This window comes from Corvus moneduloides, chromosome 3, assembly GCF_009650955.1.
Source record: "Corvus moneduloides isolate bCorMon1 chromosome 3, bCorMon1.pri, whole genome shotgun sequence".
NCBI lineage: Eukaryota > Metazoa > Chordata > Aves > Passeriformes > Corvidae > Corvus > Corvus moneduloides.
In genome coordinates, this window is record NC_045478.1 from 58,196,719 (window position 1) to 58,320,264 (window position 123,546).

The window sequence follows — 123,546 nt, forward strand, 5'->3', positions numbered from 1 at the left end:
GGGAGCTGACAATAAAGTGTTGATAGACACAAGCTTCATATATTGTCAACTTGCCCTTGTCAGGTGAGGAGATAAATGAAGTAAACACAATAAAATCTGACTTGGCCCAGGCACAGGGGTTAACAGTCTTGGCAAAACATGCAGCAAGCAGTGGTGGTATAAAAGACAGAAGAGCTGTAGACCTAAATCACTTCTGAAGTGAAACACCTAATACATCAGCAACATGAGCCATAACTTCAGGAGAAGGGAAGAGCACCATCTACTGAATGACAAAGGCAGTTATTGCTTTTCTTACTCTTTCATGGAATCATTGGAAGAGACCTCTAAGACCATTAAGACCAACCATTAACCCAGCACTGCCAAGCCCTCCACTAAACCATGTTCCCAAATGCCACATCCATTCTTCTTTTAAATACCTCCAGAGACGGTGACTCAACCTTCCTGGGCAGCCTGTTCTAATGCCTGATAACCCTTCCAGTGAAGACATTTTTCCTTATATCCAATCCAAGCCTCCTCAGGTGCAATTTGACACCATTTCCTCTTGTCCGGTCACTTGTCACCTGGGAGAAGAGACTGACCCCCACCACGCTACATCCTCCTTTCCAGCAGTTGTAGAGAATGATAAGATCTCCCCTGAGCCTCCTTTTCTCCAGGCTGAACACCCCCAGCTCCCTCAGCCACTGCTTACAAGACTTGTAGTCCAGACCCTTCACCAGCCCCACTGCCCTTCTCTGGACTTGCTCCAGCACCTCAATGTCTGTCTTGTATTGAGGGGCCCAAAACTGGACACTTTCAGTAGAGGTTGTTCATTCAGACAAACCAGCAGGTACTGGAGACTGTATAGGGAAGTTACTTAACCGGTATTAACAATTGGCTGGATCATATCAGGGAGAAGAAAGGATTACATCCCTCAATTCTTTAAGACGTTCCTAGAACTCTGACATTCACAGTAGCCATAATGTCTGAATCCTGTCTTCACCCTACTGTCTTTTACCAAAATCACAGAATATTCCGTGTTGGAAGAGACCCAGAAGGTTCATCAAGTCCAACTCTTAAGTGAATGGCCCATACAGGGATCCAACCCACAACCCTGGTGTTATTAGCACCATGCTCTAACCAACTGATCTAATCTCTAGCTAGGGTAACTCATTAAACTTGTAAAATATTTTAAAATAAGAATAGGCCAAAAGGGGATTTAGTTAAAGATTAATCAATCATACTGTTAATGTAATGGATTGTGAGTCAGCCAGGAAATCACTCATTGGGATTGACCTTTGCTACTATTGTAGTAGTGCGCTCTTCCACCTATCATCAGTCCTTTGCTCTCAAATATGCTCTTAGAATAAAATAAGCCTCAGATTTATATTTCTAGACTTTTTTTGGTCATGAGTTTATTGATGTTACTTCATAGTTTGGCTTTTTAAAGCACTTGCTAAATTTGCTTGTAATATGAAGCTACAGTAATCCACCATCCTCCCACACTGCAGTCTGTTCTAGCCTACACCACATAAAGACTCCTTTGCTGTCACGGGGTGGGAACTGTGCACTGAAGCACCTAAAATAGATTCAAAAGGAAAAGAAGAGCTACAAAGAAAAATGGGAAGACACTCTGAGTGTTCTGTTCTGTACACAGCACAAACTGCATGTTCACATCACCATGTCTTTTGAAAAAATTGGCCCTTTACAAGGAAATTCAGGATAATCTCACTATTTTGATGCAATTTTTGAAAGATACAACCTTATTAAAGATTAACTTCTAAACTCTGGCCAGCTCAACAAGCACGGTATTACCAGCTCTGGAAAAATGAATAACAGGTCTTGAACCAGAGATGCAGCCATTGCATTTAAAAAATCTGTCCTGTGTGTATTACTTGCACAGTGAAAAGTGCTGATCTCCACAACACAACCATTGCAAAAGACAGCATAATCACACCAAAAGCCCCACCTGCATGCTTCCTTAGCTTCTGGTACTTCACCAAACACTTTAGTAAAATTATATTGTGACATCTGATTAATTCACACCGTGATCCAAATCAATACATGACATGGTAACATTATTTTTCTTCTGCTTGGAAGCAATTTTTAAATTGCATGAAAGAATTCCCAAAGAGATGGTTTGATTAGATGTGCAAATATAAGACACACCAGGAAAGAACAGTAGGATCATATCAGTGTTCTACCTTTCAGAAATATAATTAATGTAATTTTTTAAGAAGTACAGAAACTCTCAGGTTAAGCTTCATAGGTGAATCAGGAACAAAGCCTGATAAGCTGGTCAGTTCAATGATGTATCGTAAACTAATTTCCCATTTCAAAAAGATTGCCACAAAATCAGAATTCTAGTCTGACCAGATGTCAAAAGAAACTTCACACCACCGAAATTTAGAAAAATGATTCATTAAAAAATCCGTAAGGTTACCAGTGATTATGTTTTGTTTTCAACAAAGTATTCCAATTTTAATTTGTCTAGTAAGTATGCAATATTTTAAAACCTATACCAAAACCTCATTTTGAAAGAGAAAAAAAAATTGTACTGAATCATTTCTATTCTTTCTGTTGAAATCAATGCAGTGCAAAATACTTTCAAGAAATTATTGGATTCTGACAGAGAAGCAACCTTCTTCAGAGCCGTCTGACCGCAATTGCCTGTGATCTCCCTGCTCATGTCCTGTTGGGTAAGCTGTGTTTCTTACACACAGCAATTCTACTGTCAAGCTGACAGCAAACATGCACTGACTATTAAAGAAAGTCTTTGTGTGGACTCAGTGTATTGCTACACAAAACCTGTCCTTACCTACAAACTGCTGCCAATGGCTCTAGTGTCACATGTTTCTCTAGATTGGATTGACACAATCTCTGCAGCATGGCACTCTGTCTGCCGGGTCTTTGGGCACAGCAAACCCCAGCAGCTGTAGGTGCCTTTGGGCACTTGTACCGTCTGGTGTTTCTGGCTCTCAGCTTAGCACAGACCATTTTATATTTGAAAGACTGAAGTATCAGGTCATATCTCTGAACTCCTTGAAAGGAAATGGAGTGATTATTATGGACTATGATCTGCAGAAGGCCATGATGCAGATGTAGACACCTCTTCTGACACGGCCTTCTGTAAAATTGATGAACTGCATTAAGACCAGCAGTTCTCCACAGAAGTATCTGATGTGGCAGTTTGGTGTTTTTCAGCAATACTATATGGAGGCAGAAGAACCTATGCTTTGTAGCCTATGATACTGGAAGAGCACTGCATTCTTCCTTTGGTAAGGCCTCCGAGTCACTTTGCATTTAACCATTTCCTTGACCACACTGAACTCTTGCTGGTGTTACTGGTGATGCTCATGGCTAGAAATGACACCCAGCTCCCAATCTGGGACTTGGCAAGTAGCTCAGTTCCACCTCAGAGGAGGTAATGGCCCACGGCCTTGATGATTTCACTCAGAGGACAGGGACAAACACTTGTGGTGTTCTGGTTTCCACAGCATGGGAAAAGAGTGTGATTAACTTTGTCCTGTTGAAGCTGACCTTTCTGTGAGGTATTTGCACAAATTTTCTTCACTCGTGGAAAGCTAAGCAGACCTCTTCCCAGAAAACTCAGCTGCATCTGTGTCTTCCAGATACCTGCAAGGTGCTCATATGCTCTCCACCCTCACAGGAAAATTTAGGTGCCTGACTCTGTGACTGGGTAGAGGTAGCAAACCCAGGACGGGGAGAAGTGAAACACCCTGGTCTACAAGAGGAGAATAGAAAAGAACTCTACAAATTTGAGATAATTTCTAGAAAAACAAAGCCAACCGCAATTTAACAAGTGAAAAATTATACACAAGAAAGCAATTGCCCAAGTACAGAGTAGGGGATGATGGTTAGCAGGTGCCCTGCAGAAAACACAACATCCTAGAGTTGATCACAGCCTGAGAGAAAGTTAAAAATGATCATCATCCTTAGTAAAAAAAAGGAACACCATCCCAGAATGTAAAAAAGGGAGCTGTTACCTACAGTAGTACATAATTCCTTTAGTTTACTCAGTACTGGTGAGACCTGACTGTAGAACCAAGCCCGGTTTTGGTACTTCAGGGAAGAAACTGATCAATGGAAGAAAGTCAGCCAAAGAGCAACAGGAATTATTAGCAGTCTAGAAAGCATAACCTAAAAAGGAAGTTGGAAGCAACACAAACTGTTTGCCCTGGATAATAAAAGAAGCAGAAAGGATCTGACACAAGTCATGCTAGGACAAAGGCAGTAATTTGCTCACAACATTCACTACAGAGAAGGTAAGCAGTAAACTGTCTCAAGGAGACAAAGGATCAACATTAAAATATCAAAGGAGGACTGTGAAGCTCTGAAATAGATATATTAATATTTCCCTCTCATGTCTACACTGTGTGCCCTTATTTACAGGCACAGAAGGTCTCTGTTGAAATTTCTTCTGCAAGATTACTTCCCATCCATTCCACTGGCAGGTGCACTGAAAGATTGATCATAAAGCTAAAGCAAACGGTCATCCATTTCTGAGGAGTTAGTGCTGCCCTTCACCATGTTACAGGGTGAAGCTACATCATAGCAAAAAAAATCTTACAGGAAGATGTTCTCCTTACTATGCACTGCCAGTGCAGATTTTGTTAAATGTGCATCCAAAGACAAGGCAGACACAGGCACATATGGCACCTAACTGCTAATGTTGCCACTCTTCTTAGAGATGATTGCCAAAAACAAGTCAGTGAAGTTGATGCCATGATGATTTTTTGCCTTTTCTTTTAAACCCCTTTTATACCTTTTTACAACTTCTGTATTCTTTAGTTCTTTTTGCCTACATTCTTGGACTTGTTTGTCAAGCTGAGAGACTAAACATTTTAGAAGTTTCGTAGTTTGGGGTTAGTGTGCCCCAGACCCCAAGGTCCTCTCCAGAATGCATTTGTAAACTAAGATAGAACCATCCAGGGGAAGGTTCCTTGGGGAGGGGGGGCTCACTTGAGCCTCTCATTGGGGAATCTTTGATAGATATGCTAATTAGTAAAACCTATAATGTTATACCCGATCTTTTGGGGGCGTGCATTGTGGTGTGCATTGAGGTGCATTCCACCTGGACATGTGCACCTAAGGATCCTTAAAATAAATACCAAGGTAAAATCCCTTTTCCCCTTTTAACCGTGTCTGACTCTTGATTTTAAGACCAGGAAAAGGCATCAAAGTGAGTAGATAGATTACTGTGTAAAGAAAATTAACATCTTTGAAGCCAAAGTCTGGAAAATGAGGGAAATACCTTTGCTATTATGTCTCTGTGGAAGAGGCAGCAATTAATCTCTGTGGGCAGAAGTGAATACTAGGTCAGAAAATACCTAGTAGGAGGCTCTATTACCCTCTATTACCACTAAGAGGATGGTAATCAATAGGTACAACAGACACTTTGCTTTAGCATCCTCCCCTTGTGACGTGGTCAGCTTAAAATTGAAAAAAATTATAGAAATATGCATTTCAAAATGAGATTGTGTACAACTGAAGATGGTAGTTCAGTTTCCCAGGAACTTGACATTAATCTGTTTTCTAGTGCAGTATTGAGATCTACCTTTTGTTGCACATCATTATGGGTGAGCTGGATGCTACTATTCAGTGTAGAATACTTGCTCTAAAGTACTAATTTCTTCTTCCTGTGTTTCATTGAGTGTAAAACTCAGGCTGCCTTTTAAGAATAAAAGTCATAATGAAGTTGAAGGATTTGCTCCTTTAAATTTCCATTGACATCAGTGAAAGTCTTTTGCACATTTCAGATAATGGCCCTTAGCAGGTATTTGCTTTCCTTTCTGCCAATCCCTCTAACTAAGGTGTTGAATCCTAAAATACGGATCTAAAAATCCATTGCAGAACAGATTTTGAACAGCAACTCTTTCATACCAACCATTAACAGACTTGGGTGATTGAATAGCAATTTTCATCCAGCAGCAGAAGCATCAAAGCAGCAACAGAACTTGTGACCTCTGAACAAGTCACCACCAAATGATTAGACAAACATTCCCCCTTTCTTTCTATATTGGGAGCATTACCTCCTGATGGAATAATGATCCTAATTGTGATAGCAGCTGTGACAATTACAGAAAATGGAGGTCACAATGCATCATTGCTAATTCCACTGCAGTGTCTGTACTCTCAGTTGGAAGTTTCCCTTCATTTCAGAAGCTGAGCATCACCCAATGAATAATTACAGCTTTACTACTGTTCTTTACACAGTGAAATGATTTAAACTGAAATCCCTGTGATCATTGTTTCATTTCAAGCTTTTGAACAAATGCCATCTGAAAGGGCTAGGCAAAAATCCTGGTTACCAAAGGTAGTATTTTAATAAAGCAAAACGTCATTGTATATACAGAGAAGTTCATTCAGATTGTCAGCTAACTACATTTTAAATAATGTCCTCAGAGCACTTAGAGTCAAGTTGCTTTTTGAAAACTCCCTTTGCTATTCTGTCAGATTGATTTTACATCTTGGAAATGAGTCAGATTTCTACTTATCTGGAAATAATGTGGCAGAGGTCAACATACTTGAATTAACGTATGAGATTTCCACTTATTGACTCTGATCTCTAAAGCCCTTTTCAGTTCTTTTTGGTGCACCTGACCAATCCAATTATTTTCAGTCACTGGGTTTTTGTCCAAGCATCAGCCTGGCTGGATCTGGGCTGTCCCTGCAGGTATCTCTGTGGGCTTCTGGGAAGGCTCGGGCCACTCTTTTTTCACAGCTGCACAGACTAATGCAGAACATGTTCCTTTGGCTCATACTGTCTCTTGTAAGAGCTTTTTGAGCCCACTCTTCACCTCCAAGATTTTTTCTGAGAAATACATGCTTCCTCTCTTCCATTCTCAGTGATAATCACATTTATTGGAAACACAGCTCTGGAGAAGAAGCTCAGATCTTCATGCTGTGTGCTGCAGCAGGGCAATGCAGTCCATATAAAACAGTATCATTGTTGGGGGAAGGAAATGTTGCCTCCAGAACACACCATTTTGAACTGCCATCTAATTGGATGCATTCTCAGCTGAAGAGCACTGGACCTGAAAACTCTGGGAAATCTTGAGGACTGCAGAACTATAAAATTAATTAGACACATATATATTAACTTGCACTTCAACTAAATCCCTCTGGTCTTGACTCCTCTCCCTCTTACCACTACACTGGTTGTCCATCAATATGTAAGATCTGATGGTGGGATCACTGTTCACACAACCAGCTGTGCAGATTTACTTGTGCCACATCTGGGGACTCTTCTCTTGGGCAGGACAAAAAAAAAAACCCAATGAAATCTCAGTAGGTTTGAGCTCAAAAGTGCAGTTCGGGGTAATGTGACTCCACATGTCCCTCTCCTTGCCAGTAAGATGTCTGTGAGTGGTACCCTTGCTACACTGAGAGTAGTCCAATATCCTAACTGTACTTGAAGCAGATGATGCCAGGAACTTTTTGTACCTAGAAAATTACAATCCAAGAGTCAGAAAAGGTGCTGCAGAATGTGAGAAGGCTCATGGTGGCTGTAGTCAGAAATGGGGATAGGAGATGTTTCAGCTGATGTCAAGGGATGAAAACATGGTTTGTATGGGCAGGGAAGGGTGGGGAAGACTAGCACCCTTGCTTGAAGAACCATCACAGCTGGGTGGCATTTAGATAGATATACCTGCTGCTGTTCTTGGAGCTGTCTTGAGGTTTTGGCCTTTTGGCAAGGGGGATCCCATTGGAAAAAGAAAGCCAACAGCTGAGGGGGAGGGAAAGGGATGGGATTGAGGAAAGTCTTTTCCACCATTTCCCCACTGCTGGTTTTGAGTTGAGCAAATTAATTTCTCATTAAGCTAATGGTCCCCCACAGAAGTCCCTGGCCTTATCTATAGCAGAAATATCTGTTGCAGATTTCAGGGGTCTCTGGCTGAGAAACAACTCTTTTACAGACATAAAGAGGAGAACAGGCTGAAATACTTAAAGCTAAATGCACTGACGTTTCTGTGAAGTGTGGTCTTAGAGTTATTGACCAGTCAACATAAAAAGGCTTTAAAATGTCACTAAATCTAAACAGAAAAGCAAAACAGGATGTTTGTTGGGAAATTGCATTGCACAGAAGAAGCCTGGGTTGTCTTATCTTGTATCTCTAATTTAAATCAGAAAAACCAAAATCAAAAAATAACTTAATTTGGAAGTAATTTGTTCCTAATTTCCACTCAGAGAAAGGCTATCTTTAAAGCTAGAGCAGACATCTCAGGTTGCGTCCATCTGAGTTTCAATACTGCCAAGAATAATAATAAGAATAATTTTTCTTGTTGCACCATGTGTTTGTTTTCTCCTTTCAGTGTGCACCTCTATGAGAAGTGAGATTCCTAACACTGCCCATAAGGTGGGTGGTTGAAGGACACAGTTAGCTCCCTCCAAAGCCCTCTCTTCTCCTGGCTGAACAAGCCCACCTGCCCCAGCCTCTCCTCCTATGTCACATGCTCGTGTTTTCCTGACCCAAACCAAAAACATATACTCCTGTTCCAAATGAAAAACATGTGTCAAGCTCATGTGTGAGAGCACTGCTCTGTGGTGTGAGCACAAAGGAAGTATCAAGAAGGTACTAAAAATGTGAACAAAGGCAGAACAGAAAAAGAAGTATGAATTCAGTGTAGTCATCCTTGTTAAGGACCCTGATCATTGCCACTACTCCCCTGCAGCAGGTATCCTTCATGGTCAGCAGAGTCAAGGCTGCTTTTTAATTTGCTACTCGCCATATTTTGTACTATATGTTGGCAATTTGTATGTGAACTTATATTTTTGCTCCACATTTTCGTTAAGTAAACTATAATTTTATTTCTAATTTAATTCTGAAATACCTTTAGAAACTACCAAGAGTAACACCCCATTTACCCTATATCAAACACAACCATCTAAAAATAACCTTATTAAATTTACTTCAAGGAGCTGCAGGACCTCAGTCTTCAGGGGGATTTGTCTCTGTGCAAAAAGGAAACTAATGCGTTTGTTTCACATCAATACCTTACTAATGGCCATATCCACAGTCCACTGAAACCAAAAGCCTGAGGGTTGCTGGGTGTGGTGGCCTCTGGATTGGACTTCCAGCTAGTGAAGTCTGAGTAATCTATTGGAAGAAAAAACATCTGAGCCCTTTGAAAGCTGCTTTAATCAAGTCTTATAATAATCAAACCATCATATATACCACCGCTTTCTAGCTTCCACTTGACATCTGCACTTCTCATCACCATGACAACATAGCAATGTGACCTATTCTAGACTCTTCTAAAAATTTAAAGCAAAGTATTTTATCAGCTTGCTAATGCTGATCTAAACCTTTCTAAACAAAGGGAACAGCAAGGCTTCTGTTTGCTAAACTAAAGTGCAAATGCACAGTTTCCTGGGTTCCTGGTAACCAGGAGTCTGCAACACTTACAGAAAAAAAATGTTAATCAATATGAACTACTCTTCTGTTCAGGCAGAGAAGTGATGAAGTTTCTTTTTTTTCACTCTCTAAAATCATTGCGTTCAGTATTTGAGATTGAGGGGTTTGGTATCAAAAATATTAAAAAGTACTACATTTTGGAAAATATCCACCAGTTTAAAAGACAAGCTTGCAGTTAAATGATTAATGGATTTTAAATATGATTTAACTAAATTTGTCTTGGTTTTTAAGACAAAACTTCAGAAGGAAACACTCTGGAGTGAATGTCTTCTCCAAAGGGAAAAGGGCCTCCCCTTTTCCTCTGTCAATGAGAAAAATAGGTCACAGCAAGTCAAAGCAGAAAAAACAAACTGTTTATTAACACCCAAACAAAACAGGGTAGAACAGGGAAATAAAACCCCTCAAAATACAACAATTTCCCAGAGAGAGAATAGATACACGTGGGCTCAGACCAGCTGGGGCCACCCGCAGGCTCCCTGGACTGGCAAGGACGGAAGGGAGGCAGTGAGGCAAGGGGAAGGGAAGGGAAAAAAGAGCATGAAATAAACCAACAGAACCTTTTCCCATCTACCTGGAACACAAAGGGAACACAAAGGAAACCCAAAGAGCAGCGCAGCGCTCCCGGCACACTCCCTCCTGAGCCCTGCCCAGCCCCAGAGCCCCTGAGCCCTTGGGCTGAGCCGTTCAACCGCCCCGCACTTGGGCCCGTGGCCCCGCCCCCGGGTCCATCCTAAAGGCACAGCGTCCTTGGGCGTTGAGCGGATGGTTAAGGAATAAAGTGGCTTCATAACATCACCCCAGGACACTAAAATTATGCAAGATTTAAAGACTGTGAAATAGATTATTTTCTTTCCTGAAGAAAGAAAATGTGCTATGCAGTATAATTTTAGAAAAATATTCTGGTTTTTTATCAGTTGGTTTATATAATAAACAGGGTCAATTCCAATCAAGGAGACTGATTTCATAGATGGCTTTAGCTACCTACTTGTCTCCAAAATTTGTATGATCTTCAAAACCTTGATTCCTGCAACCTTCCAAGTGTATCCCACTCCTGGGTGTTGGCACTCTCTCTAACAAGCTCCTTGGCTTCCTGCCTGGGGAGTCAAAGCCCCACAAATCCCCTTTCTCAGGAAGATTCCTTCCCTCCTTGCTACTGCTCTGGGACCTGCTGGGGTTTGTATAATCCTTCTGTCACATCTGGTGAACAAGAGCAATTGCACAGCTGGAATCCTATTTTCTACCTTAATCACTTATTAGAAGTCCCACCTGAGGCAGGAAGACCAAGATTATTCTCTTTGTTGTTTGCATTCTGTAAGACCTACGTCTTCAATGTAGTTGTGGATAACAGCCATTGAGATACTCTGCAGTTCACCAGAGAACTCATCAAGCCTTCTGGTTTGAATGACACCATTTTTCATGGAAAGAGGAATTGCAAATAGCTATTTTATTTCTTCCTTGCTGTATTATCTTGAACTAGGTATTAGATACTTAATTGGCCCAGTGGATTTAATCAGAACTCTAATGGCCTAGAGAGAAACATGACTAAAAATTAGGTATTGCAATGTCCTGCTGTCCAGGAGTACTGTAGGTGCCAACTTCCACCTGAGTTCTTACACAAAGCTGTTCTTAAAAGTATGATACTGCTGCTTTCCAGAAGGCTCCATGAGGGCCACGTGAACCTGAATGTTGGATCAGATATGAAAGCCTCAAGGACTTCAGGAAAGGTTAGACCTAAAACATTCCTTCAGCATCCTTGAATCATCAGCCTTTGCAATACCAAGTTATGGAAAACCTCAGAGAGAAGGGAAAAGTCTTAACATTAATCTGGCAACTCACAGAATCACAGTAAAATTTGGGTGGAGGTCACCTAGTCCAATCTCCTACACTAAGTTTAGCTACTTGTTATGTAACTGCAACACTAGCACTGAGAACAAGATCCTAAGGCAAATTTATCCTATGCCTGGAAGCCTGGAGGTTTCCCAGTTGCTGCTGTACTCACATGGACCAGACATCCAGTCCAGCTGTGTGGGCCCAGAGCTGAAGCATCGAAGAGATGCTTGCATTGCCTGTCATTCTGGCATCAGCAATGCTGTTTAAAGGCCCCACCTGAGGAGTCTGCATGAATCCTCTTCGCCATGTTACATGTTACCTTTGAAAACCAAGCCTACACAGGCCCTAAAATGACCTTTGCCTGGACTCACCTGCAAATCTCCTTGAAATTGGTATTAAAGTATTAAACTTAGGTCGAAGGTTGGACTTGATGGTTTTTCAGGTCTTTTCCAATCTTAGATTCTATGATTCTATAACAATGAGTAGAAAAATGGATTTCTATTAAAGACTAGTAAGGAAATAGTTGGGCTATCCAACTTTTTATTTCCAGCTGTTGTTTAGTGAAAAGAATGGAAAATAAAGAGTGAGTTCCACAGATGCAAGCCTCCATCTATGCTGTTATTGTTCCCATTTTTCTCTCATTTTTATTTTGTGCTGTATCCTCAGATAATATTGTAATATCTCAGTGCTGAGATTTCAACACATCTGGATGCACATAGTACGGTAGTTAATATAGAGATTTTTGGCTTCTTAAATCTGGACCTAAAGTGCTGGACTCAAATCTCACTTCTGTTCATAGGAGCCTTTTTGCAGGGGTTAACCTCATGTGCACAGGAGTGGAACACCAGCACACAGGTGGATACAGGGTGAGAATGGCAGGCACAGATTTTCTGTGCCTGTCTCAGTGGCTGCTGTGCTTTCCTGTGGTTAGAGGGAGGTATGCCAGCAACTAGATTAAAAGTCATGATTCTCTTAAAATAGCATTTTAGAGAGAGACAGGGTACCTGGTACAAACAGAGGAGAAAAGTGGGTAGAAATGAATAATGTCACAGTCTGGCTACCCACAGCAAGGAACTCTGCCTGATACTAGGAAGCAGTGCAGATCTGTAGGAGTCAAGTGCACTGTAGTTCTTTAAGAGCCTATGAAGAAGAGAAGGTTCAAGGGAGAGGTTCTGGCTGTCTGCCTCTACCTGATCAGAAGATCTGAGAAGACAGAAGACATGAGAAATTCCTGTTAGATATCAGTAAACCTTTTTTGGCATGGGGGTGGTCCAATACTAGAACAGGGCCCAGGGAGGTTGGAAAACCTCCATCCTTGGATGACCTGACTGGACACAACCCTTGGAAAAGGTGATCTGACTAGACCTCAAGCAGAAGGTCAGAGTAGAAGGAACCTTATGAGATCCCTTCCCACCTAAATTATTCTGTGGTTTTTCTGAATCTATGTTGCAAGACACACAGAGCCTGTCAGGGGTAAACCTTCATTCTTTGGTCATGAATTGTTATGTTCCCTTTCTGAGCAATCTAGTCTAGTGAAAGGCGTCCCTGCCCATGTCAGGGGAGTTCAAACTAGGTGATCTTCAAGGTCCAACCCAAACCATTCTATGATTCTATGATTCCTTGATATGTTGAACACACAAGTCACTTTCCATGTCCACACATACAAGTGGATGACCTAGATAAGGTTATGCTTTATTTTCTTTGCATATGTTCAGTGGAGTCAATCATAAAAATTTTAATTTCTGAACTTCTGCACAGTACTCCTGCAGATAATATTGGAATGTTGATCCAGACTTTTTGAAGGCTAAAAAAATAAAATTAGATTCCCAAGTCTGGATTTCCAAGAGCCAAGCTTGGAGCCTGATAGAGACCTCAGTAATTCCAATACATGAGTTTATTGTAATTTTCAATGGCTTTTTGTCTGAGGAATTTCTCTGGTGGTAATTTCCACATGGATATACTAAAGTTGGTGTGGGAACATTAGTACATTATCGATGAACTCCTGGTTATACTCCAATGCCCATTCCCATTTACATGCAGAGGCATAGGATTTTGCCTCTTTTGCATGTTACTTGTTGGTTCTTGTTGCAAGCCTACAGAAAGCAAATTGTACTGAACATGACTAAACCGTAACACTTCTGAGGTCTCTCCATTGTCCATATGGGCAAGCTTCAAAAATCTGATACAGAAGTAGACATCGGTTCAGAGGGGGCTGGTGTTCATTTCTCCCACAGCCTGTACCGTGAAGGAACCTTTGCCCCTGAAAGCTTGTGGTTCCTGGTGGTCTCTCTTCAGGCTCATGAGCCGTGCCTGAGCTGATGCAGACACACAAAGCTTCATGTTCTTCTCTGTTCTCATTCTAAATTAATAAAGCCTTAATTATACCAGCAGAGGAGCAGAAACTATTTTTGAACAAATTAAAATACTCCATCATGTGCTTTGTGCTTTTTTCTAAGCCATTGGGTTTTTTTCCCTCCTCATTAATGCTTTTCACTGGCGATGCTAATGACTCACTCAGCAACGATGCCATTGCTTTTAGTTAATCAGGGCGTTAGCAGTCACTGCCAGTGTCAAAAGAAACCAACCTCCCTGTCTCCCATTGAGTATAACTCACACTGTGAGTGTTAAGAGGTGCAAACATGCACAACAAAAGGTGTGTTGTAAGGTAGCTTTTACCAGATACTTCTCTGTTGCAACCATCACGCCAAACCCATCACGAACTATTAATATTTGTTCTCTGTAAGGAATAAATTCCTCTGCATTTTCTCATCTGTAGAGGGAAACAGTTACACAAATAGAAAGCAGTCAACCCCTCTACAAAATGGAAATAAAAAGTTTTCAGTTGGGTAATTTACCTAAAGATTATATAAAGCATGCAAGGAAACAGGCAACAGTAGAAACTTTTGAAGAATTATGCATTTACATATCGGTAATGTCAAATTTTGACAGCTGGAACTAGGGATAGAGAACTTGATACTCTCCACTTTTTATTATAGTTTACGTATCCATTTTTACAACATCTTTTATAAAGATGAGAAGAATACTGGTTTCGGATTACAAAAGGCTTGGGTAACACGCTGGCAGAATATGGTGAGGACAATTGGCAGTACTGACCCCTTGTCTCACTATCAAGGCAGACAGAGGATATGAAAAAAACGCCATGAATCATTGAGGAATTTTACTTGTTATTACTTCTATAGGTAGATTGGCAAGAAATCATTGATAGAAGGACTCACATTCAATGCTTAAAGTACAGAGACACCCTGCATGAGGGAGAAAATGAAATTACGTGCTAGCCATAACACTGCTCTGGTATTCCCCAAGCTCTGTGCTGTGCCCTTCAAGGGAAAGGATTAGCTGGAGGGGAAGGAGGAAGGATGCTTGGGAAATTCAGGGCAGGAATCATTGCATTTACAACCCCAGACCTCAGAGGTGCCTAGGAGGAAGGACTCCAAGTTGCTGTTCCTCTGGAAGGAGGGCATAAACCCAGTTTGAGAAACACACGCATATATACATATACTCACAATACACAAAGAGAGCTTTTCCTGTTTGTAAGAAAGACATGTAAGAAAGAATTTCAGACAAGTGTGTTTCCAGTGTACCCACAAAGCACACCAGGTGTAAATGTTGACTGGTGGTGCTTTCCCTTTCTTTTGTTTTCTGAGTCATTTAAAATTGAGCCGTAAAACAAAAAAGTATTTATAGTTCTAAAAGTCAATCTTGCGTCTTACACCAGGCTGGACTAATTTCAGTCTCTTTTAACTCTGCCCCCATGAATTTGTCATTCTGAGTACTGAGTACTGCTCATTACTGGTTTCTTATTTCAGATTTGAATATATGTTTGAATTTTACCCTGTACTGCTGTATTTTGGACACTTTGTGCTGGACTTCTCATACGTGTCTTCTCCCATTAAAACCCCCTTCTCTGACCCCAAGCTGAGGCAGCCAGACAGATTGCCCATGAGTAAGGACACCTGACTGGAGGGTACAGAAACTTTTGAGAATGTTTTTAATTCCAATCATTACCTCCTACCAGAGCCAGTGGAAGGACTCCCATGAACCAGAGGCAACAGAGAACTCAAGTTCTTCAGGAAAGAAGGCAATTTTCACCTGATCTCACCAGTCTTAATGGTACTGAGTAAACAAATATATTTGTAGATATTGTCTGTAAAAAACCCACTGTTTATTACTCAGTTCTGTCTGAAATTCCACAGAAAATCTTTTTCACAACTGGCTTTTGTTCTTATTGAAACTTGCAAAATAAAAAAATAAAGCAACCAAGGGGATTGTTGACAGAGCATCTTCTTGAACAAGCAGAGCCTTTTGAACGGTCTTTAAACGTGTATATGCTCCTTGGAACAAAGCAAGTCTTATACATTATTGGGTCCCTTTAGAATAGTCAAAAGTATCCATTTAGAAAGAAGAGCTATTATGAGGATTGTGTGGGACACATTTGTCATCAATTCCTTTTTCTTTATTCAGATGCAGTATCTATGGGAGCTTTTGGGCTACAAAAGCTTTATCTCCCCAGCATATATTATATTTCCACACTCACACTTCAGTGCCACCTGCCTTTGCTGGACCTTATAAACAAATCGGGGTAATTCTGCCCCTCTGTACCTGTGCATGAAATGATTGAATGTTCCAGCTCAAACAGGAGTGACACCATCAGAGCATTTGTTGTCATCTCCCAAGCAGCCATAAAAGCCTCATAGCTTTCCTTCACCACCAGACTGTGATGCAATCAGTCGGTCAGGCAGGCAACCTCTCTCTCTCTCACTTGAGGCAAAAGCTGTGAGTATTAGAGCAATAACATAAAAGGTTTCTTCCTGATTTTGGCTTCTGGTGATATGACTGCTGATGAATTCAAACTAGAAAATTCACCGCTAATTATCTCACCAGGTAGCTGTTTGTTACGTAATTTGTTCTATTTGTGATTGAAATTATTTAAGGATAAAAACAAGGCAGCTTCTTTTTTATATATTTTTTAAAGCTGAATTGGCAGCAGTGCTGCTGTTGTTCTACTTCTCCATGTCAAAAGCCAAACAAAGGCCCCTACTGAAAAAATGTTTCTTCATCATAGAGAGAACGTTGTATGGTAAAATGACCTCTCCAGAGAGGTTTAGGAGGGGCCGATCCTGATGAGGGAAAATGCACTGAAACCACTGTTAAAGAATGAGGTTGTGTCTGAATAAACTCTTCAGTGTGCTCTCAGGCTGCATAGATAGTAACCATTGATTAGTCCAAGGACGCTTGACGTGTTTTAATGGCCCATTACCCAAGGGCTGGTGAGATGAAAGACTCATGGGGAAGCTCGGCAGAGTCAAAGGGAGGAGCCGCAGGGAAGTATTGAGGTGCAGACGGCAAGGAGACTCAAACCAGGCTTTTCTGGAATTTTTCAGAAAGGACACGGAGTAAGAATGGGTGAGGCGTATAAATGCAGGGGTTTAGGTCCACACGTGAACAGTTAGAGACTACTGACCTCCCCACTCTTGGAAACAAACAGCTTTAATTACACCAAAACAAGTATTTCCCTCTCAGATGAGAACAACCTAAACAAGTCAACAATTCATTCAGATAAAACAAAATATGTTGAACAGAATTAAACTCCTTTCAATTTTGTTTTTTAATTTTGCTTCCTTTCTATATCAGAAACTGTGGTTTTGAATGAACCATTGTAGTCCAAAAGCATTAACATGAAACGCGTTGACATTTTCATACCAATATTTTATTTCCATGTCCCTTTTCTTTAATGTTGAGGGATTTTACATATCTATGTTTTGGGTGGAGTGAGTACAAGCAGAACTGACCTATATATACATATAGATAGATATATAGATGAGTTTTCTGAGGTACTAGTATGCTATAGCACTGAGGGCTATATAAAATTGTATATTTCTGATGTACCAATAGATTTAGAGGAATTTGACAAAAATTCACTAATCATTACTGAACAGGACCCTATGAACACCACTTTCAGCAGCAAATTCCTAAATTGCAGGTTATGTTTTTATATATTTATTATTACATGCATTGAGTTATTAAATAGTGCATATTAAATATGCAATTATTGAATTATTTAAATACAAGTATAAAGTATTTCAACAGATTTCAGTTCCACTAAGATCATGATTTTTTCCCCCAGTCTGATAGAAACCTACATTAAAAGCTCTGACTTTGGTCCATCAGTTGGTAGAGAAAAAAAAGCCCTTCCAGATTCTGGCACTGGCTTGTGACCTGCTATATTACCACAAGGTCCAGAAATTCCTCTTGCGCTCCCAAAGCTTCTCCATAATCTGCCTTCCACAGCTTTTCTATTGACAAGGGAAGTGAAGTGTTTACAGAAATGGGAAATGTGCAGTGGCAGTGTAACAGAAAAGGCTCCTGGTAAAGCCATATTGCATTTGTCAGAGCAAAAGGTGAATGCTCCTGGTTCATATAAGGAAGATGCAAGATGTGCTGGGTTAAGCCCTTACAGTCTGACCATGCTGAGCATGGCACTGTGGCCTCACCCCTGGGCAGGACTGGGCAATGTGCCCTGTGTCTCCTACCAGCCCAAAGTGTGGCAGGTCACAGGGATGTGAGTAGACATGGCCCCAGTGTTTGCTGCATTGCAGGTTTGCCCTCCCTGTTCTACCACTTGTGACACGACGTTTGAGCTGCAAGAAGCAGCAGTGTGAGCCACCAGCACCAAACCTGGCTCTTTTTTTGGCCTCTCACCCCAGTTCTCCTGGAGCCATCTCACCATGCTTGTCTTAGCCTGAGGAGACTGGTGGGCATTGCCCGTGCCACTCAGAGACAAGGTCCTGCCCACTAACAGCCCATTCAGCCTGAGAAATACTTTAGGCAGGCCAGACACTGTTCAGGTGAGCATCAGACTATCCCAGAGCATCTCCAGCTCTGTGCTAGGTTTGCTCTACTCATCTTGCTTTCCTGACCCCCAGCCACCACAGGGAAACTCTCTGCAGAGCGAGAAAACACAGCAGTATGTCTTATCTTCCTTTCTGTTTTGTTTTAAATCACAATGACAAAGAAGAACCTTCTTTTTTCCTTTTTATTTCCTTGTGATTCTAAGTCCTAATCAAAGCACTCATGAATCCCCCACTGTGCTATCACGGTGTTTTAGGAGTTGGAAAAATTGTAATAGTCTTTCCCTAGGTGAGAAATAATGAAGGAAAATCTCTGATATTTACTGATAAAATAAACCCAAGAAAAGCAACTGATAAGTATAAAATCTTGCATGTTGTGTACTGCCTTACCTTAGTGGGGCAGTTGCATTTTTGTCACAATTTGACTGCTGTTCAACACGTGTCTGACTTTCCTCCTTTCTGGAGGAAAACTGTAAGAGCTGTGCTGCTTGAGTAAACTCCAGGTTTTCATTTGCAAGTTTTGTGAGTTTTAAAAAAATTTCTTACTTACTGTAATGCACAAAATTACAATTCTGCCTTTTACTGAATGCTTGCAACATTTCTACTCTGCTAAAATCAATTCCACATAGTTTTGAAGCACTTTCACATCAAGGTTTTTTATGTCCACAGCACTACTTGGTGTAAGAGTGAACACTCAGGACTGGATGAGTGATCTTTGGAATACATAAAATGAAAGCATGACTAAATTGACAGCTATAATTCGCTGGGAGTTTATATGACAAGGATATAACACCTTGAAAGAGCATGCTTTCTGAAATGGAGCATGCATCCAGTTCCATTCTTCTAAAATGTTCTTAGTGAGGCTGAATCCAGTTCCCCTGGAAGTCAAGGTTTTTTATTGAAGTGGCAGCATTATCATTATGAGGAAGGTTGCTATGCCAGCATAAATACCTGGATTTAGTTCCCCCCTTTCAGGAAGCTATAAAAGATCCTTCTAAATTATGATTTATTGACTTTGTTTCAAGGCTCTTAGTCAAAAGCATGAACAGCAGAGGACTATTTCATAGCATTCTCAGCAAGACAAGCAAAGCTTTTGAGACGTGCTGTGCAGACATCTCAACGAACATGAAATGCCAGAATCTGCATATTTCTACATCTTTGAAGGTCTGGGATTTTCAAGCACCTAATGCTGCAGCATAGCTGTGCCTAAAAGCCCTGCTGAGGGGAATTAAAGCTCTGCTTTACAAGTTACTGAGAACAGATGCAATAAGAGAGAGAATTTCTCTCCCAGTGAAATCTTGACCTTGTATATAATGAGACACAGTGGACAACCACACTGAATATGTAGGGAATTTGGCCAATGTAAAATGATCATTTAGTATGAGCATCAGTTGCAGTTGAAAGATAGTTTAATATCTTGCTTGTAAACTGAGGGGAATAGCAAAGCTAAGCATAGTATTTCTGTGTGACTACTGGGACTTCTAAGGCATCACTATGTAATCTGTCTTCCTGCACACACTCCTGAACCTCCACTCAAAATTTGTATAACACCACTCAAAATTTTTTCCCTCCACTACCTGCAGATATGAGCAGCTGCTGTTTTGGAAGCTGTAACTTTGGCAAGGCCTTACAGCACTCTGCAAATGAGGTCTGTTTCTGAATGTTCAGAAAAGTAATGGAAATACCTTTGTTATGAAAGGGAGAGGAGGAAAGGAGGGGGAGGAGAGCTGATAGAAGAGAAAGCTTCTCTGCACCAGAGTTTCTTACAATGAATTCCCATCGATACTCATTTCTAAACAACTGGTAACAGTTGTTGATGACAAACTGTGGGGAAATCAAGCCTCAGCTCTTCATGTGATCAGAAGTGATGCTTTTCAAGTCACTGTAGTCTTGCATATCTGCATGTGGGAAAAACATGAGCTCTAGCAGGGTAAGGGGAAGGAAAAGGAGAAAGAGAAGGGAAAGGGGAAAGGTAAGTGTCTTCATACCACCTTTCACTTGAAGGGGTAACTAACGATTTGCCTTTTCTTTTTCCAGGGCTCAGCTAGGAAATACTTGCCCAGAAAAAACACTGGTTTGAGAAACAGGGATAGTGCAACCTAAAGCACGATCCCTACTACCTCTTACAATCGGGTGGAGATCCTCCCCTGAACTGCTTCTTCACCATCATGCATGATGAGAAAACAAGAAGGACTGTCATTATCCATTAAATATCCATGCTATTGTGTTGAAAGAATAGTAGGTATCCATGTTGTCCAGTCATGACTTGTTTGGCAGCAGCCAGGGCCATCACAATGTCCCCCTGCCTGACACCAGGCAGGGACTACAGCGGTGTTAAGTCACAGCCTGCCTGTGCTCCCTGATCATATCTGCCTGTTCATCCTGTTCACTGGACTCCTGGTAGTACTACAGAGGTGCTGGTCACAGGAAAAACAGCTCGATACAGAGCTGAGCAAATTATGAGAGTCCAATTTTTCCTCATTTATAGCTGTGCTGTTACTTTACCACTTTGTAAACAAAGAGGTTAAAGAAGCTTAAAAGCCCTTGGCACAGCACATGGAGGGACAAGGACAGTGGAAGGACAAGGACAGTGGAAGGACAAGGACAGCAACCTTGCTGCAAGGTGGAAGAGCTCAAAAGGGGCATTATATATCAACCACAACATGAGCTATGGAGTTGTACCACTCTAACGCACCAGCCTGGCTGAGCTGCACAAGCTCTGCTATAAACAAGCTCTTAACTCTGTTCTGGACAAATTCTTCCTGACAGTTTCAAATGGAGGGGCTTGACTAAGTTACTACAGGGATTAATTTAATCATTTGCATGTAGAGAGGTTGTCAACAGTCTTCCCATTACACACAGTCATTAATTTTTTTTGTCTTCTCTCTATCACCTGGCTGCAGGATGAAAAGCTCAAGAATGAAGGAGCCATCATGCAGCTCCTCTGCCTCAGTGGGGTTCCTTGTCATGGCCTGAGGCTGGAGAGGGTGGGACATGTTGATAAATAGGATTGTGGACAGTGATTTCAGCAGGAAATGTCACTCACTTAGATGAACAAGGGGTGTGTAAAAATGTTGTAGAAGAAATATGATCCTGTCCTTTGAATGCTTATGTCTCTATCTGAAACTTGTTTTTCTACCCTTCTTCCTCAGGGGAAAACAAAACCCACCTCCACCTTGATGGTAATTTTAGACTTTGACCTGCCTGAATTGTGGTAGATTTGGTGTGGAGCACCTAAGCCATGATTTCAGATACTACAGACAACTGAATATTTTCTGTAACAGGCAGAAACCAGGGCAGCAGCTGACAGTGAGAGTGGTGACAGCACAGGAGCACAAGTCTGAGAACCTTTGCAGAAGCCAAAGAGGACGGTACCAGGCTCAAGGGGAAGGATGCACTTAGCAGTTATTTCATGATTTTCCCTGTTATTTCCCTATGGCCATCACATGGCCCTAATTACTGCTATGTACACGAGTACTTTACACGGCCCAAGCAGGAGGTAGGGATGCATCATTTGCCAAGTTTTAATAGTGAATTCCAGAGCTTTGTCTAAGATCGTTTGGGAAGACTGTCAGAGAAGGAGAACAAACCTGCAGTTCCTTCCCATACCTCAGCCATGAGCCCTGGTTGTTTGTCAGCATTTTATACTTTAATTTCTCAAATACTCCCACTCTGTAATGTTTCATCCTAATGATTTTTTAATGCTGTCCTACTTTTCTATCTTTTAGTTTGTCTAATTTCAGGGAAAAAGATAGACAACTGATGCCAAGGAAACCTATAAATCACTTTATATAATTTGTAACACTACTGAAAAATCTGTTTGAGATTTATGTCACTGCGAATGAAGTGTGCTATTTGCAAGCTGCCTTTTATAATTTATTAAGCAAGCTGAAATGTTTGCTAAAACAAGCTTTGCTAGCGTGTCATCCACTGGAGTAGAAGAAATAGTTTGCTGACAGATCATAGAAATTGAATTTTTATGGTCCCCCATCCACTTCAAAGGGTTTCTTTTCTCTAACAGGGTTGACACAGGATGCTTCTTTAGAAGCATTGCATGTGCTCTAGGGTACCATCTCTGTTTTTAATTCCTTCAACGATCTATCTTGCATTTTCCTTGAGTTAGCTGAATACTGTATGCTCCTACACCTTAATCTAAAACAAGTAAGTATATAGAAACACGGGTTAAATGTTTAAGGCCGATGTAATGCACACTTGGAAAGATTTAAATCAATCATTTATGCCACATAACCTGCTTTGGGCCCTCACTCAGTTGCAGGAAGCTGCTGAGCAACCCCAGCTGTTAAACCTGGTGGCTGGGCTGTGTGTGTCAGTCTGAGAAGGGCAAATCCGAGATCCATATCCCAGTGAAGTGATGACAAGGTTTCCCTGGGCTTCACCGAAGTTTGACAGAGGACCCAAAGGAACACAGTTCTGATCAATCTCTTCGCTTCAAGACTCTTGCACTAGCCCAAACATCGGGCAGGTGCCTAGAGCAAGGATTATCCTAAGGGCTGTACCAGTATTTTGGGATACAACACTAGAAAAGCCTCCTGAGCAGGACGACTTGAACACCCTGCATACAATTTCCAGTGTAAGGCCCAGACCAGGAATGTTCATACATGAATCTGTTTCACAGCTTGCAGTGCTGCAGCTTCTGCTTGCACACTGCCCGGAAATGTGCTCAAGCCAACATCTTCTCCAGTGTTAATTCCACACACTGAGAGAAAAAGAGAGTATAATTATAGCACTCTGTTATTTTCATTTTGGTGAGAGTGCTCATTTTGAAGAGAAGAAAGAGGTGCCCCAAGCTTCCTCTGAGAGAGGCGAGAGCACCATCAACACACTCAATAAAACTGTTTGCAGGCTGGGAGGTTGGACCTCTGCCACAGCTCATGTGATATAGCACATCTCTCAGAAAGCTATGGAAAATAAAATTAAATAGTGACATTCCTTTGCAGGTGGCAAATATTCTGATCCTACTCACATGTTAGAGTGACTGAGAGAGGAAAAAAACAACTAAATAAATAATTTCTATTCAAGTTGCATGGCAAATATGGGTCATCGCATTTTTGCAGAATCAAGGGATTTTTATATTTTCTCTGACAATAATAATGAGAAATTATAGTTAATGCATCTATTATTTTCTTGATCGCTGCAATTCCTCTTGCCCTCTTTTAAAGACAGAAAGTCCCAGGTCTTCACTAAACGGTTACTACTATTTGCAATACACATGCTCAGCTCTTGGCTGCTTCCCATGCTCACAGGGGGTGAACAGCTCAGAGCTGGAGGAGGCTGAATCCAGTGGAAGTTGTGGTTGGTGGCCACTGAGGTTCTGCAGAGGAAAGCTGTGATGACAGCAGTGAGAGTGGGAGCATGGAAAAGTGAAAGAAATGGGATAATGCCAGCATGGAGGCTGTGGAAAACCAAGAAGCTGCATTGCAGTGGTTCATGCATGACAGGGCCACCCTTCATGGGTTGGTCTGGAGTCTCTCCAGTTGCTCGCTGGGTGAGAGAGGAGAAAGCTCAGGGGTGCAGGATCCGAATGCAGGCGAGCCTGGGAAGGCAGGCATGGAAAGGCACCATGTGTCCCTGCTCTGCAGAGCGCTCCCCGGGCGTGCTTGCCCACTTGTGCCTCACGTCGGGGCAGAGCTTCTCGCAAACACTGAAGCACAGGAATTTTTCTCAGATATGTAGCAATGCTGTGGGGAATCATGAAAGTCCTCTGGCCTTGATTTTGTGAGTCTTTTCCGACAGAAAATGCTGAGTGAAAAAAAAAAGATAGGAAAAACCCCAAGGAAATCTCAATGGGAATCTGAAATAGTTGCCAAAGTGCGGGGGTGACAGACTTGTTATCTCTCAAGGGTTATCCATCTTATTAAAGCAAATGCCTAAGTCTACTGTAAAATGAAGCTGTTGAGGGGAAAAAAGGAAAAAAAGAAAAAAAATTTGACCTTAATTGTAAATAGCAACGTGAATCATATTCTGTGAATGCTATTTTCCTTCAAAGATACTCAAGAGGTGCTGCCCAGCGTTGTATGTCATGGAAACACGTGTTTCTTAAAATCGGCTAAAGTGGCATTTCAGTCATATGACAGACTGCAAAAAGATGGTCTATAAAAACAGTAGAACAATTGCTACCCTGCAAAACAGCTCAAGGACAAGAAAGCAGTAACAGCTGTGGCTGGGTTTGTGCTTTTGTTTTGCCCGTGGATGGAAAGAAAAACAAATTCCTCCTTTAAGCAACTTCACCTGTGTTGCAGGTGTCACAATGAGTGTCAAGTTGAAGCAGTGAGCTGGAGTAATTGGAACTCCTCTTTCCAAGGCACAGGAAACAGCATTTCCAGCTTTTGCCCGATCAATCTAGAAACACCTTTGCTCAGAGCATGTGAGACTGCAAATGATGAAGTTGCCACTGGTTGTGACCTTTCTTCAAGGCTGTTTTTCCCTTTTGCACAAAAACCCCCAGAGCTTCATGGAAAATATGGAAAACTCTTATCCACATTTTTTTTATAGTGGGAGGAGAAGGAGTTTTCATAAATATTTCTTTCAGGATTGACATTTTTTGAACTTTCAGGATTGTCTTTGCTTTGAGCTTAACACAGGGGTTGATTGGGGAAAATGAGAAGTTAATTTTGCCCAGTGTTCAGGATAATTGGGCCCCTCAGCAGTGTCTCATTATACTCCTCACTTTTGGCTTATTTCTCCAAACCTCAAACCTTGCAGAGGTCAAAACCAGCTATTCAAATATGCAAAACTGAATCCAGATATTAGAAGATGCCTTTTTATTAAGAAAAAAGGGGAAGTTAAAGTGAAATTACTATGGTGGCTGCTCTCTCCCATCTGTAGTGTGGGAGTTTTACTCATCCTAGTGAATAGAAAGTTTAAAATTCTCCACTTGACGAGTGGAAATAGGCAGCTGTGTGCCGTAACAAAATAATCTTACTTGAGGCTGCTTCTTCAGCTAGGTACAGCACATACAGTGCTTTTGACATGTTAAATTTGAGGCCCACAGAACTCCAGACAACATCTGGGTGCTGTTCAGGCTTCCCTCAGTTGCTGCTTTAATTCCAGAGGTGGAAAGCTCAGAAAGGCTTTATAGTGCACTGTTGAAATTCAGCTTGACCTGCAACATGTCAGCCCTCAGCACCCGCTTCCCTGCACCTACAGCCAGGCCCCTCTGAGGGACAAGCAGGGCCAACAGGCAGGAGGTAGCAGGAGAGGTGAAATCCATCCTGTCCTGTACTCGGGAAGGCAGTGATACTTCCAAGGCATCACAAGTTTCGATCTGAGATCATACGTAGGAAAAAGACTGTAAAGACTCTGTTTCCAGCTGCTCCTAGAATTTCTCTGGAAATATGTGATTCACAAGGCAAGCTCTCATGAGGAAAATGGGCACAAAGCCACCAAAGAAGAGGAGGTGACATGGCTGATGTGTGACCTGCACTTCCAGAGCGTGGGTGCATGCAGGCCGAGGGACCCGTTACCAGCGTGGGCTTGGTCCTTTGCAATTCCACCAGCACCAGTCTGTACTGTGGCTTAGTTAGATCAGCACTGCACCCACACCTTCCATTCCAGCCTCACAGGGTGTCTCCTGTCCCTTCTAAAGCTACCAAGTAACTCAAACATTCCTGGTCCACACTCAGGATGTAGTCCTCCACCAGCACCTTCACCACAAGTTGCGCCTCCTGCAGCATGGAGGCTGGGAGATGCTCATGATGCTGATCTTACCCCAAGCCCTGGTGCTCATCCAGCCTCTCCCATGCCAAGTACCAGACAGGATTCACTCCCAAAAGAGAAAAGTAGTTTTTATTTTCACAGGGTAGCTCTGCAGTTAGGGAGGAGAGGAGTCACTGGGGCCACAAATGAATAAGTGGGAAGGGAGAAGTAGAAGATAGTGCTGCTGCTGAACTCTTTCTATGATGCGGTTTAACATGGTTTCACTCACAGAACAATGCTAGTTCTGCAGTGGTAGAAAGGATACATTCTCTGACTTTCCCCTTTCTATGCATGGTCAGAACACTGCAGCTGCTGAAGAGGCTCAGTGCCTGCTGAAGGCAGGTGACAAGCTGCTCTACTATCATGCATGGAGTCAATCTACACTTCTCTAATCATCTTATCTAGCCTTTTAAAGAATGACAGCAAAAAAAAAAAAAAAAGGGGAAATTACTCCTGTAAGGGTCCTTAAAGGCTGGGGCTTGATAATATGAACATACAACCGAAAAGATACTGATGGGATAAGCTACAGCCAGGACTCCTTTCTGCTAAATTACATCTTAGCTGAAACAGCATCAAGGAAGGATAGAGCCTATGAGGATTTCCTTAGAGAATTCAACCTCAAAACCCTTTGGAGAACATTAACAGTTTTCCATTCCCATGTTCATCTCATCCTCACCTCTCAAGACTTTTCTTCATCTGCCAAACACCTCCATAAATTAATTCAAAAATATCACACATAGATCCTGCTTTTGCAGCACTCACAGGAAAATTGATATTCTAATAAGAAAACCCAACAAATTTTTTCTTCCTCAATGATGCAATTTTTCTCTTTCTGCACAGTGTCATTTTCAGGTTGAAAGTTCACCAGTGCAGGGACTGGCTCACTAAGGACTGGCTCATTCGGGACCTTCTTTTGTGCTCTTGACTTTGACATATTTACTAAATAATAGCATGCCTTGAGCTATAGCTGCAGTAGGAATTGACACTGAATTTCTCAACTCCTCTCAAATCATACAGATAATGCTATGCTGTCATTTCACACAGAACATGCTAATTGTGTTTTATACAACTTTCAGTAGAACTTTACTAATTTTAAATATACCTGCTGTTGATGTCATGACAGGTAGTGTCTTCAAACCAGCATGGAACAGGCCATGTGTACCTCAGTAAAAATGTTACACAGGACTGCCAGACTGCTTTCTGTCTGCTCATTTTCCCCTGTTCATAGCCACATAGTCATGTGTTTACAATGACATGAGACGTAAAGTCACTGACACTTTTATGTCCTCCCCTTGCTTGTTTTGCAGTATTTAACATGCCCTAAAGATCACTAGATATTATATCCCATCAGCAGGATCATAAAAACATGAGGCATATGAAACTTGTTTTGTACATTTGATGAAGAAATTGCACCTGAGAGACAGTAACTGTGAGAATGGCTCTTCTGGATGTGCAGAATTCACTGTAGGCTGAGCCGAGCTAAATCAATAATGGAGTCCCATCTTAAATCTGGAACATCAAACTTTTGATTTATTTTTAGAACAACAATATGATCAGAGCCTCACACAATGTGTAAATTATATACCTAGGAACTATTTAATAGTGCTGGGTTTTTTTCCTTTGGCTGCTTGACCTCCCTCAGTCTCTCCTCCTTCATGCAGGACTTTGAAGCCTTTTGCTTCAAAGGTACCTGGGTTGCTTAAGAATTTCCCATGTAGCACTGATGTGGGGGCAGTTAGATGCAGGGACTTTTCAGCTTTTCAATTAAAAATTAAACTGTAAAGCAGCCTGGGCCTGCTCAGGTCTGAAACAGGGTTGGGACAGAACTATAGATCCTCTGCCTTTAATGGCTGACAGGAACCGATCGCATTCCTCTCACCAGGACACAGGATTCCCTCACATTTCAGGAGAAAAATATTAGAAGGTGCCCATTTACCTTTGAAACAACTCATGCCTATTGAATCTGACATCAGATGCACATCACCAGGTCACAGAGCAGTCTCTGTGTGAAACATTAATGATGAGAAGGACCAGACCTGAACAGCAACACAGCTCACAAGAGCTTATGCAGAACAGATATATGAGGGAGGGAAAGAAAAAGGAAAAAAGGAAAAGAAACCAAGAAAAAAAAGACCACCCCCACACCCTCAAACAAAGACCTCTCTTTTAACTGAAATGATAAGAATGGATGGAGAAGCACAGTGATATCTCTCTGATCATGGCTAACAGCAGGTGCACAAGTGAATAAATAGGGGGGTTGGATGGGAACCTCGCCATGTTGGCTTTCTGGATCCTGAACCAGAAAATCCCTACTGTGCTCATATTTGCTGAAGGAACAAAGGCACAGGGAAAGCCAAAAATATTCACCACCTTTAAGAGTTACAGAGATATTGCCCTTGTTAGGTCCACCTTCAGAAAAGGCTGCATGATTTCAGGTACAGCCTGCCAAGCCACAGGTATCCATTTATGTCCTAAAAAGCCTTCATGCTAAAAATCAAACTCAAATACATGGTTCTTATCTACTGCTTTTTTTTTTTAGGTAATCAAGTACAAAAATCTGTCATCAACTCTGGTATCTGTTGCATGAATCAAGTGAATGGTTTTTATAAAAAAAAAATAATCTGAGACAATTCTGAAAGACTAAAAATCTTTGTATTTGTTTGGAAGATTTTGCAAATCCCATAGCTCTCTGGGGTCCTCCAGCAAGCCTTTGAGGAAGATAAATAAAACATATTTCAAACATCAAGGACAACGGTGTAATGTGGCCTCTATGTTGTCAAATCTTGGATAAAAATGTTGGTAGATCCAATGACGATCTGAGTGTTCAGAATGTTGCATTTATACTCAGAAACAACTGAAGACCAGATTATATTTTTTGAAGAAATCTCCCTCTGGTGGCTAAAAAGGGAATTCAAATTTTTCCTGACTAATTTTGTTGGGGTTTTTTTAGGTTTAGGAATCTGTTGACTCAGCCAGTCACATTATAATAGACTTTCAAGTCCTACTTAATCAATACTCTCTGTGAGAGTCAGATCTGAGATGGAAGAAGCCTGGTACTACTGTGTCTCTCCAATAGTGGCTACCTGCAATTTGGAATACAAAACAAAAACTGTAAGTCAAACCCCAAACCTCAGACTAATGTTACTCCTCACTACTTTCAACCACTTTGAGTTCCAGCAGACTGGCAGATTTTGACTGACATATTTTGAATTTCAAAACCCAGCCATATGACAGCCATAATCAATAACAAACATATGTCTGAAATTACACTAAAATTTTGTCTTGGTGTGCTAGCACTTTAGAAAGGGAATTCGGTTAGCTGGATTTTAAAGGACAAGATGTTTAACTCAAAGCAAGCACCAGTAAGAATTGATTTTTAGACCACTACTGTTGCTGAAAATGCAAATGTAGATGATTGCAGAAGAGATATTATTCCAACTAGACAGGGTTAGCAACTTCAGAAACTTGGTGAGTTTTGCAGAGAAAGAGCGTGCGTGCTAGGAGAACAGATGGCCTTCCTTTGCATTTTACAACATATAGAACATGTAAATTCCTAATCCTACTAGGTGAGCAAGGGTCCCAACTCACAGCACTGTTAGTGGGATGCACAGCCTTTAAGCTGTGGGACAAAAGCTCAGATTGAGTCCACTATTGATGAAATACAGGTTTTTCAATGATTTGCCAGTGCCAGTTCAGCTGAGGCAAATCCCACCCCAATAGTGCCAGACCAGTGTTCCACAGTCAGCTTAACCTAAATGCACACGTGGCAAAGACACAGAGCACAGTGAGGGAGCTTTAAAGAATTTCAACAACTCTCAGGATTTGCTGCTGATGACAGCTACTCAATTTCCTCAATACTCCCTCTGGAATCCCTGTGACTGAAAACAGGTGCTGGTTTAAATATTAAAAGGGACACTCCAGGTGTCACATAAAGCACCAAAACTATTTCAATATGAAATAAGACAATTCAGAAAGATGCTCAGTTAGAACATGCAGGCAGAACAGCCACAAAACACACTCTTTTTACAGGCTTTCCTATTTATGTGCTCCAGAAGTGCTTAGGAAGAGAAGTCTCACTGCCAACAAAAGTCTGCAAACCCACAACCAGAATTTTGCTTCTTGGGTCTTCCCAGAAAGCCTGTGGGAAGGCCTGTACAGAACAGTTCACTGGATTTTTGGAGACCAACTATTTGACCCACTATTGTTTGTCTTGTTATCAAAACCAAGCCCAGTGGCACTAGAGTGACTTGACTCTGGAACGGAATACAAGATGTTTAAAAACACAGAATCATAAAATTACTAAGGGGTGAAAAGATCTTTAAGATCATCAAGTCCAACCTTTGACTAAGCACCCCTGTGTTCACCATTAAATCACATCCCCAAGTGCCACATCCATATGCTTATTGAACACTTCAGTGATGGTGATTCTACTTGAGCAGTGTATTTCAATGCATGAACTACTCTCCAGCAAAGGAATTTTTCCTGATACCAAATCTAAACCTCTCCTGCTACAACTTCAGGCCATCTCCTCTTGTCCTGTCACTTGGGAGAAAAGACTGACCCCCACCACGCTACCTCCTTTCAGGCAGTTGTACAGAGCAATGAGGTCTCCCCTGAGCCTCCTCTTGTCCAAGTTAACAACCCCAGCTCCCTCAGCTGCTCTTTGTAAGACTCCAGACCTTTCCCCAGCTCTGTTGCTCTTCTCTGGACATGCTCCAGCACCTCAATCTCTGTCAGGTAGTGAGGGGCCCAGAACCAAACACAGGGTTTGAGGTGTGGTCTCACCAGTGCTGAGTACTGCTGGCACAGTAGTATCCCATACTATCCCACCAAGTCCTGCAGGCCATACTATTCCTGATCCAGGCCAGCATGCCATTGGCCTCCTTGGCCACACTGATGGGCCATGTTCAGCTGTTGTCACCAGCATCCCCAGGTCCTTTTCAGCAGAGCAGCTTTCCAGCCCCTCTGCCCCCAGCACTGCCAGGGGTTGTTGTGACCCAAGTGCAGGACGTGGCACCTGGCCCTCCTAAACCTCATACAGTTGGCTTCAGACCATGGATCCAGCCTGTCCAGATCCCCCTGCAGAGCCTTCCTGCCCTCCAGAAGGTAAACACTTCCCCTTGAGTGAGTGTGGCCTCCCCCCTGTGATCTGTGACCTGACTGAGGGTGGCCTCAATCCCTTTGTCCAGATGACTGACACAGACATTAAGCAGGACTGGCCCCAACACTGAGCCCTGGGGAACACCACCTGTGACCGGCTACCAGCATAAATAGACAAATGGGGTTTTCTGTCAGACTACAAGTTCATCAAAGAGCACTCACAGTTCTGTTACTCAGATTACACTTGGCAGAATTTAGGATCCCAGTACAAGAACAGCAAAAAAGCAGACTAAAGAACTTCCACCCACTGAGCCAGCAACTTCTTTCCATAACTGCTAAATTTTTAGAGATATATAAATCAGACCTGAGTTTACTAATCTGTACTCTATCTGTAACATGTTAAAACTGTCATTAATGTAAGGCTGATAGAAAACTTGGGACATGGAAGTATCCTTGCTATGGTCAATCCTTATTTCTAGAAGTAATGGTTATGGAAAAAAAAACAACTTAAAAATCCTAATGCAGTTTCTTAAAGTGTGGGGGTTTTTTAATGAAAAAATTGTCCAAAAAGATGAGTATTTACAAAACATTGAGCCTTTCAATTCTCTTATCAAAACCTGCTGAACTAGTACATAAACCTTGAGGCAGAATATTATACAAATCCAAAATATAGTAAGATCACTAAAATTCGTGTGATTGACTTAATAAAAACTACATCACTTCCCAAGTGGGAAAGATCAAACATGAACCAGCACAGCTTGAAGAGAATATGCAGACTTCCAAAAGATTCACTGGAGACAGCCTCCAGAGTGTAATCCAGCAGTCTAGTAACTGACACAACATCAAACCCATTGAGGTGTGTTTAATGAAATCTGTATACACAAAATTTACAAATATTTTCAAAGGTTCATTCTTAGTCTTTGGAAAGATGTCATAATTAACTCGATAAAATTGATGCAATCTCTCTGTGTAGGAGCATTTCTGTATAAGGGCTTAAACTGTCTGCCCAAAAGACAAAAAGAATTTAAGTTCTTCTGTTGGATGAAAAAATATAAATTTTTCATAAGGCAAAGCCCAATTTTAAGAGGCCATTTTACACACACACTGAGAGTCCTTCCATACCACAGGCAGAAAAAAGGAAAAATCCAGATGACTCAACCCAGGATAGGGAGCAGAATATGGTACACTCTTCAGAAATCCACGTATTTGCTTGCAGAGGACCTTTACTCAGTGCTTTCAGAGAAAGGCAACATATCCCTCATCTAGTGTCTAGTACAAATAGCTAAGACGACCGGCATGCACAGAGCTGGGCAGCTTCATGATGCAAAACAAATCAAAGCAGAAGTCTGTACGTGGTTCTCTGCCCTTTTATAAAGCATCCCAGATTTCAGATCAGATGCTGCTTCACCTTGGTCAGTAACAGGAGGAAGCCTTCACACCAAGGTCAGCCCAGCACTTCATTTCACTGGGTTACTGGCAAAGCCACGTTGACGGGCACTTGGCTGGGCTGCTGTGCTGGGGACCCATTGCTGAGGGGCTGCTGAGAAACAGCAGCCGGCTCCATTTTGCTGATGTGTGTTATAAAGCGCAGCCGAAGTTTCAAAGCTGGCCTTAGATTACAAATTATCTTCTCAACCTGTTTTAAAAAAAGAAAAAAATGCATTCAGTAAAGAACAGGAGTATTTTTACAGACTGTTCACAAACATCACATTAGCACAACAATGAATGGAAAAATCTTTATTAAAAATACTAACTTTTGGACCTCTTCTGATAACCAATCTTAAAAAAACTGTCCCTGTTGTAAGAGTTGTGCACCAAAGCTTTGTAAAACAGGTCACACAACTGACACTTTTTAAAGGGCATACTGTTATAAACGAGAGATAAATTGGGTGAATAATTTTTCATTGAACATGAAAGAAATCTTCCTTTGACCTTTGTCACAGGTCAAGTTACACTAATGAATCAGAAAATAAGTAAAACTTTAGAGAAACAGACTGTTATGAAACGTTCAATAGCTTTATTTCTAGTGATAGCTCTAATAATAGTATTTAAAGCACCCTGAAGCTGTATCTTAAATTTTAGACTACATAAATTAATCTTGCAATCTGAGATACCCAGACTACTCCATCTGAAGCTTTTAAATGTGTAGAAGTGCACCAACTTCCTAATTTGTATATAGGGACTAATCAACTGTTAGCCAATTTGTTGTACTGCTACTTATGAAAAATGGTTCACAAAAAGATTAAATTACTATATGGGAAGAAAAACTGAAGTATCAATATCTAATGTTTACTTACTTGGTCTTTCACACTGTCACCTGTAAACATATATTTCATATGATACAAGAAATCACATATGGGATCCATGTAGTTCAGGTGGGAGCTGTACCGGTCTGCATTCAGGAGCATTTCATAAAATGCCACTCCAATCTGTTTCCATGGACACAAAGAGCAGCCCAAATGAAAACAGGTTTTAAAATGCTTTAGATTAGAAATACTGTTAAATAATATAATAAATATGTACTGCTTTTTAAGTAGCTGTGATTTCTAACAATTTGCTTTCTTACAGGGACAGATGGACACATCTAAGTCATTCCATTATGCTGAACTAAATGATTCCCAAGTTAAGCTCTTCTTTGTAGCAGGGTCTGTACTATCTGACATTTTTCAGCTCATCTGCCTACCGGCCAGCTCCATCTCTTTCTTCCTCCCCTACTCTTATCAACTGACATGCATGTAAGAAACAGCTTATATTCTCCATCCTCACAATTCACCTCTTGCATACTCCCTTCCAGGCAGTAAGTTTGATGTATATTTTGCAAGTAGTTTAAGAGCCAAAGAAAGCATCTATTGCTTGATATTTCTGGGGTTTTATTTCTTTTCTTGCTTAAAAAAAAGTGTACTAGGTGTTTTATCCAACAAGATTTCAGTTAATGGGGTAAACTGAATACCCACTCAGCAATTCGGATCCTTGCAATTACTGCTTAATTTGTATAGAATTTAATTCTGAATATTTATTAAAGATTTCTATCCCTTTCTGCTTCATAAGATAATTGCAAAGGTAAAATAATCTATACAGTATAAAGCAGACTTTACCTCTATCATGCACCGTGTCCTCTCCTGCTGGAACCGTTGCAGGAAAGGGCCCACGAGGTGGTAAACATAGAGCAACTGGAACTCTGTTTTCACTATGGGTATCAACGCTTCTGTGAGAAACCTGCAGTATGTCAAGACATTTACTACATCAACTGTTTGGTTATTAGGGGTTTTTCATTTCTTTCACCTGTACCTTTCTAGCCAAAACATCACATTCTCTCTCACAGATTCAGACCTTTATTTTAAAAAAACAGCGTGCCTCTGCAAATATGAACTATTTCAAATATTATTTCAGGGCAGCTCTAGAATTTAGAATAATATTTACTGTTACAGTTGATGCTTTAGGAACATGCTACAGTCCATGCTTTAAGAAAAATTCAAATTTATAAAAGCATAAAAGCTAATCAAGATTAAAAAAGGATTATTAAAGGCAGTCTCACCACGTGACAGCCCTAAAGCCCACAGACAACAAGAGTTATGTCAGTGGACAAGGGAGCTGGAAAAAACCTTGTGATCCATCTGGCAAATTTTGGAGCTCCCCTGTACATACTTATTTGCTGGTATAAGTGCTATAGGTGGAGCTTTGTTATCTACAGTATGTATGGAATTTAAAAGACAAATTACATTATCAAGTATCATTACACCTACTTAGGAATGAGAGAAAGCTGTCCAATGCTGGAATGATGCCAGACTGCATGTGCCAAAGCCAAAGTGTAGCTACAACTCATCTCGGAGTAAGACTGGTGACATGCTGTGAAGTCAAATAGCTGGAATGGGTAACCAACCCACTCTGTCTCTGATGTCAAGCTGGGACTGTTGATGACATTCACAATGCAATCATGGAGAACAATCCAGTATGGCTCCTGGGGGAAAAGAAAACAAACAAACAAAACCCCAAAAAGTCAGAATTGTTTATAAAAAGAACATCACCTAAGACAATGCTTCCTCAGCTCTTTCTACTACTATTGCATTTCTAAAATGTGTATATAAAAATATATACATAGGTATATATAAAACTGTTATAAATGACATGGTAGTTTATAACCATGTCTGATGAAGATGAAAATTTAAGACGCGCGACACAGAAAGCATCCATGTTAGTGGGTATGGCACACTCAAGGGTGTGGCATTATCAAGACATATCTCACAAATTTAATTATTTAATCACCTAATATAAAGGTTTCTAAAAGAAGCAAAGACAAGGCAAAAAGCCTTAGCGGAAGAGGTCTGAGAATTTTCTAGTCTTCCAAGTGCAGGCACAAACAGACCAAAAAACCAAGATGGAAACAGGAAATAAAAAAAGGTACAAAAGGCAAAGAATATACATGAAGATGCAAGGAGGGAGAACATGAAGAATAAGAACCATTATAAAAATAATGAGGATTAAATCCATGTTGTCTTCCCTCCAAGAAGAGGAACCATTTTATTGGAGAAGAGAGGTCACAAAGGAAAGACAGCTGTGACACATATAAGCAACATGGCAAAATCGAAATTACTCAGGCAGTCTTTGTCAGGTACCAAGAGTCATGATATTCAGAAAATCAAAGTTTCTACTGATACACAAGCTGCAGTACTGCACACATTTCCTTTTGCAATCTTAGCCACATGTCATTTACATGGTTTAAAAACTATAGGATGTAAAAGTGCAAGCATTAATCAAAAAAAACACTTTGCATGAGAACCTTTATAGATCTTCCTATTACATAGCTCCAGTTCTCAGTACTACACACATGGCATTTAACTATATGTTTAAACAGGAGTGATTTACTTCTTTTCATCCTAGCCTCAAAACATAATAGAAAAACAAAACACATGGTCAATTTTTCCATGCTGGAGGAGTAGATTTTTCTCAAACATGCACACAGCCTTCTGAATAGCTTGCTGTGGAATCTACAGATGTTGGCTCTAAGTTTTTACAATGTACACTAGAAAGATGATAAATCTTTCATGGAAGATTAAGTTTTGTATTTTAAAATACAACATATTGACTCACTGGTAAGGCTGTGATAATCAGTCCAATTGCATTCATCCAAGCTGTGATGTTCTCTCTTGGCACCAGGGGCTGACTAGAGACAAAGAAAAAGAAAACTAAGGCTCTGAAATACACAACTGCAATTTGTGCTTCTTGTGCATCTACAGACCAGGTGTACTTAGGGCAAGAACATTGAGAGAACTACAAAAACACATACAGGTATTTAGAAGAGCCAAAAGATTGTATAAATGCTACTGGGATGTTGCATGCAAAACTTTATTCGGGCGTGTTCTGCATTAGTAGCAGGTATTCTTCAAAGGCTTCAAACTTTTTTCCTTAAGCTTTCGTGCTTAAGGGTTGTTTGTCCCTTTATTGACCCCTTCCCTGCATATTCCCCTAACAGAGCTAACAATAATGTATTACTAAGCTGAAGGAGGCTAAAACTGAGTAATTCCAGTTTGTCATTGCTCAGTGAACGGCTACAGGAATACCAGGTCCTGTCTCCCACTGCAGTTTTTTTCAGTGGTATAGGTCAAATTTAACGCATCGTGACAAAAGGTCACCCTTGGCACACCACTGTTTCAAAGCACCTCTGATCTGCATCAGCATGGGGAAGATTCAGTCCTGCCAATGACTCCTATCCCTTTCTTGGCACTCAAAGATGCTGTGACATCAACTGATGAGATGTCCTTCTCTCAGCACGCCTCAAAGAACAACAGGCTTTCTCCAGGCTTTCTTGCTGAGCCCAAAAGATAAGATCTTTGCCTGTGTGAGATCTTCCCTCTAACTTTTATGGGCATCATGCCAAGTTGACCGCTCCTGAAGCACACAATCCACTACACCACAGTAGTCCAACGTGATTTCTCTGCTTGATCCCTGTCACCTTGTCATCCAAAAATACCTTATATATAAAACATTACCTATATATATTTTAATTTTTTTAAAAATTAGAAAATTAGTATCACAGACTACTTTAGCAATCTCTTAATTATGTATGATATATTGCAAAAAAACACTTCAGAAATCCAACATACCTTTTCAGCACAACATTCAGCAGAGCATTGCCCACCTCCTTCCCTGGAACAGCCAGAGCCATGAGCTCAACACAGGTAACATGCAGGGCATGGGCAGCTGGGTTAGGAAACTCATTGAACCTCCAGTCACAATTTGGAAATGGACCAGGTGATTTGCCTGCCATAGGTGGCAATGGTTAAGGGAAAAAAAAGCTGCCCCAACACAGACAAGTATAAGCAGCACAGTGATTGAAAACGGATGCATAAACCACATACTAAATTGAATTGAAAGGTATTGAAAACAAGTAGAACAACCACATTTCATAAAAAAAAGACATGAAAAAAAAGTATGAATATAAGATGCTGACACTCAGTCATTGAAGGACTGTGGGAATACATAGCTATAAACATATTACACACACAAGACCATGCAAAGGATAAACTTCCCTGATTAGGAGGTGGAAAAAACAACACCAACCATCTCATTCACTGTCTGCTTCCAAGATGAGAAAATATAAATAACAGGAATTTTCTACTTGTATATTCAGAAACCATTAATTTGCCTCTCTGTAAGATCTTCTAGCAGACTTCTAGGGTGACAGTTTATGCAAAAGGAACACCTGCTTAGTCTCTGAAAATATTTCATTTTCCCAAACAAGACTAACTTATTTGAAATACATACAGAAAAGGTCTCCAGAGTTAACATTTGCATAAAAGCAGGGGCTTATATAATTTTAGCTTTCACACCCAATAAACTTCTTTCAAGTTACACATTAAACAAAGGGAAGTTCAGGAAAAGGAGTGGAAGAACTTTTAACATCCTGAAAATTGGTCTACTCGTGTAAAGCTGCTTCAGAAAGAAGCCAAAATCCAAGGAGATTCCTATTCTCTAGTTTGCCAGCTATTCCCACATCTTAAATGTGGCACTGCTCCCAATATTATTCTCAGTAATGCTTAATGGTTGCCATTACAGAACAGTAATCTCATTTTCGAAAAAATTTTTAAATACTCACACTTTGCATCAAGCTTATTTTTTTGGATGATCAGAATCCAATTCAGAAAGCATAAACACAAGTAACTGTATTTCTAAGTGATGCTTCTACAGCGAAATATTTATACAGCTGAATTTCATTTTCACCGTATCTTTTAAGGCATCTACTCGGGCAGCACAGCCCCTCTCTAGAATAATAAAGAAATTGAACTTCATATTTTGATGAAATGAAGCTGTAAGACATTGTCACAGCTTACTTAAGCAAACTTTTACAAGGATATTGTCTACCAGTCTTCCAATGAGCTTGCAATAGTAAGCATCATCAGGAACCCATGGGTTCTCTTCTCGGGGATTCATGGCACATTTGAGGTAAGTATCACTCAGACACCAGCCGAGTGGACGATTATCTTTGAGAGAGCCAATTATGGCATGAACGAGTTTTCTCTTGAGGTTTGTGCGCTCTCTGAGATGCCCCTCGTAATAGTGAAGAGTGTTGTACAGGTAGGTCACTGGTCGGTCTGCCAAGGAGGAAAGGAAAACAACAAAACCCAGAAATAACTTCCAGCATCACTTCTATGTTTTTGGTAGGAAACAAAACTGAAATCAAGAGCTCTGCAAGACTAAGTTGCATGTATTTAAAAACAGCACTTATGGAATTGATTCATGTTCTTTACTTCAATGTACTCTACAAAACTGATTTTCCTTTGTCTTGTACATACTTTAGTGCGTATGCAGAACAAAAGAAGTGGAACAAGGAAGGTCAGTATTACTAACAGTTCACACCTTAATGATAATATTAATATATTTGTAAGTAAACTGACTAAATCATCTCTTCATATAGAAGGTATTAAGTAAGAAGAATCCAGGTACGAAGTTACAGTAAAAAAGATTACTTTAAATTGTCTGAGCATAACACAGCAATGACACCTATTTAAAAAAAATTATTATAAAAGTGCATTTCTAAAAGTATTCAAGTATCAGGTCAAACTATTTAAATCTTAAGTAAGGATAGAGAGAGGAACAGCTTTTCAATTGTTTCAGTCTTGGTAACAGAAAGTTTGTTAGGACACAGGGGTCCAAGTATTTACTACTAGAAGGGAATGGAAGGGAAAAGCGTGAAGGAAGCATGAATTAACAAGAGATAGCCGAATAAAAGCAAGTTCACTGTTAGTAAGCTGAAATTCACTAAACAGGAAATGCACTTCTCTGTGTAAATGTACACGGGGCTTAGAGAATAGGAAAGGAATAAAGCACTGCTGTGCTAAGACATGAACATTATGAATGAAAGAGGTGAAGAGGACAGAATGATCACAACAGGAATACATCCGTCTGTATTCACAGTTAACTTACCGTGGAATTTGTATAAACCTCCCAGATGATCCAATAAAGTTTCTAGTGATTTGGACACTGGAAGCAATTCCAGAAATCTATGAATTACAATGTCAAACACTGGCAGAAAGCGCAGGCATACATTTCCAAAATAAATTGGTAAGTACTGGGGCTGGATCTGAACTGGGGGATTCACTTGCTCTGCCAAGCCTTCAAAATACAGCTTTTCAGGGTATTTCTGGAGGGAAAGAAATCCAACAAAATCAAAATCTCTTTCTTTATAAGCAATGGGTTAAACATTCAGCATCTACATTGCTTTAAAAAGACACTTCATAACCCTCTTTATCACATTTGAATTCAGTGAGATGATTTCACTGTAGAGCTTACTGAAGAAAATTGAACTCTGACTTAAACTGGCTATATTAGAATAGTAGATAACATCTTAAAGAAACCCCCAGAACAAAGTTTCACCGCCACTCAAAATGGGCATAGCAGAACATTAAGAACCCCAAAGCAAAGCTGAAAGCAGCCAGCACTGAAGTGTCCTTTGTCATGTACTTGAAGAGAAAACCTAGGGGAAATCAGCACTACTGGAAGTTTCTGCATCATATACTGAATTGGAACACTAGAAATAATTGAATGAAATAATTCCCTGGGAAAGAGCTGTAGTGTATTCAAATAACAGATGGGTACTGCTGAGGGTTGAGCTTGTTTTACCTGTGACTGAACTTTCTATATGCCAGGCTGGGTCTCGTGACTGTGCAGCCATGTCAGAGCATTTCCAGGCTAATTTGCTTCCCTGCTACCCTTACACTTTTAGGCACTGTCAAAACACTGCACAGCCAAGTCAGAGGGCTAATATAGACCAAACAGCTCCTGGATCAAACTAGATGGCATGTACTGAGCTACATGAGAGTTTGCTTGTATCTGTTCCACCTCAGTGTTTATTTTTTGACAGAACAGCTCATTGGCACATCCCTTTCTAGCCAGCAGATACCAGTATGCTTACAGGAGCATTAAAATCTCAGCAATTCTCTTCTCTTAAATATCAGGCTATCATGTTCTTGCCACACAGAAGATGGAAGAAGTTTTAATAATTAGAAGAAAATGTAGGTTTAACTGTTGGTATAGTCATAAAACACCAGAAAGAAATACCTTCTCCTTGACACACAAAAACTGTGCTCTAAATGAATTTCAGTAAAACCAAGATTTTAAAATTATTTTATTTAGATGAGCAAGAATGAACATCCACCAAATTCTTAAGCTGCTTCTATCTTTGAATATTACTGCATTATAACTTCAAAGTTATTACGTACTAGCCTAAACAAATTACAGCTTATTAGGCAAGTCCAAAAATTGATAAATCTGTCCTGTAAATGATGGCTGGTATCAATTCCACAGAAATTACTACAATAAAAGAATGTTATTAGCTGTGATACCTTGTGGTAACTCATATGCTTTGTATGCCAGTCATTCTGCAGCCAGTGTTCGGGAGAATTCTCCTTCACAAAATCACTCACTCTGTTTCTGAAATCATTAGGCTTCAGTAAGAGTAATTGGATTATGAAGTAACAAACTTGAGCTTCATTTCCTTCATGACTACGCATAGCCTTAAACGAAATAGATCAGATACATGAAATCACACTTGACACTGCTGTCTGCTCTAAAACATGGCAGCCAAATTCGCTACATCTGCACACAAATTCCCAATGAATATATGGTCTTTCAACTCTATTTTTCAAGTGAAGACATGAAAAAGAGGCAGATTCAATCCCTATCCCATTCTTTATTCCATGGGCAGAAGGTCTTACAAAATCCCCAGTGACAGCACTTTCTCCACAAATTCTACCTCTCTTTTATCTGTCAGTTGTCTTATTGAAAATAATAAATTAGTGACAATGAAATTAAGATTGCTTTTAACCTCTGGCCACTCTGACATGATTGAACTTCAGTCTGAAAACCAAATTAGAATTCAAACAACCAGCTTTACATTAAGATGAGATTTAAAATTATATATAAAGGACAACTGTTGAATGCAAATGTAGTTCTCTCTAGGTGAATACTGCTTTATTTTGTAGGATAACACGAAAAGCAAGAGAATGCCATTTCTGTCTTACTATTATGATGAAACAGGCTGATTTCTAAGCAAAGAAAGCATACTGTAATGGGTACAAGATTTTCCGTATGCTTGAATCATAGCATGCCATTTCCCTTCTACCTTCTAAGGCTGCAGGAATCGCACAACCATAGAATCATTTAGGGTAGAAAAGACCTTTAAGATCACTGAGTCCAACCATTAATTAAGCACTGCCACTAAACCATGTCCTGAAGTGCCGCACCTACACATCTTTTAAATACCTCCAGGGATGGTAACTCAACCACATCCCTGGGCAGCCTGTCCCAACACTTGACAACTCTTTCAGTGGAGATATTTTTCTTAATATCCAATCCAGCACAACTTGATGCTGTTTCCTCTTGTTCTATCGCCTGTCACTTCTTATGGAAGAAGAGGCCGACCCCCACCTGGCTACACCCTCCTTTCAGGTAGCTGTAGCGAGTGATAAGGTCTCCCCTGAGCCTCCTTTTCTCCAGGTTAAACAACCCCACCTCCCTCAGCTGCTACTCACAGACCCTTCACCAGCTCCACTGCCCTTCTCTGGCCATGCTCAATGTCTGTCTTGTAGTAAGGGGCCCAGAAGTGGCCAGCCTGTAGCACTGCGTGGCGCTGTTGTGACTCAAGTGCAGAACCCGGCACTTGGCCTTGTTGAATTTCAGACAAGCAGCCTCAGCCCACTGATCCAGCCTGTCCAGGTCCCTCTGAGGAGCCTAAACAACTGCACAGCTCTGAGGTCAGAGACCCAAACCACTAATCACAACATTTAATAATACCAGTTCAATGGTTGCCATTAAATAACGAAGAAATTCTTCCCTGAAGACTCAGAGAACTGTAAGAGTTGGAATTTTATGTTGCTTAAAGAAGTAATCTCTTTATTTTACTCGATTATTGACTTAGCAAATAGTCACTATTTAAGAACAATCCATTTTAAAAAGATTGCTCCTAAAAAATGAGTCAGAAAGCAGACTGCATGAACTGCCATCTTATCTTCTGAAGTGATACTTACCAAACAGAGGATTAACCTATCCAGTGTTACAATATTGTATTTCCACACCATGTCATTGAGAATCTCAATACATTTATTGAGCTGCTGTCCTCCTGCAGATGTAGAGAATTCATACACCAAGAAATCTGCAAATGTCCTGACATGTGCCACCAGAGCTCTGGCCCCAATTCTTTCTAACACTCTACCAGGGAAGAAAAAAAAAAGGCAACAAGAAATTGTTACAGTTCCTAATACATTTATAACTGGTCTATTTGATATGACTTAACAGGTTTTAACACAACTGTCTTAAACAAAAAAAAGGACAAAATTTCCTCCCTTTTATTAAATTAACTGAAGGAAATGCCAAAGCAAAGCAAAAAACCCAACTTCAGAGCAAGTGAATTCCTATGTCCAAATACTAATCAGGAGAAATGCTTCAAGTTCACCAATTTCATCTGTAGTATTCTGCCCAGAACCCATGCTTTACTTATGTAACTGTAGTTATACACCTCTGAGGACAACCTTCTGCAACTCAACTTTTATTTCCTATGCTATGCACTTTAATACAGCCATAGCATTATAAACTATTTCCTCATTGCACACAAGAGTAACACATGCTATCATAAATACTGTTTCAGCAGACCTAGGAAGGACTGAAAAGAAATAAATATATTTTTCACAGCTGGAACTAATGCTATTTCTACTAGGAACAAATCTTAAAAGTCAGGTGATTACTACTTCTGTAATGAATTTTCATCTGAATCCAACATTTGTTTTTTAAAGAAATGTTTGGCCTTTATTCATGCATAAAGGCTAAGTAAATGAATGCTTCAGATTTTCTGTTTACTCTTTCAGATTGCCTGAAACACTGCTATTACAAGTAAACTGCTTAATTCAAACACCTCACATCCTTGTTTCTCAGCAGGTAAAACATGCACTGTGGACCACTGCATGGTGGAACCAATCTGAAACCCTACACAAGTATCATGGCATGCTGGCTACTACCTATCTTCACTCTCTTTTTCCATGCTGTGCATGCTTTGGATTAATTAAAAGAACAAGCTGTTAATCCACAAAACCTATATCCTCAGAACCGAGAATGCTGCTGTAATAACTTTAAATTAGCACATTTTTAAGCTCACCTGTAACCAATTTGATTAATGTGATCAGTGTCTAACAACATCTTCCAGAGGAGACAAAGGAAAAGTGGGGATGAACCTTGCGCAGAGAAGTGTGTGATTATTTCATTCTCACTGGTCATCGACTTCCACTTCCGGTATTCTTCCTCTACATTCTTCTTCAGGTTAAAACGGCTTTCCTGGGGCACATTGTTCTGCTTGAAGAACACCTGAAAAAAGGAGGCTTTGCTGTGACTAAGAGCCTACAGTAAAACATTTGAACAGGGAAGTTTTGCCTGACTTAGCATTGTATGTGTTCCTACTTTCTTGTACAATACAACCTCCTAAGGAGGGCTGTTATTTCACCGTGATACCACAGTGACTGTTTTGTCACTAACAAAATCACATGACAAATTGCCACAAGAAAAAATGGCTTTTCCAACTTTTTACTTTTTCATTTTTCAACCATCTGATTGACCTTTCACGAGAAGTATCAGTTGACCACACTTGGCCTTAGAATACTCCAGGGGAATGTAGCTGACACATTTCTAAAGAAATAGCAATGTTATAATCACGCTGCATTCTTTAGGGACTTGAAATCAAATCCCCTAGACAGGGGAAGAATCTCACCAACCCACAAAAGGCAAACGATCTTGTTAAGAGAGTAAATTCACGGTATTTCTAATTTTAAGATCTTCAGTTTTAAACTATTACCTGCAGAGGAGCTGGAAAACAGCTCAGTGTATGTGATGCCCAGTTATGTGGAGTGAAACTCATGATAGTCTGCAGTATGTCCTTGCACCAAGTTCCCTGAATTGAATCAGAGCCTGTGAAAAAGTCTAGAAAACAGATTGATGGTATTAGAATTTCACACAAAACCATTTCTTATTGGTATTCCTTTTGTCATCATATGCATCCAGGCTTTTCTAGTTCAATAGTTTCCTTTTTGTCTGAGTTCTCACAGCCCCTTTCTTTGACTTTATTTCTCTACAGAAGAAGCTGGATATTACCTTTTTTATGTTATTAACAATAAGGAAATTATTTGTAAGTTTTGAGCTAGAAATAAAGCAATCAGGATTTTAACATTTTATATTTAATTTCCTGTAATGTCACTAAAACAAGCTTCTGCTAATTAACTGATTAGACTTTTAGAAAAAAATCCTGAGGAAGATAATGATGATGAAATTGCCAGATGCCATTTTATATTCAAAATAGCTTCAAAAAGGCTGTTCAGTAGTACCTCTCCCAATTAAGCTGTAGATATGAAACAGAAGCCTCATTCCCCCAATCCTTGGGTTGATTTCATCAAAGGTTGAGAAATGGCTAAAAAAACAAAAAAGAAACCAACACAAAGAAGTCCTTTCCCTTTCAAATCACCTCCACCAGTCTCTATGAATCAGTTGTTCAAACACTCCAGCGAGGCTGCAGACTAAAACCATAAAAAAGGAGAGAAAAAACATCCCCCTCAAAGCTAAGAAAAACTTGATCCATGTCCCATAACTGCACACTGTTAGAACATTAGAAGACACATTGAAAGCTTCCTCTTCTCTCTTCCCAAAAAAAGAAACCCAAAATGCAGACTACTTTTTCTTAAATGCAAGCTGTACAGGGGCTGGCTTCCACATGAGCAGCACAGTTGCTGTGAATATTTCATGTTTGTTTTTTTAAATAGCATGTATCAGTAATCAATCCAAACATTTAGATGTAAAATAATGAAACTCAAAATAAGACACTAAAAAACTCCAAACCCTACAGTGTACCTCAGCATAAATTTTTAAAGAATGTCTCATTTCACTACTGCTTCAATAATACCTTTTTGCCTAAACAGAAGCAGTTTGAAATTAAAATTAAACTTTTTTCAAAACCAGAAGTGCATGGGATATGTTTTATTAGTAGGTCATTTCCATAATACTCTTTTGAACAGTACTTTAGAGAAACTGTTTGACTACAGCTTTTACTGGGATGTACTGCCATTACCTGTCACATGTGTTGCCCTTGCCAGAGTTAAGATCAAAGCCCTGTTGAGCTCTTCTGATTCTGCTGAAAGAACTGTTTTGGGATCATTGAGGAACCGTGTGAACTGCGGTTGGACTTCTGAGCTGCCCAAAGCTGTGATTAGCCTTAGAGCAGTACTCTCAACACTGAAAGAAGGAAATAGTCCAGTTAGCAAATAATGCTTAAGCTGATGTTTCTAAGTTTCCAAAAATACCTATTTTTTTCCTCCATTTACTGCTTCAAATTATACAGAAACATTTGTTTTAAAGACTATGTTCTTAACCTTTTGAAAAAGTTCACTTTTTCTACTGTTTAATAAATTTGTTATCAACTATTTCAGTATCTTGTTTTCAAATAAAGCACTCAAGACTAGCTTTAGCAAAAATCCCAAGTGCAGAGACCTTGAAAAAGAGCCTCAAGTCTCTCAGTTTAGAGCCCCCCATTGTTCTTTTTTGCACATCTTCATCTAACGAAGGATACACAGATAAATAAATATATGCAAAACCAAAATAAAAAGGCATGAATAATGCATAGAAATCTTCAAAGCTAACTACCATCTTCAAGTAGACAGCAGTAAATTGTCCTTATTAAAGAAATGAGGAAGTTGAGGAAGTACAACTTTTGATTAAAAGCACTTTAATTTCCAGTGCTTTAGTTGGAAGCACTTTTCACACCAGGCAGTTTGAAGTCATTGGAAAGACTTTTATGACATTGTGTCTTTGAAATGCCAAAGCCATAATTTCGTTAACTCTATTCTACTTGCATGCAGTGCTCATTAAAAGTGACTAACATCTGTATTTTACAGACTACGATGCTAAAACAAGATTGAGGTCAATAAAGAGAGCAAGGCCTTGAATTTAAGGAGAAACTTGTCTTAACTTGTTTCCTTTATGCTTGGTACAGGATAAGCAACTAGGCAATTTGAATTTGGACTAAGAAATTGAGAAGCCTGGTCCAGTGGAAGGTGTCCCAGCCCATGGCAAAAGACTTGGAACTAGATGACCTTTAAGGTCCCTTCCAACCCAAACCATTCTACGAATCTGTGAATTTAGTGTATAATTAGACTTTCTCTATATGAACTGGTAATAATGAAGTTACTCTGTCTCACATACTCCCAACAAGATTTATTGTACTCTAAGAGTGAAAGGACACTATTTCCCCCAATTTTTGACAAGCCCCAGATTCTACATACAAACTGAATCTCATGCTCTTCAACTTCGTTAACACTAAGGTAAACTCAGAGCTTTTGCCTGGAATTACCTGCATAACCTTTCTAGACTTTCTCTAACCAGCTGTTTCACCTTTCCTGTATTCAAATTAGCTACTGTTTTAGGCTGATAGGACACACCCCCTATGAGGGACTCCACTCAGGTTCACGTACAGTTACCACAGCTTTGCACAAACTCCTTTTCAGCTGCAGGGTAAACCAGATTAATTCTCTGATCTGACTGAAAAGCAACCTCACATAAGAATTAAGTGGGACCAACTTAACTCTTGTAACGGAATTAAGCATCCTCTACAGAAAGATGCAAGGACAGTCTCACTGGCAGACAAGCCAAGCACTGACTACAAGTTACAGGCATTGCCCTTTATCTACCATGCAAGAAGCACTTCTGGACATGATAGTTCTGGTGCACATCCTGTGTGCTGACTCATGACACTGCTGCCATGTCTGTGCAAAACACTGCCTCATGCAACTCTGAAGAGCACTACTGCTAACATCCAACTGTACTGCTGAAACATGCCCTGCTGAGATACCCCAAAACAAGTTAGCCACAGAACTAAGACTGGGAAGTATCATTTAAACAGTTCTCATGCAGCTGAATCTCAGACTATGGTCAAATATGGCAAATGTCACTCACCAGAGATGAAGCTGGTTCTGATTAGTCTGTGGCACAGCAGCCAAGGAATGAAGATGGCTGAGGAGCTGGACTCTGTAATGAGGCTGGATGTGATGCATCCGATAGCTAAACATTTCTAGCAGAGTATGCAAAATTCCCCATGCATGAGATTTGAACACTGTTGGCAGGAGCTGACCTTATGAAAAAGAAGTTTGTAAAGTAAGTTTTACAGCTGATCACACCTTAAAATATAACTACAGAGTACACTGGTTTTATTAGGCTGCAAGTCAGACATTTGATTTGAAAAATGTATTCCCTCCAAAGAGCATATGTGCAAGTGCTGTCTGAAGATGCTGTAAATGTACAGAGCTTAATAATCTTTTGAATGAACATATACAGCAGACATGCAAATTATTTTAACAAGAACAATTAAGTATCTTGTGTGTCTCATAAATTATGCTTTTTCCATTAAGCATGTTTTTCCACAATGCAGCACAACCAGGAAGGTCCTGGCCATACAAGCGATGGCCTAAAGGGACAGTAGCACAACTAGTCTGGAATTTACTGCAGCACTAGGACAACTTCTACAGTTTCTTGTATGTTAAAATAATTTATATATGCTGCATCATTACATTTTCAGTTTTACTACAGTCTCCAGTTGCCATTAAAAGAAAATACTGCTTAACAGAAAGAAAGGGGGGAAAAAAGAGGTTTTCTTACTGATAAAGCCTTTGATGCCCAAGGATTCTATTTCCATATAAACCAACAGGCGACTATAGGTTTCCACAAGAGCAGGAGCCAAGGCCACACTAGATTTTGCATGAGCCAGTTTAATTACCCTTGTAGCTATGCTATGAATCAGACTGAGGAAAGAGAGAAAGTATTTTTCAATCAAAAACGTGGACTTGAAATTTAACACATTTTTAAAGTAAATGAACAGACCTATAAATGACATGTCCAGAAAGCCTTTCTGATGATAATTAGCTACACACAGATTAACAGGTTAAAAAAAAAAGAAAAGCTAGCCGTGTATACTGTACCTCATTTTGGCATGAACTGTGAGTGAGTCCAAGAGGTTCATTGGCAATGGGGTAATAGACCCTGATGCCATGCAATTAGTCCCTGGAAGAGGTGTCCTCATGTTGCCATTTCCATAAATAGTCTCTACTAGTACACCCATTGGCAAAGTGAAACACTCTGAATTGGTTGAGTAAGCATTGCACAACAAGGCAATTTTGTAGTCATTCATCTGTAAGCTTTTGTTCCTTAAACTCTGTTGCAAAAACCTGTGTGCCAAAAAGATTAAACATTAAGCAGAAAGAAGAATACACATGCATTCCAGGAATACAGCTACAACAATCTCAGTCAAAAAATCGATTAGAAAATAGTAGAAAAAATCAAAAGTTATTAATTGCACCACATCAAAACAACTACTTCTTATGCCACAATTTCACTGTATTACAACTTTTCTACATTAGATAAACACCTCAGGAAAAGAAATACACTTAAAAATCACCTTTCCTGACAAAAACTTAACCCAATGTACTGCTTATCCACACTTTCCAAACCACAGCATAACAAAACAAAATCATCCATTTACTTTCAGATTCTCTATCACTAATAAAGACTTATTATTCTGAGATAAAATATATAGTTTCCACTAGCTGGATAACAGCATTTCACGAAACATTTTGAGTTTGAGCTCTGTCTTTCTGAATGACTTTGAAGTCACTCTGTTGATAACCTTTATACAGCATCCCATCACACAATACATTCTGAATACAGACTTGGAACTGCCTATTTCATTATGCCTAGACACAAATCAAAACATAACAAAACCCCCACACTCACTCATGGTGAAGTTTAAGAGAATGAGGAATGGGAATCTGTAACTTGGAGTTGTCACTATGGGCCTTCCGGTTCAGATGAATCCAAATGCAGGTCATTGCAAAAGCATGAGTTGACTGGGGTTTGTTAATATCAGGTACAGGAATATACTAAAGAAAGAACACATGAATGTGACATACCACATGGATTAATGTACAGAAAGCCAACTTAGATAGCCAGTATTCACAAGATCAGGTTTTCCTTTTTTCTGACTTGCTACACCATAAGGAACATTTTTAAAGAACAGATTCTACCCTCATTAGTGTTTGTAATTTTAAATCAAGAGCTATGGAAGAGACCTGGACCTCAGTAATTATTCTGAAAAACACCCAAACCAAACAAAATGTCTAAGACCTTGGCAAAAGGAAATTCATGCTTAAGAGTATACAATTTCCAGACATATATAGTCACAAAACATATACTTTTCCTCTCAGCCTCACAAATCATTCAGAAGCCAGTTGTGGTATGTGCTTCCATAGCAGGTACTCAGTGGTTCAACAGTATTTTCTAAAATGTCTAATTGTTCAGCATCACAGTTAATCCTTAAACATTAAACACTTCTCATGAAAAGGCGCAGATACAACCTAAAATTAAAAAGTTTTGGAGCCAGACAGCTATAGTACTGCCACTGGAAAAGGAACTCTGGCTCTCTCCTTTTGTCAACATCCACATTTCTTTCCCTTGGACACAGTTACTGCTGCACAAGCACCACTGACAGCGCAAGTGAGACAGCACCAATACATAACCAACAGGACAGCAAGACAGATCCTCTTAAGAGCAACAGCCAGAAATAACATTTTAAGTGCTTGTGAAACTGAATCCTAAGTTTCACAAGCACTTAAAATGTAGCACTTAAAAAGCACTAGTCAAACACAGACTTTCTGTAAGTGTAACTTACAGCCATCACTACAGCTGAAGTAAATAGTCCTATTGCTCTTCCCATATTTGATTCTGACAAAAGCAATTGAAAACTCCTTATACAAATTTTACTGAAGAATTTCTGTGGGTCAAAACTAATGCAGCAGGGGGAAAAATATGAGTTTGATAACACATTTGTATTATACCATCCATTCACCCAAGTAAAAAGCACAACGAAAAGAGTAAGCAATCAGGAGCTGACACTGACAGTGCTGCCAGAATTAAAGCTTAAGAACTTCCTGTAAGTGCCCCCTCCTCAGGAACTTCGATTCTAGAGGAATGTACAAAGCATGAATGTGATTCAATTTGCCCCTGCAGAATGGATTTAAAGTACTATTCTATTACAGCCCAGATGTAACAATAGAATTACACATTATTCCTTTACAGTCTCCTCAGTGCTTAAACAAGCTCCTCCAAACCTCAGTCAAACCGAAGTCAAGAAAGAGAGGAGTTAACACAAGTCTTTCTTGCTCCTAAAAACAAACATGGTTACACGGATAAGAAATCCTCGAAAAATCATTTACTTATGAAACATCTCCCTCCAAATATGCAGCACACTGCTCTAAGAGTGACTCAAGAATGATAATAATATTGACATATGAAGGTCCTAAGTTGAATTAAAAATGAAACTTTTAGTATCAGAGACTTACTTCTTTCTCAGGATACAGGAGGTCAAACAGCTTCATAACTGGGAGGAAGTCAGCCAGTGCATTCTTCTGGATGCTGCCAGAGATGAACTGGAGTAGCACCCACATCAGGTGGTCTCTCCCCTTAATAAGACCACGGCCTGCCAACTGTCAAGAACACTCAGTAACAAATACAGCATGCAGAAGAAAAATCACTGCAAAGATTCTTATAAAAGCAGAAGGGCAGACTAAAACAGTTCCAGCAGAGGTCACTGAGAATTTTATAGCAGGACCTAGGCAGAAACATACATTGTGTTTCCAGAAGGAAGGGAAATAGGTACATTAGCTGCAACACACAAACAGACTCTGTGAGGGCCACAACAATTAATGGTAAGATTTAAAATGCAGTTAACTCCTGAGGCTCACTGCTTTGAAAAATTAGCAACACTTCAATATTGGTCTTAAATTGCCACCTTGTAGGCCCGCAGTGAAGTACCACATTGCCATCAGGCCACAGGTTTTATAAACTCCTACAAAGGAAGTCCCTGAGCCAGAACAACTTGGGTTTGCTTCATCTGGACTCACCTGGGGTTTTTTTTTTGTTGTTAATTAACTTCTTTATCTGTAACAGCAACTCTCTAATAACTAATATTCTACTCTTATCTTCCTTGCTGTAGTTTTATACTTGATTGTGCAATTGTGTTGTATAATGTCTATTGTTTCAGCGGTTTATTAACAGTAATTACAGAAATACAGCCCTGGTAAAACTAATTTCAGGGAAAACAAAGAGAGCAGAGAACTACAATCCATCATAAGCAGAACACAAGATACATAGTAAATTTTTATGCAACACAGAACTGTGGACAAATGAAGGCGGAGTAGCGTGTTGGGCATATTAGAAACTGCACCTAAATAGCCACAAGCTGATCCTACAGTGAGGAGAAAGAACCATCAACAGCATACAGCTCTCAGCAAAGAGCTCAGGATGTTGCTGACTGACTGTAACCCCTTGCTTTGCTTACGGAGGACTGGCATCACCACCCTTAGAACTATAACCCTGAGCACCAGAGAAAAGGGCAAATACTAGTATCAGTTTTAATGGAATTATTACTAGGAAGTAATAATAACTTGGGACTGTGATTGCCAGTATTACTATGATTGGACAAATTACCTTTGATTGCTTTGCGTAGATTGATTAGACAAATATCAAGTTCCTACATCCATTTGCCTGGCATGTTTTTTTAGTCCACAAACAGAACAGGGCATTCACTCTGTTCAAAACTCATTTGTAAACTGGATGCAACAGCACGGTACTTGGATCTTCTGAATTATGCCAGTTTACCTCTTTATTCTAATTATTAGCACACTTTGAATCCAAATATAGTGCAACATCCTGTAACTGAATACACGAAAAACACACCTAGCTCACAGAACCATAACTTGAGAATTTGACTTCTAGAGAGACCAGTGATTAAAAATTTAATTAATTCTTTCACATAAACTAGTTCTTGCAGGGATGAGCAACACTTCTTAAAAAATACTGGGTTTGTTTTTTAAATCCCTCTTACCGTGTGGGAGCGATACAAACAATTTACCTTTTGATGGAGTGACAGGACCATATGAGGAAAACTTGCAAACTGAAAGAGCACAAAGAAAATGAGCTGGCTGGAGAGATGCTGCCACAGAAGCTGACTGGTTCCACCATCATCAAACTTCTCTTCAGTCTCAGACCGTTCCATGGCATACACCACAAGATCCACCAGCTGGTCCTCCAGCACAGGGCAACGTTGCTTGTGCTGTAAGGCAGAGATCAGATACAGTATTCCAAAAGCCTTGCCATTAACTCCAGAACTTGCACAGTTGCAGTTACAGCACAGTATTTTGACAGAAGGCTGGGAAGCATGAGATGAAGTCTGAACTTAAGTTAAGGATAAGCCAGTGTATTAAAGCTGCACTATGTTACAGGTCACAATGATTTTTACATTTTATCATATATTCCATAATGCCCTACTCAGTTCCAGAACACAGCTCATCAATGCACAGATAACATCTGGGGTTTTTTTTGCTGTTTTATAACAAATTCATGCAGAATGTTATTCCTCTGATCTTGCATTCACAGAAAACAAAGCCCATTCTTTGGGTTTTTTGCTGGATTTTTTTTTCATTCCTTCTTTTCACCATTAAGTCCATTTCAAAAGTAGGCAACACCATAAAGATGTATCAATTATACCACCAAATGCAGAGGAAACATCCCAATACATGATGAAGGTAGTTGATAACTATTCTCCTTTTACTCTCTTTTTACTTGGGTTCACCTACAGCCTACAACTAGCAGCAAAATTAACATCTGGTTAATGCTCCTATCACTAGATGCTGTCCTATTGACACAGCACCACAGGCTACAAGACAACATCAAAAAGGCTTGAAAATTAATCAGTGGTACGTTCTACATACCGTAAATAGAACAGAAATTACACATCAGAGTGAGGAGCTCCTCAAATGTTAGACTGCCACAGTCTTCACACTGAGCTATGCAAACCCAGAAATAATTAAAAATACACACCATCTCTGATGATTTTTAATAATGAGCAAATAAGGAATGCATTATATATTCAGATATATTCTGTTAGTACAGATGTATATAAAATAGGTCCACTACCAGTAATTTGGAACTCAGATGACAAATCTTCAGTTCAAGACTACCAAGTATAATGTCACATGTTACAAGTTCTTCAGTGCAACAACTTTTTATTACTATCCTGCATTTGTATTGTTACACTCATATAATGTACTATTGTTATGGAAAAAAAAAACCATGGAGAATTTAACTTATTTCAGAAAGTGCTAGCACTTTGGAAATAATCTAACCTGTTTGTTTTGATGCAATCTATACTCAGGAATGGTCACATTTACTCATTTATTTATTTGGCCTGATGCCTGTAACATAATGCAGCCTTAAAGAAAAAAATATTACTTTAATGATACAAAAGAAAAGGAACTGAGCTGCTCAAACACTCATCATGAAAATGCATTATCCCTTTCTAGAGGCAAAAAAGTGTATGTAAAAAAGTTTTAAAAGATCACCCAAATACTCATAAAACATTTTAGGGATGCCTTAGATGAATTCTTTGACTTACTAGCCAGGCAGCCTAAAGAAAGGCTACTAGAAAGATATAATAAAAGTAAAGAGAGATGCTGAAAGGAGATGCTTGTTCTACCTTCATTGATGGTAGTCTTTTGCTATGAAAAAAAAGAGATTCTCTTCAATTAAAAATAGAATACAGAATTGGCGAAGTTGACAAAATACAGTGAACAGCATCCCCTGTTGCATGCTCTTTGCGAGCTCAAAACTGCAGAAAGCTACAATTCCAGCTGTGCTTTCTTGAAGCATGCTTAACACAAACCTCTAGCTAAAACAGGAAGCATCGATGATACCTTTTCTCCCAGTACGCAACGTCATTATCACAGACCAACCACGGTACAGGTTTACAGAGAGCAGTATTGGCACCATCAGTTCAGAACTCTTTGGGTCTTTTGTGGCTTGTTTTTCTCCCCCTCCCAAAGCAACTAATTATGAAGCAGAGCAGGGTGCAACAGACAACACTACAGACTAGTTTATAATCCAGCATGCAAAACTACTATGTACAGGGCTTGAAATTTAATAGTTTGCTAAGCACTGCGTTAATGTAAACCTAAAGCCTAATCAGGTTAGGCTATATTAATTTAGAAAGTTATTCAAAGAATACAACAGGAAAAATACTACTGTTAAAAAGACAGCCAGAATTTCCAGTACGAATTTTCACTATTCTGAATAATTCTATGACTGGGAAAATTTTAGAAGCCAGGAAATGAAAAAAATGAATTCTTTTATACTGAAAACCAACTTTTATTGTTTTAAAAACCATTTTCCATCAGAAAAATAGCAGTACATCCTATTCTATCTTCATTAATTTAATTTTCTGTCAATTTTTTTTTCTGTATTTTCAGTGAATATACATTTTTGCACAGATTTTGTATCTATAGTTTTGGAACTCTTGGAAATAAAATACTGTGCTGCACAGGAATTTGCAGGATTGGGTCCTTGTTTTATTAACTGCTCATAAGTGAAAGAAAATCTCAGTATAAACTGAGATGAATAAAATTATAGGTGAGAGCTGATTACCCTCACTACTAAGCAGGAATTCAGGTTTTGGCATGGCTTAAGTAAAACAAAAATGAACAACAAAAAACCTCTGAACGCTGGATTATGTATGAAAAAATACAGCATTCAAAATAACTATGCTTTTCCCCTAAAGTAAACATGATTCAAATTTTTACAATTTGGTTGTATTAACATTTTCCCCATTTTGTTCTAAAAATAACATTTAAAGATCTGAAAATACGTAATTTCATTTAAAACGTTATTAAACCATGAAGAAATACAGGGGGGAAAAAAGCGCTTCCATGACAACTTGAAACCAAAATTTCTCAAGACCAGCCCTCTGTTGGACTAGTGGTATTTCTTTAGAGTGGATCAGAGCTTCACTTCGATGGTGGCTTGCTGTTCTTATTTGGGTTTGAATTTTTAATTCCTTCTTTTTTTGGGGTGTTGAGACAGGGTGGGTATCTAAGAGTGGGGCAGGGGCATGGCTAGCATTAAAAGGGCTTCCTAAAAGAAAAATATTTTAAGGAGTCAGTAAGGCTGGCTGATGGCTGTGATAGCTTTTGAGTATTTTAAACAAACAACATTTAGTAAGTATCTACACTTAAGAAATGGACTCAGAAGACCAAACCACAGATGCCAAGTTCCCTACAAGAGTAAATGGCATCTCCAGAAGTCCAATTCAAAATGCCTAAAGTAGTTAATACATGACAGAACTACTCCCACACTTCCATTTTCCAAAACTGTATGCTAAGAGGACACAAAGCTTATTGTTTATATTATACCTGATTCTATAATCTCTTCCAAGTTTGGCAGCCATTCTCAAGTTTCCCTCATTAAAAAAAGGAGTAAGTTTCAACAAAAAACATGTACTTGAGTGTTCTCAACACATACCCTTACAATCAGAAACATATAAAAAATAATCACACCCCTTAAACTAAGTATTTTGCCATGTTATCATCAGTAAAATTGGATAGTAAGATGCCAGCATCAACCTAAATTTAAAAAAAAAAAGTGAAAGGAAAGTAAATTTTTAAATATTGCATTATGTCATTCCTTTCACTTAATGATTCTGCTTACAACCATGTCCCCATGCTAATTATCCTGATTTGTAGCTAGCAGAGAACACAACTACATATTCACCTGCACAGAGTAAGGCATAGATAAGCTGCAGATTACCACTGCTGGTTTAAAAGGTGACCAGCCAAATACACTAATTAAAGAGCAAAATCATTAATACAATAGCTGCTAATTAAACATTTGTGTATCACAGAAACAAGACACCTGAAAATTACCTCCTCTCTCAAATATTCCCCAAACCAGAGAAATCAAAATAATAGTTTTTGATTGATTAGAGGACTGCAACAAGATCCTAACTGCAACTATGCAACTATGCAAGCAAAAACGGCATTTTATTCTTTATGCAAGTCTGTACATACAGAGAAGGTAAAGATATAATCCAAAACCTCCAAAGTGAGTTCATATCCTTAAGACACTACTTTAGTTCCCTTTTAAGAACCAACTGTAAGATCCCTAAGCCAAGTCTTAATGTGGTATCAGTGCACTAAGACACTTTGAACTGTTAATCATTTTCCAAAAAACCAAATTGTTATATAGTTCAAAAAATTACTTAAAAAATAACTAAGAACTGAAATTAACACCCCAACTAGCAGAATACAAATTGACACAGAATTGTTGAGTCACTTAGGTTGGAAAAGACCCTTAAGAGTCCAACTGCAAACCATAACATACAGGATAAAATACAATTTGAGTCTTACTTCCTATTGACCAATTCAAACAGATATAAAAGAGTATGTACTGTCCCACACAGAAGTACAGAGCAGCAAAAACTCAGAGACCCCACTCACCAACAAAAGAAAAGTTTTGAAGTCCACATTATTACATTTGGACTTAAAGCCATATACTTGATAAGGGTATTAGAAAACCTCATCCCTCAAGAAAACGTAGAATCCGGAAAGGAACACATGAATCTGTAAACTTAAGAAATTTTACCTTCATTTTTCTCCCTGCAAGGTTAACAGGACAGCTGGGTTTGTATGTTTTTTACACAACTCAGTGATGGCTTGAGTAAATGGTTTTCTAACACAGATCTGCTTAGTTAAGACTGAACCAGAAAATTTCATTGTTCATCTTCAAGAATATTTGAGAACTAGGACAAATCTGGCTGAACCATACCTAGATAGTGATGCCAAAAGACTCAAATGAAGGCTCCAATCCTGCAACTGGATCTGTGTAAATAGTTGACAGGGCATACAAGCAACTTCACATAAATAATGATCATAAATAAATAATGATCATTGTGTTGTTTCTGTATTTATTCTGAAACAAACTTGGCACTTTTTGCATTTCTAAGTGTCTTCTATTATAGTGACAGTTCATTTCTGCAGGTTATTTCTCTAATAATAAAATACAAAATTATCAGCCATTTTACTGAAAGCATTGATATAGTTACACAACTTCTGAAAAGCATGCTACTATTTTTGTCACGTGGCTACATTAACAAATTGAACTACAACACAACACTAATTTGTACCTAAAAATGAGAAAAATTTTAATGCTTTCCACAGTTTAAGCAGAGTATATTAACATTTAAATGGAACATATTTCCTGTCCTATACCACTGTACCACCCACCTCTATATTTGTATTTTTAACTCACATATTTTCAACTCACAAATTTTCAACATCTTTATGCTGGTGTAACTGTAGTAGCACAGCTATAGTTCATGTTCTGTCAGCATTTCCTTTATAAGCTACATTCTTCACGTTAGTTCCTCGGCCATAAAAATTCATGCCAGGATGAAACTTTGTGTAGGAATTCCTATACTAGCAAACAAATTTTAAGAAGTATAATTTAATACATTTTATTTCTTCAATTACTTTTAGAGGACAGTGAAGTAGGAGCTAAAACCCAGCATTTTAAACATAAGTGGTTTTTTACGTGAAAGGACAGACCATCCATAGTTAGAAGAATAAAATGGGTTCAAAATAATTTTTGCCTAGATCTTGTACTATTTACCAGCTACAAGATGGACAGAGGAATAGTTTGATTTATCAACTCGGTGCAGACACAGAAAGACGCACAAATACTACTCATTTAAACAGTAAACCAAGCAGCTCAATTCCAGGGTTTAACATTTCAGCTGCTTTAAGTCTCAGATACAAGAGATCGTCATATACAACACAGAGTACTGTTAGCCAAGATGTAGGAATCTATGCATTCAAAAACATTGTCCCAGTTCAGAAAATGCACTGGTGTATTCCATTACATTGGGAAATATACACAAGGTTTCAAGATCATGTAAATTTTATAGTCAAGTTACAAACCTGAAAAAAGTTTCTTAAATGGAAACACTGACACAACCTTCACTATAGTATTGCAAACAGCAACGCTATTTTATAAAATCTTAAACACTGTTTTTTTAAAGTAGGTGTGGCAATTATTAGCGTAATGAGGGATAAACTGTAAATATAACACATAACTTCAAATTTCAAGCAGAAGTCCACTTAGTTGATTTGCTCAGGTGTTTATTTAAACAAGTAGTCAAAATTTTAAGGAACTACTTTTTCTGTGGTACTCTGCACTACTGTTCTTTCACCTAGATTGGAGAATATTATAATTACCTGTTGGGAAGTTCTTTACAGAGGATTCCTAATGATAAGAAAACTCCACTAGTAAACCTTTCTTTTTTTAAATGATGTATTTACATCCTTATATTTTTACAATTAAGTCCAGTGGATGTTTTTTCCACCTGCTTAAGGAAAGAAGTTTTGAACTAAAAATCTCTCCTCATCTGAAAATTCCAGCAAAGTAAGTTATGACTGGTAAGGGAAATGGTAGCAGTCCATTCCAACAAAAATTTTAATATCAAAGGACCACTAACTGTCAGCTTTATGCTACATCTCTCATATCTCTACAGAATTGTAGTGAGAATTTGCCCTTGACTAATGGTCCTGCCAATTTCAAGCCCTGGCTGTACACGTATTCTCTACCTGGAATCAGTGGCTACAAAGCGGCCAGCGTATCGTTAGTCACAATACAACAGTAAGGTTGTGAACATACCTGAGCAATGTTCAAGGTCTAGAGCATTGGAGGATGGGCAGGACAAGACAGGACAGAACAAAAATAAAGGAAGAAAAAAAGAAAAGACAAAACAGTGACTATGAGGCCAGCCTCAAGGATCCCCAAGTCAGACTAAGCCCCCCCATTCTAAGGTTTCAAAAGAAAAAATGTAACAAAACAAACCCCAGCTTTCAACTGTTCTAGTATTATAACATTCCAATATAACAGAGTATGAAAATGCTTTAAAAACTAACCAACAATAACCAGTCTCCTACTGTCTGTCAAAGGTGTACTTGAGGCTGGCCTTATAGGAAAAAAAAGCAATGCAAAAAAAAATCATATTTTAAATCTCTACTTTTCAATTTAACATTCGTAAAGCAATATACAAATGATAGGAATAACAGTGTCCAATTAACCTAATATGATCTCATAAAAAAAAAAAAAAATCACTCTCTGTACCTAAACTGTTTTGCTTAGTTAGCTATAGCAAAGAAAAGAGAAAAAGAATAGTGCAGATTCTATGCAGAATTAAATCACGTTACAGCACAGTACAGTACCTGCTTATTCAGACCTAGCATATTGCAGACCATATCCCTTGAATACGGTTGTTCCAGCACATATCTCAACAAAGCAGTCTGTGGCTCAAACAGATCCTTGAAAAAGAAACAAGCAATCACATACAAACATATATTGCCTCAAGATGATGTTTAATACTGAGTTTACATTTAATTGAACAATGTAAGAATGAATGTTTCATTTATGCAGATATGTATTATCTGGTTAATCGTCTTGCTCTCTGATAACCAAAAGAAATAAGGAGATAATCATAGCTCCTAAGAAGTGGCAGATTTTATGAGGACCAAGTAGAAGTACATTCTTCATCCAATAAAAGGATGGTACAATTCCAGGAACAGCCTTGAACTCAAAGAAAAAAATGTAAGACAACTGAGGCAATGGACCAAAGTGCATAAAAATCAGGACTAATGTGAAGAAATCAGATATGAAACAACTGCTCACTGCATCTTCCAATAGCTGAATCACTTCAAATAAAAACATTATCTGAAGCTGGCTTCAAAACAAACAGAAGGAACTGGTTCCTCATGCAACATGAAGCTGAAATGTGGCACTCCTTGTCAAAGGAATGTTGAGGATACTAAAAGCCTACAGGGACTCAAGAAGAGTACTGAACAAGTATTTGGGAGATGAAAGTTTACTAAATACAGAGAAACCACATATATCTCAGGAAACACACAAAATGATAATGACTGTAGATTGTCAGCACTATACATGTCATTAGATATACTGTATTTATTTCCTTTCTTAGACATCTAGGATATAGGGAATGGGATGCAGGACAACACAGATATTTGTCCTGATCCTTTAAATTCTTTCAGTACATCACTACTTCACACTCAGAGTTTTAAGGTTAAATATGCAAACTTTTAAGTTTGAATTGTAAAATTATCCTTCCTGCGGAATAATGAAGAGCACAGAAAAGAAGAAATTCCTTTCCCATTCTCTTCCATCTAGCCAATTTTCCAATCAATTCTCTGCTCTCAGTTCCTTTCTCACATGCATACACCCACAAAGCACATTAAATTATATCTCATGTTCTTCAGCATCCTGGACAGCAGTTATACCAAACACTACTTTCAAGGTCCTCTGTATACAGCTTGAAATCATTGAAATATAAAACATCTACACCTTCGAAGTTAGCCTAAGTGGAACAAATGGATATTCACAGTTGAAACTTTTCCCTGCTTTAATGACATAGAAGTTTTGTTTTACTGAATATAACATGTTTGGGAAGTATAATAAGGCGTACCTTATCATATGGTAAGAGACCTTTCAAAGGAAAACGAAGGGTTGTAGGATCCAGCTTCCATGAGTTACACATGGCACCTGAGTTATTTACCACGGGAAGGAGACTACAGCGACCTACATGCAATGAAACATAAATTCTCAACCAGTAAGACTAGCCCATTGCCTAATAATTTTGATGCAAAAGCTGGCCTTGGCCATTTTAATGCTCTCCTGAAATTTCCACTGTTTAAAGCTCTTTACCATAGGATTGTTTCAAACTGATTTTATTTTTCTAATCAATTTTTAACTAATAAAATATCTAAGCAATAAAGTCCTCATTTATTCAGACTGGATACCCCAAAAATAAAGGTATTTGCAAATATCAGTCTAAAAGTACCCTTACAGATTACCAGAATACTGTTCCCCTACCATTGCTTGACATAGGCATTTGATTTTGGCAGACTGACCCTTTCCACAAAGATTATAGCCTTATAAACCTAAGTATAATCTAAGTCTTTCAATTTCCCTTCATTCACCCTGTGGGCAAGGTTGTGCTCAGTAAAGCATTCAAATGCAAGCGTGTGTATTCCAATTAAAGTCAATGTAGGGCCAGTCAACTCAGTCAGTGTACCCCAGTGAGACCAAAACACATGGAAGTGTGTTTGGTAGGCTACATTTACACTTGTTGGTCAGTGCAGATTAGACAACTAGCCTTTATTTTAGTTGCTTAAACATAAGCCTCTGAACTGAGCCCCAAGCAAACCTGTGTATCAGCACGTAAATTTAGGTGCCTCAACTTTGACCTCTCTCAGTTCAAATTCTGTGATTTCTATTATCCAAATTGACCATATTGTTATCACATAAAACAAGAAGTAAATAAATGCTTATTTTTCCCCTTCAATTGTATCTATACAGGTCATTTACACACACAACACTTGGAAAAAATAGTATGTGATCCCTGTCAGTCATACAAATAAAAGCTATGCCACACTTTCAATAGAAGAATAACTGGATGCTTCTGAAACAAAAAGCTTTAGGAGCATTACGGATGAATTTACATTTTTAATCTCTGCACTAAAGAAGCTCCATCACAACAAACCTTGCTCAAAACTAATGCAGCTGTTATTAAACTACTCAAAGCAAACAGAAGACATTTTTATCTTTTGAAGAAAAATGCAGCAGGCATCACATTAGAACAGCCAAATTTTGATCATCACATTTCTAACAGTAAAGGAAGATAAGCATTTCTTTCACAGAAAAGTAGAACCAGTACTCATCTGAGCTAGGAAACGTTCACCCAGAAGCCTGTGACAACAGGCTGAGCAGCTACAAAAGCTCCAATGGAAACTGAAGTCAAAACACTCCATGACTAACATACCAGTGGATATTTATTAACTCAAAATCCTTGAGCACAGAAAACCTACAATTCTCCTACTCTACTAGTCACCTGTAGTTAGAAACCATACAACCATGTAACAACTAGTACACTTCCACCACCAGCTAGTGGCAAAAAATTATTTTGATCTCATCAATATGAATTTTCCCCTTCAAAACAAAAACTGAAGAGAACCAAGTCTGAGAACAAACTGACAAGGGTAGAGGTACTACATGAAACAGAAGATCTGAATTATTTTGCTTAGAGATATGTGTCCCAAAAGGTTTTAAGAAACAAAATAGTTCAACATAAATGAATTTATTGTGAAGTCATTCATTAAGACATTCTCTTACCACAAATAGAATTTATTCTTGCTGTAGGTCTGAAGGTATCCACAAAATCTGATACTAAATTACCTAGTAACTGGGTGAGAAGAGGAGAAAAAAATCAGGGTTTAAGTTCCAGACACTGATAAGGAATATTTAAGACTTAAATATATATATATATATGCATTTTAATAACATATGCAGGAATCTGCTAAAATAACTAGCTTCCTATGCATCTCAAAAAGTTGGCAAAATCATCTGGAACATAAAACCACATAAGGAAAAATGTGGCATTAGAAAGGAAGTGCAGGAAACACTCTTCCCAGTTTGCACTCAAGTAGGAGTTTATATAAGAACTGTCTCCTATACCAACTATGTTATTTGAATGCATAACACTTAGATTATTTAAAATAAGCTGCAATTTCTGTTCATAATAAATCTCTGCCAGTGAATAACAATTCCACATAGAAAAATGACCCAGATTAGTACAGTCTACTTCAAATCTCTCAAAAGACAGTAACAGTTTTCCCATTAATACAAGGGAGTTGGGATTTTATCCTCTTCCAAACACCTAGTTATTTTAACAGAATGCAAAATTAAAAACTAGATTGATACTACATTCTTTTTTTTGAAACAATGACCATTTTCATCCCACCAGAGCCCCAAATATCTCTGTGTAACCAAGTTTAAACACAGAAAACACTGGTCAGCTCTTTAAAGTGATTTTTCTTATCCTGAAGCCATAGAGAAAGCACAAAGTGGCAGGTGTGCATGACCTGCATTTCCAAACGTATTCAACAAAACCAACTCAGTGCTTCAAGAGTTTTGAACATCAGACCATAAGACAAAATTATGTCATCAGTTTCATGCAAGATCACAGGGAGCTACTGCTGCAATCACATCAAGACCGTATCTTCCTTTATGTGACTAAACACAGAGCTTACTGTTGAACAGAGTTTAGATTTTCACATAAACTTTGTTTTAAAAAGTAAGTGTTGTGTGCAACAAAATTCCCGGGTACATTAGATATCCTATCATTACCCAGTGGGGAAGTTTTCCTTCAGGATATAGTTTTCTGATTTCTGTAACTGCAAAGTAGGCAGGCAACAAACACGCATTTCTTTCCAAGATGTAGGCTACCACCTATAAATAAAAAAAAATACATCAGTGTAAAAGACCCTGGATAGGGTAAATAAATGTGTAATCTGTCTATTAGTCTGAGACAGCGCACTAAAACAGATACAAGAATTAAAATATTTATTCTTAAGTTGTATTCTGACAGTAATACTTCAGTCTAAAACCTGTTTATAATTGTACAAGCTAAGTTAGACTGTTTGAGCCTAAGTAAGACCATGCCTCTATGTCTGCCCACAAAGTGTTGAAAACAATTACTATTTTTATTCACTAAGAAAAAAATATTAATCGTTACTATATCCTATACATCTTACCTTAGGCAAGCCAAGCATTGGGCCTGACTCTCTTACAGGGATTTTAACACTTATTTACAATATCCCACAAAAGCACTTTGTTTATTATATAAAATGCAATTACAGTAAAGAATTAGAACACAAAGAGTAAGACTTTCCTGTTGAACTATACCAACAATCAGAGCTATCCCAACCATCAGAAACTCACTAATAACAAAAGAATGAGGCCTATTTTCCTCTACAGTGGTATAAAACCCATATAGTTACCTCTCTTGCTGCTAAAAGCTGCTGTACAACAGCTGAGCTCACAGTGTTTGGAATCGTTAGGATTTTCTCTAGGATCACTTTCAGCAGATCACGCACACCCTGAAAGAAAGCACATGAAATTAACATTCCCAGATATTCTTTATTTCTGGCAGAATGATTACACAATCAATATGGTCAGACAATATTTTGACAGACAAATTAGTTCTTGTTGCTAAGCGTCAGAAGACAAACTGCTACTGACTATATTAATACTAATTACATTAAATTCCTTATGGAACTTCTCAGTCTTAGGATGCTCCCAAAGAGAAAGTAACTCTTGGTATTTTGATGTACATCCAGAGGCATCCAACCTACAATGCCTTTTGCAGCCTCACCAATGTTTTATTTTGTGTTTTCTGCTCTAACATGATCAACAATGCTGCAAGGTGATTCTCTGCAAGACGTGTGGTTTCCTACTCCTTCTCATGGAGCTAAGGGCCACATCAAGGACTCAGCTCTCAGGAGCTTTTGCTATGTAGCAACAGGGGTTAAAGTAGATGACAGAACTCCAGTCTTAATGCTTGATAGTTTTATTTTCCAGTGTTTACCACTTCTGCAACTGAATTAGGGTTATTTAGCTTGTAACTGAGAAAGGTGGAAAGGGACCGTAACAGAGAAAAGAGTATGAAGAGTTACACAATATACACAAATACAAAATTCTCTCTTAGGGTGAAGTTCAACCATGAAAAAGCATTAAAAGTGGTCTGAGTTTTCATTTGTAAGAAAAGCAGACTTTGAAAAATTGGATGTGTCTGAGATGAAATCATAAAAACAAAGATAGCAAATAACATGTCTCTGCAAAAAGAAAGGAATAAGTGGAAGATACCTTGTAATCTACACCTCCAATAATCTTCCGGACCAATTTAAATGTTAATGCCCACAGCTGAGTCCTTTCCCACTCAAGTGTATCGGAGTTTATCAGAGATTCACAAACCATCCTAGCAGAAGAACACAATGCAAGAATGAATGGCAGGTAATAAGCACGTGTTTTCCAGTAGTAACTGTACAATGGCACTGTAAAAATACCTCCAATATAACATCTTCCACATATCTTATCAATTATTCCAACATGGCTTACCTAGGTGGCAAAAGTCCAGTTTCTACTGCCATTGCTAGACAGTCATAAAGAAACGAAATTCTTTTAGGACTATGTTGGCTATGAATGAATCTTACAATCCACTGGACACACTGTTCATGGGACTCCTGAAAAAGCAATAGAGGGGAGAAAGAATGTATTTACAGGTAGTGAAACAAATTATAAAATTCATATAGTATCCCACTATGAAAAAATGAAACTAACACGAGAACAAGACTATAGATCAGTAGAAGTGATCCAGCTGTCCAACCAACAGTTTTTCCTACAAGTCTTTTAATCTTATTTTGAAGAAGCTCACTTATCCAGCAGAAGTTGGTCAGCTGTCCACTACAGGAAGTATTTCCCAGCTTAACCACTGATTTCTATAGTCATCTTTGGTTTTCACATGTAAGTTAGCACAGACTAAAGTAAAATACAACTGTTCTATATTACTTTTTCCTTTTCACAGTTATAATCAAATTCAGTGAAATTTAATGAACAGGTGTCCAATTATGGAGCAGTGTCTGGAGTATCTAGCTTTTGAAAGGTGATTTTTGAACTTAAACATCTATTTGTTTTTTTTTTCTTTTACCTACTTATTCACTTCTACCAGAAATTCTGTAATAAACTACCTTTTATTGTTTATTTCTTTACTGTTACATTTCTATTTGCTTATCTTTACTTGCACTGCACAACCTCTGCTGAACACTATACAATCTCACAAATCTCAAAACTACCTTTTTTTTCCTTGCTATGTCTTCCTATATTCTTTACTATGGCATGTCTGAAACCAGATTCTGAATGACTGAACACAGCCCTAATAGCTTAAGTGTCTGTCTACCAGAAAAGGTATCTTTATATTAAAAAAAGCATATAAAGTTCACACAGATAAGCAACAAATCAAATGTTAACCTGGGAAAGACTGCTCCAGAACTGTCTAAAAGCTCCCAGGCAGCTCATCAGTTTGGTTCTCTCATCTTCAGGAGTGTCCATAAACATCCTAATGCAAATAAGAACATTAGTTTTTAGCAGTACCAAATGAAACAAGTAGAAAAATACATTTATACATAAAATTTTGTACAAATAAAGTAATATCACACTTACCCAGGAAAAGCTTCTTCAATTACTTCTGTTTTCTGTAAGAGAAAAACCCCGAGTGATACTGTTAGAAGGTTTGCTTTGACTATCACACCACCACGATGAAGCACAAAAGAGTAAGTTGTGCTGTTACAGGACTGTACCAGAGAACAATGGATCTCTTCTGCTAAATCACATTCTTCCAAAGACAAGATTGCTTTGTTTTCATATAAACCTTGTAGATCCAGATTACGGCTGTTTCTTTGTTTTGGGTTGTTATTATTTTGTCTTCTAAACACCTAGAGATTAATTCACTTCTCAAATTTGGACAAATTGCTCTATTGTATGATTACAATTCTTATAATCTGAAAAATTAGTATTTTTGAATCCCATTAATTTTTTGTCTCACTTATGTTCCACAACACTCAGTTACACAGATCAATTAAATATAATTACTTTCTCATCCAAATTTAGATCCATTGCTTTTTAAATTCCATTGAATGATGCAATGATCTTGTACTAGGTAAAAAGCTAAACACAAATATCCAGTTTATCTCCTCTAAGACCTTCCTTTCCCTCCCTTTTCTTTTTCAACTCCATTTTGCTCAAAGGCTTCTACACTGTTATTCTAAAACTTCAGCAAATAGGTTCTGGAAAATACTGTCCTAAAGCTTTTCCTACCTTTCGTAAGAATTTCATATTATACTCAGTTGTGATCTATCACTGACCACAGTGTATTTTCATTGCTATGTTACAGACATAAGAGCATGTAACAAAATCAACTTTCTGGTCCTTTTCCATCACTTGGCCCAGAACTTCCTGTCACTGCTACTCAAGAAGAAAAGGAGAAACTGACACTCATCTGCTCTGCACAGTAAGCAAGGTAAGGTTTGCTGCTGTCCCCCAAGTCGGTACCAGCAGCAGAGAAAGCAGTAAGTTGCTATATTTTCAGTCGTGGCTCCAAAAATACAGTGACATCTTCTCAGGAACTATTTTGTTGTTGTTCCATATCAATTTTAGGCAAGTAACAGTGCATAAAAATGGGCAGTGTGACAACACAGGCAAATGACAATGTTAAAAATGTGAAAACAATCTGAATGGCAGTGCCAAAATGAGGAATCGGTCATGTGTAGGCAATTAATATGCTACAAGCAACTTAACACCACACAAAGAAAAGTACATCACACATTTTATAAGGCCAACTTAAAACAGAAAGGTTGGGCTTTTCTTCCCTCTACTGAAATTCATCATATGGAAATAAATTTCAGCTTCTCTGAGACCTACATATTCTTTCCAGTTCAGACATTTCAATCAGCTTCTTTAGTCTGAAATGTCAGTCAGGCCCCCATTCAGGACTGTCAGCTACTGTCACCCCAGGGTTTCCAACTGCGAATGTCTGACATCTACCAAGAAGCTCATTCGTGTTCCACAGAAGTGTGATTAATGACCCACTGACTTGGGTTCACAAAGTGAAAGTCCTGTTTAACTAATTTAATATCTTTCTACCATAAGGCATCCCACCATTCCTATCCCACCTAGAGAGGACAAAGAGAAGGCAGTGGAAGTACTTTTTCTGGATAATGCTTTTAATACTACCCCTCGCAGCATCCTTTTGGACAAGTTGTTGAACTGTGGGATAAGCAGGTTCACAGTGTGCTGGGTGAAGAACTGGCTGGAAGGCAGAGCTCAAAGGGCTGCAGTCAGTGAGGCTGCATCTGGCTGGTGATGGGTCACCAGTGGCGCTCCTCTGGGCTCAGTTCTAGAGTTCAATATATTGATATCTATATTTTGGTGCAGGAGTTGAATGCGCCATTAGCAAATCTGCTGATGATACTAAATTGACAGGTGCTGTTGGCTCTCTTGAGGAGGAGAGGCCTTACAAAAGGATGTGGATAGACTGGAGCACTGGGCAATCAGTGGCATGGAGTCTAGCAAATACCAGATTCCGTACCTGGGACAGAGTAATGCTGAGCACAAGTATAAATGGGGAAAGAAGTGGTTGGAGACCAGCCCTGCAGAAATGGATCTGGGGGTGCTCATCAGCAGCAGCTCAGTGTGACCCAGCAGGGAGAGCCTGGGCAGCCAGGAGGGCAAACACCATCCTGGGATGCATCCAACACTGTGTTCAACCAGCCAGACAAAAGAGGCGATTATCCTGCTGCACTCAGCTTTGGTATAGCCACACCTTGAGGACTCTGAGCAGTTCTGGGGCCCACAAATTAAGAAGGATGGGAAAATCCTTGAATGCATCCAAAGGTAGGCAGTAAAGCTGGTGAAAGTGCTGGAAGGAATGTCGTACGGAGAAACGAGGAAGACTTTGGGCCAACTACTTCATTTTGCAGGCAGCGTTGAGTGTGTGTATTTCCACAATCTGATCATGCCACTATGCTGGCTGGAGAAAAACGTCTCCTCGGGACATACATCCTCTCACAGTCTTCTTCAAAACTCCTTAAACTGCTTATTTTACAGTAAATTCAGCGCACTGTAATTCGGTACTGGCTAAGCACGCTGTTTTATGCCCAGTCCTGCTCTGTCCCAGCTCTCCTATGAAGCCTAGCGGGGGCAGATTTCAGCCCTGAAGCAGCACCTTCCCTCACGGCTCCCCCGGGCGCCCCCGCTGGGAACAGCGCAAAACACAGCCGGGGAGGGCGGCGGAGCTCCACCGCACCAACTGCGCCAGGAAAACCAAAAGCGCCTCTCCCACCTGCTTTTAATCTCTTTCAGTACGGCCCAACCCCCTCCCCAGAGGGAGCACGGCGGGCCGCAGGGACCTGGACGAGCCGCGGGTCTGCCCACAACGCTACCCCAGCAGCGGCGGCGCTCCGGGGATGGACTCACCACCACCTCCTCGAAGATGCTCTGCAGCTGCGTCTCCATGGGAACCATGGGGATCGCCATGGGGCCGGGCCGGGCCCTACCGGGCCCTTTGTCAGGCGCAGGCGGCGGCGCCCAGCCCTCCTCCTCCTCCTCCCGCCCCGCCGGAAGCTCCGTCGCGGATCCCGCTCCCCGGGAAGCGACTGCTCGGCCCGGTCGTTCCGAGCGGCACCGCCCGCCCCGGCCTGCCCGCGACGGGGGGAAAGCATCAGCCGCTTAAAACTTGGGAGTGATTTGGTTTTTTCTTTTTACGAAAATATTTGCTTAGGCTTCTTTGCTTTTTGAATAATCTTTTCTTAGAATAATCTTTTCTTAGAATATTTTGGCGAAATGCTGGTTCTGGTTCTTACGACGAGGATTCCTTGCGTTATGATGAGATCCCTCTCCGCAGGGCTGATCTCCAGCCACTGCTCTCCTGGTTTGTACTTGCGCCCAGTTTGGTGTGATTACTGTGGAGTTATTCATTCCTATAGTAAGTCATAGGACAAGCTGAAAATGCGTTTATCTAAAGACATCCAGGAATACAGAATCACAGGGAAGGGACCACAGTGGATCATCTGCTCCAGTCTCCGTTCTCAAGCAGGGTCATCCCAGAGCACATGGCACAGGATTGCATCCAGACAGTTCTTGAGTATCTCCAGTGAGGGAGACTCCACAACCTTTCTAACAATCTATTCTGGTGCTTGGTCACCTGCACAATAAAGAAGTTCTTCCTCGTGTTCAGCTGGAACTTCCTGGGCATCAGTTTCTGCCTGTTGTCTCTTGTCCTTGTTATAAACATATAATATTGGCTTCTCACAAGTATAAAGGTAGATATCATATAATGTTAGAAATGCTTTTTGCTGTGTGGATGTAGTTTTCTCTCTTTTTAGCAAGAATGTTAGCAAGTGTGAGCAAGTAAGATAACCTCCAAGCGAGCAGAGGATGAGGCCCAAGGAGCTGCTAATCAACATTTTGTCCAGGGAACAAAAGGGCCCAAAGGCTGCTCCGCCCGGAGAACGGGGGCCCAAGGAGGCCCAGAGCCACTATCACCGCTCTGCCCGGGGGGCAAAGAGGCCCAAAGCTGCAATCAGCCCTGACTGTCTGGAGAATTAAGAGATCCACCCTACCATCGACTCTTACCTAGCGAGCCCAACCCCAAGAATCAAAAGAAATAAAACCGCAAGGCAGAAGACTACGCATGCTCTAAAAAGGCGGACCCAAGGAGTGGCCATGCAGAACAGCTCCTGGAAAAGTTTGAATATGCATAGCGAACAGACAGTAAAAATGGTATAAAAAGGACTATCCCGGAGCATCAGGTGTGCTCTTGGCAGAGCGCCAAGGCACCCGGCCGTTACCTCTTTGCTTTATTTTATGTCTCTTATTGTCTTTATATTAATCCCTTTAAATTCTCACAGGAGAGTGAACCTCGTTTTTCACATCCTGTTGCTGGGCACTACTGAGAAGAGCCTGGCTTCATCCTCTGGGCACCCTCCCTTCAGATACTTTCAGACATTGATGATGTCCCCTCTCAGTTGTCTCTTCTTGAGGCTGAAAAGGCTCCCTCAGCCCTTCCTCATACGAGACATGCTCCAGTCCCCCAGTCATCCTCACAGCCCTCTACTGGACCCACTCCAGGAGCTCCTATGCCAAAACTGGACGCAGTAAAATACCGTAGTATTACATTTAAAAATGAGCACAATAGTATTACATTAGAATCACAGAATCATTAAGATGGGAAAAGACCTCCAATATCGTCGAGTCCAACCAGTTGCCCAGCACTACCAAGCCCACCGCCAAACCATGTCCCCAAGGGCTACATCTGCACAGTTTTGAACACTTCCAGGGATGGTGATTCCACCACTTCCCTAAGCAGTCTGTTTCAATGCCTAACCACCCTTTCAGTGAACATTTTTTTCCTTATATGCAATCTAAACCTCCTCTGGTGCTACTTGAGGCTGTTTTCTTTGTCCTGTAATTTGTTACCTGAGGCATGTGGCTGACCTCCAGCTGTCCACAACCACCTATCTGGTAGAGAGCATTTTATATCTATTTATATATCCAGAGGTTTTTATACTAAAAATAAACATAAAATGCCAAATCAAGACAGTTTTAAAATTTTGTGTATCTTTGATGCTGACGCTGTATTTTCTGAGCTGTCTGTGGATGTTTGGCTTCAAACATCCAGCTAGTGCTGGTAAACAGATACAAACTTATGTCTTCAATGGAAAAATAAAGCTGTTCACCTCCCTGTCTGATCAACTATCAAGCTGATAACTAGGGGCCTCAGAGCAGTGAAAAGTTAACATTTCCAGGCTTGGAGTTGAGCAGGAGGTAGCAGGGTGTACTCATGGGGGAAAGGCTCACATGGAAATGGGTAGCCAATTGCTTGTTTTAAATATAAACGGCTTCTGTGTAAACAGGCCTAGAAGAACAGATCACATAAACAATGAGAAATGTTGTGAGTAAATTTAAGAAGTACCACAGAAGACAGTGATACATGGGGCATCAGCGCTTGCACAGCTAGCAGAGATGTGTGTTGCAGCCAACAGGTACAGGATGCTTTGAAGTCAGTGCATTCTTGTCAGCAGTGGGAAGTACCTGGTTAGGAAAAAAATAATGCTTGCATGTGTGTTATTACCTACATATACATGTAACAGATGATCACTGAAAACAGAGGGGATGCAATTGAAGGTCTGCTTGTACATGCTTGTCTTGCTCTTAGAATTGGGTTGGCCTCAGTTTTAACATGAAGTTATTTATTCTGTAAAAAATGTTGATAATACTCTTCATTGTATGCTTATTTAAAGAGTGCTGCAGAACAATCTGACATTATTCATGTTTGACATATGGAAGACGATAGAGAATACAGTATCATACAGTCACCCCAGGACACCATGCATGTTCCATCAATACCCAGTGTCAGTACTTGTCCATCCTGGACAGATCACCTCATATTTTATTAAAATGACAATGCCCAGGGTGTCTACTCAAATTCTGTCCCATGCTCCTAATCCATTCCCACAGTGACCCATAAGAGGACTGGAAACTGAGCCCAAAAGAAGTTGTTTTACTCATCATAATGCCTTATTATTATTTTGAGGACCAATCTACTATTCTTACTTTTTTCTGCCTTACTACTTTGTCACACTTACGGGCTAACAGCCATTCCTATCCAACCCTAATATTACCAACATACAATCTGTCCACTACTTTGTGCCTAATACAACTTTATCTTGATGTTAGGTCATTAGCCAACGTGCATTCTCAACAGTAGTTAGCATGCAAGCCTAAATCTAGCTGGTCACCTCTATTAGACAGACTTGGTCTAATCCTAGCTAGGGTCCTGTTTCACAACTTGTCCCAAATACTATACCAAATTTTGAATTTTAAAATTCAACCACTCAACTATGTAATAGCCTTGAACCCTCAAAGAGGTTCAAATGGTGAATTATGTCCTGAATGAACACCTTGTCTAACCAGATCTCATTTTAACAAAACCAAACTACCTATGATCCTACCTTTGTGTAGAAGAGTGGTAGAGAGGAGACTCTTGATCAGGCACAAGAAGCATGATACATTATGTGGATGAGTATGATTAGATTTATTGCTAATACAATATCCTAATATTGCCAAAGCAGTATACAATATAAGCATGTCTAAACATATTATAACCAGCTTATATTATAACCAGCTAGAAATGTACATATTCACAGTCTTTGGCCTTACAAAGGCAAGTGGCAAAGCATCAAAGCACCTGTGGAGCTGCTTTAGGATTTTGTCTCTGTCTCTTTAGGATTTTGGTGCTTTTACTTGCCTGTCCACTCACCAAAAGTGAGTGTTCCTCACCTTTGGGCTGGATGTACCCTGCAGGCACCCCTGCCAGGACAGGGGGATCTGCCTGGAAGCTGTCTGCAGCCTGGGAGACCAGTTTGCCCAGTTGGCCCAGTCTCCAGAAGTATTTTAAACACTTTTGCAGGCTGATGTGTGCCAAAGTCAGTCGAAATCATGACAGCTCCCTGTCTCTGAAATGTGTCATTATAGGAACACCCAGACAGTTCGGGAATGCTCGCTTGGTGTTCTTATCTTAGTATTCTCACTCGGTATTCTTATTTTAGGACAAATCGTATTTCCCATCGGAGACAATTGTAAAGGAGAGGGGGTGTGTGTATGGGACAGGGCTCACCTGAAGACCTGACTAACTTCTCTCTGTCACACTTTGGCAGAGAATCTAGTTATTGGGATGGAGCTGGGAGCAAGGGGTGCTACAGCAGGTCAGGCCCTAGGCAAAGGTCATCCTGCTTTGCCCAAGGGAACCACGCATCCAGGAGGAGAAACAGTACTGCTGTTAACCCTGGAGCGACTGTACCCAGGTGTGCCTGCCAAGGCATGAACCACTATTAGACTCTGTACTGGGTATCACTGAGCCACACACCTCACCAAACAAAGCAGGAAAGCAGCATTTGCATGAGGATGAAATGACTCGCTTCATCCAGATACAGAAAAAGAAATGCACTTTTCAAAATGCTTGTAAATATCGTAGTACTCTAGCAAAACCACCTTCATCAAAATGATAATTTTAATGTTTATGGCTGAAAAGAAACATTTATGAGAAAAATGGTTAAACTTCAGAGTGTTTTTTCCTAAGTGAGTGCCATTAATTTTAGAAGATAGATGACAAATGACTACAAAGGTATCTTAGAATTCATGGTGTGTTGGGCCTGCCTAGTTCTTCATGCCTTAGAGGACTTTTGACTTCTTAGTAGTGAAAATTGAAAGTGTCTACAACGAAGTGCTATTCAGAAATTACTCTCCCCATTTTCCTGATGTGCTTGTTAACATGTATATGTCAGAGATGTCCTGCCTGTGTTCTTTGAAAACACCTTCCTCTTCCTGAAAGTGCCAGATGAACTGAGGACTGCAGTGTAACTATAGGGGAATGGGGTTTTTTTCACCCTCTCCCTGCATTTGTATAGTGTCAGTCTGTAGGCAGAATGGTCACTCAAATTTATGGTTTAGTAATTGAGAACAGAAAGAATGATTATTTCTTTCTTTCTTGTTGCTTTCTTTATTCTTATGTATTGATCATATGGATTGCTTTTTTTCCCTTTTGGTAGGGATAAAAAGAAGTATTTTTAACGTGTGAGGCTTTTGATCTTGAAACAGAAAAGTTTGGGTTCTTGGCCAATTTTTATTAAGTTTTTTTAATTGTAATCTAATTTTGTTGGTAAGGAATGTCCTAGAATGTGCTCATCAATAAAACTTAGGGAAAAAAATAAGGAAGGCATAGGGAATGGTCAGAGTGATGGTGTCTACCTTCCCATGTAATCATGACACGTGGTGGAACTCTACCTTCCTCGAATAAACACCTGCCTGCTGGTGGAAAGTAGTGATGGAGTGATTTTGCTTTGTTTGTGTGCATGGCTTTGCTTTACCTATTAAATTGCCTGTGTCTCAACTCACAAGCTTTCTCATTTCTACCCTTCCTGTTCTTCCCTGCTTCCCACAGCAGGGGACGGTGTGAGTGTCTGTGTGGGTCTGAGCTGCCTGCAACCCACAAGTGTGCTTTTTGGCACCCAGTGTGGGGCCAGAGGGGTTGAAGATAACGACAGATTTGATAGGAACGCACTATACTGGATTTACAGCTGCTACAGCTGTTTAGGCTATTAATTGGCAGGCTCCTGCTCTCACCAGAGGACCTGCTTGCTTTGCTCTATATTAGAATGGAGTGATTGTCCATGGCTGCCGTATGCTGTAGCGCTTATCATCTTACTTTCCTGTGCCTGGGAGCATTTTGATAACAGCACTGGCCACATGCCTGGGCAGACAGATGGCCTGGTCATTGCTGCTGGTTTTGTACTACTGTAGGAATGCTGTAACAATAGTCTGAACTCTGGTTGAAGGGGCCGTGAACTCTGAATAACACCAGGCTGGAGCAGATATACCCCAAAGCGTCTGTGGATAGTGGAGCAGCTACACCCCTGAATAGTAGAATCATGGAATCATTTAGGTTGGAAAAGACTGCTAAGTCCAACACTAAATCATGTCCCTAAGCACCACATCTACATGTCTTTTAAATACCTCCAAGGATGGTGACTCAGCCATGCCCAAATGCTTGACAATACTTTTGAGGAATGTCAGGAAAATTAATCCACAAACACCAGAGTTTTACGTCCAAAAAGGAGACAGAGGAGTCCTGTTACTTTATTCGAATAAAGTGAGAGGTCATGGGGCATTTCCCTTGGGGTCTCCCAAATTGTTAGAGGACGCAGACTCCTTTTTATCCTAATTTCCCAGCCACATTTCCCTCTCTCTTTCCCCATTGGCTGAGGTACTTGAGAGGTACAGACTCCCCGAATCACCTAATACAGACCCCCTTCTAATGTATACTCACCTTTTTCTTTTCCCATGGAATTTATGGTTTTTCCCATTGCTTCTTTTGTCTCTCAGAATCTATCTTTACCTATCAGTAAACCCACAGTTTGTTTGTAAAGACAAATCCCTCTCACTCCTTTCATCAATCAGTGGAATTCCTCCTATTGTTTCTTTCACCTCTCAGTATCTAGCTTTTATCAGCAGACCCATAGTTTGTTTGTAAAGACAAATCTATCTAATTTCTTTCAGGAAGAAATTTTTCCTAATAGCCAATCTAAACCTCCCCTGGTGCAATTTGAGGCCTTTTCGTCTTGTCCTGTTACTTGTTACCTGGAAGAAGAGGCCCACCTGGCTACAACCTCCTTTCAGTAGTTGCAGAGAGTGATAAAGCTCCTTCCTAAGCCTCCTTTTCTCCAGGTTAAGCACCCCCAGCTCCCTCAGCCAATTTCTCATCAGACTTGTGCTCCAGACCCTTCCCCAGCTCTGTTGCCCTTCTCTGCACACCCTCCAACACCTCCATGTCTTTCTTGTAGTGAGGGGCCCAGAACTGAACACGGGATTGGAGGTGTGGCCTCACCAGTGCCAAGTACAGGGGGACAATCCCTGCTCTGGTCCTGCTGGCCACACTATTGCTGGGACAGGCCAGGATGCTATTGGCCTTCTTGGCCACCTGGCCACACGCTGGCTCATGTTCAGCTGCTGTTGACCAGCATCCCCAGGTCCCTTTCTGCAGAGCGCCTTTCCAACCAAGGGAAAGTCTGCAACCTGTAAGTCCATCCCAGCATGGTAAGAGGAGGAGTTAATTAAGGAACCTTTTAACCTCGTTTGAAGAGCCCAGGTGTGGGAATTGTAAAGGATACAATGTCTAGCTGTTGTAACTCATTGTTTGAGTTGCGTGGTGTTACGTAGGAGGCGCAACAGCAGAAGCCGCCGTAAGGAAGGGCAAGCTTCACAAGAATCCCTGCGGGTGTGACCCAACCTGAATAGGTTTTGGCAACTGGTAGCTCTACAGAACACACCTCCTATCCTGAGCAATCACCACAAGAGATGGAACCCCAGTCACGGAAGAAGGGAACTCAATGGGCTTTTTATGGGTGTTGTACAGGGATGGCCCATGGAGTGAGGGAGTGATATCTGTCTATAAATTAAAGGAGGGGGGTGTGTGTGTGTGCATGTGATTAATGAGGAGGTACTGGATAATGTGGGACTTCAGCATGAGACAAATGTATAGAATAAGGAGATCGTACTGGTTTGGGCTGCAGTGGAGTTAATTTTCTTCACACCACCGTGTTTAGTATCATGGTTTGGATTTTTATATATAATTATAAACATTTTAAATTTAATTATTGTAAGTTGCAGCTCATGCGGTGCTCAAATTTAGAATCAGATCAACATCTGGATAGTTACACATTCATAGTCCTAGTACGCTATGAAGGTACATTTTCATAACAGCCTTCCATTAACCACCAGGTTGAAAAACAGATTTTAAATTGTACTTAAATAAAAAATATTGTTGTTTTTTTTTTTTAATTGAATTTGATTCTGTACGTCTGTATACCATCTGTTTTTAAGTAACAGTTATAGCAACTTAAAATCAAACATATAGAGAAGTGGAAAAAAGTTGAGACGAAGGTGGATTGAAACTAAACGGGACAAATCCTCTGACGCTAAATAAGGAAAGCGATCTGAAAACATAGGCGTGACACAGAACACGGAGTAAGAAAACGTCTCCTTTCATATTGGTTTCGTATATTTAACACTTTCTTTGAGGGTAAATTCTCTGGATGACAAGCTTTTAACCAAATAGTTGACTACTTGAGTATTTTTGCATTTTATTGCTTAGCAACGTATTACTTCTAATCTCAATTTAACTGCCTAATGCAGTTCTTATCTTGAACAGCCAGGCTCCCTGAACACAGATAATGCTTTTCAGCCTTTGACCTTTCAGAGTAGTTTTCTTGCTTGCTTTGGCTTCCTTCAAACCTAACACTGATGCAAAAGCTGAGATCTCATAAGAAGACCTATGAGCAAAGTACTAGGAACTCTTGAAGAAGGAGTAGCATCTCACTTGCGGCTAACCCAGCTGGGGACGCTGAGGAGGCAGAAGACGCAGACGAGAGGCAGATCTCGGCAAAATGGAGCTTGAGGGTGATATACCCAAGGATCACAGAAGATATTCGGAGCAGATGTCTTTACAACCAGGAGAGTATGTGAAGAAAAAAACCGTCTTTAAATACAAAGTCATCTGTGCTGTAAGTAGGTGCTGCTCTTAGGGGCTGCTAGTTTAACAATTCTCAAATCTGCAGGATTTTTTGAAGTTTCATTGTATTAGTATAATCATTCAGGGTAGCTTGGTAATTGGTAGTTAAAATTTTACTGTGTGAGTGTGTCACTGAAACTGCACTAATTTCACTGGCACATTTCTAAAGTTCTGGTACGTAAGAAGCAATTTTTTTTACGGCAATTTTTGTTGTGATTCATTAACCTGACTGTTCTTTTGCACAGTGAAGACATTGCTTCGATACTTTGTTTTAGATATTGTCTTAAAACATGTGTTTGTGGCCAAAGCAACCACAGTTTCTTTTTGCTTACTTTTGTATCTTTAAATTTGTTGTTAACGAAACAGAACATATAGGAAAGTCGTTGGCAAAAAACAATCAGGAAGTAAGGCATGGGAAAAACCTAATGAAACATTTTGTACAGTATTGTCAGTCTCACATCTCAAATATCATGACAACTCTTTACCTCTTCCCTGAGGCTTTAAGATCCATGCAGCTGCCTTGTAAATAATAAAGTGTAGGCTTTTTGTTCAGCTTTAAACATCTTTTGTTGTATCTTCTGTATGTGACCACAATAGAAACAAGCATTAAATGTGTGTATATGTTTGCACAAGCTCTTGCATTTGTAAATTGAAACTTAGAGAAAACTACAGGTACTGATTTTAGAAATACTTGCAACTTAATTTTGAAAACAGCCCTATAGAAAAGAGTCAAACTACTACACTTTTCAGCTCTATGTAATCAGAACAATTTCACATAGTACAGTTTCCTATTTAATGCTGCATTGTGCAAGGATTGCATAAAATAAGAGGGAAATACTGAAAACTGTGTTGGTACTACCAACGTTATTTCACCTTAAGAACGAATGTCCCAAAATCAAGGGTATTTGTAAATGTTGTAATAAATGCAGCATCTTATCTGTATACCCGATAGGAGTTTTTGGGTTTTACTTCAGCTGTCTCATTACTTGAAAAAGTGGGAATGTTTGTTGCTGTAATAGCTGTACTTCAATTTGTACTTCAGTTTAGTATCATCTATTTATTTCAATTACAAATGGGAGTTTTAATCAAAAAGAAGGGCAAAACCATAGTGACTTCAAGGTGCGAAGTACATGCCCTGGTGATTTGACTTATCTGTGCTCAGTGAAACGAGATCTGTTAGGTTAACCTGGCAGTGTTATCCTCCCTGTCCAGAAAGAGTGGCTGCTGGTCTAGCCCAGATGAACTCCCTGATTTTCAGTCCCTGCTGACTGGATGTAGGATTAAACTGCTGCCTTCACACCTGAGGTCTCTTTTCAAGGGACTCCAGCATTTCTGTCAATCTGGGCAATCTTTCCACACATCCTTACTCCATCTGTCTCTCTCATCCAGTTCTCTCACCAATTCCATTTCCACTCCTTTTGAGGTACATCTGTACAAAAACCTGTGAGTAAGTAGCAGGAAGAAAGTAAAGGTGAGAAGGAGAAAGTGTAAAGGAAGTAATTATGGCATTTCTAGTGTTTGGTATTGCTTGAGAAAAATACCAGTTGTACACCCACACCTGAGAGCTGAGCAGCCCTCCCTGCTGCCACGCTTCTGCCCAGCACCTGCAAGGCAGGACAGGCAGCAGCAAAGATCAGGGGATGCACATGCAGTTGTTCTCAGTTCCTTATAGTTGCTGTAGTCTTAAGATAAGAGGCTTCATTACAATAACACTGAGCGTGAGAGTAACCCTCTCTCATTTCTACTTTATTTTTAACCTTAATATTTCCACTAATCAGTCATCTGATTCCTGGAAATGGCAGAAGACAAAAGAAAGCTCTGAGGCAAAAGTGGGACATAAACTGCCAGTTCATGGTGATTTTTTCTGTGATATGCATTTTCTTTCCCACTATTATCTTGGCGAAGATGAAAGTGCATACACCACAAAATACTCTGTCACTTTTCACTGCACCTTTCAGCCAGCATGCATTGCCATTTGTCTTGGGTGCCCATTGAGCTGATAAAAGCTTCCTCAGTTCTCCCCCAGTCTCCCAAAGTTATGCTGCTTTCTGTTACAGAGTTTCCTTGGGCTGTTAGTCTCTTTCCGATTTCCTCTAACCTTGCTGACAGGGTGACTTATTAGCAGAAGCTGTCGTGTGGGTGAAAATTTTACACTTGCAGCCTCAATCCAGCTAAATCTCTTAAGAGATCCTTATGATCATTCCAGGTAAATACAGAAAATAAGTAAAAGGAATTACCTTTATTTGTACAGATAAAGGATTTGCAAAACAGATAAATACATTGATCCTACTATCTTTTCCCCAGCAAAGATTTCCCCAATTACATCATTACAACTGGCCATAGGTTATAAGTGCAGCATTAGAGCCTCAGATCCTAAGGTTATAATTATCGTGCCTCTCCTATCTTCAGGCTCAATTTTTTGATGAAGTACAGAGAAGAGATTAGTTCTTAAGAAATCATGCATTCATAGAAATATTAATAATAGAGTTAATTTTTAATAAACATAACAGTTTATCATAGTTGTGAATGTTGGTTTCCCTGTGTCTGTGTGACAGGTTCTACTGTGTGCTTTGGTGGCTGTATCCCTGGGACTAGGTTTAGGACTAGGACTCAAGAAGGAGCAAGGTACGTTTATGATACTTTCATCAGCATAATTGCCAATGATCTGGATCTGGTAAAGGCTTTCAGCAAAGGCTCTTTTATGGTGTAATGTAAATGAACTGTGAAAAGTCACCACCTGTGAAAATAAAGTTCTTGAATTTTTCAAGTTCGATTGCATAAAAACTAAACACTGAAAATCTATACTTGAAAAACCTGTCCTAAACAACCAAGTGCCTTGCTGATCTTTCCAGAAATGTGAAACCTAGTTCACAGCATGTTTGGAAGTTTTATTACATTAACACTTTCAGAAAATTTGAGATATGTGTTATCTTACTACATATAATGTCTTGCAATTATTTAAACAGTATTTTGTGAGAGAAATATCATTGGATCATCTTCAGGACTCATGCTTTGAATATATTTGGCATAGTTCAGGTAGCTGATTCTAACACTGATTATGAATATTCTTTGAAAACTTCAGTTTCTGTAAAGCTACAGTAAAAAGGGGATAGTGGCTTGATTGGGTGGAACGGTATTTTTTACTTAGTTACTAACACTAGTTAGTGTTTTGATGTCAGGGGGTCATTCTAGGTGAGAACAAACAAACACAACACATTGTGAATTAATACTTCCTTTAGAATCAAAGCAAGAGTAATCCCACACTGGAGGAGTTCAAGAAAGCAGAGTCTCTTTCTCATTGCTAATCAACACATCTTGTACTTGTTTACCTAGTAGTTCATCAAGTCTTAGATCCTTCTGAAGTCTTTCAATACCATGGGCCTAGCAAATAAGATGAAGTGGAACCGTAATTGTTTTTTCATCATTTGAAAATCATTTTAGCTCTGCATGGACTCTACAAAGTCGATACTAAAGCCCAAATTTGTAGGCAGTGCATCCTGCAAAAGCATGAAATGAACCTTGTGGCAATTATAAGGGAATTGCCCTAGCAAACCTGAGTAGATAGTTATACCTTTTCCTGTCCAACAGTGTGAGGGGAGAAGAAAACTGGAAATGCAGGAGCTCAGCATGGTTCAAATAGTATTTCTGGAGTACAGAGAATGTGGACACCGGGCTTGTCCATGTGGAGGCTGGTGTGGAACTGCAAGTGATCTTTGGAGATCGGGGGAGGTCTTCAGGTGTCCTCAGGAGACCCAGAGCTGTTCCTTCACCCTGCACGAAGGTGTCAGAGCTGTGCTGAGGAATACAGCTTCCACCGCCAGGCCCCTCATTTGGACCCTTTTCTTTCTTTTAATTAAAACAACCAAACCTACAGATTTTTAAGGGACCTTTTAACAATAAAGTAGCAGAGATATTTCCAGGGTCCTGAGTGCACTAATAAGCTTTATGGTTTGTGTCCAGATGGCTTTTGAATGTCTCCAGGAAAGGAGATTCCCCCAGGCTGCCCCCACCCTGCCCGGGCCCCAGGGGCCACCTCCCCTGTCCCACCACTGACCCAGCAGGGATGGCCTCTATCTCCCCACAGCCTTGCCCTGCCCATCCATGAGTTCTGCTGAGCCAGGCCCAGCCACAGGCCAACAGCCTGGCCTTGACCTGTCTCTTTTGCCAGGGAAGGGCCCAGTACCTGGTGTGGGGCTGCCCTGCTCCAGGCTGGAGTGGTGGGATGGGTCCTGGTTGCTGGTCCCTGCCCAGATGCCCCTGGGGTGCCCCCATGGCTCTGGTACCCAGCCCTGAGGAAGCTTCCATCCCACGCAGGCATATTACAGAACATCCAAAGTGGGAATCACTCTTCCTCTTTTGTTTCAGACTGAGAAATGAGCAGGGGAAATGGCAGTCTCCTCTTCCTCATGCTGGCAGTGTGGGACACCCTGGCATTGCCTCCTGTGCCAGTGGTTTTGGAGAGACCTGTTGCAGAAACAGCTCTGCCCCAGGCTGTGGACCAGCATAGTCCCACAACAGCTGTCAGGACCTTCAGCACCCAGAGGGATTCCTACAGCCTTGCTTGCACCTTGCTGGCCTGTGTGCTAGTGACCGTATTGGAAAATGGCTAGGGAATTGGATTTGGGAAATTATTCAGCACATTTCTCCCTGCGGCCCATATCCATGACCCGTTTAACAGACCTGCCTGGGACAGGGTTATCTGAGCACTCAGCCTTGCTGCCTTCTCCTTACAGTCAGCTGCAGACACAAGTGCAATGAGCCACACAGGAACGGCGTGCCCGGCTGCCAGTGTGACAGCGGCTGCAAGGAGCGTCAGGATTGCTGCTGGGACTATGAGGACACCTGTGTGGAGCCGAGTAAGTCACCCTACAGGCAGTGCTCACTGGTGTCCATTTTATTTTGAATATGTTTTTTCATGTGACTGTAATAGAAAATGGGTAATTCTCATGTTTGTGCAGATACACAGAAGTCATGTCACATTTCCTAGGGAGGGAAATGTGACAAAAATCACAAAATCACAGAATGGTTAGGGTTGGAATGGACCACTGGAGGCCATCTAGTCCAACTTCCTGCTCAAGCAAGGTCCTAGGGCACACTGCTGAGGCTTGTGTCCACACAGCTTTTGAATGTCTTCTGGAAAGGAGATTACACAACCTGTCTGGGCAGCCTTTCCAGCGTTCCGGTCACCCTCCCAGTAAAGTTATTCCTGTTCAGGTGGGTGTGGCAGATTCAAGCTGCCTCGATACTCAGGTGGCTAGAGGGCTGTAACTTGATGACATGACAGTACACAAAATCTTCCTGCATCGTTCTCAAATCAGATCCCTGTATTTTTGTCCCTTATGGGTAACCAAAGCATTTGCCACACGTATTTCATGGCACATATAAAGCTGAAGATGAGCATGAGCAGAAATCGTGAGTTATCTTTAAGCAGGGCCCTTGAAACAACCCTGTTGTGCCAGTACCTCTTGCACTTTTGAAAATAAGGGGGCGTTTCCCAGTCGGCTGTGCTCTCCAGCCTCGTGCATTCCTTGGTGGGTGCCTGGGATCAGAGGAGTCCACTCATCTTCAAGGGGAACAGCCTGGTTCTGCATTGAGGGCAGGCTGCTCTCCAGTTACTGTCTCTGCTTTCCCAGCAGCTGTTCAGATATTTCTTCATCCTTATTTCTTTTTCTGCCCACTTCAGCCCTTACTTCTCTTTTTTTTTTTTTGCTCTCTGCTGGAACTTATATGCAAAACCATGAAAAACGTCAGTTTGCTTCTCTTTCTTCTCTGTAAAAGAAATATGGAGTGGTTTTTTGGTGTTTTTTTTCCCTAGATGTTTTTGGAAAGATGGAAGGCATTGAAGGAGATGACTTGGGGGATACCTTTGTAAAATAAATTATGTTATGACTCTGTGTTACAGTTCAATGGCCAAAGAAATAGGCTTTTTCTGTTAAATGAAATCTTGAGTTTTCTTTCCAGAGAAAACTTATAAAACAACTCAAACGGTATATATAAACAACAATTTTTTTTTTTTTCTTTACCTGTTTGGGGGGTTTCCATGCAAAGAAGTTTACATTAGGTTCTGTGAACTGAATCATAATTTTTTTCTTGGAATTTTCAGCCCGATCTTGGAAGTGCACTAATTTCCGTTGTGGTGAGACAAGAATACCTGGAAGTTACTGTTCTTGTTCTGATGACTGCTTGCAGAAAAAAGACTGCTGTGTAAATTACTACAGTGTTTGCAGAGGTAAATCAAAAGTCAAAACGTTTTAAATATAAATTATTTTATGAAATAGATAGATGGTCAAACATTGAAAATATAAAGGTAGATGAATTTGTTTCTCAAGACTAGATTCTGACTGACATTTTGAAAAATTTATGTTTTGAGGTGAATCTTTTGGTATTTTTGACTGTGAAAAAGACAGTTTCTGCAGAACACTGTGAATTGTGTCGTTCTTGAGAAAGACAGAATGATTTGGATACTGCAGAAGTATACCACATGTGGAGGCTTTGGGTTGTTTCCTTTCTTTCTTTTGTTTTTTTCCTTTGTTTCCCCCCAAAAGAGATGGAGACAATCTGAAGTACATATTGTAGTAATCATCCCTAATCTACAATTTCCCATCCTTTTTATTATAAATCTGTTTTTGGAATGGATTTATTATGTTTTACTTATTTTTGAATATCTTTGTTCATGGCTAATTGTTTCATACTGGCTCCAGCTAAACACATGAAGAATAGCACTGGTATAATTCAGTTACAGGAATGGTACTTGAGGAATATGCTGGTGACATAGTATCTGTTATCAGAATTCCTTTATGCTGTGGAAGGCAATAAATTTAAGGCAACTCCTGCAAAATTATTGTTACCTAAATGCAAAATAAAGCTAAAAGGGGTTAAACCACAACATACAGAAAGAAAAGAAGTGCTAAAGGCAGCCCCATTCTTCTCTCTAAGTGTGTCAATGGTACACAGAAAATAAAAAAGGAATAAGTAGTCCAGTGTGGTCAGGATACAGTTTGAATATTTTTTCATTTAAAACCCAATAAAAGCCTAAGCTTTCATAGTGTTTTCTTCTCCGTTTTGTTTGTTTGCTTGTCTGCGTAGTATGTGTGCTTTGTTTTTAACTTACAGTTGTGAGCACTAGTCCTTTCAGGGTTTGAGGGCCTAATAGGTTGCACCAAATTGTTCCTAAAGGTATCTTTAGTCCTACATTTCTGTTGAAGCAGAAAATATTACAAGAAGAGATTTAAAAAGATCATCCATGTAGCTGCTTTTTTTGGTGGTGGGGGGGGGCGGGCCGTGTCAGTGCTAACTCAGGATTTTTTTTTCCTTCTAGGTGAAATATCTTGGGTAGAAGAACCATGTGTGCCAATTGAAACTCCTCAGTGCCCAGTAGGGTAGGATAAAGGAATTTCTCTTCTTAGCAAATAAAATCTTTGAGACGGTCAGAAATACTCCAGTGTTCTGAAACAGGTTTTCATATTTATGGAGAGTAAGGTCCCTGCCCTGAGCAATATTCTGTAGAAATTGTTTGTGGCTAGGAATGTTTGTTCTTTCTAAAACCTTTGTCATCTTGTTCTACATTCATTGATCATTTACAGTTTAGAGCAGAGTACAGGAGTTCAAATTCAGATTGAAATTCAGTTTGCAAAGACCTGGAAAAATTGTTAGAGTTATCTCAAGATTCATTTATCACAAATTGGTCATAGTCCATTTCATGTTACCATATTGTATCTTTGACAATTCAGATAAGTCACCTTATGCAGTCTGTAATAACTGTTAGAATCCATGATTGCAGTTCTTTAGGCAACAGGGTTGTTTGGGGGTTTTTTTGCTCCAATTATTTACAGGAAGAAAGGTGTGTTGAAAAGGGAGCTATAAAGTAGCTGTATATCTACAAATGCTGAAACAATTTTGCTATTTGTGCAGTTTTTCAGAATCATAGGTAGAGGCTAGGCAGAAACACCATTTAAAAGTTGTCCTTGAAGAAAAATGAATTAATTTCTGATTCAGTTATGGTACTTGTGATATTATCCATTATTTTCTTTTATTTTACTGCCAGTTTAGTTTAATTATAATAGTAAGACCATTAAAGTTGTGGCTTCTTTGTGAGTTCCTGCATGCACCTCCCAACATAGGTATAAAAATACACTTTTTAGGTTAACAAATAGCTTGCTGAGTTAACACAGTTTCATAGGCTAAAGCTTGGAAAGTAGTGGAGGGAGGCTTCTTTAAGTGCTGTAAACAGCGTTGCTATATAAAGATCCATTTAATTTCCGATTCAAACCAGTAAGCTGTTTTATGCAGACTGTTTTTATACAGACTACTGATGCTAGTGTGCTTCTGTGTTTTGGAAAGACCACTTTTAATAAGAAACTAACTGGGTTAGTGATCACTGCCTGATGTCAATGTGTAACTTTTTGTTAATATTATCACTGAAAGGATTACTTGTATTTTATTCCTACGGTATTTCTTACCAGGAGGATTGTATATTTGCTCTCAATAATGAACTATTTCTTTATCTCACACAATGATATTAATTCTGGGATGTACATGAATATTCTAGATCCTGCTTATAAAAGCTGAATTTATATTGTTAGAATCTTAACAAGTCACCAACTCTCCAAACATCTTTATGATGATAAACTTATATTTTCTTGTAGATTTACTCGCCCACCACTTATCCTTTTTTCAATGGATGGGTTTAGAGCAGAATATTTGCAAACTTGGAGTTCCTTGCTGCCAAATATTGAAAAACTCAGTAAGTTTCCAAGGGTGTTTTCACTGTTTTCTTTAAAAGTCTGCATGCAACCTCTCTGGTCCCCTTTGATACTGTCACGCATATGTGTTGCTCAGCAATGAAAAAAATCACAAATTAACTCTCTCATCAGTTGTATATTTTCATTATTATATGTTCTGCATTGCTTCTTGTATCTGAGTGCACAGCAAACATGACTTTTTTTTTAACAAGGCCTCTAATATTTGTCAGCAGCTTTTTATTAAATACACAGTTTGAAATAAACATTAAAATACGGTTTAAAACTGAGAAAAAGTTCCAGATAAGAATTTTCCGCATTCTTGGTACTGCATTAAAAAGTTGCTAAATAGCTGATAAGGAGTTGAACATTAAAGTACAGTACTAAGAGGAAATGCATTGTGTTATTGGGAAATTTTCCTCAAAGATTCATTTTCTCAAGTCAGATATTTTAAGATGTTAGTATGTTGAAATTATTGCAGTAAGGCTCAAGTAACCATTTTCCAGTATTTCTGAATATTGTGAGGAAGAGTAAGTTGGATATCTTCAGTTTGTGCTATAAAGGGCTCTAAAAAGTGAGATACATTAGTGCACATGTGGTTAAAATTTCCTGAATATTTTGGAGCTCAGATCTCCAGATACTTTGTACCTGGACAAAATGTCTGCATATTTATTAATTTCTTCTCAGCAGCAATAGTCTAAATTGACAGTATTTTTATCAGTTCTGAGTACATTACATTGTGTTTCTATTTGAAAATTTCCCATGGATATTATGATGTACTACATTTTACTGAATAGTTAACAATCTTGTTTGTGGATAATGAGAGTATCCAGAAACTTGAAGTTGAACCAATGTGCAAACCTGACTTCTCGGGCAAATGGTTTATTCTCTGAAGTCATTCTGACTGGAAGGAATTGAATCAGTGGAGGAATCATGAATTTTGAAGTCAGTAGTCAGTTCCAGTCTTTTGAAACAAGGTGAAAAGGAAATGCCAAACTGGCAAAAGGGATGAATACCATGCTATGTTTATGTTTCCAAGAAATCCTTTGAAACAAGGAGAGGTCTAATTCAACATTGCTCATATTTGTGGTCAATTTGAGCAATTGTTTATGCACACTCGTGCTTATATTTCTCAGAAATCTACAGGAAAGGGAAATACCTTTATTTGCAAAAGAACAAATGTAGTGTTGATTCATGGCATAAAATCTTTCCTCTCTATTAACTCCTTTAACCTAGAACATTCAGTAGAGCTAATCAAGCTAGTTGTTATAGAATATGTACACTATTGATATAGATTCTTTATAGATCCTTCCATAGAAAATTTTGCTGAATTTCTCATGTCTTTATAAATTATTCAGCCCTTCTTCAAACACTCTCTAAGCCTTTTTTTTAAATCTGTATCACATTGGAATAGTTTTGTTGAAAAATTTCACACTTTCATTGTTTAGGTTGCTTAGTTAAGATGAGCTTCTCTTCTTTGACTGAAATGCTCTACATCAATTAATGTGTGTTTGAGCATGAATGAAATAATCATCTGGTTACAGCTTAATATAGAACTTTGTACATGTGAGTTAGATGTAAAAACAGCATTAAGGCATCTTCCAGTCTTCACATTTTTGTTTTGTGGGTAAATAAGTTGGATCCTACAGTGGATTTAGACACTACAGATATTTGTGTGCTGAGTACCTTTGATTGATGAAAAATAATGCAATGTTTGGAGATACAGGTAGGACACCTGGAGTGGGATTTACTCCAGGGCAGGACACCTGGGGAGGGGTTCACTCCAGGACAGAGCACCTACATTTAGACATATTCTTGGAAATGTCTGCATGTGAGATGTCTACTTGCTCACTGAAGTCAGTGCCTTTATGGTTAATACAGTCTGTATAGTGCAGTGCAAGAGCCTAGAGGACAAGTCAGCTCAATCAACAGAAGGAGGGTGCCACAGGACAAATTGTTGCCTTAATCTGTGTTTTTAGTATACTTCAGAGTGCCATGGCCTTCAATAGCTGTGTCAGGAGAACACAGATCTTGAAGAGATTTGCATCAAAACTGTCAACTTTCATGCAGATGTCTTGAACATCAGAGGGTTTCTCAAATGACACCTGGCTCTAGTGCTTAAGCCACTGAGTCCTTCCCTGCTTGTCACCAATCAGCTCTGCAGAGTATCTTGTTTGGTCTGACCTCAGGCTTCATTCTCATTGCATAAACATGCATATCTAGGCCACTTAGGATCTCAGAAGCATCTGAGAAATTTACTTGGGTTGGCAGACAGGATGTAGAAGCAGCATCTGAAGGCCCAACAGGATCATCAAAGATTTCTCAATGGACCTTAGGCCCCGAGGCTTTAGGCAGCTGAATTGGGCATCCAGGTCCACTGACTGCATCGGGACAGTAAGCTTAGCTCACAAGGAGGCACGAGGATTGTATGAGTCTTGTTTTGGAGTGACATTTCTCCATCTAAAACTGCAGGAACTGATTGTAGTGATTTTTGTTTGTTTGTTTTTAAGACTCTTTGTTTTCAATTAAAAAAAAAAAAGTATATTAATACCTTGATCTGTTGCAGAAACATGTGGCACACATTCAAAATACATGAGAGCTGTTTACCCCACAAAAACCTTTCCAAACCACTATACTATTGTCACAGTAAGTGAGAATTTTTGTTTTTCCTTTTCATAATCTGGATAACACAGAAAGGATTTTGTGGTGCCTGTCTTTTAGTGGGACATGAGAACTCATGCTATAGATATAAAAAAGAGAGAGATGCTGAGATGGTACACACAGGCATGATCTGTGTGGCTACACGTGTGCTATCTGACCCTGGCCTGTGAGCCGGTTATTCCTGATCCTTGTCAGTCTAACTGGATATGGGTGAGCATGGGTAAGGACACAGCCTTTTGATGATAGCATTTGTTAGGGTGGGTTTGGCAGCTGATAAACAGCCACATGACATACAGGGTACCTAACCTACAGCACATCAGATTTTAATTGGGCTGGGAAGGAAATATGGAAGCTGGGGAATTTGATGGGCACACTGAATTCATTGGCAGGAAGCGTATGATTTGTGTGAATTAGGAAAGTGTTCTATGATAAAACAGTTCTTTCAAAATTGCAACATTGCAGCAGTGTGCATTGAAACGTAGTTTAGGGTCCGTTTGACTTTTGGACTAAGCATTTTATTTTGTTTATTTTCATTTTACAGGGATTGTATCCAGAATCTCATGGTATCATTGATAACAACATGTATGATGTACACTTGAATGCGCATTTCTCACTTTCAGGGGAGGAAAAATTCAAACCTGCATGGTGGAAAGGGCAACCAGTAGGTTTGTTTCTCATATGGTATTTATGTCCAGAGTGGTTTGTGTCATATAATAAAACAAAACAAAAAGGGAGTAACTATCAAAACTGCAATATATTTGCAGCAAGTACTAGCTAACCTGTAGGCTTCATATAATAGGCTGCCTACAAAATAGTTGGCTTGTTATGGAAGTAAAAGGACTCTTAAAGTGTTAATTCTGAGATGTAAAATTTTTGTGGCAGTTAGTAAAAAAAGACTGAAATATTTTGGCTAGCACTGGAATGGACTTCTTGCCATAGGGAGCCATAGTAAATTTTTGGTATGGTTTGATTTTGGGGTATTTTTTTTCTTTGTCTTTTGACAACTTGCTACAAAATGAAATTGGTTTCCAAATTACATCTATTTACAAATACACCTATATCTATTTGCAAATGTCCAGGCATTTAAAAGCAAGGAAGGGAGTACCAAAGAACTTAATTTCTGAAAAAAAAGTCAATTATATATAACATAAGACACATTTCATAGCAACCCCAAATTTTACCTATGGTTATGATTAATATTATTAATTTACTAGAAATATCAATCTCTAATAATGGTGCTGAAAAAACCCCAAACATATGCAATATATAGTATACCTACTTAATCTACATTTATGTATGTGTGTCTGTGTGGTCATGTTTATAGTACACTCAAATACCCAGGTTTTGGTGCTCTTTTTTTCCTGAAGGATTCCATCATGTTTGTAACACAGCCAGAGCTACACTTTTTAGGATTAATAGAAATATGCCCTCTTATAATAAAATCATATAATTAGAATCTATATCTGAAATAGAAATAGACACAAAACAAAAAATTGAAACTAGTAGAATAGAATATTTCAGTTGGAATGGACTTACAGTGATCATCTAGTCCAGCTGCCTGACCAACTCAGAGCTGGCCAAATGTTAGATCACATTTTTAAGGGTGTTCTCCAAATGCCTCGTGAACACTGACAGGTATAGGGCAGCAACAACCTCTTTAGGAAGCCTGTTCCAGTGTTTGACATTGTATGTGTTAAAAAATGTTCCCTAATGTCAAGTCTGAATATCCCTAAGGCAGCTTCTTCCATCTTCATGATCCTGGGATTTGCCACAGGAAAAATGATCACTGCCCATTGCCAGTTATGGAAATACCTATATGATTTTTTTCTATGCTGAGAATATCCAAGAAATGACAACATCATTGTTTCCACACTAATTTTTCTTCAGAATGTGCATGTAGGAAACAAAACTTCAGATCAGATATGGTCATTAGGTAACTATGTGATGTGTGAAAGGAGAAGTAAAAATGCATGCTTGCAGCACGTTTCTACTTTTGTGATCTGAGGTCCTCCAGTGGTGACAAAAAATCATTTGTTTGTATCTTTACCCAAAGGTCTGGCTGACAGCAATGTACCAAAATTTGACAGCAGGCACCTTCTTCTGGCCAGGCTCTGATGTTCCAATTGAGGGAACATACCCCACCTTGTACACCATATACAATGGGTAAGATTTTATAGGGCTTGTACTAAATTCCTGAAGATTACTCCAAAAATCCAGACTGCTATTTGACAGTTGAAGGAAATGAAATACAAGATTTTTAAACAAGTCTGACAGATAAGTGCCATGCCACATCATCCTGGCTATGTCATGGAACTACCGAAAATACTTGAAATTTTCAAAACCAGTCAGAGGATTCACAATGAAGAAGTCAAATGGTACTGTATATTCTGCTCTTCTAGACATTTTGGAAGTTTCAGCCAACTGCAAAACAGTAGGAGAGCATCCTGGAACTGATTAGTAGCCACCGCTAAGTTGCACCAATGATTGCCATATTTCCATGAATAAAATCAACAGATATTATGTAGCTCTTTAAAAATACTTGCAGTTGACAATAAACTTACAGATAACCTATACCCTAAGACAGTGAACACAAACTAGGAAGCCATGGCAAGAGGCTATGGGAGACAGAAATTAATTGAAGAGAGAATGCTGGATAGGGAAGCTACTGAAGGCAGAGGGGCTCTAAATCAATTTCCTCTGGCCTTGCTTGCATGTTTGGTAATGTGCACACAGCTGTTGAATCATAGTTCTTGTATGGCTTTTTCTAGTCCGTTCAAAGGTTACACGTGAAATTGCCTTCATAGTTTTTGTGACATTGTTTTTGTTGTGGGTTTTTTTCTGTTTGTGTTTCTTGCAGTTTGTTTTGCTATGGAAGGCATTGATATTAGTAAACTATTTCTAGATTTTTGATGATTGTGATGACTGCAGTGTATTTCCCATGATTCTTCACATTTAGAAAGATAATCAAAAGCAAGCATAGAACTGCAAGTCTCTATAGATAACAGACTTTGCAGTGATGTGTAGGATTGGTACTCAGAAAACACCTGAGTACTGTAAGTAACTAACACACAGCTTGTGCGTGACTTTGAGGGAAAGCAGAGCTATTTAATGGGTGAATTCTCTCATCAGAAACAAAGCATGATCTCACAAAGACTTCGATGGGATTATTACTTACTTTTAAAATATGAAAATCCAATGCTTATACATACTGAAAAGAATAAAAATTATTCTACCTTGTATTTCAAGTTTATTTCCTGAACTTAAAATATCTTTTTTTGCATGTATTTATAAATATACAAGTAGTCTCACCAACACAGATTTGTGTTTGTAAAATCAGGGTCTGTCTAATTCGCCACTTAAAGTGACTTACATTCAAATAAAAATGGGACTAATAAAATTAATTACTGTACCTTGTTAAAATGCATCATTCTTAGTTCCAGATCTATGACTTTAATATATGACTAGAGTATGGACACTTTCTCTGTATCTAGGAATTAGAAGTGGACGGAAAGTCTTGTTAACATCGTATTTTTTTTTCTTCTTTTCAGTTCGGTTCCATATGAAAAGAGAATTTCAGGAATACTGAAATGGCTTGATAATGCCCAACCTGAGAGGTAACACTTTGTAATACCTTACCTGCTTTGTGAGACTATAGCTTAGCTTTTAATGCTTAGAAATGGAAATTTCTGTCGGTGTTTGTGAAACATGGAATCTTCCTCACCATTTCAAATGATTATTTGCTGAACTTAAGCCTGTTCTGTAAGTATAGCTGTGATAAGACTGTAGGTACAAAAGATTAAAAAGTGAACATATATCTGAACAGGACATACTGTCGTATGAGTTTTATCTTATTGGGTTGTCTTTTTTCTTGGTGCATGGCCTGTAGGAAACATTGAACATTCAGTTTCTAGTCTAAGTATATGGATGAAAGATTTCATAGGAAGGCTATTGCACAAGAAATGTTAAATACATGAAAGTAATTGCAGTAAGTAATTCAGGATAAAAAGTAAATGTCAGTGCTGATCATGATGTTAACTTTGTGACATATAAAGAAATGAAATCTTTTATACGATGATTTGCTAATAAAGTCTTAATGTATTTGCAGTTGGGATGTGCTCTCTTGAGCCTCACTGCATAGTCAGGAAGAGCTATTTCACATGGTAGTTCCATTTACATCTCAGAAACGATTGTTTGCTCTGGTGTTTGAGATCTTGAATTTTTCCGAAGTGATTTCTGGGTACCCATAAAAAACACCGGATTATGTTACTGAAATTGTAACTTCAAAGGGCCCATGTTGATTAATTACAGATCTCAGAGGAAGCTGAATGCTTATATTTGCTGTATGGACTTTTATCAAGGTTTAAAGAGGTTATTTATAATACTTTTAAAATGTCATTTAATATTGCTTTTCAAATGCTGCCTCTAAATTCTCATAGTGTTCCATTCTTACTTATTTGTAACTCAAGGCCTCATTTATACACTTTATATATTGAAGAACCAGATTCTTCTGGACATTCATTTGGACCAGTTAGTGCTGGTGTAAGTAGTTTCTATATTTTTCTTATACTTAATTGGACTAAAAATGGTGTTGTACTAGAAATTTAACCAGTTTATAGACCTGAGAAGGATAGTAGGTGAAAAAATGCCATGACTGTTTTATGATTTTTATTAAGAACTTGTGCTTGTGTTTGAGCCCATTGTTATGATTCCAACACTGTGTGTGAATCAAAAGACCCATAAACCAAACAGAATGGCAGAAAATCATTTCAGATCATACTGTTAGAAAAAATATTAATATTTATATTTAGACTGAACTTTAATTATATTACAAAGTGATATTTAGAGGCATGTGGCCTGGCAAATCCTCAGAGCTGTCTTTTGTTTATTCATAACATTGTACTTCAATGTTTGCTAATATGTAACCCAAAAATATTACATTTTTACTTGCGTGAAGTCAAAACATTAAACCTTTAAGGATCTTAGTTGTAGCTGGTTTATCTCACAGGTAATCAAAGCCTTACAGGCAGCAGATCAAGCACTGGGGATGCTCATGGACGGACTTAAACAAAGAAACCTGCACAAGTGTGTAAACCTCATTGTTTTAGCTGATCATGGTAATGTACATACTTAATTTTTCAATCTAATTTTACTGAGTCACTGTTTTCTTCCTCTGTGCAATATGTGGGCTTAGTAGTGTTAATCCATTTTATAATTCACTTTATCTTCATTGCCATAAAAAAGATGGCTGTTTCTATGTTGCCCTTTAGGGATGGAGAAGACCTACTGCAAGCAGTTAGAGTATATGACCAATTACTTCAAAACGGTGGATTTCTACGTGTATGCTGGGCCTGCAGCTCGCATTCGAGCACGTAATGTTCCAAAGGACTATTTTACCTGTAAGTGTAGACCAACCCTGGGATTGAACAATCAATATAGCAGGAAATAAATAAATAAATAAGGAAATGGATAATCAGTAGTGATCAGCAGAGTGAACAGCTTTCTGTTTCCCTTAACTTGGCTTCAACATCCATGGAAGTTGTTTGGGTTTTTTTTTTCCAAGAATGACCACTTTAGATGAAATTTGGATGAAGGTTAGAAAAGATCGTTGCAGACTCTGATTTGTGTTTTTTTGGCATGGAAAGATGAAGTAAAGGTAGTTTTATTGTTTGGGACTGGAGTTCAGGGCTTTCATAAGTGTATGGCTCTTCACAGATTTTTTGTGCAACATTGACAGAGTCAGTCTTTTTGAAGCAGTATTTCTAACTGTGTGTACAAAGTTACAGAATCTGAACCTTAGCACAGTGGAATCTAAGCCTTGGTTAAGCCCTTCAGCTAATATCTCAAAAGAACAGAAAATTGAAACCATGTGAGCTAACTCTGACTTGAAATAGATACCATGCTACCAGACTGGAAAAAAAATCCCAGAACTTTCTGTATCAGGGAAAAGAATGGAGAGGTATTGTAAGAGGCATAGTTACTGCAGGTTGCAAATAAGAGCTGGGATCTCATTGTACTTTTTATTCATATTTTAGAATTGTACTTACAGTTGAAGGCACAATATTTTTATGATATAAAGCAGACTTTCTTTGGTTTAAGTCAGATAAAATCAGAGTAATGAGCTGCGGAAAGAATGGTCATGTTTTTTGTGTGTCTCAGTCTCAATAAAATTGTTGACTCATTTCCTCTAATAGTCTTAGATTTTCTGTAGGAATTTTCCTTCCATGAAGTGCTCAGATTTGCTTTATAGAAAGTTAATGTCAAACGGTTAAATCACTCTTTCAAAATGTGCGAGGTGAAGATACCAAGATAGACTGAAATTTTCTCTGTGACTGTTGCTGGAAGCGAAATACAAGACAACTGCTCCAGGTCCTGTTCAATGTGAAAAATGTTAGACTTCAAACTGAGGTTAGATGAGAGAAAAAACCTCAGGTCTGGTGATCTGTCAGCTTTAGGTGTAGGCAGTCATCACCATGGCAGTTTTCTACAGTCTATCTTGATGTACCCAAAGTTCTAGTTACTTCCACAGGCACACTTACAGGCAGTGACCATTAGAAATGTAACATTCCTACCTGTGGAAGGCTATAGTTGACACAGTCTTCACAAGCTAATAAGGAAAATTTTATAGACAAAAAGTGTGTTTAAGTTTTTTCTCATGAGGCTTTGTCCTTCAGCTGTTCAAATGTATATTAATCCATCTTTTCTTTTTAACAGTTGACTCAGAAGGAATCGTTAAAAACCTCACAGTGAGTAAATATTCTCGTAACTTTTACTCATAGCTACTCTTAATAGGAATCTGATGAAAAAACACAGTTTGTAAAAAAATGGAACTATGGTGCCAGTTTGAATAGTGTACTGACTCCAGTGTGCCATGGGAGGCAGTTCTGGAAGTTGTTCAAAGATGATGCATAAAGGTACTTACTTCACTTTGAAAGAGAAGTGGCTGACTTCAGGGGGAGAAACCAGGGTGTATCTTCATGGTAGAACAGAATACAGCACAGAGATGCTTTAGACAACAGGCATCTGTTAGCGCTGAACCAAAAGTGCTGCACTCAGGCTAAGCTAAAGTAACTTTTCCACACAACAGGTAATGACATTGTAGAGCACATTGCCATGAAGTGTTGTAGAGGCTGGAAATAGAAATAGAAAGGGGGAATTTTAGAGACATTAATGCAGGGCAGCCCTGTAAGGGCTTTTAAACCTGATCCACAAGGAACACCTGACTTTAAAAGTCCCTGAAGCCTAGGTGAAACTAAACAGGTACAAGAAAGAAGCTTCATTCAATACTTGGCTTGTTCTTACACACTTTCTCTAAGTGTCTGATTCTGGAAGTTTTGGAGATCTGCTTTGAAACAGAGTACTAGGCAAGATGGGCCTTTGGCATCAGGCAGTATGACTCTCTTAGGATCTTTTGACATATCACTGAAATACTTGCAGTGCTTTTATGTATGCTGCACCACCACAGGGTCCTGTACTGGTAGTTCTACTTGGAACTAAGCCATGCTGAGTGGATGTAGCACTTGAGGGCACATCCAAGCTTGCCCGTGTCTCCCATGTGGGTACACTTTGACAGCTGAGTTCCGAAGGATACAAACAAAGAAATGCAGAGCGGAGTGCAAACCAAAGGAAGACCAAACCTATTTTTTTTACTGAAAGGTGTTAAGATGTGACAGTGCATGTTTTTTCCTTACACTTTTTTAGACAGATAATTCACTGCCTTTTTTGTTGTTGTTGTTGTGTCCAACATATACATTAATACACGTGGGATGAATGTGCTGGACAAACTAAAAATCTTGTAGGACAGTTGTCTTTTTGTATTTCTTTCCTTTTACAATTTACAGTGAGTTAAATATTTAAACTGCTTGCTCTCAGTGTGTTGTCATAACTCCCCCTTCTTTTCTTCATTGCCAGTTTGTTTTCTATTCTGTGGCTTGTCCTGGGCTAAGTAGTAGACAGGTGTTGTGGTATATTTAGGAAAAATGCTTTCAGTTTGTAAAAATTCTGGACTCCTAGATGGGTATGTTTCCGATAAATCACCACTAGAGGTCTTCCTTTAACCTGTTGAACATGCGGGAGTAGGCTCAATGGCTGGAAATAGCTGAAGGCGCTTTCTCAGTGCTACATCCCCTACCTTGCTGTATGATATGGAGTCTGTCATATCAAAGAGCATGGTATGATGGGAATATCACAATTTGCATGTTCTCAAGCTCAGCTGAAACTGCTACTGCTAATAGTTACAGAGATGTGACATCTCATGCCTTATGGGAATAGCCTGGTGTAAGGACGTGTCCTCCTTCCTTTTCTCTTCATAAATGGTTAGTGTACTTTGTCCCTGTCAAGTTACTAGAATGAGTGCTTTTTTCAGAGAAGGGAGTTGTGTGTTGTATATTAATTGCTAATGAATAGACATAAAAGTCGTATGTTGATTTTCTCTATTTTTCCTTTTAATTAGACCTCTTCTTCTGGGCTAGCAAACACATCGAATCCTTATTTTTCATGTTCCTGGATTCCTCTGTGCTTCTTTGATGACTACTGAGGCATGGTTACTCTCATGTCACATCTTAAAGTCTGCATCCTGTGCAGAGCATACAATTCTAGTACTTAGAAGTGAAGATGTCAGATCAGACCCCAGGCATGGTATAGTTTGCACAGCCTATGTGGTAAAACAGGTCCACTTCTGTGGCCTACCCAGCTTCCTAGCAGCTCTTCCCTTAGCATTTCAGGTATTCTGGGTTATCCCAGTGCTGGATGCCTGATCAGGAGCAACACTTCTGAAATGTTGCCATGATGCTTGCAGCCAGCTGGAATGGCTTCTAATGGCCATATATAGTTAGGTCTTTGCAGTATCCCCTATGGTTATCATCAGGCTCGCAATTCCAAGCTCTTCCATGGCACGCCTGCTAATGCAAGTGTTATATTAACACACTAAGTGTCGGTGTAAAAGCGAAGACCTTTAGCTAACAGCTGAGCAATGGACATTTACGTGTTCAGGCTTGCAGCTAAAACCCTAGACTGCCCCATTGTGTATAGTTGGCTTGCTTTGTTACTTACTGTAAAGTGACTGAAGGTGGCAGAAATAAACTTCCAGGGAACTTTCTCTTGTAAAGTGTGATCTTATCAACTAGATACCAATGACATTATTACAGAAATAGAGACTAAATATTTCTACTGAGTATCTTCCAGCCTTAGGTGTACTTTTACCACAATATTTGTGGACTTGCTATACATATTGTATGTAGTGTATTTTCGAAGAGTTCCAAAAAAGTGTCGCTTTTCCTTGCATTGCTTCTGGGGCCAAAAATGACATCTACAGGTCATCCGAGAAGCTGTCTGTGAATAATGGGCTTTGTGCTTGCATTCCTGTCACTGAGATGTTTGTGATAATTTTGAATGATGGACGGTTTTTGAAGCTGAGCGAAACTCGTGACTGGACTCTTTCCTCTGGCACAGTGCAGAAGATCCCCTCAGCACTTCAAGCCCTATCTGACTCCTGACCTGCCCAAACGGTTCCACTATGCTAACAACATTCGTATTGATAAAGTTCATCTTTTGGTGGATCGACAGTGGCTGGCTGTGAGGTAACATAATTTGTGTGATTGTTATGCTATTTTTTTTAATCCCACTCTCATCCCTTTAATTTCCTTCACAGATGCTTCATTTCCTGTTGTGCTTTAGACTTGTTACATTTCCATGTTTGTTACAGTTAAAATCATACTGTGTAAAAAGGAAACATGCCTCATCGAAAGAAAGCCCAAGAATTAGTGTGATTCAAAACTTAACAGTCTAATACAAGAATCATCATTGCTCCACATCAAGTTTTTACCAAAAGAAAAAAACATTTAAAAGAAAAAAAATTGATACTACCTAACAGAAAAATTCTCAAAAATAGTGCAAACAATAATGTAAGATTTTTACACAAGGTATTCCCATATTTAGCCCTTTTCTTGGCATTGCAGTCACCACCCCTCAACTGCCCTTCTCTAAGGCTGATTGCTTTAGTCTGGTGCACGTGTGGATATGGCCAATGATCAGCATTAGGAGTCCTTCATCAGGAAGAATAGGACGTTGAAGTTTCTGCTTCCTCACTCTGTGATTGCAGTGGGGTTCTTCCTATATGCATGCTAACAGTACAGCTTGCCCATTCTTCACTAGCCTGCAAGTTAACATTACATCTCAGTTCAGTAGACATGGTGCACTCTACATGTGTTAGGTGTACTTGCATTATCACGCAAAGATAAGCTGAAAAGGTAAAAAATTAGACATAACTACCTGGTCATTACAAAAAATTGCTGCAAGAGTGAAACATTAAAAAAATAACTCTGAGTAAGTCAAGAGCAGTTCAGACAAGGCTTAGACCTGAGGCTTTGAAAACTCAATACAGACATCTGTAGTGTTTGCAACAATACTGTATTTACTGAGCTACAGTATTGCCGCAGGAGAAGCGAGATCCAGCTTGGAATTTCAAGACTGCTAAAACATTAGAAAATGCCTGATCTAAATGAATATGCAACTTGATTGTTTGTTTTGGTGTAGCCAAATAATTGTCCAGGACATTCAAAAAGAAATGTGCCCTGAAAAAGTCTTATCATCACCCTATTTTAAACTGTGCTCAAATGTTCTTGAGCCTCTGAAAGCAGGATACATGCACTTGACAACTGTGCATTGAATTAGCATGGAGTGACTGTCTCTTTATTCTTCCATGTGTCTCAGCAATGGGTAGATAAAAATAAGGTTTAGTCACTATGTCAGAGTATTCTGACATGTTATTAATTCTGTAACCCAAGCCCACATTATCCACATGTCTCTTTACCCTTCAGAATCCATGATGAAAATGCACTGTCGTGTAAGGCAAATTCTCTTGCAGTCATATTCATATTATTCCACAGAGGCTAACAGCAGAGTTTTCCCATGGTAAGTTTTCTGTTAAATGGGTGTAACTAGGAATTCTTCCTAAACAGATTACACTTGTTCTGCAACTTGTAGCTAGGCAAAGGCCTCAGTTCAAAAATAGCAATTTTTTCAATTTATTTTGAAAACATTGTTTCACTGTACACTCATATCCATCTAGGATAATTTATTACTGCCCACAGCAATTTCTGTTAAAGGAGAAAGAGATCTTCATAGAAGTGAACAGTGATGAACCATAAGTACTGCAGTATGATGGCAGAGTCAGTTCTTAAGGAATGATTGTGTCTCTGAGCCACAACGACTGTTACTAAGTGCTTCTATTTGTGTCATTTTTATTCATACTCTGTGATGGTTTCTCCTTAGGGATGCAAGTTACACATATTGTGATGGAGGTAACCATGGCTATGACAACGAATTTAAAAGTATGGAGGTAGGATGATTTCTATTCAAGTCTTGCACTTTCTTATATACAAAATCATGATGTGCCAGGTAACTCACCAGAATACAGAATAATGATAGTTTTTGCAGTGTACTTTTTCTTTTCTGTCAACAAGATGTGTAAAGTGTTAACACATACTAGGTCCAAATATTTGTATTGCCTTTCATCAATGTGTGCAAGGCCTGTTTCTTTGGGGTCCTGTAGTAAAACCAGTCTGGGCTTACCTTACCTGCTTGGAGACCGGTAGACTACTGTAAACCAAGTCTACCATGTTTAGCTACAGGACACTTAATTCTTTTGTTTTGTCATTCTTCCACTGAGGCAATGACCAAAAAATCTCCATAGGCTCTGGCAGTTCATCTGAGCATCTGAAAGCCTGTATGCTCAAATCAGTTAAATCTCATTGTCTCTGCTTCTCTTACCAGAGTTAATCGTATCACCAGAACAAAAAAATAATTAGCATAGCCTGTATGTTAGTATAGCCTGTGTTGCTGTTTCATCTCATTTTCACTTCTGGTTACAGTGAAAGTATTTTGAGGTCTTGAGCTTTTGGTTTTTCATGTACTTTCTGTGATGTGAACCTTTAACTAAGATCAAGCATGCCACTCTTAAGTCTCATGCCTAAGAATCAGATTCTTCTAGATCTTTACAACAATGTTAAAGCCAAATGTCAGTGATCAGAAATATGGTGAATGTTTGTATGGAAAGAAAGGTAAATTCTGGTTACCATGAAACCTTAATAATGGATAAGCTTACTGAGGTGCCACAACCAAGGCTTTTTTTTTTTTTTTTAGTAAAGGAGCAAAATGTCATCTTTCTATAATAAATTAAAAATTCCTTTTCCATTATGGACACATAATATTATTTTAGAACAGATCATTGTCCTGTTTAGTCATGTTTCCTGTATCTCCTGGCAGGCAGCTCAGGAGGCTCCTAAAGCAGTAGAAACTCCTGTGAGACTGTACATAGTTATCAGTGTTCTGCAACAAGGCTTGCAGGCTCCAGCAAGGGCTGTCCAGCACTGTACCATTGGTGGCACTGATACAGGTCTCTGCTGAGCTTGGAATGGGCCTCTGCAGTTCCCTGCTCCTCTCTTTAGCCATGGACATAGACTCTTAAGTGACCCAAAGACTTCAGAGTGCAGCAGGTAGTAAAAAAACACCCCAAAACCAAGTAAGATTCATGATACAGTTTAAAATATCATGCTAAATGAATTCTTGTTTTGCAATTTTCTTCAAATTATGTGCAATGGTATAAATTTGCCTTCCTTACCAGAACAAACATGTATGTTTAACTGTTGTGACTGTAAAAATACTATATTTTGCCATTGTCTCAGTTTTCATAAAGTGCAACTGAATTGGTTTTGGATTTGGATTTCTGAAGATAACCCATTTTTTTAATATTGCTATTACATTCTAGGCTATATTCTTAGCATATGGCCCAAGCTTTAAAGAGAAAACAGAAGTGGATGCTTTTGAAAACATTGAGGTTTACAACCTTATGTGTGGTGAGTAGAAACAATCCAGTACTTTAATGATAAACTACTAGTGTTTTCAAATACCAGTGTTGTAAGAGCTAAAAGAAGCATAGCTAAAAATTGAGAGAATTCATTCAAAAACAAAACACTGAAGCCATGCTCTTAGGCCTTCTTTACAGTGCTAAGAGATTAACTGCCAGAAGTTGTTCTGCTTTGAAGGTTTTTTCTGATTGCAGAAGAATTCCATTAAAGAATCAGGGGGAACCACACCTGCCACGTGGGTTTGCTCTCAAACTGATGCCTGTGGAATTGTGGATAAGAATCTTGTAGAGAGCAACTGCTCTTGCTCATAACTTAGGATGGACCATTGCAGTCCCAGCAGCGAGCAATTAGGAAGCATGTGCCTCAGAAAATACGGATTAAAGCATCACACAAAAGTGCAATTGGCTACTACAATGTTTCGCAATGTGATGCACTTGCAATAACATTTATAGTCTGCATTAGACCGTCTAATCTTATGAATGTTATGACAGTGTATAAAACTGTATCAGCAGTACTCAAATCTATAATGACTAAATCTTGATGCAGTGGAAGATAGCAAAGAACCTTCAGACCTAGAAATTTGCAAGTTGGTGGGAGTAGTTACCATAATACTTTAAATAATGGAATAAGCTATTTCTTCTACATTTAAAATGACTAGGAAATGAGTAGAATTGGAAAGAGAATGACTTTTTTAAAATACCATTTTAGTCTTAAAATATGTTTACAAATTTCAAATGTTTCAACAGATTTGTTGCAGATAGTACCAGCACAAAACAATGGAACACATGGCAGCTTGAATCACCTCTTAAAGAAACCTTTTTACAATCCTTCACATCCAAGGGAAGTCTCATCTCCCTATTCATGTCCAGTTTCCAATCTGGCTCCTGCAGATGACCTGGGATGCAATTGCACACAAGTAAATAGGGGTTTCTGGCATCTTTTAATCATCTCTGTCAAGTGTGTTCTGCTTGCTTTGTTTTTTTCTAAGCAGTGGACTCATTTTGAGCAATTCTCTTTTATTTTACAGATCTCAAATGCGTCACAAGAAGTACTGCTAAACGAGAGGTTAAATCTCACCGCAGAAGAAAGTAAGTAGCAAAAAATGAAGAGGGCAGCAGTATTTTTAAATCTGCACCTGGTTTATACTTTATATCACTGGTTCCAGTGGAAATTTTTGCAACGTTAATTACAATTGAAAGTGAAGTAGGAAAATCAGGTCAGGAGCACAATTTTTTTTTTATTTTTCCATTGCATTTCTTTAAAAAATGCTAAGGAGCTCTGTTAAAGCCTCATGTATGTATAAGAATAGGATTTGAGTCCCATTAAAATTTTGGAAAACACCATACGGATTTCAATGGTCTTGGAGAAAATCTGAGCACTGTCAGGCTATGTGCCATAACTCTTGTTCCTTACCCTGCATGCATTACTTTGCCTTTCTCTGATCAAAAATTCTCATAGATACTTCTTTCTGCTTTTTTTTAATGGTGTTTCTGGAAATTTTGGGAAACACTGTAATGCCTCCTAGTCAAATAAGATGTAAATTTCACCTCCACTTGGTAAGATAAGTTCAAAATATTTACATTGGTATGAAATTTCAAAGAAACAAGAATTTGCTAAGCTGATATATTGACTTTTGTACATTAAACATAATATGAAAACTATTTTCTACATTTTTTATTCTACTTATAAGCCTAAAGAACCACATGACCAGGTTTACTGTTGGATCTACTTGTATTTTCTGAAGTTTAATTAACAATTTTTCTTAACCCTTTGTGCCATCCCAAATGTTATAGAAGAATAAATCGATAATTATTATTTAACTTTTAGTTAACAAGGCAAGCTCATCTCATTTGCCATATGGGAGACCCAAAGTTCTTCAGAAGGAAAATGTCTACTGCCTCCTTTCCCATCGTCAGTATGTGAGTGGATACAGCTATGATATCTGGATGCCGCTGTGGACTGCCTACACTGTGGATAAGCCTGTAGGTTATCAAATATCAAATATCTACTATCTATCAAATATCTACTCTTAAATATGGGATCTAATGGATTAAAAATGTGGAATTCATCAGGAACCCTGTTTAAGGGCTGGTGGATGTCATGTGACTAAGGCTTTTGCGTCTGAAAAAGTGTCTTTGATATCATTTAAATTTCAGCTATCTTAAAATATAGTTTGGGAAAGTGGGAATTACGATTTGTTAGGGACACAAAAGAGATAGGAGAATAGAGCTGCTGGTTCTATTAAGCCTGTTCTGTAAAAGGGATATGCTGTCAAGACAATGGTCCCCTTGCCTGTCAGTTCCTGTGGAAAAGCAGGGTGTGATTTTCCAAATCAGAATTTCAAGCTTTCCTATGAGTACCATGATATTTTTCCTATTAAATATCCTTTGTGCAACTCTACAAGACAGTTTGCACTAATGCTTATTTCTGTATGTTGTCTGCTCTCTGTTACATGATATCACTTCTGAAAAGTGTAATTATAGTTGAATGAACCTCTGAGTGTTCAAAGGTATGTGGCTCTGGAATAAATTGTTTGAGTTTTCAGGGTCAGTAAATGAATGGACATTCATGGGCTTACTTGCCCTTATAATTTGACCCTTTTTCTAAGTTGCCTTGTGGAAACTGTTTCTATGTTGATTCTTCAGTCTGAAGAGGACTGTTATTGATGTCTATGTGATTTCTTATTTATCAGTACAAATATGAGGAAATTATTGTAATTGCTGCTAAAATGTTAGTATTTCAGAAAGTTTCACTCCATATTTTCTACTGATTCTTCACTGTCTGGTTGAAGGATCAGGAATTCAATCTTAAGAAGGGTAAAAGTCATTTAAGCAAATGTCCATTTCAAAAGGACTCTTTATACTTCATATTTGAAGATCTGCCCTTAAACCTTTCTATGAAAGTGCATTACACAAATGAAAGCTAGTTAATTGTGGGCATATTTTTTGTCTGATTTTGCTTTTAAAAGATTAAAAAGTCCCATCAGAGCTGCAGTCTTCTTAATATTGAGCTTAAAAAAAGCTCAAAAGCCCAAATAAATTTTCAGACATTTTCCTTTGTTAAAAAACAAATTCTCAGTTAGCAAAGAATCATAGAATGGTAAGGGGTTGGAATAGACCTTAAAGATCATCTAGTCCCAACCCAGCCCTGCCATGGGCAGGGACACCTCCCACTAGACCAGATTGCTCAAGGCCTTATCAGACCTGTCTTTGAACACTGCCAGGGCTGGGGCATCCACAACTTCCCTGGGCAAGCTGTTCCAGCATCTCACAACTCTCACATGAAAAAAATTCTTCCTAGTATCTAACCTGAATTTCCCCTCTTTTGATTTGTACCCATTACTCCTTGTCTTATCAGTACAGTTCTCGGCAAAGAGTCCCTCTCTGGCTTTCCTGTAGGTCAACTTCAGGCACGGGAAGTGTATAAAGAAAGTTCCTGCTCAACTTAATGTCTGAATTAAGAGAAATACATATTTTGCAGGAGTTTCTAAGAGCAGTTCGTGCAACGTTGTGGGAAGCAGTGAATGGTTGGGACTGAAGTATTGGAGGATATAGGTCACAGCAGACTCTAATACAATGATGTATGTTTTCTATAGAAAGAATAGGAAAGAATAAATCCCATCTGTAATAGTGTCAGAGACACAACAGTGAAAGGCTCTGAGTGTAAGAGCTCACACACTGACTTACCTTGCACAGTAAGCTGAGATTATGATTTTTTATTATATGTGCTAATCGAGAGAAATAGGCTTTGTAAATTACAACACCTATGTGAGGACAGAGATAGAGCTAATGCCTTTGATTGTAAGATTTGGCAACAATACCTGGGAATGACAGAATTTGTATTGCACCCTGGGTTAATTATGTTTGGATGCAGCCTGTACAGTGCTTTACACAATTTGCAAGATGGGGTATATAAAGAAGTGCTTAAACAGTAAACTAGGTAATGCAGGCTGGAGTTTTGCTGGTTTTGTGTGATTTGGAAGTTTTGAAACTGGATGAATAACATACACTTGCTGATCTTAAATAAATGGCATCAGATAGTGTTTTGGTTGCTTAGTATTCTGAGGAATAAGGAAAATTTAAGATTGAAGGACATTTGTTTTCTTTCTTACTCATCTGCCAGGGAGGAAGGCACATTTTCTTGCAAAAAGACAAGAACTCCTGAAGGGGACTGAATTTGACATAAGACACCACAGCAGATGCTTGAATTCTGTCATGTAATGCAAATAACTCATACTTCTTGACATTAATTACAGGCTCATCAAAAAACAATAATCTGCATTAAAAAAGACAATTCATGATGGGATAGGCACAGCCATTTTTTAGTTTTAACTGCTTTCTTCAGGAAACATTATGGTTCTTTGACCTGAAATAGGAGGAGCCAAATTGGTGATGAATGTGTTTTGTTTTTTTTCTTTGCCACATGATCTGTTCAGGAGTCAAAGGAAGACTTTTGTCGTCTTTTATGTTTCATTTCATATGGTATATATGTTTTCCATTAATGTACAACCTGACCATAATATGGCATCTACTTGAATTCTAATAAAAGTGACTAAATGAATTAAATCAAGGAGTGCAAAAAGGGATGAGAAGAACATTCCAGTTCTTTATTTTTCTTGGTTTTAATTGATCAAAATAAACAATGTACAGAAAATCAGATTAGATGTTTAACTACTGTTTATAAATGTATAAAGCAAAATACGTTCCATTCTTACCAAAATGAAAATAAGTTCCATGTAAATGAGGATGAGAAAAAAAAGTTAAACACGGAAAAGCATATTCAGATGATTTAATGTTATTGTAAAATTATGAAAAAGTGTGTATAAGAGGTTACAGGAAAAAAAGTGAAGGTTATAGAAAGAATTATACTCTTCAGAATCACTTTTGGCCAGATCTTAGCATGTTAACATGCTTTGGTGAAGTTAGTGAAGCCAGTAAAATGTACTAAATTTACTGTGTATTCTTTATCTGTAAATCTTAGCAGCACAGATTCTTACAGAAACTGCATCCTCAGATGCCAAGATGAGGTGATAGTGTAATTTTTATATACTAGCTGCTTTCCAGGAGGATGTGACATCAAGTTTGTGTTTCCAGAAATATGTAAAAGTGATGAATGAGTCAAATGTGTAATCTGTTTTTGCCTAAGGTATAGCCTTATTTTGCTGCTACAGTTTTACATGGCGCATAAGGATTTCCCTGAATTACCTAAAAACACAAGTAGAAGAAAAACACTACCCAGAAAACATTAGTGTCCAGTACTTGCATTGACCTGATTCACTATGAAAATAGGAGAAGATTCAATGAAGTCCATTCTAGAAAGTTAAAACCATACAAAGCATTGGCTTAGCCACAGCCGTGGGTGTAATACTTTTTTTCCTTTTCACAGGAAAACACATCTCCTCTTCCTCCCACCGTTTCAGACTGTCTGCGGCCTGATGTTAGAATCCCTGTTGCTTGGAGCCAAAATTGTTCCGACTACCCAGAAGGGCTGACCCTGACCCACAGTTTCCTCTATCCTCCCAGTGAGCATGGCTCTTTTTATAGAGAGACCTTAGAAAGTCTTAATCAGCTGGATGTGGGTTTATGTTTAAACATATACTCAAGCACCAAAACAAACTTCTTTGGATCAGCATGTTGGGCAGAAAAAGCTTTCCAGTGTTTGCAGACTGACCAAAAGCACGGCAGCTGCTACTTGTATCTAAATATTTTCGGTTTAGAACATTTAAGGGTTTTTTTTAAAAGATGGAACAACTTGAATGTGATGAAGACTGGTTGGAATGATGTAAAGGACTGGAAGGAAAGGCTGTCCCTCTTCCTCTGCATAAATATTCATTTCCTATTTTCAAATTTGATAATTATTAGTTATTGAACAGATTGTACAAACAAATTTGGAGATATGTTTGCAGTAGGATCATGCGCTCATGCTCAAATGTAAAATGTAATTGAATTACATGTACCTACAACTCATAGTGACACATGAATCAATTTGTCTTTGTATAGTATTCCATTCATTTATATTTTGGTCTCTTTATATAGACTACAATTCATCTGATCTTGAACAGTATGATGCCTTACTCACCAGCAATATTGTTCCCATGTATAAAGCTTTCAAAGGTAGGTTGCAAAATTTTGATTCATTATGATTAATTTTCTGTAATTATGGTTCTGGATTTGATAAAGCTATCACAGGAATTTAAAACATTAATGCATGGCCTGCTGTATATCCAGATGTTGTGAAAATATATTTAAAACTTCTTAAAAGTAGATGTTTGAAAATTTAAAACCACATTTATATGGGGGTTTTTTTCTGTGTATAGTCCCATCTGATTTCTGCTTTTCTCTGCTTACCTGTTTGCTTTTGAATTTGCTCTTCATCTCCTCTGTGCTGTCCTAACATGAAATGCTAGCCATGAAACTCTCAAAAAAATTTCCCTTGGGAAAATTCAAGGTGAATGAAAATGGTATTTTTTCTTTTTGCAAAATCATAAGAGAAGACCTCAATGATATTAATTTTGCAATACTCTTTCTATAATAGATCTTTTTATTATGCAAGTGTGGTAAGTTAAATTAACTCTTCCCATCCAGCTCGACTCACATTTGTTTGCAATCACAGAGGAGAAATTTTCTCTAACTGCTTGTGATCCTGTTTTACTGTTGGGCCTAGGCTCATTTTCTTAGAAAATGGATAAAAAGAGGAATTATGTAAGGAAAAAGGTGGAAAAAACCCAATTATGTAACTATCTTTCTAATACATTCAGACCTCATTTATTCATTCACTCATGTAAAAAAATAGATATCCAGAAGACCTCAGTGTCTTTAATCTTCCAAGTAAATCAAAGACTGTGAAAGATCCAATTTTTCAAGGAAAACTACAAGAAGTTACTGTAGACCATAAACAACAGGTAAATCAATAGGAGATGCCCTCAATGCCCCAAACCCATCATGTTTTTTTGCCATGCCAGTTGTAAATATTGGAATAGTCTCACTAGCTTGTATCCTACGAATTGTATTTTCTGGAATGACATCTGTGAAATAAGCCATATTGTCTAGTGATGTTTGATATGAGTTCTGTACAGTGAAACTAGCTCTCAGGTGGTGAATATTCCTCTCACAAAACCATTAGGTCAGTTCCTACTATTTGGCACACTGCAGGTACAGGCAGATCAGCCAGAAATTAATGACCTCTCAGCTGTAGGTTTGTAGCTTCAGCTTTAGATTGAATCATTATACACTCCAGTAGTGGAATTTGCTTTGCAGGGCTGTAGTAGCATTTACCATGCCTCTTTCAATGGCAGGTGAGAGTATGTCCCTTCTGATGAAATCCAAATTTTGTGTAAAAAAGAGCTGATTTTATGGGCAGTTTAGTTCTGAACTTTTTATTATTAATCTACAGGGAAAACACACACTATTTTTCTTCAGTGGTGAAATTACTTGAAATTTATATTAATTTTGCTTTTATTTTCTTTTTATGGCAGACATATGGGACTATTTCCATAATGTGCTTCTTCAGAAGTATGCTAGAGAAAGGAATGGGGTAAATGTTATAAGTGGACCAGTGTTCGATTACAATTATGATGGCCATTTTGACAGCCCTGATGAAATTAAGCAGTAAGTACATGGAAAAGTCAGAAGTCAAACTCTATGTGATTTCCTCTGTGTTTCCACACAAATTATTATTTAAAAAGACCAAGAAACAAGTATCATGGATAATGGAGTATTCTATTTGTAATCCTACATCCACTATTACTTATACAACAGGAAATGCTCTAGCAAACAGATACAGTACCATAGAAGTTGAAGTCCAAGTAAAAAAGCTGTGCAGTAACATGTGTATCTCTATATGCATGCACAGTGATTAGTGATTACTAGTGATTAGTTTCCCAAGATTATGCCTAGATTTTAGATTATGGGCCTCTGCAACAGAAATGCTGAGAGAATAGATGACATTTAAACCTGCGAAGACATGCTTAAGCATAATTTTCTCACTTGCTTGTTGGGCTCACTCACTCACTCACTCACTCACTCACTCACTCACTTCCTATTGTCTCAAATGGATGTATTTTACCAAAGGTCAGATTTGTGTGTTTGCCTTCACTGAATAGTGTAACTGGGAATGCAAATGTAACATTCCTGAGAGGTACCTTTGCATAGCTATGGCTTACACAGCTCACTTCAACATCTGACATGTTCGAGGTACACATAAAAGATAAAGACTAATTATTTATGTCAGTGAATAAGGACAGAAGGAAATAAAACCAGAATTAGAACAACAGCTTAGATTAGGTAAAATGCCTTGGGGGAGAGTAAGAGCATTTATGGAGTAGAAAGGTGCTGGGAAATCTGCACAGTTGAATCTGCCACTGGAGATGTTTTATTCAGGCTAGACTTGACCACATCTGTTAAAAATGGTTTGAGAATGGGAAAATCAGCCTGCCACGTAGTAGAAGGGTGGAAGGGAGGGGAGACTACAACTTCCTTCCAAGCAGAATGCTGAAATACCCAGTTGACCACATAATGCTGCCTCTAGTTTGGAATAATCATGTTTTAGCCAGCATGGTTAGGCAGTCATACAGAGCAGTATAATAATTTCAGTGATGGTGTTTTATTCAATACTGAACAAAAAAGCTTGGGAAACATTCAGCTCCTTATCAGTTTATACACGAGAGTGACCATGTTTGCAGAATAGTCAGAAAAGGGCAGCAAAGACATTTTCAGTTGAGTATCCTAAACTGGTTTCTAGAGCACACAGCCACAAGTCATCACCATTCTGGCATTTCTCAATGGCAAGGAGTCAGAAGGTAATTTTCTCATCTCTCTCCTCCAATTCACATCACTGAAATTCTTAGTATGATGAAGGGCAAATATGATGTTCTATCCTGACTCTTCCAGATGTAGGGATCTCTGGCTTTGGCAAAATAGAGTATTGACCATGTTAAGCAGTCCTGTTTCAGTGGGACTGCTTGTAGCACACAGAGTAATCCATGCATATTTGGCTGTTTGTGAAATAAATGGTGAGGCTGTCTATCCCATCAAGTATTTTTTTCAATTATAAAAGAAATTTAAGTCATATAGTATTGGAAGATATATGCTGAGATAAATTCTATAAATTTCTAATTGCATCAGTGGTTTTAATACTTGATATCTCAATAAATGGCTGAATTAATGTTTTGTAGGTATGTAAACAATACAAAAATCCCTGTCCCAACCCATTACTATGTGGTTCTGACAAGCTGCAAGAATACATCCTATACTCCACTGAACTGTTCAGGGTCCTTGGATGCTTTGTCTTTTATCATTCCTCATCGACCTGACAACACTGAAAGCTGTGCTGTAAGTATAGTTCTGCATTCCTGTGTACCAATGAACTTTGTGAACAGATTCTCATTGGAATCTAGTCATCCAGAGAATCTTTGTGAGTCTGTTAAATTAACTCATTCCCCATGAGCTGAGAATGAGCTGAGAGTTAAAGCAATCACCGGAAGATCAAGGAGCTCCAGGAGAGGTAGCTGGAAACTAATGAGCTGATAGGAAGCAAGGAAGAAGAAAGGAAGGTTTGATAAAAGGACTGGGAAATGCTGTCACCTGAGAAGGGCTGAGAACAGCAGCACAGGCAACAGGGAGATGGGATATCTTTATGGAAGACTGCAGGATAAATTTACTCCAGAAGTATCAGAGGACTTTGAGTGTTATTCCCTTCAGTTGCTAGAAAATTCCTTCAATCATTTATTCCACCTCTATGAGAAATTACACAGCAAACATTTGGATCGATGGTCCTGCAGTTAAAATTCATACTTGAGTTAAATAAAATCTCTGTTTACCAGTAACAGAGTAAATCTTATGCCTTGTAGCAAACAAAATAAACTATCTGAGTCTAATATGTATTGTTGAGGCAGCTGAGTGTCTATTCCACAAACTCTGGGTTGCAGAAGGCTCCTTAACTCAGTGTCTATATTGTACAAGTACAGCTGCACAGACTTGAACTGGCCCTCACAGATGGTTTTTATTTATAATTTTGAGCTCATAACTCCAGACAGTGCAAGTTTGCCCTACTTGGCAACAACTTCTGTGTCTCCCCGTTTGTAGTGTGGACAATCCACAACTTCCCAGTGAGATCTTTTTAGTAGTTGAGGGTTGACTAATAATTAATGAATTAGGCTTTATACTTTAGAAATTGACTGTCATTTCTAAAATTTAGCAATAAGCCCCAAATATCTTCACACTTTATATTCATCATGTTCTTGCAGTAATATACATTTAACAGATCATTTGCATCAGAAGCAGATACTGTTAATGAAAAAGCAAATTACCATCTGTTTGCAAAAAGCCCTTGTAGTAAAGGAAGAGAAAATAATATTTTTGCTTGATTAGCGGTTACATTTTCATTGTTTTCCCCATCTAACCAGCAACTATTGTTGCTGTCCAGCAATGAAGACTGAGCTCCTGTAAGGACTTTTTTTGGGTTGTCAGGTGCCTGTTGCTTGACTGACCTGAGCAGTGCAGTTAATTTGTACTGTAACTAAAACTGTCCTTACGTGTGTGTTTGAAACGTGACTCATGTATTCTGTAGTTAAAAGTCACACTTGCTATTTCAGCATAATTTTTCTTCTCTGTCACTTTGGAAGTGGAGAGGTGAGTAGAAGAGACATCTATTTGATTCTGTTTAAATGACATCCCTAAAAGCAAGGCTGTAAAGATGCCTAGGAAAGCCTGAAAGAAGTTTAACCAACTGGAGGCCCTTAGTCTGTCAAACCAGGTGAAACACTGGTAACTGCCTAACACTGCCACAGAGCAATAGGCAGCCTTTTATGTGTTTGAACATTGTTCTTGTTTGTTTTGACAGGAAAATAAGACACTTTCTGAATGGGTTGAAGAAAGAGTTCAGGCTCATTCTGCACGTGTTCGGGATGTGGAGTTGCTAACTGGGCTTGACTTTTACCAGGAAAGAAATGAACCCATCTCCGAGATCTTACGGCTAAAGACATTTTTGCCAATATTTGAGACTGAAAGCAACTGATTATCTTTGAAAAAAGTGTCACTGCTTGGAAGAAAGAAAATTTAAATGATTTCAGTTTTTCCCTTGCTAAAGTATTTTTCAAATTTGTGTTTTTCAGTCAAGTGTTTTTTGCCAATAAAATTTGAATAATAACTATGCATAAAATTATCTAAAGTGAATTAAATCGTTGTTGCTGAGCCAGGCTTTCAAAATACAGAATATATATTTATTATGCAAAAACTAATATATGATATTACTATAAAAATACGTGACATATGATATAGTATATATAGTCGTAGTAGTGATTAAATAAAAATGCAAAAGGACATATTTTATAGTGCATACACACCAGAATTATACATTTTATATAAAATACTTCTACAATGGAGTTGAAAAATGAAACAGTTTGAGAGGAGTGTGTGTGTTTTTTCCCTTGTGTTTATCAGAAAGGATATGGTTCTCTAACACTAGCATGTCCTGAAATGTTCTGAATTTCTCTTTCTTGCCTATTAATTCCATGAAAACATATTGAGACTCACAAAAGGTTTATATGTAGTGCAAGTGATCATCACCTGTGTTTTCCACTTGGGTTAATTCATTCTGCCAGTAACAAGTGAAGTGACGTTAGAGTAAATGAGCCATATGCCGTACCCTTCAGAAATCTTAAAACAATCTGAACATGAAGAGGTAAAAGAAATGCTCTACACAAAAGAATTTTATCTTGTATTTATTTTTACAATTTTTACAATTTACTTGTATTTGCAATGGTTTCCTAATGCCTGGCAACAGCAAAATTTGATTTATAGGCTCAGTGGGCATTTTAAAGAAACATGTCAAAGTGTGTTTCAATCTATAAAGCTAACTGTGGACTGAAGGAGGTATGTCTGTTTAAGGAAGGAAGCTTTAAACTTCCAGCCTTTTCTGCACAAAATTCCAAACCCACCACAAGACATTTTTTCTCCCCCCAAGTCTTAGATGATCAGTGTATGCCCAGGCACCAGACAGAGTTTAGCTATACTGATCTTAAAATCACTACGTGGGACCAAGCTGAATGTAAAGATTTTTATCTCAGTTAAACCATTACACCATCGTGGAATTGTAGTTCACCACCTTACAATGTTGTGGCATCTAAGTCCGCCCACCTAAAGCAAATTTCTGCTAAACTGCCCCAGTTAAGAACACAACTGGTTTTTCACTGCATGGTAAATCATATCCTAGCTCTAGTAAAAAAAAATCTACACTCTTACTCTGGAAGAGTGGGACAAAAGAACAGTGACTGAATGTGTAAAATGGATTGGGTTTCTTTTACTCTGAAATGCTGAGAAATTCAAAAGTTAAAGTAATAACAAATAGACAATAACACAAAATAAACACACTGTATTTAATTTAAAAACATAATCCTCCTTTGTTAACCGCTCTCCTTTGTCCTGAGATCTAAGAATGTTGTTTCTGAATATTTCAATCTTCTGTTTTCTAGGGGATGTGAGTATAGCTTTCCCAAATTGGTAAGCCCTTTGTTTCCGTATTTTTCAGCCAGTTTTGAAACTCCCGAAGCTGAAGTGGAATAGGCACAAAGTAATCTGCTGACTGTAAAAGCAGATGTTGCCAAGTCTCAGCTCTCAGAGCCACCTTACATGTGAGAATTAAAAATGTAAATTCCATAAAATGTGATTTTCCATAGACCATTATTGAAGCTGAGAAACTGCACGCTCCTGTAGACATCAGAAGTCTGAACTCTGGAGGACCTTGCTGTTTCCCTCTCTTATGCTTGGGTCCTTTTAAGTTTTGGAGGATTAGAACCAAATCTCTAAGCAGATATAGAAATTTGGCGCTACCTATATCTAGTCTTTTCTCTGTAGCAAGGCAGAGTAATAATGAAAGAAAGTAGGCAAGGGAAACAGCCTATCATGCTCCAGAAAAGGCAGACCAAGGAAAAGCTTAACTGATGTTTTTTTAGTAAGTGCTGCTATTTCCTAAACACCACACCCTGGCTCTCTGAGACTGTCTATAAAACAAACCTTTTTTGTTCACTTAATATTTATTACAGAGACCGCTGGCTTTTTGTCAGTACCCCCCTGAAGTACCTTCAAAGCTGAGTGCAGACATTGAAGTGGCATAGAATACCCTTTACCTTGGACATGGTCCCTTAAGGGAAATAGTGTCAATGGATATATATAGAAAGGGTTGTTTTTAAAATTACCTCCTGTACTGGTCCTGCAATGTTTGTACATAGGATGGTGGGATTTTTCATATACAACATGTGCAATTGTGTTTGTAAGTACAGATTTTTTTCTATCCTCACTGTGCCATTTCTGTGCAGTGGGGGAGTTACTACCTCTGGGTGAAAAGCTGTCAATAGAGAGGCAGGCAAATCTGTCATGCCTCTGGACCCAAAGTCTTGAGAAAAGTGGAGGCTCAGGAGTGTCCTCTTAGAGCAGCACTTGCCTGTCCCATCACAATTTCCCTGGGGAGGGAGAAGTGAAGACTACTGGAGTGACTTTCCTTACTATAGTCTAAAAGTGGCAGGAAATACAAATCCTTCCCAGACCCTGAAGCATGAACCAAAGGACAGGAGTGTCCTCTGAAGGATGAAAAGTGCTGGGTGGAATTCAACTTAGTATTAGCCAGGGTCAGGACTTGGGACAGCTGTGGGTTTGACGTCAACCAGACTTAAAGCAGGAGAAGTGCCAAGGACACTAATTGCTTATGAATATACATTAAGGAGACTTGGCAGCTGATGTGTCCCACAAACCAACCTGCTCACTGTCCAGGAAGCTCAGCCACAGCCTGCTTTGCCTGTAATGGTTGGGAGTTGAGAGAAGAGTGAGTGCTTCCTAAGACTGGCTGCAGAGAAGTGCATTTCTCCAGGTCGTATCCTATGTGATAGAAACATGGCTGGGAGGAAGTGTACTTCGGCTTTCCAGAGGCTTTCCAAGGAAAGACAAAATTGCTGAGCTTTCTAGCTTGCCTCTTATCAGTGAGTCAGATTGTTGCCTAACAGATGGAACAACTCCCTAAAGGGATGTGTGGTTTTGCACGAGACGAAGGACTGTACAGAGTGGTGTTACAAGCCAAGAGGCAGGGCAGCCTCATCTGGGCAGCTGGGGGGCACAGTCTTTCCTTCCTACCAAAGAAGAGGCTCAACTAATCTGACATTTGGCAGTAAGGATTCCATTTCTCTGCCTGGTCATACCTCAACAACAGATCCCAGAATCACAGTTACAGTGACAGCAGGAGATGATTTAGAAACCACTCTCTCAGGAAGGCCATGGCTGGACAAGAGAATTTTGACCACTTTGTGATTTCAGTGGGATCAGCAGTTCACAAACAGATTTTCCAACCATACTAAATCCAGCTGTGCTTACAAAGCACACAGAAAAGGCAAGTGAGTTAAAAATGTTGCATGACTGTCTGTGGTGCCATAGCTGAAATAAAAATGAGGTCTACATCTGGGTCCACATTTTGATGGGGACATGAGCCAAAGTTAAGTTCTGTAAATTCCTTAAATCAAACCCCCCAGTTTTTCTTCCCCTCATTCTGTCCTTTCAGTTACCTGTGTTCTTCTAAACCAGCTCCAGAAAGGATATCCACAGTAATTCAGGAGGATCTCTGAATGCCTACAAGGTCTAGTTATAGGGCAAGTTGGGGGCAAAACCTGAAGAGACCTGTATGTAACTTGAAGGTTAGTCTAGATGCATTTTACAGATCACTGCAAACATAGTGGATCTTAACAAACCAAAGCTTCTTTCTTATGTTTAAGTTGAATCTCCTGTATTTCAGTTTGTGTCCATTGCCTCTTGTCATGTCACTGGGTACCCCTGAGAATAGCCAGCCTCCATCCTCTTTGCACTCTCCCTTGTACTCTTCATACACCTTGATAAAACCCACCCTGGGTCTTCTCTTCTCCAGGATGGCCAGTTCCAGCTCTCTCCCCCAGGGACTCCCAGTCTCTTTTCTTGTAGAAAAGATAAGCCAGTACTTTAATTACTGTGGTAGCCCTTCAGTGGACTTTCTCTAGTAAGTCTGCACTGAGCTCCTGTACTGAGGAGCACAGAACTGAACCCAGAACTTCAGGTGTGGCACCACCAGTGATGAGTAGAGGTTAAGGATCATTTCTCTTGACCTGCAACATGCCTCCCAATACAGCCCAGAGTATCACTGGCCTTCCTTGCCCCAAGGGTACATTGCTGGCTTGTGTTCAACTTAGTGCCTGAGGATCCCCATGTCCTTTTCTGCTGGGCTGCTTTCCATCTGGATGGCCCCCAGCATATGCTGGTGTCTGGAGCTGGGTACTCAGACTCAGAGCTCTGCACTTCCCTTTGCTGAACTTCATGAGGTTCCTGTCAGCACGTTTCTCCAGCCTGTTGAGGTGTCTCTGAATGCAGCATGACCCTCTGGTGTTACCAGTCACTCCCCCCAGTTTGGTGTCATCAGCAAACTTGCTGAGGGCACACTCTGACCCATCTGATATGTTGGACACTTCTGGAGGCATTATAGGCCTCCAGTGACTACTCAGCAATGGGAACGCCTCAAGGGTCCAAGGCTAAGATCTGTGCTTTTTCAGGAATGCTTTTTGAAGACAGTGGATTTTATATATTGCTCTGATTTTTTTCTTAGTGGCAGAATGCCAGCCTGTTATTCTTTAGGCAGAATAAAAGTTTTCTTGTATTCCTGCAGTCCAGATATGTCAGACTTTTTTGTATGAGCAGATTAACACCCATCAGCACAGATGAAAGCTGAGTCAGTCAACTGTAAACATAAAAAACTCAATTTGATCAACCAAAAAAAAACTTCTAATAACATCTATGGAAACTAACAATCTTTCTGTCCTCCTCTTATTATCACATACAGGTCATACCACAGAATTCTCTCTTGAATCTCAGGAGTAACCAGCTCTCCCAGGGAAGAAGGAGGATTTATGGAGAATTGCTGAGAAAAAGCATTTTGGAAAAGAAAGCTCTGTTTGCTTTTCAGGCAAGCTAGTGAATGTAATTTCCATAGATTCAGCTGTGCTGGTTTGGACTTTTTTCCTCATTCTTGTTTATTGTCAGGGGAAAAGCTGACGGAATTGTGTCTAGCTACCAAAACTACATCTGTGAATACCATTTCTATCATCTCTAGAACATTTGAAATATATTGCCAAGAATGCAAAACGTGATTCAGAAATGATACTAAGTTTTAATTTCTCATGATGAATTTTTCCTTCATTTTAGGGAAAAGGATGCCTTTTCTGCATCTGGGAACACACTTTCATGAAGTAGCATATTCCAAAGAGGTTAGTTTGCAGTCCTCCTTTACACTCTTCTCCAAGGGGCATCGTCTGCATCTTCTCATGTAACTAGTTTATATTCTTTTTAACTTTGTTCAGATTACAGATGCTGGATATCTCCCTAGCACCGTTAAGCAGTCTTCACTTGCAAAGAGGAAGAAGGTCAAAAAACAAACCACTGTCTGAATGCAGAAAAAAACAGAGTATTGAAATTTTTTGTTCCCTGGTGTTTTTAAAAGCTTAACTGCAGACCCATGGGAAAGGTGAATTCAAGCTGTTGCTTACTCTAATTCTTTCCACAGAATGAGAGATCTTGCCTCACTTCCTTTACTCAGTTATGAGTTAGATTGCATTTTATGTGGTATGCAATTCAGTCTTATGAGTAGTACAAAGTTTTGGAAGCAGTTTGGCTGCATAGGCTAAGGAAACACATATGATATGAGCTCGTATTTGCTTCAGTAAATTTTAATTTTGTTACAGCAAATTTTAATTTGTGAACATCTCCAAGAATTTTCAGGTGCTGTTTGGTGTATCAAACTTGCTTTTGGTGGTTTGGCAGTTGTTTTGCTTTTGGTGGAAATAATTCCCTGTAATCTTGACTCCTAAAGGTAGTGTCAGACAGAGTGACAACAAACAGGATGCTGTCTGGTGGGAAAGGAGATGGCAGGGAGGCATGTTTCTAAAAGGACTGGTAATGTTTCCTTAGGAAAATGTGGGCTGTGGAGGACACAAGGACTGGTCAGTGACTTCTCCTTGTAGTTGACCTACAATATTGGGTAGAAAGAAACCGCCGAAGTTCCTGTTTTTCTGTGTAGCGTGTTACTGGCTGTGTCTGCTGTCTAACATCTTTCCCATGGTTCCTGCTCATCATTTCTCTTACTCCAATGTGTGTTTTTGTCTATTCCCAGCCCCAGTCATGTTTCTCCCCATCATCTGTGTCTCAGTGTGATCTTTGCCTTCTCCAGCTGTTGCCACTTGCAAGGAAAGAAGTCTCAACTCCTTTCTCCAGCTTGGCCCTTAGCTTATGGCTCCACTTCTTCCTTTGCCAACCATGCTTCCAAAACCATTAATTTGGAATAAAGTCAGTATGTGAACTAGCTTCATGCTCAGTCTTTGGGACTGTGATCACTGCTACCCATGCTTTCTCAGGCCAGAAATCATATTGCTTCTGTAACTTGGGATTTTCAGAAAGTTTAGTGTAGAGGTGATGAATTTAGTTATTGAAATCACATAGCTTCTGACAAAGGAATGGAATGAGCTATGGGAAGCCCAGAAAAAAGCATTTTTCCATTACAAAAAACTTTAACATTTTATGATAACATGAATGGCATCATAACTGTTCTCTGAGGTACAGATTTAATTTAATGTACTTGTGTAAAGACCCTTAGATAGAAAATTTCTGTAGGTCTGAATACCTGTGTTTGAGAACTTTTAAGTAAACACCATTGCATGTGAAATGCTGCAAAACCATATGGGTTACAGAAGTTTATATAGTTTTTCTTTTAATGTATTCCTCACAAGGAAAATGCTTACGAGAAATAATCCAGCAGAAATGTTATCAGTGGTACTGCCAACTGTTCTATTATTAAAAGCTACCAAGTATTACCAAAAAAAGTGCATAAAAGAAATGTGAAAGCTTTATATAGAAATAAAAATACAATAAAATATTTTTGTATCTCACATAATAAGCACTCTATATTCCAAAATGCAGGGAGAAATTGCTACCTGCTGTTAGTGCAGTTATGGAAAGTTCCCTCTTTCCCAGTTATGGATAACCTAACACAACCTTCAGCACAGTGCTGCAATATTGCTAGACAAATTTGCTGATTGATTGCTGTAAAAAATGGCACCTTTTGAAACACAATTGATACATGACATGAAGTCAAAAGAAAATCTGAATAACAGGAACTTTATGAAACCCACTGTAAGAGAGATTATACTTCTTCATAGGAATTGATTTTCTATTTCCTATTACATGTTTCTCTACTGTGATTAATGCAGAATAACTGCACTGCAAAATAGCACTGAACAAAGTTTGTTCTGGCTGAAGCTTCTGCTTTATGAATCACTGAATCCACAGTCTACTTCTTGTCCAACCAAGCTGCACAGCTATTCTGGACAGCTATAGCATGGGATAATGACATATGGGACATGACACACCAGTGTCTTGTTTATGCTCAAGGTTTTTCCTGTGTGACATCTTGGTTTGTTTACTGAGGTTTGAGGTTAAACTGAAGAAAACTGTGATTTCCTCCTGGTCTCTGATAATCCATTTGCTTTTTAACTGCTCAGTGTCCTTTGTGAACTACTGTCAACTTCTCATTGCTTTGAATGCAAATGAGGTGTTCCAGGTGTATGTATGGCCACAGGGGCTTGGCTGCACTGAGGAACTGTGGTGATAGCCTAGTGGGCAAGTAGAGGAGAGGAAATAAAGAATGGCATAATTTCTTCTTCAGATATTAATTCTGAATGGTTTCACATATATCTACTTATGGGTTTGGCCAGCTCAGACCAGGGGACACAAAGATTTTGTGTAGACCTGGAATGATAATCAGTGGCAGTGAAACTTCCAATAAAGTGGTTTTAGTCATCCTGAAGCCTTTACAGAGTGCACACAGGGCTTCAGAAGACTGTTATATAACAGTAAACTTGCTTCAAAGTGAAAAAGGGTGTGGCTGCCACTGGTGACACCTCCTATCCTGGATTGCCAGTAGTCAGAATCTAAACAGCTTGACAAATAGTGATTCACATGGCCTTCAAAGGTGGTTCTTGGAGGTAGAAAAGAGTCGAGCTCATGTAAGGCTGGCAAATGCACATTGATGATAAATTTCTGTTGGTTTTTAGTACAAAAAAGGGGCTCCAAAATATAAGGGAGCATTGTAATTCCAGTTAGGTGTGAGGTGATTTCTTTTTGAAGCAAAAGCAAAGGAAGGCTCTGATATCATATGGAAAATTAAATCCCTATATGAATACCTACTTTAATCACTTCACAAACAATGAGAGATTTTAAAATATTTTCTTCTTTAGCAGAGCAAACCCAGAACCTGAGCGGAGATAAACCACTCTTTCTAGCTGTATTCCTTGGAGCAATAGTAGTAATGAACAGCAGAGAAAGAAAATAAAGAGTCATTTATAGTATAGAAAAATCTTAGCACCAAGTAATTATAACGACACATAAATTTGCCAGCAGTAGATTCCAACTGGAAATCAGGAGACAGATTGTCACCAGTAAGCTTCTGGACCAGCTATTCTATGACAATTGCAAGGGATGAACAGAAATACTTTAAAGTAAAGAGCTTGGTCAACCTCTGAATCATCCTGAATTACACAGTTACCCATGAGAGCAGGCAACTGCCTCAATGACTCAGCTGGGTCTGTGTTCTTTGGTTCCGTGAATAACGATTAAGTGAAAGAAAAAAAGGGGCATTTTAACTTCAGAAAGGTAATGCAAGACCTGTTTGATTGAGACAGCGATTAAAGATGTTTAACAGAGATTAACATCTCAAGTCCTTGTCAACCAGTAACTTGAGAAACTTGCCTGGGTTTTTGCAATTTAAATAAAAGATATCTGTGCCACCAGGATTTGTATGAGCCCTGCTGGTGCTGCCATTTCATCAGTCCTAGCTCATGCTCTGCTTTGCTTGCTTGTGAATCATATTCCTGAACATGTGGATAGGAAAACCATATTTCCTACTTGCTTTACTTCCAGCTGTGTTTGTGAGGTTGGGAAGAATGACAAGAGATGTCATGCTGAGCTGGAAAATGTCTGTACAAAGTGCTTTTGACTAGCTAGGGGGGTAAGCGCATGGATAGAGTTGGTCAGAAAAAGCTTAATAAAACTTATTTGGGTTTTGGTGGTTTTTTGGTGTTGGATTTTTTTTTTTTTTGGATGAATTTGTCAGATCCATGAAATTAAATAATAATTTTGTACAGTCTGAATTTGCTTTCAGTGGTGTCCCAATACAGCCTTGTCAGCCAAACAATTTTCAGAACAAGGTTAGATGCCAATGCATCATCACCATGACTTTTCCTTTCAGGCTTCTCCTGAGCTGACAAACAACCTGAACTCAGTGAATCCTGGCTGACAGCCATATTGCTGCATGGCCTGCTGAGGTGACAAAATCCAGAGCTGGAGCAGCTTGCAGGCATGAACTTGATGCCAGATTTTGTACAACTTGAGTGAGTGTCTTAGTAACCAATCTGCTATTTGTTTTGTTGTTTTTCTGTCTGATGGATCTCCACACCTGAAAGATGGCTCTGACCTGGTGCAGAATGTGAGAGGTTTTGAAGTCCTAAAAATTCCCTGAGGGCAGGAAATTTTTTCCAGCACAGCATTTCTGCCATGACTCTCCTCTTCAGCACATCCAAAACTCACGCTGTTGTCCTTGCTTGCTTTGCCAAAATCCTATTCCAACTCCTCATAAGAAAAAGATACATGAATTTTTGTTGGAACATATACAGAGACTGGGGCAAGGCAGCCTGGCTAAAAGGAGAGCAAGCACATGATGGAGGATGTGGCCTGCTCAGAAACTTTCATGTCAGAGAAGCTGCCTTGCAGGTCATTTCTATTTATATCTACTGAGAGCAGTCAGAAGACAGAGAAGAACTGCAAGAGCCCAAAGGCAATTAAATGTATTAAATTTCCTAGATGCAAGATATGATGACTGAGTGACTGTAAAGTGACCATCATAATAGCTGGGTCCCTACATCTTTTGTTATTTTGGATGCAGCATGCAGCAGTTGATCATTATTCATCAGTATCGTTATTTTATTAGTGACAGAAAACTATTTAACTCTTACCCTAAAACGCTGGACAGTGAAAAGGCCTGCCTGTTTTATCATTTGCAGACTTCCAGAGTAGTAGAAAAAAATATTCTACCTTTCTGATCACCTTTTATTTATCTAGGGGGTACACAATGCATAAGATAAACACCAATTGCTGATATATAACTTCAGAAAAAAGATCAGCGGGAAATTTTTTTATATGCTTGAGCTGATGCGTGAGGTAAACTGATAGGCTGGGACTTTGGATTTTTATACCATAAAGGGGAAGAATGAGCAAATTTACTGCCTTGTTACTCTAAATTCTTTTCATGTAAACTGTGC

General features: G+C 39.2%; 2 protein-coding genes across 5 annotated transcripts; one reads left to right on the top strand and one right to left on the bottom strand.

Annotated features, from left to right (window-relative positions):
* Nucleotides 1–31,450: 31,450 nt before the first annotated feature.
* Nucleotides 31,451–69,411, bottom strand: MED23 (mediator complex subunit 23). Of its 2 annotated transcripts, XM_032101663.1 has the most exons (30): nt 69,268–69,411; nt 66,457–66,488; nt 66,265–66,352; nt 65,356–65,480; nt 65,104–65,215; nt 64,239–64,337; nt 63,586–63,687; nt 62,572–62,641; nt 60,866–60,978; nt 59,598–59,693; nt 59,041–59,058; nt 52,412–52,612; nt 50,841–50,984; nt 49,237–49,382; nt 48,426–48,671; nt 48,106–48,248; nt 47,407–47,581; nt 45,527–45,690; nt 44,264–44,388; nt 43,574–43,779; nt 42,453–42,633; nt 40,770–40,940; nt 39,352–39,568; nt 38,283–38,519; nt 37,032–37,197; nt 36,019–36,091; nt 34,674–34,888; nt 34,026–34,146; nt 33,228–33,359; nt 31,451–32,566 (listed from the first exon to the last, which is right to left on the bottom strand). In XM_032101663.1, the coding sequence occupies exons 1-30, from the start codon at nt 69,325–69,327 to the stop codon at nt 32,393–32,395; spliced, it is 4,152 nt and encodes a 1,383-aa protein (XP_031957554.1). In that variant the 5' UTR covers nt 69,328–69,411; the 3' UTR covers nt 31,451–32,392. The 2 variants fall into 2 exon arrangements, with proteins under 2 accessions (XP_031957554.1, XP_031957555.1); XM_032101664.1 differs by lacking the exon at nt 59,041–59,058 and having other exon boundaries at nt 69,268–69,410.
* Nucleotides 69,412–77,453: 8,042 nt separating this feature from the next.
* On the top strand, nt 77,454–114,519 carry ENPP3 (ectonucleotide pyrophosphatase/phosphodiesterase 3). 3 transcript variants are annotated; one of them, XM_032101731.1, is made up of 25 exons: nt 77,455–77,909; nt 80,473–80,542; nt 82,651–82,773; nt 84,021–84,146; nt 85,236–85,296; nt 86,563–86,660; nt 89,222–89,301; nt 89,858–89,977; nt 91,370–91,479; nt 92,865–92,930; nt 93,783–93,855; nt 94,322–94,430; nt 94,584–94,712; nt 96,028–96,059; nt 98,764–98,891; nt 100,585–100,651; nt 102,080–102,167; nt 102,926–103,095; nt 103,207–103,267; nt 104,007–104,161; nt 107,565–107,700; nt 108,215–108,292; nt 109,654–109,786; nt 111,352–111,508; nt 113,019–114,518. In XM_032101731.1, exons 1-25 carry the CDS (start codon nt 77,793–77,795, stop codon nt 113,190–113,192), a joined length of 2,661 nt encoding a protein of 886 aa, XP_031957622.1. In that variant the 5' UTR covers nt 77,455–77,792; the 3' UTR covers nt 113,193–114,518. The 3 variants fall into 3 exon arrangements, with proteins under 3 accessions (XP_031957623.1, XP_031957622.1, XP_031957624.1); XM_032101732.1 differs by lacking the exons at nt 85,236–85,296; nt 89,222–89,301 and having other exon boundaries at nt 77,454–77,909; nt 113,019–114,519; XM_032101733.1 differs by lacking the exons at nt 77,455–77,909; nt 80,473–80,542; nt 82,651–82,773; nt 85,236–85,296 and having other exon boundaries at nt 84,069–84,146.
* The last annotated feature ends 9,027 nt before the right edge of the window (nt 114,520–123,546 follow it).

What these genes read in the sequence shown, in the direction of transcription:
- MED23 (XM_032101663.1), bottom strand. Translation starts at nt 69,327, where the DNA reads ATGGCGATCCCCATGGTTCCCATGGAGACGCAGCTGCAGAGCATCTTC. An exon ending in GTCTCTTACCATATGATAAG is followed by an intron (nt 59,694 to 60,865) that starts GTACGCCTTATT and finishes TTCTTTTTCAAG; the next exon opens with GATCTGTTTGAGCCACAGAC. An exon ending in GTGACAGTGTGAAAGACCAA is followed by an intron (nt 32,567 to 33,227) that starts GTAAGTAAACAT and finishes TTTTTAAAACAG; the next exon opens with GTTGAGAAGATAATTTGTAA.
- ENPP3 (XM_032101731.1), top strand. Translation starts at nt 77,793, where the DNA reads ATGGAGCTTGAGGGTGATATACCCAAGGATCACAGAAGATATTCGGAG. An exon ending in TTGGACCAGTTAGTGCTGGT is followed by an intron (nt 93,856 to 94,321) that starts GTAAGTAGTTTC and finishes TTTATCTCACAG; the next exon opens with GTAATCAAAGCCTTACAGGC. An exon ending in ACGAATTTAAAAGTATGGAG is followed by an intron (nt 100,652 to 102,079) that starts GTAGGATGATTT and finishes ATTACATTCTAG; the next exon opens with GCTATATTCTTAGCATATGG.